This window comes from Polyodon spathula, chromosome 13 (genome assembly GCF_017654505.1).
Source record: "Polyodon spathula isolate WHYD16114869_AA chromosome 13, ASM1765450v1, whole genome shotgun sequence".
NCBI classification, from domain to species: Eukaryota; Metazoa; Chordata; class Actinopteri; order Acipenseriformes; family Polyodontidae; genus Polyodon; species Polyodon spathula.
The window spans coordinates 16640939-16764884 of NC_054546.1; the positions used below are offsets into that span (position 1 = coordinate 16640939).

A 123946-nucleotide genomic window follows, 5' to 3' on the forward strand; every position below is an offset into this window, starting at 1 on the left:
GGTCAGCATCTAGTAATTTCTTATCAGTTGCCCAGATCATGTAGTCTTGTCTTTCAGGAAATACAGTGCCTGTAGCTTTCTCAGACACGCTTGCCTAATTGAATCTACTGACAGGGTTAGGAATTGCCCTTCACTTGAATAAGATGGAATAAATGAAGACATGTTATAAAAATCACAAAACGAATAAAATCAGTTAATCTGTCTATTCCCTACACTGTAGATTTAAAAGAACATAAATAATAAAAAAAAAAACACAAAAAAATTATAACTCAAAGAACGAATGGGAATATTTATTTTGCACTTTTACTTTTATAGTGTAATAAAACTTTTAAGAAACAATCATCTTATGTCCCTTATGGTTATACTATGTAGTTACCACAGTTTACATTGGTTTCTCATGCTTTTTAATATTCTTTACCATGCTTCTCTGTGCTTTTCATTGCTTACTTATGCTTTACCGTGATGTAGAATAGCATGCAACACTATAGTATGCAACAATAAAAAAAATGATCAAGTTAGTCCTTGTTCACCGCCATGAATAAGAGATGCGTGCTGCTTCTGCACAGAATCATACTGGCACATTATGCTGTAATGCAGTTGGGAGCTCAACTCTATCACAATTTGAGAAGGGGGTATCTCACTAGATGCAACATTGAGATTGGGAAATCAGGGACTCACCCCATAGGGTAAAATGGCCCATTGGTTCCCCCTCTATTGCAGTGAAATTATCTGTCACTTTGGATCATGTTTCCTTTTGTTATGCTGGCAATATACTGCTGTGTACTATATCAATGGTTTTCAACAGGGACAACCAGGTGCCCCATTAACTGTGTTTAATCTGAAATAGCTATTGTAAAACAGCCCTATCCCATTCTCACTGAAAACGTGACAGCATCATTTAATTATTAAGAGTTCACCACAATTAACAACACATCAGTAACATTGAAAGTTCAACTACCTCTCATGATAAATTGTAATTACTCAGTGATTCAGTGGTACAAACAGTTTGATACATTACAATAGTAAGATTAAGGGAGTATTCTGGTTGAGGAATCATATCATCACACGTACCAATTGCAAACCTGTCACGTACCAGTACTGGTGCGCCTTATGCGTACCACCAGTTGAAAGCCACTTACTAATATGACGACACTTTGTCCAATCTTCCCTATATTACACATGTCTATGGCAGGCAACTTGAACTGAAGAGCAACTTCTGAATGCAGTCAAAGCACTTAACAAAGATTAGTAAAGGAAAAGGAGGGAGGTTGCGAGAAAGTGGCATTTGAAAGAGCTTACTCTTGGTGTACATCTATTGAATTTGTGATGCTCGAACCTGAGCTGCAGCCTGGTCTCTGAAGTCAGCTACTAAATGGATGTCACTTTGAATGAGATGATTCATCCCTTAGCAAAGTGGATAAGGGGACAAGTACGCTTAAAATGTCGAAGATGGACTTTCTCCTGCACAGATTTCAGCAGGTTTGAAAAGGACATGGTGACATTTATCTAAAAATTGAATCACGGTGGCATTGATTAATTGGAATTCCATAATGGTGTATGTACTGTGTTACTCATTGTAAATATTATAGTACCGGATGAACATTCTGGGTAAAACAACTAACATTTTAAAATAAAATGCAGCTGTATTTTATATGCATATTCAGCAGATCTTCTTAAAAATTATCACAAAAAATAATCTGAAAAATTGTTTCTTGTATAGGGACCAGCACGCCTTATATAACTACTTATTCCTGTATAATTAATATGATCTTTTACCTAATTGTATTGTACTGTATAAATAGAAAAATGGCTATATAGATGCAGTGACATTCACAGTGATTAGGAGGAAACAGAAATACCATCACCCAAAGAAGGTATGTCACTGGTGTATACGTGCCAGAGGTGGACAGACACCCGCAGAAAGGGATCCAGTTTATTGCCCTAAAAATATGACGAGATTTGTTAAAAACAGAACCTATCACCATCATCTCCAGTGATTACAGGAAGGAAATTCAGAACAGAAGAGAGCGGGCAAGTCCAGCACTGGAAAAGGCATTTTGAATCCCTTGGTGTGTATTTGGTGGAGGTGGGTAGACACAGGAAAGCCTTTTCAAATTGTAAAACGAAAAACAAAAAATGTAGCAATCGCTAAAAAAAGAGATCATATGTTTCAATAACCGTGAATTTATTTTATTGATTGTTTTTTATTTGTACCCTCACCGCCCACCTCACAACAAATTTTGGCTCCAAATCCTGCTTAGGTTTTACAGCTATGTCAAGCAGAGATTGCAGTCAGCACATTACAGCAAAGTAATTGAATCCCCCTCAAAGCAATACGGCACAGTCTTAAGTTTTAATAAAATTAGATGAACCTTCTGTCACTCTGTTATATAATATTCACCATCCCTAGCAGTAACTAATAATTCTTTGCCCAGGGTCTGTCTATTATAAAGGAATAGTGATATGACATCACAACGTGTGTTGGATGCAGTTTTCCTGTAGGGCTGACAGAGATTGACAGGATTTCTTAATGCAATGTAATTGAAAGCTTGGGTCACATTTAATGAATGCAGCATGAAGCATTCACTTCTCTAAAAGTATTTGCTCCCAATAAAGCCAGCTTAGTTGTAATCCAATGCTTTGAGGCCCGCTGGGCCTGCTGCCATGATAGCTCAGCTCAGCCATCAGCTCTCAAAGAGCAGCGTTATTCACAAAGTGAGAGGTATCTGGCTCAGGTAACTGAGGTCTAATTCACTTGAACTTTTTGACCAAACAATTAAGTACCCCTCTGCCAGTTTTCTGTGCTTCGCTGGGACTCTTGTGGGACATGTTGCTTATTAAAATTGTTCTGAAGAGGGGACAATTATCTAATCAGCAATACCAAGAAGTTTACCTGTGGTCTGAGCGAGTTCAGTTGGCAATAATATAGAATTCCCAGAATGTCTATAACATGTTGGGCAACTATTGATTCTGTGAGACTTACCTTTTAAGTGCAGGTTTCTATTTTGGATATCAAGATATTTAGCAAAGAAAAGTAGGGTAGCATCAAGCACCACAAAATATAGTACAGGAGTATCCCTTAATTGTTGGAGCAGTGTATTATTAAAATATGTTTAAATTAACCCTTTCAAGCAAATTATATTGTATTCCTTTAAAAAAAACAGCTTGTACAACTCAAAATAAATTACCCCTACTAGAAACTAAGTCACTGTTAGTTTTATAATAAGGGCTTCCCACCATGGCATTTTCTATTTCTATTGATGAGAGAGAGAGAGAGAGAGAGAGAGAGAGAGAGAGAGAGAGAGAGAGAGAGAGAGAGAGAGATTTTGTATAGAATGTACAAAGCCAAACTAGGCCTTTTTTTAAAGGAAAAAAAAAATAAAGAAGATCTCTAGCAATTGGGAATTTGCTGGTTACCAGTTAATTATTTCCAAGCCCCTTTACAACCTATACCAAAAAAATTAAAAATAATAAAAGGATAATAAACAAAACAATACATGACTCACCAAGTGGTTAAAAGGTATCACAAATATATAAACTTATATAAACTTTTTTTATTATAGTACCGATAACCCTGTTGTCCATTTTCTTTTACGTAAAGAAACTCTGTATCAAAATCGTCACCAACATTTATCAACCACTTTCCAGCATGGCATTTTCTATGAAGCCTAAGACACTTAGTCAAAGGACAAACCACTGCATTCCAGGAACTAGTGAAACAAAAAGGGCAGAGTGTCAGTAACACAAACATTACATAGTAAAGTATTTCTGCTTCTTTATCACTGCAGAGTTAAACGGACAGCCAGTGAGCTCCCGTTAAATGCTTTAGTGCACCTGGCTTCAGTATGTCTTTAAGCAATCTTTTTTTACATGCATTTAGTTTCATGCATGCTGTATATTAATCATACATTTAATTCCATGTATTCTTCTGTAGGAAACAAGTAGGTTGTAGGATTGTGTAAAACACAAACTCCTTATACTTAATGGGCACATAAGGACCTTTTTATTTTATTATATTACATGTTTCCATGTGCTGCTACAACTGTTTACTTAAAGTGTGTGTATTGTTTTAATAATTTCATTTTATTTATTTATTTATTTCGTTTTACATTTTGACCACTTTTTTAAACTTTTAAATTGCATTCCCTGCCTCAAGATGGCATCCCATGTACCAGCATGGTTGTCTCAGAACTACATTTCCCATCAACCTCCTGCTCACTGATAAATTCATCTCAGTTACCCTTCAAGGCTACATTTGGATCCCCGGTTTCAATTACAATGCAGTGAGAGCTGTTAAGGTTAGGTTATTAGATGCTTTGCTGCTCACCAGGTTATTTATAAATCTGCCTTCCTTTTATTGTGTATACATTTAAAATAGTGCTGGACTTACCAAGCAAACACAGCAATGTGCTTTGGGTGAGCTGTTTGGTATAACATGTGATATTTTTCTTGCCTGCTTTCACATCCAAACAAAAAAGAATATGCAAAAGGGTTGGTCTGTGACTCACATATTAGAAGAATGGGCAGGTAGGTCTACTTATTTTATAAGTTGTATAATTAAGGATTGAATGATGAACACATAGTTATTGACTATGGCTTGGTTTATTATTACCTTTTATTCAATTTCGATAATCAGACATGCCCCAGTTATATTTCTTTTTATGTTAAAACCTCTTATACAACCACCAAATATCTAAAAAGAAAGATAGGTAGCTATAAGTAACTATACATAATAATTGTAAGCATCTTCCATAGTAAAAGCAAACTGTAATACAGATTAGTGAAAGCATAGTAAAGTTAAGGTACTGTAAGCATTGTAAAGCCCAGTAAGGTGTGGTAAAGCATATTAAACAACATAGCAAACCATGGTAAGCTATGATAAATGAATAGCTTAACCATTGGAAAAGCTTGGGAAGACTGCATGTAAATAAATAATGGATTAGTGATTTGAAGAGTGAGCATATAGTTATGTTACTGTTATTTTTGTGTGGTTTATTTGTACCTTTTAATACAGAAGATGCAGCTAACAAACCTTAGGGTCAAAACTACATTTTAACAGTCGACATTATCAAGCAGTCAACAATATGTGATTGGTACAGATTTTGCTACCCAAAAGTTTGAAAAACAGTTTAACCACTGCAAGGATGTTTACTGGAACTGTACTTGACAATTAACATTACTTTTCATCCAGTATTGCTAGACATTCCTAGCTGGAAACTCTGCAAAATCCAATCACTACCTACAGTTATCACCCCATGCAGTTGGAGAGATAAGCAGTGTGCGATACTGTAGGGTGGTTAAACATTAAGATTTTCAAAACAGTTCTAGCTTTTTCAGGTATTAGCTATCCCTCAGAACAAAGGTTTTCAATATTGAGTAAGAACAGTCAAAGGCAGATTATAAATAAGAAAAAAAACTACTACAGTGGAGGTATTGGTAGATGGTTTATGTTCAGCCTATTGGTGTCAGAAGACCTGTTTTTCTGTACATTAAATATAAATGTTGTTTTACAATAGATAAGTTTCCAGAATTTCCAAGTCCCCAGTTTGAAAGCCACTGCCATATGTATTTTTCAGAAGGATAAAACTGTGCTGTACGTGACAATTATCCTGCAGATAATAGAATACCCTCGGCGCCATTCTCAAAGTATGTGGGTTGTTCTGTGAATTTCTGCAGTGTGATCATGCATACGTTTGCCTGTAGGCTTAATCTATTTGTAGCTGGGTTTTTGGAAACTGTGCAATTTGTATTTCGTATGAGAAACATCATGGAAATTGACCAAATGGCAAGGGATGAATCATTGTTTTATTCCAATTATTGGGTTTCTACAACAGGAATCAATGATATTTTGTATATGCTAGTAATTCTGACTTAAAGCTGTAATTATGGGAAAATGACTGGTAAGTTTCAATCTTTTAATGTAATGAGGTTTGCAAACTTGAATTACTTGTTTCATGTGCATCTGCCCCGACACACACAATAATAATGATAATATGGATTAGGTTAAGGTCAGGATTGAGACAAGGGTTAGGATGAAAAACCTAAAATATACACAATTACTGGTACTTGTGGGTAAGAATAGAAATAATTTGATTTTACAGTAAATGTTTAGGGCCCCTGTAAAAAAAAAAAAAGCATTTGAGGCACCAACGGATCTGTAGACATTTTGGGCCAATGTTTTGAGTGGGTGTACAGTAAACTTTACAAAAAAAATCTCTACTACAGACAAATCTTTCTTTAGAAACCATGTGATTTATAGAGCTAGTTATTTACAAATTACAATTAAAAATACTGCGACTGGAACGGAGGTATTCAGTATATGGCTACAGTATATGGTCCTTTAAAGTAGACACCACTAAACCATATCTCTCTTAATATGACAAACAGTAGGTTAAATGTATATCTTTTAATATGCATGTAGTATGTGCATGATCTCTGAATCACAGTAAAGTTGTGTTTGTAAAATGGAAATGGTATACAATGAAAAGAAGAAGGCAGGGCCCTGTTTAAGTCTTTAATAGAAAATACCCTTAATCAGACAAATCAGTTCAAAGTTGAATCTCTCTGAGTATTCTACTATTCATCATATCATGGCATTTTTATTGCAGGGGATGTTCTGTAAATCATATAGTCCTAGTCACAACAGACAAAGACAAGCAATATACTTCGTGGAGTTTCCTTCTCAGCACAGCCCACTGATTTATCAGTCACTGCGTATACTTTCTATCTTAATCATTAATCCAAGCAATTAAAATGTCCCTCTTCATTTTGAACAAAGTGCAGGGTATTTGTAATTTACAGTCGCTGTTTTTAACCAGTAAATAGTCACATTATTCATTATTCATAAATGTTTAACCAACTTTGAACTCTATACACTTGTTTTGTATTTTATGAGTTAACTAATTCCTAGGTTGTCCAAATGATGGCACTTCAGGGTGAGACATTTGTAGCTTGTGTCGCATCACAATGCTATTGTTATTAGAGAGAGGACTCCAACACCCAGTACCGCCTGCAAGATAGTGTGCTGACTACGCCAATTAGAAGTTAAACAGGTTTCCAGGACCCTGAACCCAACACCAGTTTGGGCTAACAGAATACTACAGCAAAACATTAAATTATTATTATAACTTGAAATGGTTCCCCTTCTCACAAGTTCGAAACATGTACCCAGGATTGGAACAGCTGTACAACCCACCCTCTCCCATATAACAATATGAAAACAGTATAAAAAGAAAAGGGCTCCACCAATTTTAGCTAGGAGTTGAAAGTCTCAAAAGAAAAACAAGTCCAAACAAAACTCCACCAATTCTAACTAGGAGCTGAAAGTATTAAAAAAAAAAAAAAACATAAATACAATGCAGTCCCAAAAAGATCCCTCTGGGCTCTTTGTAGTGGTGATATAGGTGCAGAAAAAACAGCATATAGTCCAATTGCCCCACATTTTCACCTTTTGTACAATACAGTGCAATCCAGAATCCAACTGATGTGTCTGGATCCTAAAAGCAAACTAAAACTAAAAACAAAAGATCCAGGTGTCTGTAGTAACAAAATTATTTCCTTGGCACGGCGATTTTGCATGAGGACTCTCTGCAGCAATTGACTTTTTCTTTGAACAGCACGTCTATTCTCTTATTCAGTAGCCAAAAAATCACAACAAACCATCATTCAAGTGCACCTCAAAAAAATTATAAAAGCAAAAAAAACACATCTCTACAAAACTACAAATGTGAAAAATAATAATTAAAATCAAAACACACACCAGTACAAGTGATAAATATAAAATAAACACATTAAATAATAAACCTGCCTGACGTTCATAAGGTTAGTCACCCTGTGTGACAATTGTTTTGCCCCACTAAATAGTATCCCTGAATAGGTAACCATCAACTCTTCAAATACTTAATATTGTAATCTGTAAATGATCTCATTAAGGCAGAGTCACTTCCAATCAGATCTGTTTACCAAAAATGTAGAATGACTGAGTGGGATATTTGTTCTCAAGTTTACCTTTAAATATTGGTTACTGCAATGGTGACTGATAAGGGTAGCACAGAATAGTCGATTCAGAAATAGGTAGTTGACTAATCGCATGTCATGTGATGTCATCGTTGTTATGTGTTGTGCAGGGCATGGCTGAATTTGAAAGGATGGTGAATCCCCATGCTGGAGAAGAAAGACACCGCACTTTTTTTTTGCTGTCATCAATATAGTAAATGTTATTATATTTGAATTGTAATCAGGTGTTTGAATTGAAAAGTATGTGTGAAGCATGCAGATTCAGAGGGACAGAAGTACTGTTGCATTTGCCATTCGTGAATATATAAATTATTACAAAAGTACATTCACTCATAGAGAAGCAGACGTTATCAGATATCTCATTTATATGGCAACAGGTCGACCTATTTCACAATTTGTTACCTTTTACTATTGTTCTACCCCTAGGCTGGGTAGAGTGCCACCACTTGTACAACATTGATGCAGTGCTCAGATCATAGATGAAAGATGTTTAAATAAAGTAGTTGCTTTTGATCTTATTCAAGGAAAAAATAAGTTGTTATTGAGCAGCATAGAAATGAAAAACAAAAGGTAGGTGGACGTCTTTGAAATGTCATTATGCTGTTAGCTCACGGACGGTTTATCATTTTGCTTACACAACTGACACTTTTATTTGTCCTTGTTTTAAAGATCAACAGATGGCAGACAGATATTACACTCTTACTTAAATGTCACTGGTAAAACTAAAGAAATGTACTATATCTAAACAAATGTTTAGCCAAGTTATACAAGTTTACCATAGTAAAAACATAGCAACAGCATGGTAAAGCATAGGTAAGCAATGTAAAGCTCAGAGAGATATGTAAAGCATATTCAAAAAACATGTCAAACCATGGATGTTCAGTGTTTGTAGTTTAGTTTAATCAGTTCAGTGTGTTTTATCTAAGTTTATGTTTTTAAATAACAGTATTATTGCGTTTAGCAGGCAGCTGTGCAGCCCTACTTAGACAGTGAATTCAAAAAACATGTCAAACCATGGAGAGGTATGGTAAGTGCACAGCATAGCAACAGGAAAACTGAAAAATTGCAGCACAACTTTATTGTAGTAAACTTTTTTAATCCAGTAAACCTGTTCTTATACCAGGTATTTCATTGCTTAAAGCGCCACTTCTTATTTATTGGCCTGGTATAGATCTAGACCAGCGTTTTTCAAACTGGGGTACGCGTACCCCTGGTGGTACTCGAGCGCTCCTCAGGGGATACGCGAGAAAAATCCTGTAATGGTGGACAACGGATTTTTATTTAATTTTTTATTTTTTTTTACCACATTGTAGTACTTTGCAACTTAGCAATCAAATTAACAATGTTGAATCTCCTTTCAAATAAAACTACAACTGTACTGATGTGACCTTTCTATTGGGCGACGTTAACTATAAACACCCAACCGGCTGCTGACAGTGAGTGAGCGTTGAGCGCACACACATGGCTAAATTACATATTTAAATAGCGTGGCAGTGGTCTGCAGTCTGTAGGCTAATAAGAAGAAAAAAAATAATCATTGTATGATGTTGCGTCTTTTAAAAAAAGTATAGTATTTACTAGGCAAGTTTGCTTTCTGGAGTTTAAATGTTCAGTGTTTGTAGTTTACTTTAATCAGTTCAGTGTGTTTTATCTAAGTTTATGTTTTTAAATAACAGTATTATTGCGTTTAGCAGGCAGCTGTGCAGCCCTACTTAGACAGTGAAATCACTGCGCTGGAGCTGGATCGTTCATGACTGTGTTATCTTTATGTGTTTTTTGACTAATTCGTTGAATAACTCCTTTGTTCAGTAATTGCATTAGCCTACACATGTAGGCCGCTAATTATTGGGCTAATAAAAGCAAAAGTACAGTATTATTATTATTATAAAAATGGAATCACAGATTTAAAAAAAACACATTATAAAAATAATCAATCCCTAACTCCTGGATTGGAAAGTGTCTGAAATTGGATTCCCTACTCCAGACGTATCATATAGCGAGTGCCCATCAACAAGCTGTCTGGCAGCTGATTAACATGAACAGACGACTGCACTAAACACTAACACGTAAGCATTTTGCTAAAAATCATTTTTGACTGCATGATATAAATGTCACCTACTTTAATCAAATTTCGTTTTTGGAAATGTTCACTTCAAAACAATATGCTAATTCTGGCTGGATTCAATACTGCACAAGACACACACAGCATTTTAAATGTCCAGCTCAAGTGCTAAACCATAACATTGAGTTAAATGAATAAAAAAAATAAAAACACATGCATTTAATGTGTTATTCAGTATTCACATTGTTTTGCATGGTAACAAATGTTTTTTAAAAGATGCATGTATTTGTAAATTTTAAATAGTTTTTATGCAAAATGCCCCGTCTGTTTTCTCTCTACACTTCTACATTTGTTGGAAGAAATGCACGACTTTTGTTGAGAATTGCTTTCTGAATTTGTTTTAAACTAGAATCCTAGTTTTGTTTTCATAAGCATAAACTGTTTTTGGACTCATTTGGCCACTTATTGGTCTGGATTTTGAAATAATTTTGCCTAGCATTTTTAGTTTTAATTGTATTTTATTTTAATTAAATTAGTTTAACAGCAGTTTTCCATGAACAGTAATTGGATGAACCCTAGCCCCCCCTCCTTCCCTGTGCCTTCTGAGCCAGCAAATCGAGTCCTGTTTATTTTTTATTTTTTTAATGACTCACTTAAAATTTTTTGTAACTTAAAGTCCTATTCACTCATTTTAAAGTACAGGATAACATACCCTTGTCTAGGGGCTGCATTGTTTACTAATCAGGGTGTAGTTTTAATGAAATCTGTGATAAAAAAGCAGGCACATCCATCCCATTGGTAGGTAAGCATTTTATATCTATATAGGGGTACGTGGTAGACTAGATTTTTTGGAAAGGGGTACGGGGCCGAAAAAGTTGGAAAACCACTGATCTAAACCAATGTATGAACCTTGGAACCTTGACACAGGCTTGCCCTGCCACAAATACTACAAAATTAGAATGGATTCAACTGTCTATTGACATATCAAAACAAAAATATGGGTGCTGCCCTTGTGCTACATTTGCTACTCGTACAGAACAAATGGATGGTAGCTGAAAAGCATTTGGAAACGTAATTACTCATATAGTGCATAGCAACATAGAGCATGCTCTCAGTCACTGAATCTTCAATTTAGAATGGAACAAAGAGTCCATTATCTATTCATGAAATGCAGTATTTTTTAACGTTTTTTTTTATCATATATATATATATATATATATATATATATATTATATATATATTCGTATATATATATGGTGCACGCCTTTATCAGTATAATTATCAGTTATTTATGTTTTGCTGATTGTGTGTGTGTGTGTGTGTGTGTGTGTGTGTGTGTGTGTGTGTGTGTGTGTGTGTGTGTGTGTATGTATATATATATATATATATATATATATATATATATATATATATATATATGTAATTAATAGATCTATTATACTGATAAAGACTTAAAACATGTTGCTGGTTTGAACATGCCAAGGGTGCACCATATATACAATATGAATATATAAATAGCCTGAAGTTTTCATACACATTTACTGGTGGTGGGGGGTTGCTGTCAAATCTCTATGTAACCATCAAACTGCAGTGTCGTAAATGGCGAATCATTTGACCACTTTAAATGGTACTGAAGGTGTTTCATGCTGTACAAAGATATTTTTGTAGCAATGGTAAAACAAGGGCAGCTGAAGACATGATCCATGGTTGAATGATAACAGAGTGGTGATTTGAACCAATGCATACTAATAATCTATTGTGCTCCTGTGCCAGAAACACTGCAATATTTGTTCCAAATCCATTGAGCTGATTCCAAGTCAAAGTTAAATGAAAATCTGGAATACATAAGGAGCAACAGCAAAAGAATAAGGAACCTTGATGTGCTGATGGTAAATAACAAGCCAAGCAGACACAGCAATGGATATCAAACAGGTAAGAAATGAAGTGTTAGGAGAATGTAGATTTTATTACGTAATTGTATGATTATTTTCGTTTAGTTTGTGGAACTTTTTTTTTTTTTTGCTAAAAGCAATTTTACAGCTTTTTCTTCACCAAAAGCATTTTAAACTGGAAAAAACATGGTTTAAAGACTTTAAAAACTTAAATGCATAGTTATTAGTTTTTAATACAGAAACAATATGTGTACTGTATGTGACAAAATGTCACATGCTAATTATTACAATTGAATGAATTGACATAATACTGCTATTTTTTAAAATAAGCCTCAAAGTAATGATACGTCTAAAACAGCCATTTACCATGTATCATTTACCATGTATCATTTACCATGTGTCATTTAACATGTATCGTTTTTGACCATTAAGCTGACACTCATACTGAGCCAGTAATAAGGGGTAGACAATAACACATCCATTGGCTTGCAATTGCACAAAATTTTATATTTTTGTTCAGTATATATATATATATATATATTGTCGTGGAACTTCTCAGGTCAGCAAATAAAAGAGCCAACTGCACCAGGTGTTCAGCGATATAAAGCTTTATTAGTTTGCGCAAACGAGAACAGCTCAACATATCAGTGTTAGGAAGCCCGAGCAGTGTTCTGCCATAGAGAGTTAGCATACAGTAATTATACCTTTACAGAGAGACATGGTAGTTTCCCTTTCAACCAATAAGCTGGAGCCAACTCTTGGGGGAACAACAACAGGGGGGGACAGGTATTTACGAGGTAACACAATAAAGATCAACCGATAAGCTGGAGCTAGCTCAGTTGAGGGAACAACAACAGGGGGAACAGGTATTTATGAGGTAACACAATAAAGATCAACCGATAAGCTGGAGCCAGCAGGTCGGACTAATTAACAGATAAGATGGAGCCAGCTCAGTTGTCACACCACCCACAGTTTTCAGTGACATGTACCTGCAGTTTAATATATTTCATAAACTCAAATTGTTTTAAAGCATATAACTCTGTGAATAATGGTAGTACAAAGTAGCAACAAACAGGTACAGGAATGGTTATATGCAATTATTCCCCCTATATATATATATATATATATATATATATATATATATATATATATATATATATATATATATATATATATATATATATATATATATAATAAAAAACTTATATAAAATTTTGTGCACAGCTTTGTTTACATCCCTGTTAGTGAGCATTTCTCCTTTGCCAAGATAATCCATCCACCTGGCAGGTGTGTGTGGCAGAGCACAGCTCTGCTCTTTAGAAATTGGCAGGGATGGGGTTAAATTCCCCTACCTGCCTGGGTTCATTGTGTTCAGGTGGCTGGGGTTGATTAGATGATTAGTTTAATTAACGATCAATCAGCGCCCAGCCACCTCACATAAAAGGAGGCCTCTGCTTCTCATTTAGGGGGAGGGAGCTGAGGAAGCAGGTTGGTGTTTGTGATTTTTGAATGTTTTGAATCCAGTGAAGGCATTGCCCAGCCTGGAAACCTTTATTTTTGTTAGTGTATTTTTGCTTTATTTGTGTTTAAATTGTTTTGTTTTGGCCCTTGTGCCCTTTCATTTTTGTGTTTATAATAAAAATAACTATTTTATGTTTCAGCATGACAATGCAAGGCCCCATGTCACAAGGATCTGTACACAATTCCTGGAAGCTGAAAATGTCCCAGTTCTTCCATGGCCTGCATACTCACCAGACTTGTCACCCATTGAGCATGTTTGGGATGCTCTGGATCGACGTGTACGACAGCATGTTCCAGTTCCCGCCAATATCCAGCAACTTCGCACAGCCATTGAAGAGGAGTGGGACAACATTCCACAGGCCACAATCAACAGCCTGATCAACTCTATGCAAAGGAGAAGTGTCACGCTGCCTGAGGCAAATGGTGGTCACACCAGATACTGACTGGTTTTCTGATCCATACCCCTACCTTTTTTTTTTTTAAGGTATCTGTGACCAACAGGTGCATACCTGTATTCCCAGTCATGTGAAATCCATAGATTAGGGCCTAATGAATTTATTTCAATTGACTGATTTCCTTATATAACTGTAACTCAGTAAAATCTTTGAAATTGTTGCGTGTTGCATTTATATTTTTGTTGTGTGTGTGTGTGTATATGAAAGGTAATATATGGGAGCCATTTCAAAAGCACTGGATCAGCCTGATATGTATGATTTATTGTCATATTTGTGGAAATACCGTCAGAGAAGGCACTCATAATTACTACATCATGTTGATGAATATGTACCTGCCTTGGTCATATTTTTAGCGATCTGGCAGTTTTCCAATCAGCCGCCTCTGTGTCTCTTCTGGTGTGTATGGTCATGTTGCTGAGAAAGTATCTTGTTGCCCAATGAAAAATCGCATCTGGTGTGGGGCAACCTTAACACCAGACTCTAATTACTGTGTATTTACATAATAATTACTTAATAAATACACGTGTACTTAACATAATTACAAAATAGTTACCAAAGTGTTAGCAAAATGTGTATAATTGATTTACCATGAATTCATCATGCTCGTGAGATTAACTCATTAATTGGAACTTCTACCTTTTAAAGGAATATGAGTGAGGGGAGAGAGAGTACATGGAAAAAGCATGGATTATTAGGTACTGTGGATATTAATCTGTCCATAGATCTCTTTTTTTTTAATGTCAATAGTATTCTGTATATCTATACTTTCTTGTGAAGAGTTGTGTAACCAAATGACACATTTCTGAAATAAACCAGGATTTTTTTTTTTTTTTTTTTATTTCAAATCGTCATTCATTACATATTTGGGAAAAAATATCCATTCATCTCAAACAGTAAAGAGTTCATCTCACAAATACATTATACCACATGAAAATAACATCACTCAAACTAAAAAAGATTTTGTTATTATATTAAAATCAGTAATACAAGCTGCATAAAAGTGCTGAGAAGTAAAAATACACAGACAATTAAATGTAACACCCAGAATGAAGGCCTATGTGGGTGATCAATTCAGCAAGAAAGTAAATGCAATTTATTTTAATAAATAATGTACAGTATTTAATTACATTGTGTAGTTCATACATGGTCATAAATTGAATGGGTATACAGAATGGGTATCACGTACACAGAATAGGTATAACATATATCAGAATGGATATAACATATATCAGAATGGGTATAACAAATCCATATTTTTTTGGATGGCATTAGACTTCCATCAGATTTGAAGTACAGCTATGATACTAATTAAGACTTATTGATGGTCCACTTCAAGGAATTTGTAATGAATTGGCATCTCAGGTCAATAAGATTTTATATATTTTATATACCGGCTTTTAAAAAGTGAATTAAACTACTGTGATAAAGACAATAATATAATAAAGATATGATATGTGCAGTGTTAGCATTGAATAATGGAATGTAACCATCATAGTCTGTTATTTGGTACTAATAAAGGCATGTTATGAGGAAAGATAGAGGCATAGATGTAATCTTAATCTTTCTGCTGTTTTTGCTGTCCCCAATGTACTTGAGTCATGTGTTGTTTTTTATAGCTGTTCATTGTTGCAACTAGGGTGAGAATCAAGTGCCATTGTCAATGTACCTTTAAGTACTGGTAGATGTCCATGTGAACAAGTATTGGTCATTTTTCAGAAGCAATTAGTGACTGACAGGGGCTTCAGAGGATTTCAATATCTAAGGCTTCAATCAATATGCACAATAAATTAAATAAAATAAACTGTTCCAAATGCTACTTGCGATGCTCCTGTGCTAACTGTAAAATATATTCTCTCCTTGGTAAATTCTTCTCTGTGCATTCTTTGTAAAGTACCCAGGAGTTGATGGCTGCTAAGTCCAATACGTTGTAAAACACCTGAAAAGGCCGGGAGCCAGCTTTCACAGGAATACTTCCATGCCATCTGATCCAAAACATCAACTCCATATTTTGTTGTGTAGTAAAATTCCACGTCTCTGATATTTATTTTCACTAGTCCCAATGCTAATTGACTGACCAAAGCTGCACAGCTGGCAAGCAGGCACCAGCCTTTCAAAAGGCTGATTGAAAAACAATAGACTGTCAATCATTCACTCAGGCAGAGAGTAGAGGCTAATCTAATTACAGCTAAACACGTTGCGTACTGGTAAATAAAAATAATAAAGTAGAATACTATTCTGTGTAATCATAATACAATTGTTTTCTGTGTGGCCGTCAATGTGACTGCTCCTGGGGCTTTTAGATATAATGTAATAGATCTCCTTTATTTGTGCACTCCCGCGTTTCATGCTTTTTGAGAGTATTTAATACATACGGACAAAAAGGTACATGAACGCTCAGCCCCATATTTGTACACAACTGGAGAAAATTACATTTTAAAACCAAAAACTGCCAAAATGACTGCTGTGGGGCTTCTAGTCTTAAGTACAGAAGCCAGGACCAGAGGACACATTTGTAAATTAAGTTCAGAGACACATAGGGCAGGTGGATCTTCATTCAAAGAGAATGGAGTGGGTATGATATGGGTTACCTAGCATGTTGTTGATGCTAAATCACTGGAATTCTTTAAGACCAAACTTGCCAATGGTTTGACATTAACCAAGAATTGATGAGCTGAATGGCCTCTTCTCTGTTTAATGTTCTTATAACCTGCGCTGTTAGAAGTAGCAAGAACATGCCTGTTTGAATAAGAGATTGAATGACACAACTTGTTTTCCCACAGCTAATGTAACAGTTTTACTTCTGTGATTCCTTAATCAAATGTTTGAAACAAATTCTACATTGCTTTGGCATGAGGAATTCACTGACATCTCTAACTCCCTGTAGACAGTATTATGCATCTATATATTAATGGCGCACAGTGTAGGGAAGCTTGAGGTAGCATCTCTGAATAGATTTCACTCATTCATGTATACTCAGGAAACCAGTCGAAATAAATAATTGTTTTTGTACTTTTATAAATGTATGTACAACCTTGCTTTCTGAAGGACTCTTGCATCTGTTAAATATTAATGATTTTTTTTGTTTGTTTTTTTAAAGAAAAACAATAACTCTTTTTTAAGCTTTGCATAAGTCAGGACAACAGTTCTCATTCCATTTTAAAAGACAAAAAGCTTCAAATGTCATTTAAATGATCTCATATTTACAATATCTTAAAATGTTCCTGTCATTGTGACTGGTCCAGAGTTATTTTTCTCTGTAACTGGCTTTCACTGTTGCATAGAAAGTCATATGAAATGTGTTTGAACCATTCTGGACAAGATGTCAATAATAAAACCCTTCACATGGATGCTACAGCCTTACTCTCAAAAAGGAACATATATAAATAACATTGAAAGTTGTAAAAAGCTGTGGCATGTCCCGCTGTTATAATGAACCCCCCCCCCTGTTTAAATAATAACACAGGCATTCCATTATGATAGCATAACACTCCAAAGCAATGCCATTACTCATTTAATAGCACAAGATTTAATCAGATTTAATGTTGTTGTTATGTGTTGCACTAAAGCCAGATTAAACATGTTTTGTAGTCTTTTTTTTTTTTCTTTGCTATTTCAACTGGGCCTTGAGATCAAAGGTGTCCCTGTCTGGCCTGGATTCCTGACTCCAGCATTACATCTTGCCTATGTAAACATTCTTTCCCTTGATAAGAGTGTTAGATTGTATATCAAGTTGTCTCCAATTCCTCTGCCCACAGGTTTGACATTCTCTGTAAGATGTATACGCTTATAATGCAGTGTGAACATGTACTGTGTCCTCTCATCCAGATGATCAACACATGGTTCATTCAAGGACAAGTTTAACACTGGCTGAACAGGGGCACTCCACCAGACAGAAAACTACAAAAATAAAGGACAAACACCACCCCCTGCATGCCACAAACCCTCCAGTTGATGGCAGACCTGCTTATTTACTAATTCATCCCACCCCTCCTTATTGAGCCCCCCAAAAACCTATATTGGTCCTGAGTCAGTCAACCAGTGTTCCCTCTAATTTCCCATTGACTAGAATGGGATGTACTGCACCGCCATCTGGCGTTTTCATTACAATATTATGACATTTTTATATAATAATGCAATGCAGTTATTTTGTTTCAAAGTGTTTAAATCACCTTTGTGAAGTGGCAAGAAAAAATATATTTATTACATGTATATTAGGGCATTTTATTTTGTCGTCCAGTTCAAATTTCAATATCTGTCTACAATCCAATCTACAACTATATATTACACAAAGATCAACAATTGCCATGGGTAACATGTTTGTACAATTCCAATTTTAAATTCCTTCATTATTTTTGTTTCAGCTGCTATTCATTGCTGTATTCCCCCAGCTCTCTCAACAATGTCAAAGCTAAAAACAATCCTTTGATTTATCAGCTGTCAAGCCAGTGCCTGGTTTCTCATTGCTTGTGTTTTTCTTTTACATTGCCTAGAACACAGCCCTTCTTTTCAAAAAATTAATTCTGTGACTCCCAAGGTTTTAAAAAAAAAGAAAGATTTATACATCAAATAAAAGATGGGAAAGAATCATGCCAGCTCTCCTGCTGACACCCTGTCCCTCTCTAGAAGACTGCATTTCCCCTAGTTTTAGGTTTGGTTATTACAAATACAATTTAAGTAGGAAAAGTTTTTAAATTCTTCCCTTAATGAGTTAAATTTGACACACAAAATATAGCTTTGTCTGACTTTGATTACTCCCCCATTTTCTGTATTATTTATCCCAATTATTAATTTTAGCCCAAACTGCCCGTTAAAAAATCTGTATCCTCCATTCACTTACATTCTAAGATACCAAGTATTTATAGCATACTTTATTCTGCAGTGGTATATCTCAGCAACCTCTGCACAAAATGTGATACATTTATCCAGCAGCATGAATGCATTGTGTGAAATAAGGCACTTATTTGCATAATTTGCAGAAAGCAATGGCTATAACAGGGTAACTGTATGGGGCAACAATTAATCAATGATATTCATTGGTCATCTGTCCTTAAATTTCCCCAGCTTCAATTACATATTGGTGAATCAATGCATCAAATTAGAACCCAATTTGAAGTCCTGTTGCCGATATGCACTAAAACCTTGAGTGTGTGAGAGCGTGCCTCTTTTAGTGCTTGTATGGTAGAGTAGCGTGTTGCTAGGATACACACTTTAGGCCTAACCATTCGCGTTGGACAAGCCAAATCAGTTAGGCATGTTGTAGTCACGATTTCTTGATTTAAAAATTAACGCAAAATGTTGTTGTTGTTTTTTAATCTATGAACTCTACCCATTTAGCTTTTGTTTCGAAGCATATTGTATTTGGATTATATGGCAATATTATATAAAAAGAAGCTGAATTTAGTACGATTGTTAAATTAGTCAGGATTTGTGAGATTAATTCAAATGTTCTGCTTTGCTTTTGGACATAAAATATTAACAGTAATGAACAACGATATTTCAGATAGAAATTACATCTGTTAAAATACAGTATTTTCACTAGAACCACGCGGTTATACTCATAAAACCACCACAGGCATTCGTTTTGATGATTACATTTTAAACACCCGTATTAAAATGAAAGACAATCGGATACAACTCAAAAGTTTTGTTCAGACATGTCATGTCAAACATCTGTGTTTTTAGTTTTTGGATCTTCTGTTAAAAAACAAATGTTTGTTTTTTATTTCGAAAAATAAAATGTCAATGCATCGATTAGCGTTGATAAATTCCTATATGATAATCGAGTACGAAATTAGTGTGCCGATTACACCTCTAGGTAACAGTAATGGGAAGTTTTCAGTTGGTGTTACAGCAATGTTGTCTTTGCACCATTAGTAAAACTTTATTATACACCTTTTGATCACATTTCGAGTAAAATCAATCTTAACAAATATAGGAGATTAAAATCCTTGAAGGAAGTGTAAAATTTAAAAAACACCCTAAAAAATACTCCAGGAGGAAATGAATACTTTGAAAAACAACCCACTTTGTTGCTTTTCTGGAAGGAAAATCCACCCATAACCAATACAGCATCAGCAAGCGCATAAAAGCTCTGTGTACTATTCATTCTTGTTGCTTCTTTTTGTTTCGGCTGCTCAGTCAAGCGCTGGGAGGCCAAAACAGGAGTTGACCGATTAGAGCCTGGAGGAAGGGTTGTCCTCAGCCATGGATTTTCTGAGGTTTCCCCTTAAAAAAATAAAAAAAATGTGAGTAGGGGTTCATATTTAGTAGTTCTGCGGGGTGGTGGTCGGGTTTGAGAGGCTGGGTTCTATTCCTCGATGAAGTCATGCTCTGGGTGACGTGCCGTGTCTCAGCTGCTGATTTTCATTAAATTCAATATTTGGGGGTTAGGTGGCAGAGTGCCACTGTGGAGAACGTTAAATATTTTTCATTATTCATTCATGGTTTGGCGGCCTCGTCATTTCGGGGAGAGGTGGCGACAGTCACTTCTTATCTGCGGCACTGGTATGCATGTATCTGTTCGTGTATTTCCAGCCGGCCTCGCGCAGGTAGCCGTCGGGCACCCACGGACGAGGCCTCTGGCCAATTTTATATCGCAATTGTGGGGTGTGTTAATTATTTATTATTCTCCATTCATGGTTTGGCAGTCTCGTCTTTTGGGGGGAGGTGGTTCATAGCCATATCCTATCTGCAGCACTGGTATGCATCTATCTGTTCGTGTATTTCCAGCCGCCCTCGCGCACATGGCTGTCGGGAACCTACGGATGAGGCCTCTGGCCAAATATATATATTTCACTCTGGCCCTGCGTGCCCTTCACAGTCATAAATTATCTGCAATTGCAATCGCTGTCATCATCATTCATTCACTTCCATTCATTTAAGCGGATTCTCTGTGCTGAAAATGTAATGCTGATTAAATTTAATAGCATAGTGATAAAGGGAAAATGTATTTTTAAACCGTAGGGACAACATTGTTAGGTCCTATTATCCATGGCTTTCAATCAGTCTGTGAACAGTGCAAAACTTAACTACAATGGCTCAAAATCAAGTTGTTATGATGAATTTCATTACTTATGGTTGCTATTTCCTGTTTACAATACATATTGTTGCAATGTCATTTTTTTAAATCATCTGAGACCCTGAATCATTAATCAACAGATTTCAACGTAATCCGTTTTCTAAGAACAGCTAGTCTGCTGTCTCTGGATCATAACGCAGCCCCCATCCACTTATAATAGTTCCACAGAGAACAGAGACAGCAGTTATGTGGGAGTGGGTATTATCAGGTTTTCTCAAAATGTGTTTCTTCACTGCAGGGATAGTTCAAGTTTACAACTGCTTAAAACATAGATATTTTACCATTTTCTTTTTGAAAGAAGCTGTGTTTGAATAAAGGACCCCTTTTTGCCCAATAGACACTTTTTTAACACAGAGATTGGAGAGTGAATGTAAGTCAAGTTGTTAAGATGCGACTTGACAAGTTCCGGGATCAATGCTCTACTAGAAACCGAAGGAACATTAATGGGCCCAAAGGCCTCTCATTTGTATATAAATAAATATATATATATATATATATATATATATATATATATATAATGTAATGTTTTTAGATTCTTTAGAGCTGAATGTGGCACAATTAGTGTGATAAATTCATCTGACATCCCCATTAGTAAAAGCAATAGACTAATAGAAGATACCATGTGGTTATAATTTACTTTGTTTGAGGTTGGAATATCTCAGCAACCGTTGCACAGTGTGATGAAATTTCCCCAGCAACATATATACAGTGGGAAACATCCACCAGATGGTGCCACAGTGGACATGTGAGGCAGTGATTTACATAATTTGCAGAAAGTAATGAGTATAAATCTGGACAGAGTGCTCCTTTCAGAGGAAATATGTACCTATGTATCATTCACCTATCCCAGTTTCAGTAAAGCAGCATAGTTGGGCCCCCAGTGGCTCACCTAGTAAAAAAATGTCCTTTTACAGTTGCACTCTGTAGTATTGATAAATATTTGAGGAACTGTACAACTCCACTCTGGCTTCTATTACCCCTGTATGACAGGAGTCTAGTGCAGAGCTGCTCAAACTGATTATTTTATTATTTTGATTGAGCTCTCCACAGCAGATGACAGCCAGATGAGGGTCATGGTGTTGTTGATTGGACCCATTTTCCATTCCATTTGAAACTGCTTGGATTTTGATTTCAGCTCTCCACAAAACTGTCAGCTTTTCTTTGCCTCTGTGGGGAGCATTACATTGAACAAACAGCTCAATCAACATCACTGGCCATCACCTGGGTGCTACCACTTGCTTGCTGTGGAGAGTTCGATCTAAATAATAAAATCAATTCATGCAGCTCTAATCTAGAGCAGTGGTTCCCAACCTTCGAACTAGGGACTCCCTGTGTCTGCAGGTTTTTATTCCAACTGAGCTCTCAATTACTTAACCAGACCAAACAAAATATCTCTGTAGCATCAAACTCCACTCTTTATTTTACAGAAACGCGCCTGTCTGTCGGTGTTCTGAGTAGCCCCGACACGTGAGTTTATGATTTCTCTACTTCTGTCTCCATAATTTTGATAAATATGAATACATGTTACCTATTATAATTCACTTTCTATTACAGTACTGTCCATTTTTTGTTTTTTATCTTTCTCAGTATTAGCTGTGATCCTGCTTATCAAACCGCTGTTGCTCCATGTCTGAACAGCCAATCAGCTTCCAGATCTAGCCGGTTTCTATTTTACATAGATGCCCACTGGAACATTAAAGTGCTTAACTGTGAATTGTAACTGTGAGACAAGCAAAATCATGTCTGTGTCGGGACACCATAATGAAGGCTCAATTCACAGCTACTGAACAGCAAATCAACAGGAAAGACACGATTGGTCCACAATTCTGTCATCAGCTGGATCCAAACAACACCCTGCCTGAAAACCAGCCAGTCAAACTGCCAACCCTGTTTCAGTTGTTTCAAGTAAGATACATCCCTTCAGTTGGTAGAATTATAGTAGATTAATATTCTGGATTCCCTTTGAAAAATACTGTCAGAATACTATTATAATACTACTGTATTAACATTACTCTGGAAAACCTTGGTCTAAGCATTACAGGACTAAGTTCTAAACTAGCATACAGAGGAAAATGGCCAATATTCCCAAGTGATTTTTTAGTACAATTTATTTCTGAAAGAAAAAAGAAAATACCCATTACAATTCTAAAACTAATAATAAATACAAATAAGACAATTTACAACCCCTAAAGGAACTGGCAGAGTTTATTACAAATCATCTATCTCGTTACATGAAACAGTGTACTGATGTATTAGAAAGGAATGTTAGAACCTTTCTAAAGTTTACATTGGCATATTTGTATTGTCATTTTGCAGTTTTCCTGAGCTTTTAGGCATTGTCCATAATATGCATGCTTTAACATATATATCTGAGCTTTAAAATGCTTACCTATGGTTTACCATTCTTTCAAAATTCTTTATTACACTTTGCTATTTTTTTATTTTTATTTTTTAAACAATTGTTGCAAATCCCTACTGTATCCAGTTGTTTTATCAGTGAGTTTGTGATTCTGATATTTATAATGACCTGAACTGTGTTTTACTGTGTCAAGTGGGGTGGATGGGGGGAGGCACTAGGACTGTAATGCAATGATTATGGGATAATTGTAGCACAGTAGCAGCTACAGTTATATAAGTGAGTGAATCAATATGCTTCTTTGTAATGCATTGCAATGATTTAGTCTTCCGACCCAGCCACTGATACTTAAGATGAGAGCCTCACTTATCGGGGTGTGCAAGTAATACAGCAGTCCATCTTCTCTGCAATCCTTCTTCTGGAATGGAGGGAGAGAGAAGGCAAGCCCTGGAGACAGACAAAACATACAACAGTCCATGCGATGGACTTTAAAAAAGTGGGGTGGATTAAGCCCCCCCCCCAAGCTTTATGGCAGAACCAGCCCTGCACCAAAGGGACATTGCATCCCTAGAAAGAGTCTGATCCAATCAAGACTAATCTCAAAGCTTAAAGGACTGCGCTACAAAGATGGGCTGAAAGAACTGAGTCTATTTAACCTGAAACAAAGAAGGGGGACATAATTGAAGTCTATAAAATCATAATGAATTGACATATTTATCCCTAACCAATTCTGTAAGGGCAACACAGAAACCAGGATCACAGGACACAGCTGGAAATTAAGCGGCGATGGAGAGAGAGAGACACTTCTTCACAGAGAGTCATGAGGGTACGGAATGGGCAACCTAGTCATGTTGTTGAGGCAGAATCACTTAGATTCAACTTTCAACAGAACACCGCATGGAAGATAATAATTACAACAAATAATGCCTGGGGTGTGAAGGTTAAATGATCGAGCGACCCCTGCTGGTAATTTCTGTTAATGGTTCTGAGGCATTTGTAAACAGGAAGTAGGAAATAAAATTCATTCATGGCACATTTCTGAGCAAGAAAGTTGTACTCCACTGTATCTGCTGCCATCCGTGTTGTTATAGCCCTTCGAAAGCATCTCCTGGGAGTATGGCTGTCCATTAACAGTCTATCTTACCATATCAAAGGTTATTTTGTGTGGACAATGTTTGCAATTCATTTTTTTGTACATGCTGTATAGATAGCATAGCCATAGCTGGATAGCAGCTAGCATCTCATGTTAGGCTACTTTTTTCTATCTTAGGTTGGCATTGTTAAGCTAAATGCTCTATGTATGTAGGATATTGTTTATGGTACAATCTAAATTTGCATTGGTATTGCTGTCGGCTAGGCATTTATTTTGCACTTTGTGTGACTATGTAGCCACATACTTTGTAGTCTATATTGTGTATTCATGTGTTTAGTCCGAGCTGTATTGTAATTCTATTCTTTTCTGTATTCTTTGCAGTTTCACTCCACATTCTATACTTCATGCTCTTTTGAGTCTTCATTAAACCTGGAGATAGAACGCTATTTCCTGACTCTCATGTTGTTAGTTAATGGAGTTTGGCTGGCTGTCTAATTTTGGTTCCAACACCTCAAACGGGAGAGTACATTAAGACCCAACTTAGCTACAAGGAATCAGATTCGTAGAGTTTCTTATGTACTAATTGGTACCTCAGGAACAATGTGCCATGCATCTCACAGATACCTTAAAAGCAGGGTGTGTGTCAAGTTGACTTATTTCTTAAAAGTTTCTTATGTATTTTATCTTTCAAACTTTACCTCAAAACCACATGTTTTTTTTTTTTCTGGATCCTGGTTCAGTTGATAACAAGATGCCATCTTGAACATTTTGCAATCCGAAATGGTATTTTTTTTAAATTTTATTTCACAGCACATTAAAAATAAAATTGTATAAAAAGAAATAAGGGTGATAACAGGGTAACTGGGACACAGGCAACACATGTGGTTATCGAAAGTACACAGGTATTTATTAACAGAAAAGTCATTTGCTATGCTGAATGCCACATCACAGCTATACTGTCAAAGTTTCCATGCCAAAACTCCAGCTAAGTTGCAAGGTAAAAATAGTAGCAGAGACATTCTTTTTAAGTAACCCCAGAGAAGTTTTATTTTATCATTGAAGAAAAACACAAATTAAACATCTGTTTCCAATGTGCTATACTATAACTGCACTAAAAACTCAAATACATCAGCTTTAGACCACAGAACTTATACATTGTGAGTAAAATTAATTCACCCTGTCTCAGGGGTATGTACAGCGCTGCTGTCAACAAACCAACGTTTTTCTCAAGCAGCCTGTGACAAATCCCCAAAGACACGTTGCTTTGAGCCAACATTAACAGCAATAGGTCTGTAAATAATCATAATCATAATAATCAAAAAAACAACTTAAGACAAAGTAGAGTTAGCTAGAGTGAAGTCACAACAGCAGAATTTGTGATATGGCCCACCTCAAAAGCTAGTATTTATTAATTATGCCCTAGTAGTAGCCCAGCAGAAAAAGTATCTGATGGCTACCCTATTTGACGTTATTGCTAATAAAAAATAAAAAAAAAAAACACTAAAAAAAAGTCCGCCTTGGGCCACTGCCTGGCTGGCGCCACCAGGGGCCGCTACTAGTCCTGCAAGACCGCAGGAAGCACCAGGGCCGGCGTCTCAGAAAAGGGGGCTGCCGGCTACAAAGAAGGGGGGGAGGTCAGGAGACCAGCTCCCCCAGCCATACTTTCGCGGCAGGAGGAACAGTGAAGCCCCGGAAGAGGGAGCTGCCAGCCACGAACAAGTGGGGGGAGAAGGACCTCCCACCATGGCCACCCCTATGGATTACTCCAGACCCCTCTTCCGGGACATTGAGAGGGAGGAGGGAGGTGGCCGTTGGGGTCGTGTGTGTCGCACAAGGGGGAGGATATGTAACAGGGCGAGCAGCCCTGTACAGTATTTATTTTTAGAACAGGGTCTCCCACTCTGCATCTGTGTTATTTTGTATTTGTTTATTTATTTTTTGTATTGTGTATTATATTTGCTTATATATAGATGACAGCGAACCTCCGTGTGTTTTGTTTATTTATTTCTTATTGTATGACAGCGTAGCTGTGCTTAGTTTTGTTATTGTTTTGCAACGTGGATGGGAAGCCCCATCTACATTATAAAATTTGTGCAGAAGGTGGCCATCTCCCGAATTAAGTGATTAATTTGTTGCTAACTGGGAGATGGTCACCTGCATAAATACCTGCAGCTCTCTGCACTCCAGGTGGGTGTTCGGAGGTGGAGAACGGGAGAGAGATTAATTTAAAAACAAGAAAACTATAGGAACAATGAAGGCGATAGCCCAGCCTGACCTATATGGTATTTTGTGATTTGTTTTATTTAAAACCTTTTATTTTCACTCTGTGAGCAGTGTTATTTTTGTTTAACTATTTTATTTATTTGTGTTGTTATTTAAATAAAATGCGTGTCTCTTTGAACTGCAGATACCTTTTGTTGTGCTTCCTTCTTCTGGTCTGATGTCACCGCAACGTCATTTCCTGCCACATAGCCCTAGAGAAGTTTTACTTTATTATTGAAGAAAAACACAAATTAAACATCTGTGTCCAATGTGCTATACTATAACTGCACTAAAGACTCAAATACATTAGCTTTAGACCACAGAACATACATTGTGAGTTTAAAATTAATTCACCCTGTCTCAGGGGTATGTACAGAACATTTTTCTCAAGCTGCCTGTGACAAATCCCCAAAAACCTGCTGGAATAATGATGTTTAGTTAACAACTTAAGACAATACCAGACTACAGTAATGCAGTTCTAGTTTTAAATTTCTTTTAAGAACTGCTCTCTTAAAAGTTTACCACAGTAAATGTGCATGGCAATGTTTCTCCCATGCTTATACTATGCATCTATCATGGTTAGACGTCTCTTTAAATTTGCGTTATTATACCTCTCTGTGCTTTTGCAATGCTTTATTACATTTTGATATGCTTTTTTATTATGTTAAAATTATATAAGGGTGTATTCAGTTGCATATAGTACATGGCATATAACATGTCCTGTTTTGTATAGCTTATTAACATACAAAACTTTTTTTTTTTTGTGCAAAGTCACTGTTAATAATAATTTTGGGAAGGGAAGAACGAAGGTCACATGCATGCTGATGTGACATATATGACTGGGTGGTTAAGAAATGACAAAATGAGATAAAAGGGAAAAAAAAAACAATACAAGTATTAAGAAGTATCAATATTATATCTATATTCTGGGTTATTTTTTGGCATTGTATCAATCCTGGATGTGGCGGTATCTCCACAATTGGTTTCTGTATAATCAGAAACCTAGTCAGTTTCACTGAATATTTATTGATATTTAAATTTAAGCAATAAGACCTAACACAGAGAGGATTAAATAAATTCCAAACAATATACATAGATGGCTTAGATGTGGTTTCATTTTTTTGTATTTATATGTGACGTTATCTAAATAAATGTACAGTCTATATGACAAAATGTCTTGCTGGTGGGAGCCGTCTACCTGTACGTTAGTTTCTATAACAGCAAATTATGCTTCCATTCATTTTTCTTGATCTCATTAACATATATTTTGATAAATGAGTTCCGCTTATTTAGTCATTGAGGAAGTGATGTATGTGACCTGTGACAATTAAGCTTATTAACGAGAAATGCGTTCATTAACGACCTCATCGACTCAATTTCAAAGCATTAATGGATTGATTTAATTAACACATTTCGTTTGAAAGTCACTTGCTACCAAAGCTGTCATTACTATACAATGGGTTTGATACAATAACATTGTTTTTTGAAAATCCTGCCCACTGTGTATTCATTTACAGTTTATATATAGTATACCAACTTTCTGTTCTGCACATTCAGGTTTACTTATAACAAATGTTTATCTACAGGTAAATTTCTGTTAAGATGATACAAGCTATTTAAAATGAATAAATTGTTGTGACTGATATTCTTCGAGTGTTAATCTTTACAGAAATAGTCCGTCCGTCCGTCCGTCCGTCCCGTCCGTCCGTCCGTCCCCGTCCCCCCCCCCCCCCCCCCACCACTGTGACATTTTTACAACGGTTTTGTACCAAATGTTACTTGACAGTATTTTTATTAAAGCCTTGCTGTTATTCTAGTCCAAATGACAGTCTTCAAAACAGGCTTCAAAACTGACCTTCATCCTTCTGTCGTGAAATTTCTTATCTACTCCCTTTTGCAGTAACATCTCCCTTTTCTGGGGTCCATCTTCCAGCTTCGGTTGACCACTGACAGCTGTCTAATATTTATTCCAAAGCTTAAACATGCCTTCGTCTCAGTTAATTAATTTATCACAGCTTATATTGGCAAAAGATCACCTCACTCTAACCGTCTAGTACAATACTGACAAGGTGGCATGTTAATGAATCCTCTTAATTAATATACAAAACAATATCAATGTCCATCAAATTATTTTACATGTAGCAGTCAATCTCTCTGTGAGTGAGCCAGTGCATTAGTGTAACAGTATAGTGGAGAAGATTTGTAGAGTGGCATGTTCTAGGATATCTGGAACAACAAATTATTGTCTACCATAATATCTAAGCTATGGGATCTCAAGACATTATACATTTTCATACCACAAACCCACAACTCCACTCGTTATATATTTGAAATCCACACTATGGCCTTAAACTTGGCATATTTCCTTTTTTCTTTGTGCACTTTGTTATACACTGAAAGTACAACTAAAATTATCACAATTTTTTCTGTATCCAAACTATTATTTGTTAAAAAATTATTTGTGAATGTTGTATATGGAATGAATCAGAAATGTGTCATGACTGATTTAATCTGTAAGTGCTTAATCGCACCTAGCTTGCCTCAAAGAAATAGGTCAGAATGTTCTAGATTCCAATTTATCGGGATGAAAGGCAGCTGATGAATAAAATAAATAGAAAAAAACCTTCAAAAATATAAAAGACTGAACCAGACAGTTAACAGATGAATAGGTGACAATCTACAATGTGTTCCAAAAATAAATAAGACATTTTGACAAAGCCCTCTATGAATACTGGCTGCACCTACAGAAAGAAAACATTTACTAGACACAAAAGCTAAAGATTTTTATATTACGTAAACTGCACTACACAAACAAAATTGAATATATATTTATTTTATAACCCAAAATATATACGTTTAAAAAATAAAGCTATATTTGTTTTCCAACCTTTATTTAGACCATTGTCATTTTAATTAAAAAGGGACAAAAGGTTGAGTAAGAGAATGCTGTTGTTAAATGGCTGAGGTAGGTGGTCGATTGTGATGTCACCACTTTTAACTGACTTTGCAGTTGAATTGAATTCCAAGAGGTGTGAAAGATAGGATTTTCTTAAAGCAGGTGATGTCAATCGTGCCAATACGGTGAATACAGCACGCTAAAAACTAAAAATGGCACAGCTGATGTCATGAATTGGATTTCTCCATTCTGTGTGTCGAGGAATACAGCAGGTGAAACGTACGCTCTGAGTGATGCCTGCATTCTATATAAATGTTTAATAGTAGTTACTGAGTAAAATATTTGTTCCTGTGATTCATTAAAAGGTAATAGGTTTTGTGTGGGAAGACTTATTTCAGAAAAAAATATATATCTATATTAAAAGACAACCTTCACACAATCTATTAACTTAAGAACGGAGTAAGAGTCCAACACTTTAAAGATCTCCTGAATGTGTTATATTGGTGCTGTATTGACAGAATAAATCAAGCTACACATAAGTATTTTTTTTAAGTGCTGTTGAACACTTTTATTGAAAAAATGGTTGAATGCCCTTTAAAAACAAGGAACACCTTTCCTTTCAGTGGCATAAACTAGACTTATAGTACTCCTGACTCACTTCCAGCACAAACTCTTATTCTGTGGAGCAAAAATGGAGCACAGACATAACAAAACCCCACTGCACTGAAATGGTATTCTGAAGACATATCCTGCGCTGTTATATAGTGCCTACCCCATCGCCATGGGTCAGCATACATTTCGGAGCATGGTATCATTAGCATATTCACAGAAACAATTCTGATGACAGTGCAATGGGGTCCCAAATAGACAATTGAGCATTTCATTAAAACTTGCTGAAACCAGGTTTATTTAGTGGTACATGACTATGATGTTTTAATCAGCCTATCAGTGCGTCTGTACTGGCTTTTCTGTGACATATAATGTGCAGTAGGAGGTGGGAAAAAGTCAGTGTTACATTGTTATTTTGATTTAGGTTGCTAAAATCTAGTTTTCACCATTGGTGGTAAAATACCAGAAATGGATGACAAAGCAAAAAAAGCAAAGTATATTTCAGCTGAGGATCGTGTCAAGAAATTTCCCAAAGCAACTAAACATGCAGATTGAGGTGAATTGTTTGGCACATCTTGTAATGTGACTTTGGAGAAAATAGGATCAATCTCTATTTAGATTCAGAATCACACATTAAACGAAAAGCTACTTCAGAGGCTGTTAAACAGAATGTAAAACAAGTAACAGCTTTCAGAAAACAAACTGGAAAGTCGGCATAGACTAAACATATTCTTGTCGGTTGTATCCAAGTTAAATCAGTACTACAGGTACAATATATATATTAAGAATGCCAGGTGCCCTTGAGGGTAAACAAGTTTTGGGACAGTTCCTAGTCAATTTCCTCATCTGTATAACTTGGCAAAGCATTGCCTTACAGTTCCAACTAGTTTAGTGGATGCAGAACGTGTAGTCTCAACATAGACAGAATGTCGGCAGAAACTGCTAGGGCATGTTGCATGATTGCCCTTAACAAATGGCAGCAGGCCACTTTAGTAAGGAAGCATAAATTTTTGGCTTACACAGTGCTCTGAAATAGCAACTGAAAAATATTTAAATTCTCCATGATTTAAGTAGACCCCTATGCTATACTTGCTGTTATTATAATGTCATCCATAGAGAGGAAGGCTATATTAGGTATGTAATATTATTTTCATGACTCCATTACAAAAGAAACAACGTAGTTAGTCTAAATCGGTTTGTTGAAACAAAAAGTCTGGTACATAAAGCGTGTGGACATAGTCAGCACATACAAGGCCAGGCCATTGGGAGAGAATAGAGGCACAATCGACAGGCACTAAGTCACCTCATTGTGCTTTTCACAAAAAAAGCTGATGTGATTATAACACCTTGTCAACTTACATTAAACCATTACTGTCCTGGCTGCCTATGGATGTCTTTCACATAACGTTTTAACCTTTGCACAATAATTCATGATAAACCTACAAGCTTATCTCAACCTTAATGGCCTAATGTAAGTGATTTCTAAATTTTCTGAATTTTTTTGGAAATAAGGTCTTTATATTTTGTTATAGTTCCTCAGGTATGAGGTTTTTAAAAAGTAATGAGACTGAAGTACTTCAGAAGCACTTTAACATAAGTTATGTTATGTTATTCATTATTAAGTCAGTGTTCAATACAAATAAGTGAAGAATATATCACCAACATGAAATTAAGATCTGAAAATGTGGTCTTGTAACATTTCAGGAGAGCACTAGACCTACTGTATAATGTTGGGTCAACCTAAATGCAACTATTCAGCAATAATAGAAAAGCAGAAAAATCTATGTCACAATGGGCATGCTAGTGGGTGCCTGTGTAACTTGGCTGTCTCCCAGAAGTTATTGGAATAGCATCATTTGCAGACAACCACCATCGGAAAGAACAGCTCCAGTCACAAGTAGGTCTTGATGGATTGGGACTGCAGACATACTTTAAGAAACATAAGAACATTTACAAACAAAAGGAGGTCATTCGGCCGTCTATGCTTGTCCGCTTCTTCGAGGCTGATTGATCTCAAAGCTTTTTATGGTGTAAAGGATCCCAGTGGTTCAGAATCAGCAACTTAACAAGGTAACCCATTCAACTGAAACATTTGCTATAGAGGCTCAAATCACATACACCTTCAACATTCAACTGGCGTTACATATTCCTACTGTACATAAATGCCATTCTCTACTCTGTGACCAATCACTGTAGAAAATTTTTTTTGTTTGGATCGAAACTGGCTGACAATTTAGTTTTAGCTATAACTTCGAAAACACCATGGCACATCTTTGTTTAGTAACTGGTGTATCCTGGTTTGGTATATCATATTCTTCATTGACAATGTAGTACCAGAAAATGAAGCCACACTTGTTAAATATAGTCATAAGGCCTCATTAAAAGCAGACTACGTACTTCAATTAAAGTTCCTTTTGAAAACCACTCATACTTTGCACAGAATGAAACCAGTAAATTTAAATTTGAAATAATGTACTCCTTGTTACACTCATAGATTTGAATGAAGCTAAGACAGACAGATATATATATATATATATGTGTGTGTGTGTGTGTGTGTGTGTGTGTGTGTATATTAAATGCCTCGGGGGTAGGGGTGAATACATCAACATAAATTAAAATATTATTATCATATCATAAATCATTCATATAGCATATCACTAGGTACTGATAAAGAGAAAACATTATATTAAACAAAAATTAGATGTAATTATGCAGGTCAAGAAGCAGGGAGCTTTATGGAAAAATAAAGAGAAAATTCGGCAGATGAAATGTGAATTTGTTAAACAAGAGCGGTCTGGAATGAAGTAACCTTTATACAAATTTACCATGCTAAATTTGCATGGCAATTGTGCAGTTTTCCCATGGTTATACTTTGCATTTACCATACCTCTCTGGGCTTTACATCTCTCACCTATGCTTTCACTATACTTATTGGCATCCACATACCGTGTAAACCACAGAGACTGGAAGGGGCACATTGAGACAACAGGGCACAGAAAACTCCACGCAATGGCTTTTTTCCCAGCAAGAGAAGCACTGTAATGCCAATTAAGAACTGACATTTACAAGAAGGTCATGGGAATGCGTGCAGTCTCATGTAGTGTGTAGTAATGGTGTGCAAAATGAAGTGTTGAAAATAAAAAATGAGGAGTTTCATATGAAAACAATTGGAAAACACACTAAAACACTCTGGCCTGATTATAACTAACAGCAGGGTCTATGAAACTATCCGTTGCTGTTTGACTGTCAATAGGGTTGTGAACCACCATGATCAGCCAGAATGGCACTGATCCAATGTGACAAGTCTGCATGGTGCTTAAATTGTTCTGGAGGGATACATGATCATTCCTCAGTGATTGCCAACTCTAATCCCTTCAAATTGTCACATTGGACATTTGCAGTGAAGCCTGCTTCCCAGAGTTGCCCTTAGAGTCCTCTCTTTTTGGACTGGTCCTTAGTAACCTCTTCATGGACATAGAAGAGGCTGTCCACATGAACGTCAGCTATCAGCCCTCCATGAAATCTGTTGACGTCCTTATTTAGCTGCAAATGACTTGCAACAATGAGCTACAACTGTTATAAATTACAAAATAAGTGTCAGAAAATTAATTTGCAAAGCAGTAAGTCTGTGTGCTGTGAAGTGTTTCTAGTTTTTTTGGAAAATGACTAACCCATAAATGGCCATTGAAGATAGTGAGGTTATTAATAAAGCATTCTGCATTTTTGTTATCCCATAACTAATGTGTTACAGCTTTAATAAATGTACGACACACAATTCCCTTCAAATTGCATCTCTCATATTAGGTTTCTAAGATTATTGAGGGCTATTGCTCAAAATCCACTTACTAGGTTTTGAAAAAGGCCCCAAGTATACCGTATATGCCACAAATCAGATTTTTTTTTATTATCACGAGCAAAAATAGGCAACTAATTTATGAGGACCGCTCAGGACTAGACATTTAAGGGACTAAAGAGAATATGCAAGCAGTGCTCAGATGCCTGTATTTTAACAGCTTTTCCCTACTGTGCTTTCAAAATAAAGTTCTCGCCACTGTTGTATTAAAAACGTTATGCCCTTTTTTCATATACCCTTGGTGAAATTTCAAGGGTCAAATTATATTTTTATGAAAATGTTTTCAAAATGTAATGCATCACACTTCGAGAATAAGACAATCAAAGTTTGCTTTCTTTCACACACGAAGCGGTTTATTTACAAAAACAATATTTACATTTATTCAGGAGAAAAGAAAACAGACCTTTATTTCCACAAAAAAATAAAATGAAATAGAAATCCACCCAGTCCCCCTGCCTGCCCCCTGTGTTTTGTTTATAAGGAATTGCAGTAGTCTTTACTAACTACCTGCTTTCATCTGTACCAGTCTCCCTCTTTGGAGGACACCTTCTTTGCATGTCTATTTCTTTCTCTGTTTTAGCATTCCGGTCTCGCTGCGTGACTCAGTCTTCAAGTCTGGCTCAGTCTTCGAAGTCTGGCTCCTCTGACCTCCCTAAGTGTAGACAACCCTTGTAAGCTGGGGAAACTTCTATTCTTTGATCTATGCACTATCCTTCTCTTCATTTCCCCTTGAGGGGGATGTGAAGCTTGCTTCTCAGCCTTAGAGGCCAACTAGTTCGATCTCACCTCCACAAAGGGGGCTCTCTGCAAGCCGAGGGGAAATCTTGTCCTTTTTCCAAAGTCACAAGCACATAATTCCTATTTCAAATAACCGGTTGTTATTCCACGTAGCCCATGCTCCTGTTCTGTTGTACAAAAAAGGTGTACTCAAAGCACACTGCAAAATTTCTCAAGGAATCCACCCTGAACTTTAGCTAGGAATTGTACATTTAAAATAGATCAATAGTTCATCTGGATTTCCGTGTCAAGCTCTCAAAGGCATCAATTTGAAAAATATAGACACAGTGCTTCACCCAGGTCTTCACTGAGAGGACAGTTTCTTCCATTTTTTTTTTTTTTTTTGTATTATCAACTTCTCCACTATTCATTCTACCAGCAAATGCATTCAATATTTTAGTTAACTCAACAATTTCCATACAATCTATTATTATTAATAAGTCTGTTGTCAAAATTAAATTGGAAGAACTGTCTTCCCCAGCTGGGCCACAGTTGATAAATGCATTCAATTTGGAATGGGTAAAAAGAAATATGTCATCGCCAATAACCTTTTGATCATGTTAATAAGACTGTCTGCATAAGTATGTTTTTCCTCTTGCTCATACAAAAGTGGCATCTTAATAGTTTAACTAGCGCTCAAAACGATTTTATTTCGAAATCATAAGCCTTATTTATTTAACTTTTTGTAATATATTGGCACTGATAGCCGTAATTGTAAGAAACCTTCTCGAAAGTCTGTATATATAAAATATATATACAGTAATATATATACTTAATATATAAAATGCAGCCGCTAGCGTCCCCAAGTGGCTCACCTATCATGCTACAGCAGAACCTTCTGGCCAGGTGCCTGATGAACTCAGCCTGACATCTGCAGGGCTGGACTTTGTCCTCCAGAGGCCAGTAGCTTTCTGGCATCCGCTCTCGTGTTCTTGGTTGTAAAAAGGCAATTGGCTCAGCATTGGGATTGAAGTACAGCCGCTGACCATCAGTTCTCCTGAGCTGTGTGGATATTGGTGCAGTGAGGGAATGTAATTGGACATTCACAATTGCGGTGAAAATAAGAGGTCAACTATTCTCTTTAACAAAACTTCAATGGAAACTGAGAAACTACCCACGTATCATTGCTAATCATGTGGAAAAACAGCACATGGTGGAGGAGAATACAGCAATAATGATATGCAATTACGAGTAATGACCATCAGGGGTCTAGGCCATCACTGAGAAACTACCCACATATCATTGCTAATCATGTGGAAAAACAGCACATGGTGGAGGACAATACAGCAATAATGATATGCAATTACGAGTAATGACCATCAGGGGTCTAGGCCATCATCCATCTGCTCTTGCAGTAAAATTAAAAGTAAAAAAAGTAAATGAATGGAGAGATAGGTTAATGGAGAGATAATAATTTGATGTAAAAAGAAAGTCTTTGTTGTGCTCATATCATGAGAACCCGAGGGCATTTTAAATGAAAGCAAATGAAGTTCTAAACAGAAGACAGCCTGCCAGAGTTCTTAAGTGTGATGTGTCATAGGTGCTCTCTTTTAATCAGTACCATTCACCTGGTATTTACTTCTTTGTAAACCGTAGCAAGGAACCAGACTCCCTCACAAGAACAATTTAGACCTAAACTTGTGAATTAATGGAAGCTCCTGCAGGAGCTGAATAAAGGTGACATTTATCAACTTCTACAATACAGTAATCAAAAGCGGATTTGAAATATTATCTAAATTTAAGTAAAAACCATATCAATGCAATACGTATATAACACAAACTGGTATTCTGTTAAACTTTTTTTCAGTTTGTTTTATATTGTAGGAATTCTTTCATAATAATTTTTATTGTATTTTCTTTTCAATAAGTATGAACAATAATAATGATTCTAAATAGGGGTGTATAACAGCAGTTCTACATTGAAATATTGAAGTATTAATATAAATTGTAATATAATTGTTTCAATAAACAGTATAAGCTTCAGCTTATTTTTTTAACATCAACAAAATCAGAGGTTTCCTTGTTTCAATAAAGCATCCAGCCTTTCTGGATGTGCCCTAGTAGTTGTTCAATATTCATTAAGCATCTTCTAAATTCTTGAATATGCAGTGTTGTATTAGATTTCCAGCACTTTAAAATACATTTTTTGGCTACCAGAGAGGCTTACAATAATAGTGATGTGGGGCTGAGCATGTGGGGGCAACCAGATGTAGTTAAACCAACCAGGAAGAAATCATGTTTGATTGTTCAGGGTACCTGAAAGAATATATTGAACAAACTCACAGCCTTGGCAGTCACTAACACAACACCAAGAGCAATAATAATGCATTTTCTACACAGGGAAATCACAACATCTTTTAGATGTGACTAGGAGCTTGGAGAGAAATATAAATAATGTTAAATTGCACTGGCCAGAGACTAACTGTCAATGGAAGGGAGAACACTTTTCATTTTGCTTTTTAAGATGTCCCTGAACAGTTTCCAAAGAAGACTACATTTTAAACATGGAACCAGAGGCATCAATTAAACCATGGGCATTGTATTATATTACAGGAAGCAGTGGTCTACTGTGACAACTCTGTTGATGAGAGATAGCTTCTCGCAACCTCTTGGTTTGATGAGCTCTTTCAATGATGCTTTTAGAAATTTATTAGGTTGTCTTTTGACAAAACCTTCTTCATCCATCTTTGTTCTGCACAGACACACTTGGCATATATGTGGGCTGAAGATAAAGAAGAACATGGATGTGGGTTATCCACTGCAGTGTAATTGAAGTAGGGAATTCATACGCCACTTGTGACATCTACATCAAGAAAATGCCAAATATGGCACTGTTGCCATTTTACCAGGCAGTGCATGAATATTTAACATCAACTCCTTGGGTGGTGCGCAAACTTTTTATATGCCGCCCCCCCCTTTTTTTAGCAAACCCCCTCACTGACACACATATTAAAATGTTACCTTTATATTTTAACAGAACTTGAACTAATTAGCTGTCATTTATGTATTTATTTAAAATGTTCTATCCTTAAAAAAAAAAAAAAAACACCACTGGTCTAACATACCAACATGATTGAACAATTTGTACACTTTGTGTGGTCGTTTTTGACCAGAGAAAACTAAATTAACACAACTACAACCAGACAACACTCACCCATTGTTTTCTATGGAGGTCAGATGTGTTGTTATTACCCAGTACCCAGTACACGCCAGCTTTTCAAAACTAGTCTTGTTAATACCGGTACATATAGACAAAAAAACATGGTCTCTGTCTGAGGAAGACATTTGTGGAAGATTATAAACATGTAACTCCTACCGTTTATGTAACCAAAAACCTTCAAAGGCATTAGGCCTTAATATGTACGGTTGAGTGTACATTATTCCTTCTATTATGAAGACATGTGTTCCATTATTACCTTGTAACATGCCACAGCAATGCTATTAACTCTTAAATAATGTCTTGTTTTGTTGTTATTAGCTTCAAAGTATATTGAAAATAGGCAGCTACCCTTTTATTAACTCTGTCAGAGGATTATATGGGATACAGTGAGCATTCACATATCCAGCCCTATAAAATTTTGACTTCAGTGACGGTTAAACGCGTGTGACGCATATCTGATTATTTCATTTTGGACTATTCCAACCCATGTCCATCTTTCAGGGAACACAAAAAAGATACAATAGCAAAAATACATATCTGAAAGGACTATGTTTTAAAATAAATAGGCTTCTATTTAGATGTACTGTATTGGTTTTGTTGGTACAGTACTATATTTTCAACAGAAGTAGTATTTTAATTCAGAAGGATGTGATTCTGAAAATATCACTTGCCAAAACTAAAGAGACAACACATTATCTATAATACAGTACATACTTTGGAAGTTGGTTATTTATTCCTGGTTCCTTATTAGTGGTTATCTTTTAAATGGTAGCAATACATTAATTGAGCAATATGTGTAAGTGAGTTAAAACACACAGAAAACAGCGCTGATTTGTCAATTATACCGCGAATAAGGAACCAGGAATAAGTACCCAACTTCTAGGTGGCTCGATACCGCCCTGATATCACAGTTCACTTGCAAATGAAAATGCATCAAAAGCAACAAAAGATTATAGATAAAATTTTTAAAAAATACATCACAGTATTTAAAACTGTTTAAGGATTAACTGTTACATTACCTTAGCTTGTCTCGTTCGCTTTGTTTTGGCTGCATTTTCGTCAGGTGAAACTGGAGGAAGTGATGTTTGTCTACACAATATAAGACAGACTGATTTGGCATTATAGAAAATTTTAAAAAAAGAAACGCGGGCTGTGATGGATATTTAAATCAATTGTAACATAGAAGAGATGGGCTTTGTATCAGAAAACTGGTGATGGAGTCGGAAATTGTGTGTGCCGGGTAATAAGTGCATTTATTTGTTTCATATATATAATGGGGATTGGTTTTATTCTTAATACATGACTAATGGGTATCTGGGTAACGGATATCTGAGTGCTGAAAATATCTACATCCCATAAAAATACTTACCTCAGTAATTTGGTAGAAAGAATTTTAATTTGTTGGAGTTGCTCTAATAGTCATGACTGTAGGTGGCGCTGCAGCGCAGTGTGCTGGTCAATGAGCTGAGTGAAAGCAACAGACGCACACCTGGCAGGACAGCCATGCAGAAAGTACGCATGTACTGCACTGAGAAGTGTTGTCTGTTAATTATTTTCAGACTAAATAAAACAAATACGTTTGCTTCAATCTCAGGAGTTTCATTATTTCTGAGTGTACAACAATTACATTTTAATTATAGAACCGCTATCCTTATTACAGAGTGATTATCATGAGATGACCAAACTCATTTCATGAATTAAATCATAAGACATTCTAATCAACTGGACTAGAAAGAATCTATACAAACACTGGGGAAAAGCATCTTATTTTTATTGCCAAACCACTTAACCAATGGCCCCCTAAAGCAATAAAGTGGCTTGGTAGCACAGCAATGCTCTCTTAAAAGGTATGTTTAACACAATTCTTGCCCTTAATGGCTCTAGCTAATACTGTTGATTTAACAAACCTGCTTGTATCCTAACCATTGAGGGGGGGGGGGGGGGGGGGGGGGCATTCTTACCTCCCTTTACATGACAACCAAAACAACTTTAAACAAGACATTGTTTTCTTTCATCTTGGTGCAGCTTCACTCTGTCCTCCAGCAACCTGCATCCATGCAAAAAAAGGTCTTTTTATGCACAATGGCTCAGGCTCAGGAAACATTTATTGGCCTGGCAATTAATGTCAGGTATAAAGTAAACCCTTATCTGACAACCAGACTCCCTGCCCTTAACAAAAATGGCTTGAAGCAACCACTTCAGAGCCTTTTTAAATTCCACAGCCAACACTGTAAAACCCTCTTCATAATCTGTGTACGTAAGACCTATATATGACTAATATGGGCTACTTGCTGTTAGGGAATAAAGGTCTTTGCATATTCCATCTATGACTTTGACACACTGTAAAATGACATAGTATGTCTTAGTATTATTTTAAATAAAGGACGTGAAAGTTATATACAATCTCATTGGAATGCACCTGGAAACTGATATTTTTTTCAGTTTGTTTAAAATGTAATGCCCAGTAGCCGCTTAACAAACAGAAGTCATGCTTAAGTTCTCACATTTAAATGTAGCTTGGTAACCCTTTTATGCATTTTTATTCAGCCTCGTTTATTGTTAATCGAAAAGTAAACTATTTTTGTGTATATTTCAAGGAAAAATATTACATTTTTTGAAAACGTGGGCGGGGGATCTTATTTGTATTTTACTTTGGAAAGGATTATGTTTCCATATCTTTCTAAAAGTCAATATTTGGTTTTCAACTGAAACTTGGCTTGATAAATAAATGCAAAATGCAAACAAGATTAAGAAATGTTGACTGACTATGAAGCGTAACCTTTATATTAATAAAACTATGAGCACAGCATACAGTTATATTGTAGGTCATAATAAAGAGATATATTTATGCTAAACATTCTTAGTTTACTGTATAAATGAGGTTGCCCTTATGAAAATATGTAGATATATTTGAGCTATAAATGAACAGTCAATATAGGGTTTCCACCTGACCGCATAATTCAAGGTCAGCCTCTGAACCACACATGCAATAACATTTTTAATGAGTGTGAATTGCGTGAACGGATTCATTAAATAGATAAGCACTGTAACAACATGGATTAAAATCATATTCCCTGAAAAGGTATGTGATAAAACTATCAAAACAGTGCAATTCCGTCATTATTGAGAACTGACACTCACTCATTTTCTCGTAATGGCATAGTCCAATTGCAATTTTTTACTGTTTCACACAGTCCCGTCCAATGAACCACATACATCAAATCAGAAAGCTGTAGGTCTGATTGATGGAGACCATCATCGTAGTGAGTGATCCTTCCCCCGGACAGCAGTGTGCGTTTGGTTACAAGTAAAGTAAAGGCCGTTCACCTAATTCGTAGGATTATTAAAAGCAGACTACAGTCGCCAAGCGATGTAGGCTGTTGAAAGAAAGAAAGATATATATATATATATATATATATATATATATATATATATATATATATATATATATATATATATATTATATATAATAATATTAAACGGAGCATAGTTGCGCAGCGTTTTATAGCTCAGTCCTCAGAAGCCAAGTTTCCAGTTCCAGGGAAGTGGCAAACCAACTTTCAGCAATAAATTGCAGGGAAAACTCATAGAGAGAGCTTTTTCACACACTTAATCACGCAACTGGAGAGGTTAGTATATACCCACCTTACCTACCTGATTGTGAGAAGCAAAAGAGAATGTGATCTTCGCAGAGTGACTATTTTCTCGGTAGGCAGGACCGAGGACATCACTCCCTGGAGGGGTCTATTGGCAGCTCTGACATAAAATGCCCAGTAAATACCTGAACTGAGGCACTCATATCCCAAAACTATGGCGGTTGTTCGTCTTCAAATTGAAGGGAACTGTTTATTTTTGTGATGGTAAACAAGTTATTTAAACAGTTTACTGCAGGCTGCATACATGCTTCACGTAGACAATCTCTAAATATCAATTGCAGGCTTTAATGGTATTTTAGAAAGAGAGATTTGAATTCAGAAGTTGCATTCATTACTTAAGAACACTGTCAAAGTAACGAAAAAAGGCATAATTGTATAATAGTTTTACATTTTATTTCCTTTACTTTTAAAAAACAAATCTATGTGTATCTTCGCATGGCTTCGCTGGTTACAGCGTGGTGTGCTGAATGAGTCAAGCTGTCAGGGGAGCGCAGGTTCGAGTTCTGCCTGTGCCAAGGTGACAATCTTAGCTGGGGGTTTCCATTTGGTAGTGATGCATTGGCCTGGTACTCTCACAGCACTAGAGCAGCTATACTGACCTGGTGCATATAACACCTGTCGGGCTAGCCTTTGCCCTCCAGGGGATGGAGCTAGCTAACATATGCCCTCAAGCTTGTGGGTTTAAAGAGTTATTGGCTTGGCAGTGGGCATGGTTGTATTGATAGAACTTAATTAGACATTGTATACAATATGCAGGTGTAAATTTACTTTATTTAATTATGTTAAAAGAACCCTTTAACAAATTTAAAAAATAACTTTTTGTGTGTAGCTGTCTTGTTAGTAAAGCTATGTTATCATATTGTTCTAATTAGAGCTATGCTTTAACCCTTAACAGTCCATTTATTCAGCGCTTGTCAGGCGCGTCAGGTCCAATTTATTTTCACATGCACTATTTATTTTACACGCACTGTTTAAATTTTTCTTTTCAGAGTAAAACAGGTTTAAAAAGCATTGAATCACAAAAGGACACTCAGTACTGTGTCTCCAGCCAAGCCCCACCCCTTGTTTGCTGTATTGTTCACATACCTCTTTATAGACATGCATACTGATAAATTCTCTCCTGATCACTCGTTTTATCACTAAACTCATCAATAATACGATCCAAGTCATTATTTTATTACTATAACATCTCAAAAAGCTCTGCAAACGTGATATTGAATGGACTGAAGATCCTCAACACTACCCGATCATAGAGACCGAAATATGTTGCTGTAATCCTCCGAACGCCATGTTGGTGAACTGGGATGGGAGCCAAAAGAAGCTGCCAAAACCGCCGACGGCCAGAGTCAGGTTTTGTGTTGCTACATAAAGTTCGGGGATGGTAGATCCCCATAAAGTATAGCAAGGTGAGCAAGCAGGACCTCCATGCATTAGGAAGTAGAGAACACCGTTTTTACGGCACCTTTTATCTTATAGTTTTTTGTATTGTGTTTTATTTTGTTTTTTCGTACGCTGGCCGTATGTACTCAGTAAGCTACCATGGTTGGTAGTGTCACGTGAACTGTTCTCACTGTGTGTTTGTGTAAATAAATTCTGTGCGCCTGCGGGGCGTGTCAACTTCAACCTCTGTCTTGATCTCCTGCCTGTCACTCAGCAACGAATGCACACACCCACAAGCAAGATCCTTGTTACAGCCCTTTCCTTTTTTCAGCTTATTTTTGCTCCCATCGGTGTCACTCGGCCATTGAAAGGTTTTCTTGGCTTTTTCCAGAGAAAAAACGACTAGAGGCCTGTGCTTTACATCTTTTGACGATGTCGGACAGGGACTGGAAAGGGAAAATTGTAATGTCGGACCTGGTCCGACGTAGGACCGCAAAGGGTTAAGGTTTCACATTTACAATGCATCATTCGGAAACGACTGAGTGTGAACAGCCAATCAGTTTCCAGATCTAGCAGGCTTCTATTTTGCATAAATGCCCACTGGAACGTATAAGTGCTTAACTGTGAAATAAATTTTAAATCAATCCGCACATAAATACCGGCTTTTTGCCTTAACATTCTAATCTACAACTAATCTGATAACATAAAAAGCTCATTAAACATACTTTCAGACAAGTGTAATCATATCTATGACTTGAACTCAATTTGGTGCTACTAGACAGCAAATTAACAGAAAAGACACAATTGGTCCATAATTGTGTCATCAGCTGGATCCAAATAACACTCTCCCTCAAAACCACCCAGGGTTAATCAGCCACATAAACAGAGAAGATTTAAAAATAGTATGTTATGTTAGAATGTGTTCAATCTGACTTTAATACAATCCCCTTAATAACTTTGAAAACATGGGAATGATGGGCTACTAAAGCACTTGTTTAACTTGCAATATAAAATACCACTGAGAGGATTATCATAGTATTCTACTTTGCCTCCTGAGTAGAAGTTATATGACTAGAGCCCACAGCTGGCATTTGAGTTTTTAATGCAGTTTTAGTGATGGTGCAGTCACGCACAGAAGAGTTCTTTAGATGTTATCACAGCATTACATTCTCCCATTGTGATATCCCAGGGAGCTCCTGGACATAAAAGACCCACTTGATATGACATGTGATTGCCACTGATAAATTTCATATTATTAAAGTGACTTGACTTCCTTTGAAATAACACATCAGGTAATAACAAATATGAGGACATTTAAACCAGGAGAGAGGCTGGGTGTACAAACCGAGTTGAAGTGCAAACTGCTCTGAATCATTTTCAGAGACACACTTTTTTTGTTGTTGTTTATTTATTTGTTTTTTTTATTTTATAATTTAGTCGTCTCCAATTTTTTACCCAAGTTTTCTCCCCAATTTAGTGTGCCCAATTATTATCTGTAACCTCAGCTCACCGTTCGCAACCCCTTCGCCGACTCCGGGAATGGCGGCTGGAGCACATGCCCTCCGAAACGTGCTCCTGCCAATCCGTCATTTTTTCACAAAAATTGAATTCTCACCCACCCTTCACACCCACTCTGCCCGTTATATGGTCACCTGATAAATGACTATGACCCTTCCCTTTGCATTTCCATTGGCTACATAGGTCAAATATAAAACATGAAATCTGGTACTACACTAGTTACAAGACAGTTCTCAGTTTTCTTGCCATGCCTTCCAGGAAGTCTATTACTGCTTTAGTTCTGGTTCTTATTGACTGAAAGAATATCAGTCAATTGGGGAAGCAGCTGATTGATTAGTGAAAGAAAAGAAGACACTGAAGGCGGGGCTTATAACAATAAAAAAAATGAATACAGAAAAAACTGTACTGGCTGGAATTGAACAAAGAAAATTGAAATAAAACAAACCAAAACAGTATCACTAAACAGCTTGCTCTCTCATTGACCATACTGACTCGTCTTGTCACATTTATTATGACTGATGCCACTGATTTGCAATGTATTATGTAAATTATTGTAATTGATTGAAAAGGAGGATATTAATGTAATGGACAGAGTCAACAAATTCATAAATCCCAAAAGAACATTGGAAGGACCTTGCAGAAAAGAATGTATTAATTTCTTAAATATCTAAATTGATTAGAGGACCCAATACTCATTATCTGAAATGCTATACTCATACAGGTACTTGTACTTCATGTTGTCACCAGAAGTGGGCTGTACTAATTGTTTTCTGGCATTGATATTTATTCATGACCATACAGTGCTATTATGTTTATTTCACAAGGATTTTGATTGTGTATATTTTTACTTATATGTAGTGCAATCTATCTCTCAATAGCACTATTCTCTCATTTTGCCAGGCTCTCTATCCGTAGGCTTGAGACTGACAATGCCAAGGAGCAGCAATCAGAAGACAATTTATCAGATCTTTTACAAAATCTTTTACCACAAGTAATAATACTTGGGAAGCATTGCCATAATTATAACGGATACTTGTATGATGCAATGTACTCGGCACACAGCGGTGCTGAATGTAAAACAACAGCAGTCATTAAGTTTTTGGTAAAATAATAAATAAATAAATACAATGTGTGTTTGTAAAGTAAGATGAATGTTGGACCAATGCTGTTTGAAAAACTTGTTGGACTAGGTAGGTAAAATGTAGTTAAATCGTGATTATCTTCCACAATTAAATTAATTTGCATAAAGAGTATTGTGTCGCACATATTGATATCTCTATTTATACATTGCCATTACAACTTGAAGCTAATAAGTGAGCTCATTTTTATCTTAAACAAATACTAGCTTTATAACACTGTTCATGAATAATGTTCAGCTTAATCAGAATGCCGTCCATCTATTTTACATGCAGCAACAATTTACAGCAATGTCACCATAATGGAACCATTTAGAACCTTCCACCATGTCCACTGAAGTGATTTGTGGTTTCAGATTGATTGGGGCTACAACAACAGGAGCTTTGACAAGAGTGCATCTACTGTATTAGGAACCTTAGTTAATATCTTTTATCTTTTATTACACATATTCTTATAGGAGTGGTGCATACATTTCTATATGAATTGAAGAAAAGGTGGATTAAATCACAACAGCCCTATAACCCAATTAATCTGTTTTTTATTTATCATAAATATTTTAAAGCCATACTCCATTATATAGAAGGCTGCATATTTCATCACTTAATGTGCCATTTTACTAGAGTTACCAACTTATGAGATTTTCATTTGTGTTAAAATAAAAGGGGAGAAATGCAGAGAAGGCTTTGTCCACACAGCTACCCAAATCAGCCTCTGTGTGTAGCGACACCACCAGCTATTCTAGCAGCTTTAATACTTAGCGCTGTCCTAATACTCATACTGGAGATGCCATATGGGTACTTGTACTTGGGTGTCATCTCCAGAATTGGGCAGTACAGAAAACAAAACAAGAACATGATCTCTGGCACTGATATTCATTCAGACAGTTGTTTAATGTTTAACCTTATGTGTATTTTATTTAGTGCTAGTACTATCCCTTCCTCCTTCTTGCATGGGTTGGTTCTCTATCCGTAGACTTGAGATTGACAGCCATCGCTGCCCATGTGCTGTGACCAGAAACTACTTTTTTTACAATAGAAAAAACTTTGCACTGGCCTGTGGTCCAGTTCACTTACTCTGCAGCAGGCATTAGGGTCTGACCTGACCCCAGCAGAGAAAATGGTGTTAGACGCAGGTGGGGTGTGGATACACCAGCACAGAAAGTGTACACTGTAAAAAAGAAAAAGTCTCTACCATTGCGGAAAAATGCAAAAGTGTAACTGTAACTGTTTTTATTTTTACTGGTAACTGGTAATATATGTGGCCAGTTTACAACATGTTTTTCTGTACATTTACAGACAAACAAGCAGCTGGCATTACAGTTGCACTGCTGCATTTGTCATGTAACTTTACCACATTATGTGTATCTTAGCATATTGATACCCATAGCATATCTGTAAAACCAGTCAAGCTTCCTAAAACAAAGCTTATCTGTCATGTACAACACTGCAAAATGTACTGTGAAGGAAAAGCAGTCAAATTAGATGCACTGTTAACAGAGAACACAAAAAAGGTATGAATATTATTATTATTATTATTATTATTATTATTTATTATTATTATTATTATTATTATTATTATTATTATTATGTTTTGTGCAACTGTTTAAAAAAAGCCTTGAAGTGTGATTCCAATTATTTTTCAAATGGTGGTATCAATGTTGGGTTTCACCATGAAAGTATGTGCTAATATTCAGGGTAATAGCAGCCTGTCGTCAATCTGAAAAAGCGAAGTTAATTTATTATAAAGAGGATTGTATCAGTAAATGCCATGAGGATTCAACAGCACACTCATTGTTTTAAACATAAAGGAGTTTGTGAATAAGGCAGTGCTGCAAAATCCATTAATGAGATAAGAAATACCACTGGCAGTTAACGTTTTGCAATGGCATGTAGGTTTCTGTCAGTATTAATGGACTTCACATAAATCATCAAAGTGATACGGGAGAAAGTTGCCACTAAAAAAAACTTGGTTGCACCCTTTCCATGCTATACACATTTATTCACTATATAGGCTTCAAATGTGTGTGTGTGTGTGTGTGTGTTTGTGTGTGTGTGTGTGTATATATATGGTATTACAGTATGAAAAAAAAAACTCTGTTTGCAGGCCTTGCTTTCAGATAGTATTGCACTTTCCTGTAAATTTCCCCTGCATAGTGAAATTATCCCCTCCCCTTGAGGGCTTTTTCCTGTCAGTAAGCAATCAGCTTCTTGCCCTAATGATAGACATGCATTCAGTACGATGCTTTGACCCTGAAGACACGGCTGAGGCAAAACGACATAGGAAATAAAGCAATGAAAGAGTCCATGGAAGGCAAGCAATCAGAACTGTATTTTAACCTAATGTATTACACGTCTTCTGAAAATGCATGTTTGCTAAAACATTAGTTTCTTTTAAAGCTGAGGCCTATATGGTGAATTTAGGACATAAGAACATAAGAACATAAGAAAGTTTACAAACGAGAGGAGGCCATTCGGCCCATCTTGCTCGTTTGGTTGTTAGTAGCTTATTGATCCCAAAATCTCATCAAGCAGCTTCTTGAAGGATCCCAGGGTGTCAGCTTCAACAACATTTCTGGGGAGTTGATTCCAGACCCTCACAATTCTCTGTGTAAAAAAGTGTCTCCTATTTTCTGTTCTGAATGCCCCTTTTTCTAAACTCCATTTGTGACCCCTGGTCCTTGTTTCTTTTTTCAGGCTGAAAAAGTCCCTTGGGTCAACACTGTCAATACCTTTTAGAATTTTGAATGCTTGAATTAGGTCGCCACGTAGTCTTCTTTGTTCAAGACTGAACAGATTCAATTCTTTTAGCCTGTCTGCATATGACATGCCTTTTAAGCCCGGAATAATTCTGGTCGCTCTTCTTTGCACTCTTTCTAGAGCAGCAATATCTTTTTTATAGCGAGGTGACCAGAACTGAACACAATATTCAAGATGAGGTCTTACTAGTGCATTGTACAGTTTTAACATTACTTCCCTTGATTTAAATTCAACACTTTTCACAATGTATCCGAGCATCTTGTTAGCCTTTTTTATAGCTTTCCCACATTGTCTAGATGAAGACATTTCTGAGTCAATAAAAACTCCTAGGTCTTTTTCATAGATTCCTTCTCCAATTTCAATATCTCCCATATGATATTTATAATGTACATTTTTATTTCCTGCGTGCAGTACCTTACACTTTTCTCTATTAAATGTAATTTGCCATGTGTCTGCCCAGTTCTGAATCTTGTCTAGATCATTTTGAATGACCTTTGCTGCTGCAACAGTGTTTGCCACTCCTCCTACTTTTGTGTCGTCTGCAAATTTAACAAGTTTGCTTACTATACCAGAATCTAAATCATTAATGTAGATTAGGAATAGCAGAGGACCTAATACTGATCCCTGTGGTACACCGTTGGTTACCACACTCCATTCTGAGGTTTTTCCTCTAATCAGTACTTTCTGTTTTCTACATGTTAACCACTCCCTAATCCATGTACATGTGTTTCCTTGAATCCCAACTGCGTTCAGTTTGAGAATTAATCTTTTGTGCGGGACTTTGTCAAAAGCTTTCTGGAAATCTAAATAAACCATGTCATATGCTTTGCAATTATCCATTATCGATGTTGCATCCTCAAAAAAATCAAGCAAGTTAGTTAGGCACGAGCTCCCTTTCCTAAAACCATGTTGACTGTCTCCCAGTACCCTGTTACCATATAGGTAATTTTCCATTTTGGATCTTATTATAGTTTCCATAAGTTTGCATATAATAGAAGTCAGGCTTACTGGTCTGTAGTTACCTGGTTCAGTTTTGTTTCCCTTTTTGTGGATTGGTATTACGTTTGCAATTTTCCAGTCTGTCGGTACCACCCCTGTGTCAAGAGACTGCTGCAGGACTGTCAACCACTCGTAATGGACTGCAGTTTATAGCACAATGAAAGACATGCAACTTCCCCAGCCCCTACACAACAATCCACCGATCTACACAGATTATAGAACAAACTTCCAAGCATATCCCGGTGTGGTTTACTAGTTACATATCACGTGTGGCAAGCAAATCAGTTTCCAGCTGTATGCATTAAGCACTGGTGTGCTGGTATGGTTAAATCGTGCTCTAGTACTCATGGTGAAAACACAGTTCTTTAGTGCAAACAAAGTGAAGTGTTGTCCAGGTTTGTGCTGGCCTTCAGCGACAGCTTCCGGATTATGTTTCAGCCATCTAAATAATAACAAACATTTTTTGTAGACACAACAATAAACAAACGAAACACTCAGAACAAATTCACATCCTCCTTTTAGGTTCACCATTTAACCATACCAAGGAACAGATCACTTAACTATTTCCCCTTATATACTGTTAACCATGACCCCTTGGTTAACGATTGCAACCGCTCCTCCAATCCGCAGCTGCCACATCGTTTCCCTTCCGGGTTGATGATTCAGTGTACTGTAGCTCCGCCACCCTTTCTAGATGGCCTACTTCCGCCTAACCCTGGGAATGAATTGACAGGCCATCCAGTCCAGGGCACTCTGTTACCTTTACACAGCGCCCTCACAGGTCGGGAGGGAGATCTAACACCAAGAATGATTTGATCTCTGTAAAACTAATCTATTGCTGTTGCCTCCCAGCGACTCTGGGTCTTTACAACAGTCCTGGCTGGACAGAGCCTTCACAGGCACCGTCTTGCAGTTGAAGGGTTCCGTAGTAATTATCCTGCAGAGCGGACACTCTCCTCCTTGATGAAAACAAAGCACCCCTCCATGTAGTATGGTGGAACAGCCGCCTCAAGCTGTGGTGCAGACACCTTTGGAGCGCAGCTTCCCCGGGCATGCAACCCAGCTAATCTAGACCACCCGGTCAGCTTAGCGCCAGACGAGCCTAACAGCTGAATTGGTTGCCTAGCAACACATCTCCTGTTCAGCGTCCCAGCCACTCACATTTGCATAAGAACCAGCCACAGGATTCTTCCTGTCACAGTAGGCACAGTGGAGGAGTAATATGATGCAAATGGCTGATACCCTACACATTGAAAGCATGTTTTTGTTTCATTTATTGTCGTTCACACCTTAGATTTGATATCAATATTTAACCAAGCTTCTTCATACTTCCCTTCTCATTTTCCTGTTGATTCGGGCAGACCATCGGCTGTCTCTTGAGCTGTAGATGGCTCATTGAGCTCCACAATATTTCTCTTGATTTAGAAGCTTCTTAGCTATCTGGACAAATCTAAAATCTTTTTTTTTTTTTTTTTTATCAGTTTCTTTGCTACTTTGTAGTCATCTTTTTCATTTTAGTAAACTAAAATTGTTAATGATTACAGTCTGAAATGTTTTCATTTTGTTTAATTTGTGAATTGCCCTATCTTTAAAAGCCCTTTTGTTGTCAGTGCGGCTGTTTTAGCCAAAAAGGCTGGATAGGTTTCACTGGCTGAGTAATAACAAAATAATGACATGTGATTGCTTGTAGAATCCTCTCTGGAGTCAGATGGGTTGTAATACAGGTTGTAGAGTCCTGTTTGGAGTCAGGTGGGTTGTTTCTAGTTACTTGTTGAACTAATGAAATAATGATTTATTCAATTAACTGACTTAATTACATGAGCTTTTCACATGTTCTGACCATCACCAACCACAGAAAGCCATCTTCCAGTCAACAACCTCCACATCTGTCATTAATACTTAATGACATACCAGCAATTTTTTGAAACATAGCCATTTTCTTCTCATAATATGATGTTTCTATCCAGGCTATTCTCATTTTTGCTTCAGAATTTTAAAATCAGAGAAACAACATTTTCAGGTTAACACATCAGGCATGAACATTTATCTGTGTATCTGTTATGTTATGGTTGATGGTAAGTCATTTCAGGAGACAGATTGCTTTATTGTTGCACTAAAACCATTGTCATCCCTCACAGTCATACCTCAAACACTGATCCACAGCAAGAACATCTGAAACTGCTCTAGGGCTGCTATTCTATCCTATACTATTTAGTCCCAGCAGACCATGCTTTACACCAGCTGAATTGAGCGATTTAATAAAGTTCACATTTTTATTTATAGAATACTGGATTAGGCTTTAAGTTACAGAAAACATATGTCGCAGTCCAAACAAGGTATTGCATTTTTATCATGTAGCTTAACAGGTTTATTAATTAAAAAATCCTTTTACCAATTCATAAGCTTACATGAACGTCGATGTTTCTGTAGAAGGCTTGCGTTGTAGCGCACAAAAAAACATTTTAATGTCCAAACTGATAAAGTTTTTTTTAAGGAAAATGTAATTACACAAACAACAGACTGAGCTTCCCAGGTTTTGTGGTGAGCTTTCCTGCTCATGGAGTGAAATTCAGTTGCAAATGTGATGAAGGGGAGGTCTGGAGTGAAATGAAAAATAAACAGGGGCTTGACTAGGGGTTTCCTGCCCCCTAACCCTCTGTCTCTCTCAACATGCTTCGTCTCTCTCCCGGTATCGTTTTGCAGAGGCATATTTGCCTTGGAGACAAACTGTATTTAAAAAAGAGGATGTGACAACAAATGTTACCAAGCCACAGTCCTGGAGGTAAAGGTCCAGCCTGGGGAATCTACAGTTTTTCTTCTCTTAGCGCCTATACTGTATAACTTAGCTGTGTTTTCTGATTAGATTTGCTATAATGTGCCATTATTAAAAGCTGCAGTGAATGAATGGGATGTGTGTCTTAATTTAGCTAATGCCACTGCTTGGTTTGTCAGAAGCTTATTTCTCAATTATGCCTGCGAGATTTCATTTGTTTGTCATTTTATTCTGTAAAGCTTCTTGTCTGATTAATTAGAATTTAACTTGTTTTTGCTTTAATAAAACAAAAAAAAAGATCAAACATCTGCATGGTTGTGTTATTTAAAATGAGTCATAAGATAAATTAGTTGAAACAGTATTCACTACTAACAACATGACACCCCATTAATGACATTTGAAAAACAGTTTGGACAAGAGCAGTAAAACACATTATTAACCAGCCAAGCACAAGGTATTTTGCTTTATTACAGCAGAAAATCCTGGTGTTCAACCTGCAGTTAGAAGAAGTGAACATAAGGGAAGTTCCAGGGCCCACGGCATGTGCAAAACGCAACATTGATGAGAGCTCATCGAGTGCTTTTCACCTATTGATTGACATGCACATGCTTCACCACATAGAACATTGCACTGAAACACAAGCCCAATGACAACTATAAGATGATCCCTGGTCAATGCCCTTGGAGGAATTAGAAGCTTTCATTGCACCAGTATATGCCTGTGGAGCATTTGGTGCAGAAGCCTGGGTTACTGTTGATAGCTGTGCCAAGTGCATAAAGACAGTCTGCGGTAAGTGCACTGCATATTTTGAAAAGCACAGGATCTGGGTGATTATTTACATCATTTCAGTTGTACAGTTTTGTATGTACATGATATACCTGTATATGCACACATTTATTTTAAATTACTTGTTTATTTCATGTTTTCCATTTTTTGAGGTTGTGCTTTGTGCAATATGTTTGTGTATAAACACATTTCTGTTCAAATGTCTGTTTATTTATAATGTTTCCATTATGTAAATGCTTTATAAGGCATTTGTGAATAAAACTGTGACTTATTTTCAATTGTTTGTCCTTTCATTATAATATTTATGTTGTTTTTAATATGCCAGTTGAATTGACTGGTCATGGTTGTTCTAGATATGCCTGCAAACATAATCCTGTTAAACAACCTAGGCCTTAGATTTTGGGCCATATTTGTGTCATTGTGCTTGTAAAATGGCACCCCCACCCTACCCCTCTTCTCCCAAAGTGAATTGGTTGTCAAGTGAATCAGGCAGAATGGTTCCAAGCTGGTATGATGACATATCTGCACATTTTGAAACACTTGTTAGCCAATAAGACAGTTCCCTTTATTCTCACCATTTTATAATAAAGCTTAAAACATTAATGAACTTCAAAATACATCAATGTTTGATATACATGGGTTAACGTTTGATACTTATGGTTGATGTTCACTATATATGGATTGATGATTTTTGGTATATATACATCAATGTTTGATATATATGTATTGACTTGGAGCAGGCACACTGTTAGTAAGCTCAGCGGGGTCCTGATACTTTTGTGATACATGTAGCCTAACATTCATTTTAACCAAAAACATTATTAAAATTGTATATTTTTTAAATGAACAAATGATAAATAATTAATATGTACCGGTATATTATTTTGAATTAGGCTTTCCGTTGGACTACTAAGGGGCTTTCAACTTTACCTCCTAATCTGTAATGAATAATAGGAGTGTTGCATACAGTATTTGTGAACCGCTGCATAGATAGACTTCAAAAATAGTCCTTATATTGTCGACAGCATAGAGAGGAAATTAGGGTTTTCTGTATCAGGGTTAATGGTTATTGTAATTAAAACTGAGTCTACTTTTCCCAACTACCAAAACTCTGTTTAAGATGATACTTTAATTGATTATTGCTCCTAAAATGTCAAATGCAGAGTATTTACTATATATTGTAAGACGGCAGGGTGGGGGTTAAAATCCTTCCCTGCAGAGAAAATGTGAGAATGCACATTTGGGTGTTAATGGTTTAATCGTTTTGTTGTTTAGTAATCCCTTGCACCTGGTGTTAATTGCAAATTAGAGCCAGGTGCAGGGTATTTAAAGAATGCAGCCAGTCTGTTCAGGGCTGCTGAGGAGTAGGAAGCAGAAAGTGAGCTCTGGTTCTGAGCAGTCAGAAAAGGTACTGTGATAAACTGTGGGGATTTTTGTGTTTTTGGTGTACCGGTATACAGTTTAGCTGTCCGGGGTGTTAGTTAGGGTGATCCTTACTGTACAGTTAGTGCTCCGGTGGGAGCTAGGTGTTTATTTTGTGTTTTGTTTGTTTCCTTTTGTGTTTATTAAAAATAGCGCGCAAGCGCTTTAAATTCCATTCCTGGTGTCCTGGGTCTGTCTTAAAGGGGCAACGAACCGTGAGAGTGGCATGGATCTTTCACAATATATATGTCAAAGTTGATATATTGCCTGTTTGGCACCCCATACATAAAGGCCTTAGTTTTATTGTTATTACTATCTTTCTGATTTTGTTTTTTCATATTATCATTGTAGTTGAGAGGAAGATATTTTTTTTTCTTCCTTCTCTAAAGAAAGGGCTCCTTGATCAGTTTTATTTAGAAAGCTGTTTGACAAAGAAGCCTTTTTTGTAAACATACCACAAAAAAGAACAGCATGCAAGAATGAAACAGGCAATGAATAAACCAAACACGCCATACTTGGAACTTTAGAACACCTCTAGTGTGGTGTGGTTGCCAGCAGCCTTTGGCAGCTGGTTGTAAACGCAGTTATCCTGTTGTGTCCACGTGGTTGCAGCCATCGCAGCGATATGGCCGAATGGCCATATACTGTATAGAAACCATCGCTTATTTCATAGCAAGATTGCTTCTTCTCATAATAATTGATGCAGGACATTTTTTTTATCATCAAATGCAATTAATGACAAAATATACATTACATAGCCTCTGTTACCTTATGTGAATGGAATGTCCCAGCTAGAAAAATGCAGGGCACAAATGATAGCAAATAAGCTTTATTAACAGATATACCACATATACAATACATAACAGATATATAACTACAGTCAGTTCTCATTAAATTAACTTTGAATTGTCTACACGGTCACATATCAATGCCATTTCCATGAAACACTGAAGTGATTGACCAGTGCAAAAACCTGCATTATCCTTGCAGTCAAAAGTGGAAGTGTTGAAAGCAGTGGATAATGCACCACTGTACAAGAGAAATGTTACTGCAGATTTCAACATTCCCATGAACTCTTTGTTAACCATTCTGAAAAAAGGGGATATAATAATACAGGCCTATGAACAGTAAACTGTGTATGCAAGTCATCAGTATTTCCAATTTGCTGAATACCCTGATGATGCTGAGAACACTTTGCTTTTGTGGTTTAAAAATGCCTGTGATCAGCATGTGACTGTATCTGGGACCACTGTAAAATACGAAGCTGAGAAATTAGCACAGCAGCTGGGACCTGCAGATTTCAAATCTTTTGAAGCCAAGAATCAGGCAAGTATCTTATTGATGTTTGATTTACTTTTGCATAAACTTTGCACAACTAACTCAAATCCATATGCTATACCTAAATGAAAACCTAAAAACACTCAAAATTTTTCTAATATTATTTATATGAGACTAAACATTAGGGGGCAAATATTCAATGGTCTTGCAAATGTTCTCGTCTTTCTCGCAACCCTGCTTGTGTTACAAATGTTTTGTGTAAAATCGCAAGTGAATGAAATCTAAAAAAGTTGCAGAGAAACTGCAATTATTGCAGCATAGAAATTAATAAATTAACATGAATTAACACAGGAAATTGACTGCAACTCTTTCTCAAGGTATATAACGATTGTAACTTTTTGCAAAATGAAGATGTATTCTTGGGCTTGACGAGGCATAGCAACATATGTGTAATTATGGTTGTGTCTTTGTAAATGCATATTTATTTGATGTTTTATTTTTTCCTCAAATTGAGGATAGGAAATTTGGGCTGTGTCTTAAATTCAAAGGAACACTGTAATTAATTGTAGTAGTAAACACATTCTTTCTATGAATGCTTCATTCACAGGAAATGAAATCTCAGCTAATTACACTTTTCTGATTAACTAAATGAATTTATAAGCTGTAGTAATTTATTAGCATTTAGTAATTTAAGTGGGACAATATTGAAAGAGCAAAACTATCCTTAGTCAAGTACTGCGTTTATTTTAGAATAAAATTCCCTGTCAATATGTAAATAGAAAATAAAATGATGATTTTCCTCAGCTGCCTTAATGTATTATCGAAAAAGCTTGCTTTAAAGTTCTGAACCAATTAAAAACACTTTATTTATTAACAATTAGGCTGAGCATGAAGCCTCTAATTAAGTGAATGTAGAAAATAACACTGGTAACAAATAGAAAAAATGTGTTGTGTACCAATTATAAAAATGTCCTGACTTGAGTACATTGTGCTTCATTAAACTTCATTTCTGAAAGAAAAACATCATTAAAAAGTTTGTCTTGAACTGACTCATTTACCCGCCAAGGTTATACATGGTAACAAAAAATGTAAAAAGAAAGACCTTTTTTGTATGACAGCTCACGCATGCAGCAGGGCAAAAGCTAAATAACTTTGTCTGTCTTTTTAGGTCTGCTTTATTTCAGCTTTCTGAACCAGGGCCAGGCTTTGCCAAATTGGAGCTTGCTTGATAACATCGCACTCCCTGTTTGAGTACAATTGTGTAGTAAAATTATAATAAACAGATTTGCTAGGCAAATGCAGTACAATGTTTCTGAAATGGACCACCCTAGTGTTTAGCGATTCCCCTGCAGACCAGAGCCAAAAAGCTCATATAAACATAATTACTGTATTCTTGCTACACACTACTGGTGTTCTTTATAAATTAATAAAATATCCATAGGAATGGATTTCCAGACAGACAAAGTAACCAGTTGATGGGTATTCAGCTCCTTCATGCATGAAATATTGGAAATAGCTGACATAAATGGACACAATAGTTTTTTTCTCATACATTTATGTATTCCACATGTCCCCATATAAAGACCAGTAGAAAGTTATACGTTCTCTTACATGAGGTCGCCATACATGAGTATGAGACGCCATACAAAGCTCACCTACCTCTTGCTTCACTGTCGCTTATTTTACACACTCCTCCCCCTCCCTCTCCTTCTCCTTTGCAGCAAGCTCAGTTGATGTCACCAGCTGGCATCCTGCCTTTATTATGAAAGCTGTATGGCAGCACCATGTGCCCAGCTTTGCCATGTTTGTTACTGTAATATCAGATGACATTCTAACCAATCGTAATTTTTATCCATAAAAAATTCTAAGCAGTAATTGATTAACACTAGCATAAATACTATGTAATATTCTTTTGATATTATAACACGTCCACTCTCACTCACTCACTCACGTTTGTTTGCCCCAAAACTTTTAAGTGATTACACGCACTTTTAATAATACAAAATAAACAAAACCAAAACAAAACCTAGCTCCTTCAGAGCACTTACTAAACATACAGGAACTTCCTAGCTATCAACCGTTCAGCTAGGCTGTTTACCGACATAAAACAAAACACACAGATTATATTTTTGACAGAACAAAAAAGGTTTCATAGTCTGCCTTTTTCAATATGGCTGCGCACACACACACACACACACACACACACACACACACACACACACACACACACACACACACACACACACACACACAGACACTCTGGCTTCTTCACTCTGCAGCCCCAGGCAGACTGGCTGCTGCCCCTAAATATTGGCAGTTGGATCTTATTTACAATGATGAGCCAACTGCCAAAACAATAAAACAATTAAGAAATTAAATAAGCGTGGATTTTGGCAGGGAGGATTTTAACCTCCTTCCCTGCTCCGCTACAATATATAAACAACAAATGTGGTAAAGAGACACAGCACTTAAATGAGTATGAAGATTGAAATGTCCTTTGGATATTTCTCTATTTCCCTTCCTATTAATTGTATGGGTTTTGCAATGGTTCTGAGCGGTAATGAGTTCTGTTGTTCAATACTGAGTTATTACCATTGCTCTCTGACTCTGTTTACTGGGCTTTGATCATGTGATAAAAAATCAAAAGTGCCAGGACTGAACAGCCTTCCTCATTCCATTCAAAGCAAATGGCAACCTTTTCATTTATTCATTTTCTACTAATGGTTAATGTGTGTTATGTAGTATACATTCACGTAGGCATTTGGGAATGGGTGCTAAGGTCAAAGAGATTTGTTTAGGGATCACCACAAGACCACAGGGTTGTTATTAGTTTTTAGTTTTATTGTGCTTTTTAAGGTTTTGTGATAAGTTTTCATTTATCTTTGTATAATAATTGTGAATTTTACTTAAGTTACTTGTGTTACCCAGCTTAATTCTTGCAAATATCATACAATTAAATGAGAATGCATTTGTTAGCCTTTATTAAGATGCCCTAAGATTTTTACAACTTAATAATTGTTATGAGTAATAAACAACATCTAATCAGCCTTGACAGCTGTCACATAATGATATGATAAAGAACAGGAAATTAACCAATAGCTCAAAATAATTACATGCAAATAAAAAACAGTGAACAGATGCATACCATATTGGCATGACTTTCCAGTACTGTGAACCCCTTTTGTATTTTGTGCCTTGATCTGAAAATCTGAAAAGTCATGCAGAAACTTAAGTTCATTTTGCAGGGTAGTAAGTAAGGCTATTTTAAAAATGTCTGTAAATGTGTCTCTGTATCCCACAGTAGGACAGTCACGTTTACTTCTAGAAACTAGATGGAGAGATAGATAGATACCTCCAGCTGTTAGCTACTCACATAGCACTGATGAGAATGTAATCTTCCCATTGGCAGGCCAGTGGCCCTTACCCCAGTACAGAATGGGGGAGACCAATCATGGTTGTTACAATCCTCATTAGAATGGCCTAGTACTGGTCTTTTTGATTTCACTTTGACTCAGGTGAAATCTGTGTATCCTGACTTAACAGTAAGGTTGCATAATTGGTAGGGTCCTATTATATGTAACACAGGAAGTAAATATGTAGTATAAAAATAGGCTTTCAGGAAATTCTGCCAGATTGTTTATTTTTGCAGTCCACAAGAAATCTTGCCAACAACAAATGTGTTGCATCTATACAAGCCACAAGTTCTAATAACTTCAGCATCAGAGAGTTTTTATGGGTTTGGGTGTGTCTCACTTTCATTTACATACACACACAAAAAAAAAGCTACAAAAAGTAAACTAAATGCTCTCCCTAACTAACAGAAAACAGAAGTAGCACAAGCAAGACTCCAAGAATACACTCTAGCTGTAGTAACACAGCTATCCTCCCCTCATCCCCTTTCCCTTTCTTCTTTAAAAAGGGGGGGTTGCCTAGTGACTTATTGCTGCCAACTACAATTAAAATAAAATAAAAACACACATTTTTATAATGTCTGGCATACATAATACACTTAATATATTTTAATGATGTACAGTACATTCAATAATAGTTACATTCTTCATAATGTCTATATAAACATAACATAAATATATAAATAAGTGAGTCCCACTGGCAGCAAACTAGTTAGTAGCCAACAGCTTAAAAAACACTCCTCAGAACACAGGTGTACCTCTGAGTATCTCTGCAACTGTTGTATTACCTTGAACTTGAAAGATAGGCCAGCCACCAATGGGGACCTTGACTGACTTCCATCTAATAGGGTTGCCTGGAAACCATCGTTGAGGTTTTTTAAATACCACAGTTGCGCCAAAACAGCTGAATAAGTTTCTTTCAAAAGTAATTGAGTGATGATCTGTCAAATTCTGATTGTAGAAATGATCAAATGTCTTCAGCTTACTATTTGGTGAGGTTATAACATCACCACCTACTAAATATAAGAAAACTAAGCTTTGCTTTTAAACAGAAATTCAAAAACAAGACCAGAAGCAATGCCGTTAATCTAACTGAAATTGCAATATAATAACACAAGTAAATGCAGTTACAACAAATACATTCACGCCATGGCTTGAACAAGAATTAAAAACCTACTTGATACAGTATAAGGTAAACACACTTGAAGATCATACACAGTAGTTACATTTTGTACATGCTGCATTCCTGCATTGTAAATGTTATTTTTCAATTGAAGCAATGCTCAATTAATACATGGTGTAAATTATTCTTCACAAAAGGAGCATACAGTCTAACCCAAAATCTATAGCAGTTTATATATACCCCTTAATACTGAATGGTATCTGCTAAATTCCTAAGTGGTTCTTGATCCTGTTGCTTAAATTGAGTAATTATCAATTGTCTTTAAATCGCTTTTAAAATGGCTTTGAGCTTAACATTTCATTCAGCTCATAGGACACTGTGGTCTTTTCAACTCTGCCAGTTAATGAAAGATTTAGAGAGCAATAGAACACACATCCACAACATACAATTGTATGATAAATGTAAAAAGGCTGATCCTAAAATAAGCTGATTAGTATCTAAAGTGCACAATGCTTCCATTCTGACAAATCCATTGTACAATGCAGCTTGCATACAAATAATTAATTTACACACTTGAAATTAAAGAACAAAGAAGGATTTTGAGGACAAACCCTCAATTCATATAATTTAAAATGCTCTAAAATATACAATCATTTACTACTTACAGTACATTCATCAACCTTACAGAAAGTAACGTATATTCTTTATTAATATATACATTCAGAGTTTGGTACTTATACACGTTTGCAGTAGGAGCCCTGTCCCCTTGCTATACTGAGTTATTCCTACAGCTCAAGCGGAGGGAAGTCTTTGATATCTCTGTGTGCATGGTGGAAAGAGGAAAGTGTTCATAATCCTCTTCCAGGGTGCTGCACTTACAGTGCACAAAAATGGACTTCACTTCTTTTTTGAAGTTGTTATTCAAGAAGCCATAAATGATAGGGTTGACGCAGGTTGATGCCATGGCCACTAGGTGGCACAATGAGAAAATTAGGTCGTGATGGCAGTACATCACTGCCTCGTAATTCCAGTCCGCAATGGTGTTGAAGGTGTTGAGAGGTAGCCAGCAGACAGAAAACGCAGTGACCAAGGACGCCAGCATGACGTTGATCTTCTTACTGTGAGTCATCCGCCGGTTCTCCTCGCACATCCGGTCAAGCATGTCCTTCCTCTTACGCAGGCGGAAGTAGATCCTCAGGTAGCACACCAGGATGAAAAGGAGGGGAACACAGTACTGGAAGATCAGCAGCCAGGTGGTGTAGATAAGCTTGTGTTGGTGGGAGGGCCAGTTTTCAGTGCAGACAGCCTTGTCTGCTAGGGAGGCCATGACGAAAGAAAGCTTCTTGTAGGGTTCATCCGTCAAAATGTGAAACGCCAAAAAGGGAAGTGAGGTAAAGCAGGCTACCATCCAAATCACCACCACTGCCAAGTATGCCTGTGGAACAGTGGGTTTCCAACCAGCAGGGTTGAGAATAAGCTGGTGTCTCTCCAAGGCAATGAGGACAAGAGAAAGAATAGACACCGTCACCGACATGCACTGGATAAATGGCATCACCTTGCATAAGACTTCCCCAAAAATCCAGTAATCCATTAGTGTGTAGACCACAGTAAAGGGCAAACAGAACGCGCACACCATAATGTCTGAGAAGGAAAGGTTGGCGATTAATATGTTAGTGACGTTGGCCTTCTCTTTCTGCTTGGCTATTACACAGATTAAACAAATGTTGCCCACCAGCCCAACAACCATGACAGCGCAATAGCAGGCCACCAGGAAGAAAGTGAGGCCAGTGGAGTTCTTGCAAGGGTCTTCCAAGAATGGAGGGAACAAATGGTGAGTGCTGTTGACAGAGACAGACTGATTCCTGAAGAAAATGATTGGTGTCTCATTCACTTCAGGCAGTCTGGTAAAATTCATGGTGTCTGTCTTAGTAGTGAAAGAGGAGACAGGAATAATTCAGAAAACACAAAATTGCCTTGTCATTCCCAGTTATAAGCATTGTGGGGACACGAAAGCCATTGGAAGGAAATGATCTGTAGAGAAAAAAGAAAACAAAGTCAGAAAGAAAATAGAACATGGCCTGTCTTGGGAAGGAAGGGAGGGGATGTGTGTGTGTGTGTGTGTGTGTGTGTGTGTGTGTGTGTGGGTGGGGGGGGGGGGGGGTGCGTGGAATCAGGGGGGTTTAGATCAAAGTGAATACTACTATTCATGAGTCTCTGAAGGCAAGCAACAAAAGTAAAATGCAAACCACTATGGGCCTTGAGATCAAAGTAATCGACATTCACCTGAACCCTTTTTCTGTAACTTGTCCTTTTTACATATTTTTAGTCACTCTTGTAAATAATTAGCTGGAGCAACTACTGTGGCAATGACGGGTGAGTGGAATCCGAACCTGATCCACTTTTAACAGCTGAACTTCATTATCCGGCTCCAGTGAAACCAAACTCTGTTCCTTTTTTTTTTTTTTTTTTTTTTTTTTTTAAATCATGCTAATATAATGTGCTATTGATCTTATGGTAGAGATTCTTTTGAAGTCAGTTTTCGAAAATATTATGTAGCATTCAATTTTAAACATCTGATATTTAATTTTAAATATCAGATGTTTAAAATTTCCAGAGGAAAGTCATTGTAAATTCAAAATCTTTTATCAGGGGAATTACATTTATCCCCACTGGAATGACAACTGAAAGTGGTGCAGTCCCAACACCCCCCCCCCCCCCCCCCCCCCCCCCCCCTCATCAAATCGCACCCTGGGTAAAACCCTTCCAAGTTCAGTTTATTTACACCCACTTTCCCGAATAACCACTTACAAACTAGATTGTTTTGGCTGCAGACTCTGCAAAGGTTTTGGTCTGAAGAGCAAATAAATCAAGTTTGTTACTGTACATCATCAACCTGGGCATTCAACCACAAAATTGCTGAAGTACCATTGTGGATTTCCTTGAATTTTACTTGACACATTTCCTTTTTCTTCTGCTTGACTCAGGTCATTCTACAATTCTACAAGTCAGTACCACCATTCTTTAAATAAAACAAATCTTATTTATCTGATGGCTTTTTTAAACTTCTTATATGTTTAAGTCTTATATATATATAAAATCTACAGTATAGGGGTGTGCTGATACCCATATTCTCCTTTTAATTAATTCCTAACAACCTAAAATGTCTTAAAGGTAATAACACTGAAAATATAATTGCCAGCAAATAATATCTCCATGGGCTTTAATCACAAAGCTTTGACTCATGAGTTGTTTAAAGAATGTTTTTTTTTTCCAACTGTTTTGATGAATGAACTAAAATGTAATTTTTTTTACTGGCGTTAATGAATCATCAATAGTCCAGAATAGTTTCTTGCATACCAAACCTATTTTTATTTCTAAAAACTACACTGAGAAAACTTTCTTTAAATAACTCCTAAAACTTTGTGAATAGAGTACTATATTACAGTAAATACTGGTCCCTTTTTACAAAACACAGAAGTTTAAGGATTGTCATTTCAAGATTCACTTAATGTTAAATAGTACTTTATAAAATAGAATAAACTAATAGTCTCTCTAAACAAATGAAAAGTAAACAAAGTAATTAAATTGGGGGAAAAGTCCATAACAAAACATTCCTTAAAACAGCTCTTAAAAATCTATTAAGGGGGTCTCCCGAGTGGCACATCCAGCAAAGGCGCTCCACATGGATTCCCAGGGGGTGGCACACAATTGGTCGAGCGCTGCCCTGGTAGGGAGGGCTCAGGTCGGCAGTCATGGAGGTTGCCCTCAAGGGTACCATTAAGGTGGCAGGAGTTCACTATTCCTGGTGTGCTTACCCACCACGGTTTATTGCACTCGTTGTGAGACTAAACGTCAGCTAGCTCAGGGATAGGGATAAACCCTGAGCTAGTCTTGCACATCAGGGACCTATTTCCCACTGTGCTGAAATAATAACGCATGCCTTATTCATTTAGTAACACTTTAGTATATCCGTTATAAGTGATTATAAACCATCAATAAACATGTTATTAATTATGCTATTAACAATTTGAAAATATGATTAGAAATAATAAGACTATTATTATAAACTTGTTCTATTTTTTTTTTTTTTTCCATTTTTATTTTTGCTATTCTTTATAATGGATATAGTCTGTCTGTATGTGTTTATCTCACTAATTGCATGGGGATGATGTGCTTTTGCAATACAGTTATCATGCACTTTTGGCCAATAGGGCGCCTGTGGCTCTGCAGTGGAGCCTCCAGGTCTGTGTTGCCCTCCAGCACTATAGGTCTAGTGGCCTCGCTGCGGAACCGCAGTGAGAAAAATAACGGATTGACAGGAGCACGCTACGAAGGACGCACGCTCCAGCCTCCGTTCCCCGAGTCGGCGGGGGGATGCCGAGGACACAGATAATAATTGGGCACACTAAATTGGGGAGAAAACAGAGGTAAAAAAAATGGAGATAACTAAATTAAAAAAAAAAAAAAAATCTATTAAAAGGTCCCATTACTAAAAAAAAGTTCAGTACACCAAATGACCTGACAATTGAACATTTTTCAAAGTATGAATACTTTACATGTAAAACCTGGTATCAGCATTGAAGCGTATCTGTCATGTTTTGCTTTGTATATAAATGCACATTAATGTAATATTTTTAATTAAAGGTTGCACACAGGGCAAAATAAGCACTGGTCAGTTGTTTTAATAAACAAAATAACCAGCTCAAGGGCCAAAACAAAAGGTTTAAACAAAATACAAAAACACGTAGGCTGGGCATTCGCCTTCAGTACCTTAAGAAAACAAATAACAAAGTCAACAAATCGACTTTCCATGTGGTCTCCCCTCTACCAGATAATTTCCTAACATGGAGCTGTGTAGCTCCCTTATATACCATGTGGCCAGGGTTGATTGAAAATGAATCATTCAGTCAACACCTGGCCACATTTTCACATGTATCTGGCAGGGATAGGAACTAGCCTTATCCCTGCCAACCACCACCACAAACACACCCAAAACAACCAGCACTGGAATCTTAACTTCTAGCCCTGCCATATCTAACACACACTTTTTCCTATAATATTTACACATATACATTTATTTACCTGTGCAGAGCTTCTGCTCTGCCACATGCACATTAAAAAGTTCAAAGATAAAAAGCCTAGTTAGCCCAAAATCAATACCAAAATCACTTTAAAATTAAAACAAGTGATTATAGCAACACTTTTGTTTAGTTCTCCCTAAATGAATGGTAACACTTTAGTTTAGGTATTGGTTCTAAGTGATTAGAATCTGTAGCAAAAAAAAAACAATGGAAACATGCATGATAACTGTATTGCAAAAGCAAATAATCCCCATGCAATTGGTGAGACAAACACATACAGACAGACTATATCCATTATAAAGAATAGCAAAAATAAAAATGGAAAAAAAATAAAAAATAAAATAGAACAAGTTTATAATAATAGTCTTATTATTTCTAATCATATTTTCTAATTGTAAATAGCATAATTAATAACATGTTTAGTGATGGTTTATAATCACTTATAACAGATATACTAAAGTGTTACTAAATGAATAAGGCATGCGTTATTATTTCAGCAAAGTGGGAAACAGGTCCCTGATGTGCAAGACTAGCTCAGGGTTTATCCCTATCCCTGAGCTAGCTGACATTTAGTCTCACAATGAGTGCAATAAACCGTGGTGGGTAAGCACACCAGGAATAGTGAACTCTTGCCACCTTAATAGCATAGCTTAATAACTATCCTGTCTGCCCATTAGGTGAAGTTTGAATCACAGCATAACAAATGACTTTGGTACTTAGTGCTGTCTATCCAGCATCTTTCAGAAGTATTGTTTTTTTATGTTCTAGGTACATGAATTATGCACGAGTTAGTGCATTTGTTCACACATGCCTGAGCATTCTACAGCCTACATCTTCAATAAATATTTTTTAGTTCATGATGTTTTTGCTTAACAAAATATTTTTAAACCCTGCTGTTCACAACAAGCCTATAGTATGCTGTTCTTCTGCCCTTTTAATTAAAATGTAATTTGATCTTTTTTCCCCCAGTTTGAAACCCACATACTGACTCGGACCGGAAATCAAAGGGTAAACCTCCTTTTCTGCTGTCTAGCCCCCCTTCTCCAGAGAAAACAAAGCAGCAGATCCCTTATAAAGGTTTACAATAGTGAAAGCGTATCAAACTGTAATAAAGCATAGTGAAAGCATGGTAAAGCCCAGAGAGGTATGGTAAAGCATATTAACAAAAACAAAAAAACAACGGTAAACCACGTTCAAAAATAGTAACGGTAAATGCATTGTCTAACCATGCACAATTTCTAAATAACATGCCCATTTTACTATGGTAAACTTTCATAAGGAATGTTGCCAAGCTATCCCTGGTGGCCAGTTTGATCTGGCATCTGACCAGTAGGGGTCACTGTGGGACAATGAATAGAGCCAAACTCTGGCAGTTTTCCTCCTTAGCCCCAGAGAGCGGGAACACCAAATGACAAGATTTACAAATCAGAATTACAGATTTCAACCAGCAAGTTGTATGACTTGCATTGCACTCCACAATCATTTCACATGGAGTTAGGACCAAATGTAGGTGAAATTTTGGGGATGCTAGTTAATTAGACTGCTTCAGACACAACTGGGGTAACTGTTATTATATGTTCGATATCAGATATCATTATTATATGTTCGATATCAGAGCCTGTCCACACTTACTTATTTCCAATTCATGAGTTAAAGACTGGTCTGGTTACTGTGACTGTGCATCATAATCGTCTTCACAGTTACATCAATTTCTAAACAGGCCCTTCAAATTACCTACTGTAAAGATGGCAAGGTTTGTGTCTAGCAGAGGGATCTCCTAATCCTCTTTTCATATTCCCAATGTTCTTAACACTGCTATCACCAAAGCATTTTCTCATCTTGTGAATGCCTCCTCCTTGTACTGCAGGTGCAACTCATTGCTGTTGCATCCGTTCACCTACCTGGTACCATACGTAAAAGGGATTAACACAATATTCAACAAAGATGTGTCTTTCCATCTGGATACCAGTTAATTATTCAAGGATCCAGCCTACAGGATAGAAGATCCATCCTACAGGATAGCAGATCCATCCTACAGGATACAAGGGCCTGTTTCATAATGGTGATTTGAGAGGAATCACTGTCGCAGATCCTTCGCAGGTTGCAATTGTGTTTCATAAAACTTTTGCAGGTCTGCGACATCGTAGATTTTCACTAGAAACCTGCGACTTAGCAATTTCCATCGCAGATCCTGTTTTATGACATACCATGGCGCTCCCTGTGAAACTGTACGCTTTGATGGCAGGGCAATTGCCCTGCACAATGGGAAATTAGTGTTGGTATAATTAGTATGTGGAAATGGGTTTATTGTGCATCTTTTTGGAGTTGATTTGTGTGATTAAATGATAGGGTACAGATGGGTGTTTGATTGAGACTTGCTGCCTGCTAGGTAGGCGTGGGCGTATCGATACCAAAGTAATCGATATTTTTGTTAACTGTTTTTTTTTTTAAATGGTATTGATATTTCGGTTAAAGTGTTGATTATTCTGATTAATAACCACATTTTGGAGTTCTGACAAACAGGTGAATTATGTATATACAGCAATGTATTATCTGTTCTTAACGGGAAGTGATTGGTTAAATCATGATCACATGGGTTGTTGGTGTTGGGTGTTCTTTACTCTCAACATAGCTGCAAAGAAAGCAAAGTCTGATATGGGCTTACACTGAGCCATGCCCAGAATTGCACAAAGCTCTTTGCAATATCTGTAAAGACAAAATTCACTGCAGTGGGAATACAAGCAATTTATTTAAACACCTTAAGCTGAAGCATCACAATGAATTTGGCGAACTCGAAGCAAAAAAAAAAACAACTCAAGAGGAAGCAGCAATGCTTTTGAAAACAACGTCTTTAAAACAGATACAGGACTTCGGGACATTTTCTGTGTAATAATATTGGCTTACTTATATTAAAACATAGTTTGGAATCAACAATTAGTTTGCTTTGTGGTGAAACATCATCATTTCTTAAATGTGACCTTTTGGGTTTTAAAATTAATAAAATAATCCTTAGTTTACCTTACGTGTATTTCCACAATGTTATATGTAATAATATAATATATACAATAATATTACAAAGTATACTACACAATAGTGTTACTTTTTGTTAGATTTTCTGTGTGTGTTTTTCGGACTTTTTTAGGCTTATTGTTGAGAATGACTGTTACTCGTACAGCGCATAAATAATACTTTTTGTCAATAAGGCTTCTATTTAGCATTAAATATAACCCACATACAATTAACAAATTTTAAAACAGTGGCATAAATGGTGATATTGCAGCCATGTAGGAAAAGTTACCATCAGTAGTCTGACAACTGAACAACAGTTATTTTACAGGACAACTGAAAATCAACACGTGTGTGTCATAAAATTATGGTTTTTAATTTGCTTTAAATATATATTTTTTAACATATAGTAAAAAATGAGCATTATACAAGGTATTCCAGCATTAATACATTAATAACAAACACTTTTTTCTGCACTGATTAAACTTGCATAATACTTATTTAGCAGACTTGTGTACTTATGTAATTAATGCACTACTTTGTAGCACAGCTTAATAATGCATTTTTCTTATTTTTAGCTGATTCTCCCAGAGCAAAAGTCATTTCAAACAGTTTAATTGTGATAGATCTTCAGCCAGTTTCTATTGGTGAAGTTGTTGGATTTCAGAAGTTTGTGAAGATGCTTGAACTCCGATATAAGAGTCCAAACAGGAGATCTCTGATGTGTACTGAACTCCTTCAACTATATGATGAAGTAAAGTTGGATGTGAAGAGATCACTGGAAGCTGCAGGTAACATTGTTCTGACTTCAGATATCTGGACATCAAGGGCAACAGAGGCATATCTCACTGTCTCGTGTCATTTTATAGATGAGAACTGGCAACAACAGTCCTACATTCTGGAAACATTAAATATACCTGGACAGCACACTGCAGATAACATTGCTGAGCATCTGGTAAGAATCCCACTAGAATGGGGCATTAATCACAAAATCCAAGCTGTGATTACAGATAATGGGGCTGACATGTTTTGCACATACATTGAATTTAGTAGTTAAAGACTCACTAAAGTAGGATTCTAGTTTGGAGTCAGTTCTGCAGAATTGTAGTGTCATTATTGGATTTTTCCAACAAAAGCAGCAGAGACGCTTAAAGAAATTCAAAAGCAGCAGACTATTCCTTAACATAAATTAATACAGTCAGTGGAAATTAGATGGAATTCCATCTTCTACATGTTGGATTGAATTGCAGAACAGCAGCAAGCTATTACAACTGTGTCTACTTGGAAGGGACACACTGTGCTTAACTGAGGAAGAACTGGCACAGATAAAGTCCACAAATGATGCTCTAAAAGCTTTTGAAGAAGTAACATGGCAGGTGTCAGCTCAAAACTATGTTTCAATATCAAACGTCTTACCCCTTGTTATACTACTACAAAGAACAATGTTAAATGCAGAGCGACAAGATAATTCACTGGCAACACAGCTGTCTAGGCAATGCAAATGTCTGTTCCAGAATATAGAACAGAATTATACGCATGTCAGATTCAAGAGTCTTGTGTTCTGTGGCAATAGAAATGTTGAGAACATTAATGTTCGACTGATCAGTGAAACGCAGGCACTAGAACAAACAGCTACTACAGATGCCATTCGATCTGATTCAGCATCAGCTTCTTCTGCTGAGGACCTTGGAAATCCTGATGGTGGAACATGGGCAGAATTCGATTCTCAAGTGCTGGCACCCCAGCAGCATCGTACAGTAACCACTGAAGCACATATCAAAATATGCCGATACACTGAGGAAAAGGTGATTGCAAGGAATGAAGATCCACTACAGTGGTGGAAGTCCAGTGAATCTACATTCAAGAATCTGTGCAAAATTACTCACAAATACCTGGGAATAGTTGCCTCATCAATCCCCTCTGAGAGAGTCTTTTCAAAAGCAGAAGAAGTAATTAGTGACAGGCACAATCGGATGAAGCCAAAGCATGTCAACATTATACTGTTTTTAAATAGTTACATGAAAAAATAGTTAAACCTCTATTTTTTATTTTGTATTTAAATGGATTTCCAGAGGTTTATAAGCACACCTGAATGCTGTAACAAATTATTATTCTATAGTTTACAGAGGCAGGTAAAAAAAAACTTTGTTGATTTTGTAGCAGGCAGTGTTCTGTATTAGTGAGGGGAAAAATATCTAAAACCATGATTGCAAACATGCAAAAACATATATAGTATTGTAAATAAAAGAAAGTTTATGTTTGATTCTGCTACTTGAAGTTATTATTTCTTTAATAGGCTTGCAATAAATTATATCCTAGTGGTTGTTTACTATAACAGTACATTTGCTGTTTGAGGGGTTATATAAAGAATAACCTGATCTGGATTAAATAGAAACACGTGCCTTTATATCTGGCTTAGTTGAGGGGAAGGGCAGCAAGTGATTGGCTGTGCTGGTCCTCAAAATCAGCAGGTGAGCAGGTCTTGCCTGAGTGTCCATCAGTTTAAAAACATCCGGTCGAGATGGCTCGATGCAATTGTAACGCCATGCTTTAGAGGGGAGCTGCGTATACTCAGGAGGATAGGGTCTGCTCTGCAGGAACGACAGCTACACAACCCTGAAACTGCAGGCGGTGCTTGTGAAGGCTAAGCCAAGGCCGGGTGTAAAGCAGCAAGAGTCGTCTTATTAATACTGGCTCATAAGTAGGTTAGTTTTGGGCATAGTAATCCCAAGTAATGTATAGCAAGGGTTACGTAGTGTAGCCGGTTCCTGGAGCAGGACGCCTCGTTTATAAGGCTGGCGCTCTCCCTGTGTATTTAGCACCTTTTATTTGTAGTTTTTGTACTGTGTTTCATTTTGCATTTTGTACAGCTTGCTGTATGTGTCCTCTGTGAGGCTACTGTTTCTAGATGTGTATTTAAAGTCTCTAAAGCTTTGTGTAATCACATTGGCGAATACATGCTCATCCCTGAATAAACTAACAGAAAGAACAAAGTGGCTGACTTCTTCCGTTCATGTGGTCTGCCAAGAGTACTTTGAGCTGTAGATGGATCACAAATAACAATCCTGCCTTTAAGAAATGAATAATTTGAACAGAAGTAGGTGACGTCACAGATGACGTGCGAGTATGTCCATGGACTTAAAAATCGTAGCTTACTACAAAGATAAGAAATAAAATAAAATATGTCTGAAAAGCTTTACCATAACTGAAAGAGACACTGCATGTAATAATATTTGATAATGTAAATTATGAATTGTAAATTATTCAGTGTTGTGTGCAAGTGTTCGATATGAGTGTTCGATATTTTCTAAATCCAGTGAAGTCATTGCCCAGCCTGGAAACCTTTATTTTTGCAAAATAAAATTTTTGTTTTGCTTTTTGCTTTATTTGTGTTTAAATATCTTTTATTTTGCCCTTGTGCACTTTTATTTTGTGTTAATTTATAATAAAAACATTATTTTATTGAACTGCAGTCTGTCTCTGGGCCTCTATCCACTCGCCAGCCTGTCACAATGCTTAATCTACATTTATGACAGTGTTTAAAAATGTCTTCTTTCATATGCTTAAAGATGCAGAGATTGATTTCTGTTTCAAAGTCCAGCATCTACTAGCTGATGATTTCTCTCTTACATCCAACATTTCTGTTCTGTTGGTCAGAAGCGAGAATGGGAGAAATCTAGCAACATGGTATGGTCTGTCACTTACACTGAAATGTAATGGGTGAAGAATTATGCAGCTAAATGACAAATTGGATGCTCTGCTCTAGTCTGACCAGGAACGCAAGGTATGCCTGGCATTTCCTTCCTTAACACAGTGTGCTGTACTGTCAAGAGCCACCATTAAGAAAAACTAAAATGAATACCAGTCTGAAAATTCTTTCCTACTGTTACACCTTGCTCCAATCATGTTCACATTAAACCTAAAATATAAGTAATTAATGATTTTTTTCTACATTTAACATTTAAAAGAGCCATCTCCTTTGTACAGCGGTATCGGCGCTATGCTTTAGTGCGAGAGGTCCCGGGTTCGAACCCATCTTCCGTCTGTGTGTGGTTTGCCTCACCCTGTGTGATGTGCCTGCCCGGGTTAACCGAGATCACTACATTGGTGTTAGTCGTGGGATGCAGGTACCCTAGCACACACTAGTTGGATTGTAGCCTGGTGAGCAAGTCCAGGGCAGACTTGAGTCTGGCAGGGAAGAGTGTAGCATGCAGCAAGGCAGCAGCAGGGCTGGTAGGTGACATAATCACATACAAAGACATAAGCCTGCTATACGCTCCTTGCAAAGAAGCCGGCTCTTTTGTACAGCGGTATCGGCACTATGCTTTAGTGTGAGAGATCCCAGGTTCTCGCCCGCCCTTCGCCTGTGTGTCCATTGCCTCGCCCTGTGTGAGGCGCCTGCCTGCGTTAACTGAGATCGCTTATATATATATATATATATATATATATATATATATATATACACATACAAACATTGACTGCGTTTACATGGATAAGCCATGACAGTTCTCCTCACAATGTTTATGCTGTACTGTGGCAAAGTGCCTGCCCCTGTGTGTATTTTGTGTTATCTGTTGTGTGTTAATGTTGGTGTATAGTCATTGGTACACGGGATATAAACGGGTCTGTGTAACACAAGTGTTTAAAATGTATATTTGTATTTAGGCACGAGGATTGCACAGCACTTCACGTGCAAGTAAAAAGTAATAATATGTGAGCACTTTATTAATTCACGTGCAGTTGTACCGAGACTCCAATTGAATGATTGATTAGCGATCGAGTCTTGGTACAGCTGCAGAAAAGCTGCATGTTTTCACCCACTCGGGGTTGTGTGTTTAGGGGAGGGAATATTTAAATGTCAGTGTCTGCCTAGTAATTAGGAAAATAATGACTGAATATTGTGAGGAGAGGTTCATGCTTTGCCATGAATATTTTTAACAAGAGAAAAGAATTAACTTGCTTGTTTTCATGCACATTCCGTTATTATCATGCATTACTTGTTTGTGTCTCGTTACCTTTCCAACACACACACACGCACCCCCCCCCACACACATCCACACACACAAAAGTATATAAAATAAAACTTCTACTAAGTACAAGTTTTACTACTTACAAAATAAATATGCAAAACATCTAAAAGTTTTATTTAATTAAAGTAGTCTATGTATGTATGACGAAAATGTGGTTACGAGGTGGAGCTCTGTTGTTCCTGGGACATCTTAAAAGAATTATAGAAAGAAAAAATACTACTACTACTACTAATAATAATAATAATAATAATAATAATAATAATAATAATAATAATAATATGAGGCTAAAAATTCAGTTAGTAGTGCTTATACAAACATGAATAATAGGCTATACAAGAGGTTTACATTTGAGGCGTCTTTTATGTTCATTCTTGTGTGTGTGTGTGTGTGTGTGTGTGTGTGTGTGTTCCCGTTTACACGGGTTTTTACAGCTGTTTTTATCGTGAGAAAGCAATTGACCCAGCGCTTAAAGCCACTCTGACCAAAGTACGTTCTTTTGCTGTTAAAATTTATTCACGTGACAACGTCACACAGTCATGACTGTAGAGTCGATTTTCAAGTGCATGTAAACCCAGCCATTGTACAATACCTCATTTCAAACACACACACACACACACATATATGTATATATAGGGAGAGAGAGAGAGAGAGAGAGAGAGAGAGAGAGAGAGAGAGAGAGAGAGAGAGAGAGAGAGAGAGAGAATCACTGTGTATGTTATTTTCTTATTTAATTATCACATCTTGGTGACTTTTAAAACTCAGTTAAAGGCACCCCTTTAGCCTCAATAGAGCTGTCACAAAATATTTATGGAAAAGCTCTCTACAGTTATATACTGTACTAAATGATATACTATAGATTTACTTTCAACACTACAGTACATAACTTTGCATCTTATGTTTAAAGTACATAAAGCTAACAAAATATATTCAGTACATTATTACCATTTCATAGCTCTCACATTTCCCTATACTGTATAACATTATGATAAATATGTATTTGATTTTGTAATGGTAGTAATTAACTACATTTAATTCTCTCCTTCCAGTAATGTTGGTTTCCGTAAGAAAGACACAGAGCATGTCAGTTTCTGGGAGTGTGTGTTTCTTGTTCTTCAAGAAGAATTGTTTCCAAGGTGCTGCATCATTCCTTCACATGCTCTCCTGCAGCACTGAAAGCTCTCACAGGATCAAGCTGATAAGCAGCAACATCCATAACTATTAAACATCCAATAATGCTGCATTTTTCAATTGCTTCAAATTAGTCGAATCGAAAAAAATAAAACATCAAATACACATTTACCATAATATATGCATTTTTTAAAATCTGAAACCTAAAATAGGACTGTGATTCATACAAGGGAAGATTTACTGGAATTACTTGTTAGATCAATATACTACAATGCTTTGTATCATATTGTAGCGTTCTCGGTTAACGCAGGCAGGTGCATCACACAGGGTGAGGCAATCCACACACAGAAGGAGGGCAGGTACGAACCCGGCACCTCTCGCTCTAAAGCATAGCGCCAATACTGCTGTTCAAAATAGCCGGCTCCTTTGCAAGGAACTTATATCGGGTTCATGTCTTTGTGTGTGATTACATCACCTACCAGCCCTACTGCTGCCTTCCCCCATGCACACTACAATATTATAGACATAAAAGGAAGTTTATCCAGCTTATTGTAAAATTACAACTGCATCCATCACTCTGCTTCCTCACCTAAACTAAACTGCTGACACTGCTAGGCTTAAATACTGAAGATACAATGTAAAAGGTTTCATGAAAAATTGGATTGCCTTTCAGAAACATTTTACAATTCTGCCTAAGCTATATCAATGCAGTTGAAACTAATGTGTGTTTTCTGATTCAACCTGCCTGGAGGAGAACTCATTTGTTCATTTGATAACACCGTGTAACAATTATTTTTATTTATTTTTTTGTTCCTGGGTAGTAATTGTTATTTCCTAATTGCTTATGCCTCAAAAGTATAGAAAATGGCTATTATTCCCTACAAACTTTGCTTTTGTGACCAGGACAGTGATATTTTGAAATATCACTATTTCCAATGGGAAAACGGGCGCTTTTGTCTCTTTTCGTTCACATAAAGTCAGAAAAAAACAACATATAAATCCAAATTAACATGTATTTATACTAAAGTAATACAAAAATGACTACAAAAGATTTAGAAGTGAGTAGTTTTTCGAGATTAAATCTCGTGTCTGTTAGCTGCCAACCAGCTAACAGACACGCACCTACTTCCCAGTAGGTGAAGGGTGTACACGACACATTTAAAGACATTAACAAAACGTATTACTTGAATATGATTTTTACAAGAAATTCCTATAAAGCTAATACTGTACTCTCGATTTTGACATATTTAAACTGTACTACGCTTGTAGTATTGGATTTCAGTTTGTTGCACTGAAAATGTATCACATTTCCACACAAATACAAAGCTGTTACTTTAATTCGTTCATACAACAGAGACCCAACAGAAAGTGTGTATGTGTATACAACATCTTTTGAGAAATTACATGTTTTGATTTAAACAGGCAAGAGAGATTTTTGTTTTTGCAATTCCTCTGTTAAAGGCATTCTTGTGTCACTCAAGTACATCAGCAAATATTTCATTCCCACAGGAGGCTAAGGCATTGGATCTATGTCCCCCAGCATATTGGAGCATGTTGAAGCATATCTTTATTTGGACTCAAATGAAAAACAAGTGTAGATATATTCTGTTACAATACACTATTACATTTTTAGGAAAGACACTTTGCATCTAAGTGAATACAGCTACTTGTAAACACACCTTGTATTCTTATATTTGTAACCTCAGCTTAACTGCATTTTTTGCATACCGATATCTAAGCATATACTGTGCTAGACCCTATTATACAATATATAGACATGTAGCAGAACTTAAAGAAAGTCTATTCTTTATTTTAGTGTTACTATTTAAGTATTACCACTAATGTCACCATTGAGTGTTTTATGGAATAAATAAATACATATTACATTTATATGCATACTAAAAAATACAGTAAATACAAATTCTGAACATGAATACACACACACATACACACACACACTCATACACACACAGAGGAATGTGAATGCATACTGCATCATGGCATTTAAAGGTATATGTGCACATACTTAAACAACACATTCTGTCTATGCCTTATAAGTTAATTAGCAACAAACGTACCTTGTCTTGCAGGTAATGTAATCTCACCAGAAACATGAGGAAATGGTTCTTTAATTTGTTGAAGTTGTGTTTAAGTCATTTTATATCTGTACTTCTGATGTAGCGCAGTTCCAAGAAGATAAAGCAGGAGAGAACTGTTTTCTGGACTGGCTGTTGAAGCCAGGGACCCTGAAGTGTAATCATATTTCTGTGAAGAGATGTTTTGTTTTGTTTTGTTTTTTTAAGCAGAAACACACCACTAGTGCCCTCTACTGGCTGCACAATGCAAAGCATAATATAAAATACAGTGATTTGGGCCACTGTAGTTCTTCTGTTGCTTGTCAGAAGATGGTGCACACATGGGTGGACTCATAACTCATGTGCAATTAGATCTGTGCTTTGTGGCAGAGGTTTTCTTCCATTCCAGGAACACCCAGGTTTCACGTGCACCACCACCATACCCTTTGTGAAGTCAGTAATCCTTCTGCTTTCCCATCATTTCTGCACACAACATAAAACCTCATGAGACCACATACCATGTTTTGAGGGTGTCAGTTTTAATTCAGCTCACACTGATCAACTTTGCTGAGTTTTTGAAGGATATATCTTGGGTTCCTTTTATCCAAACATTGCTGCATTACTATCAAAACAGTATTAAAAATGTCCTTTAAACATGTACCAAGCGATGTGTTTTTGCCACAAATGAGGTTACTGCTGCATAACTAGTCATTCTGTCATGAAGCAGCACAAGCAGGATATACAGTATTTCTATTAAAGGTAGAATGTAAAGGTGTTAAAAATGGATTATTGTCTTACCCACATGTCATTCACAAAAATAGGTTGAAGGAACTGAATTTGTTTAGGAGAAATAAGTGGGCTTCAAGTCTTTAAAATCTGTGATTGTAGCTAAGTAAATATGTCCATAAACCATACCTGTTGTGCGCTTCCATTCATTATACAGGTCTAAAGAGTGTTTTTTTTTTTTTGAGAAATACACATGCTACAGTAAAAATGTATTTGTATTTGAAAACACTGTATATGGTACAGCAAACATTTCTGTTTGTAAGTTATGCTTTCAGTTAGTGTTGCACTTGCTTGGTCAATTTGCCCCCTTATCGCCAAAAAATCAACAAGCTGCTCTTCCTATTGACTGCCACGTGTTCAACGAGTAACATGTTTTTACCCAGAAGACACTGCTAAGGTGAAATGAAGTACAGATGTCTAGAAGAAAGGCACAGAAACCTAAAGTATTATCAGATTTTAAACCTTAAGTACAGACATTTGCTATAGCATGTATTTCTTTAAAAAAGATAATGAAGTGCAAAACAGGTTTCGTTTGTTATCTACAATTACTTTAAAAGGAGCTGAATAGGTTACCTAGCCCTGCTGATGCTGAATCATTAGGAGCAAATCTATCAACCAGACAAGCACTGATAGTCCAAATTGCCAGGACGAGTGCAATGCTCTCTCTGGAATCCTCTGACTTATTCTGCACACCACACAACTGTTTTACCAGATGAGCCACTTGGGAAATGTAACAGTGCAGGTACATTGATGGTGTCAGGGTTGTCAAAGTCTTGGATTCAGTCTTTTATCATCATTTTATTACCATTTAAACATATTGCTCATTCTGGGATCCTTGTGGTCGTTCAGCACCTTTCTGGGAAGATGTCTTTGGAAGGTTTGAAGAACCAAGTAGCAATTGAAGTTTGGAGCTTTTTTTTCTCTTCCTGATGTTGTTTTCTGTTGTTAACAGCCACCAGATGTCGCCAGATCTCTCAAACCCTATTGATCAATGTATCAACACAGAAGAAACCAGACTGCCAAGAGTGGAAATAACAAATGGATGTGCTTCACTAGAGCAAGAAATAAGAAATGAAACAAGAAGAAGTATGTCACTTTCTACTTCATTACAAGTGTTAACAGCTAGTGGCAGTTTTCAAGAAGTGTTGGATCATTGCTATGGCATTAAAGCTACCATGTCACGCTTATGGAAAGTGTCCAGTGATTTGTGTAACCACATTGGTGAATATATAACCTTTCCGGCACAACCTGCAGGAGGAGGTTGATGAATGAATTCCGTTAGGTTACTTACCGTAACCCTGGTTCCCTGAAAGAGAAGACAACCACCAAAATATTATTTATGGGATATGCCCCTTCCTGGGGTGATGTCCTTGAGGGAGAAGGAAAGGCAGCATATGAGGGTGGATGGAAAAACTCCAATTCCACATACTGGTTCATGTAGAAAGCTGTGATCACCTTAGGGAGGAAAGCAGGGTTTATACGTACTGATACCCTGCTGCCATCGTCCCAAATATGCATACAGGAGCTGTACACCGACATCATCTGTAGCTCACTGACCCACTTTGTGGAGGTGACAACCAAGAGAAAGGCTGTCTTCATAGATAGATTCTTCAACTCTATGGAGTGTATGGGTTCAAACAGGGCCTTCGTGAGAGACTGCAGCACAATATCAGGCGGACATAACCGCGAGTATCCTTCAAAAAACGGGTCGCTAGTATATGATCGCCCGGGACACTGAGTCAATGGGGACATGCCATGCAGGTATGGCTACTAGGTACACTTTCACTGTAGAGGGGGATCAACTAGCCTCTAACAGATCTTGCAGAAAATGCATAATAGTTGCTATAGGGCAATTATTTTGAAAATCCTTCCACTTCTAGGCAAGCAACGCTCCTGTGGAGGAGGCCCTAGCATTCTGCAGTGTACTGACAACTGCGTCTGAGAGCCCTAAGGTGGACAGATGGTCCCGTTCAGGGGCCAGACCCACAGTTGGAGTCTGCCCGGTTCTGGGTGCCAGAAGGTGCCGTGCACCTGGCTGAGGAGATCCATGCACAGTGTTATATCCCAGGTCTGGCTTTGCAGCAGCTGGCAGACGTTTGAAAAACAGAATCTCCTGGGCCATCTGGGGGCCATAAATGCACTTTGAAACCGTGCAGGGGGCTAAGGAGAGGCCGAAATCCAGCACGGAAAACTCGAAGATGCTCCCCTGAAAGGCGAAGTGGAGATACTTCCTGTCCACTGGACGAATAGGGACATGGGATACGTATCCTTTTGGTCCACTGTTATAAACCATTCGCCAGGCCGGACAGACTGGCAAGTACGGTAGAAATCAGCGTCTCGTTCTCTCCTGTACCAGAGTACAGGAGTGGAGCATTGAGGCTACCTGCTGAGATGCCTTGCGTTCTCGGTGAGAGCACTGCAGCAATTCCTCTACCGCTGGTCCGGAATGGTCAAGAGAGGTAGGGTTGCTTCTGAAAGAAGGATCCACCTTCCCATGAGGCTGCCATCGAAATCGCATCATGGACCTCCTCAGCAATGCTGACATCCGGTTCTGTAACATCCGAGACCTGTATATTGAAGCACTCAGGCACCAAGGGTGCAGAAATAGAATACAGTACTGGTGCACCAAACAATCGGGGGACAGAGTGCAGGTGTTATGGACATACTGGGGTCCTAGCACCGAGGGCGTCGAAGCACTGAGAATCGCATAGCCTTAACCCATCTAGTCAACACAACCCAGGGTAGCGCATTGCATACACCGGGGTGGATACACAGGCTCGAGTGGCTGCGGTAGGCAATCGGGAGAGGAGTACAGGGAAGCACACGGTGCTGCACCAGGGTGCAGCATGGCGATAACCTGGTTCTGGACTGCGTGCAATCACACAACGGGGCAGCACTAAACGTATACCAGAGTGGAGCACAGACTCAAGGTGTGCTTTTATTTCTTTTTTTACTGCAAAGGCAGTAATAGGAAAAAAAATGTAGGCTTACACACAGCAATTCAGTTTTGGGAGAAACACAGTCAGGCTGGTAAGCTGTAAATTTGTATTATTATTGTTATTACCAAGTGTGCTGAGTAGGTTGGCTGAAATAAACGGATTCAACTCAGCAGTGGTACGCAGCAGAGCTGGGTCCCTGTGGAGGAATCACGCTTGAATTTTTTTTTTTAACTGCAAGGCAGTAATAGAAAAAACACATACACAACAGCAAAGCTGTGAGGGTAAAATAGCAGTCACCACGGCAACACGGGTAACTGGTTTTCTTTTTTTTTTTTTTTTTTTTTTCTTAACCAGCGCACTGAGTAGGCGAGCTGAAACAAGCCAGTGTTACGGACTACACTGTGCTACTCAGACCCATTTATATCCCGTGCAGCAATATCTATACACCAACATTAACACACCACATGCTACATGTAACGCAAAATACACACAGGGGCGGAGCATACTGCCGTAATGATCCACACAGATTTTCTGAAAAGGTATCAAATGTAGTTTAATGATACAGAGTAAAATGAACCCAGAAAGAGTTGGTAGATAGGTAAGTTCATTTTTAATATGCAGCTACAGTATGAGAAAAATGGAACAACAATGACCTACTGACTTACCATCGCCATGCTATTTTTGCCAAACTGGAACTAAATTAATCAATTTTAAAGTAGCCAGGCTCTACAGCATTATGTATTATAAACAGTTTGTTTCACAGAGCCCTATACACTCTAATCTGGGTTTGTGTGTTTCTCACAGATCTGAATGAGGGTTTTTCTAACTATAGAATAGCTCCTGTTGGCTCACACTCCTTGGATGGATCTTTCTTGTTAATCAATTCGTAGGTGCAAGCCTCCTTGTTCACCACCACCTCACAGTGCTCAGGAAGCCCCACATACTGTGGAATCCTATAAGGAGGGAAAACAACACAATGTGACATTATAAGAGTTTTAGGGTTACAAAATCCTGAAATGATGTGGTTTACACATTGATAGCTTTGGCCCCAATAGCAGGACATTGACTGCCACTAAAGGCACAAAAGGTTAAAACTTCATTAAAGTAATTGTAGCTAACAAAATAATTCCAGAAATCTTATCTTATATTAAGGACATAGGTCTCAAATTTGCAGTTTCATGTTTTAAAACGGGTGACACGTTTGTTGTAGCAAACATGTATGCCATTTAAAAAAAAAAAAAAATGGTACTGTAGGTTAAAGGAAGTTTAAACTTTTTCTGCATTTTTAAAGGAAATATGTTATACTTGCACTTCCTGGGTCATTTCACCTCATTAGTGTCTTCTGGGTCATTGCAAATTACATGCTGAAGGCATGTCAGTCAATAGGATAAGCAGCTGATTGGTTATTGACCGCCATTGGGTGTGGAGAATTTCAACCACCAGATGGAATGACCAAGCAAATGAAACACTGAAAACACTGATCTCAAACAGAGGTGTGCTTAATCAAGTGTAGCAGCAGATATCATGTTTAAAAAAATAATAATGTTACAATAACATGTCTTTCTTTCAAAGCTGGACATTTGAGACATATATAATGATCGGAAGTGCACAACTGGTAAGATATTTTATTAGCTTCAATCACTTTAATATCTCAGAGCAAAAGGACTAAAAGAAGTTATAATTGTGAATGTCATATAATAGGAGTTTGGGTTACAGGCCACAACATCGAAGCTGAATCATTAGGATCCTTCAAGAACAAACAGGGCAAAGTTCTGGGATCAGTTGGCTGCTCGGAACCAGACATGTATTGATGGGCTGAATAGCATACTATCGTTCTTCAATTCTCTTTTGTTTGTATATAAAAGCAGCATCTCCATGGTACAAGTTATTGCCATTGTGGAAAGTTGCTAACAGCTGCTAGATAAATGGATCACCGATTATTTTTATTTGAATGTATTAATTATATCTATTTGGTTTTTTAGAAAATGCTTAATTTATTGATCCTATATTATACGTACATTTCCATGTTACAATTAAGAAAAGAAAATCATTAGTGAATCTAGAATCTGTAGGCCTGTGTTTTTTATGTTATTAATAAACAGTGTTACGTACATGGCACAGCATTCAATGGTAGAATCACTGCAACTGCACTGCAAACAATCCTTGTCCTTCCATTGAGAACCAAATGGATGAACCACACCGTTCTTATCTGTACAGCCTACAAATGCAAAAAGTTATACAATTACAAAAGACAGTACTGTATCACAATAGTGCTTTAATTATACAATTATGAAAAGCAGTCAACCTTGAAATGAAATACAATGCCTGTTATCATCTTTCCTAGACAAATCATATCACATACAATTTATATTTTGCATAGTTATTTTGCACAGATCAATATATTTATGTTTTATAGGTAGAATGCAGTTTATTAATCTACATATGATTCTGAAACGTAATCTAGCACTACAAAATGAAGATGTACAAATCAAAATGAAAGAACATGTTATATGCAAAACAATTTGAAGACAGCAGACTGGCCTAATTAACTTTTAGATGAAAAGAAAAGCTTACCCATTAGTAGTTGTAGCTAACAAATCAATTCCATAAATCTGATCCAATTCCATATGCTACATATGTCTCAAGTGAGCAGTTTTAAAAGAAACATGCCTTATAGCACAGTGTTTTAATTTTAACACACGATATCTGGGCCTGCTTTATTAGGTTAAAGGAAACTCTCAGTTTCAATGCCTTATTATTGGGTTATCTCCCTGCACTTGTACTGCCTCAGTCATTTCACCTCAGCTGTGTCTTTTGGGTCAAAACATATTACTGGCTGAAATCATGTCAATCAATAAGAGAAGCATATGATCGGTTATTGACAGGAAGGAAGTCAGTGAAGGAGTGGGGACACTTTCACTCTACAAGTATGCCTTCCAAACAGAGTTTTCTTTAACCTAGTGTCGTACAAGTGTCTCGTTTTGAAATGAAAATGCATTTTTGCAAAAACATGTGTTTCTTTCAAAACTGCACATCTGAACCTATAAAATGAATAGATGTGAACAATTGTGTTAGCTACAATTACTTTAACCACCATCATTAAAGCACACTTTATGATGCTGTAAACTTTCTTTATGCCATTGACAGCAAAGTAACCTACCATTGTTAAGGTAAAGCTTGGAATCATCACTAAATCCCAGCTGATCAATCCAAACTTTCATTTATTTATATTTTAAAAATAAGCATAAGCACATACCAGGATTTTTCGGGTCAATTTTCATGTTCTCAGTGTGGCACTGTGCATTGCACAGCGACATGCAGGCAAGAAGTACAACTGCTATAAAGAGGAAGTGTTTCTATAACAGAAACATGCAGAAAATTAGGTTTCTTTCTTTACCTTGCTGTAAATATAGCCTAAAGTGTTTTTCATTGTACCGGCACTGTGCATTGTGCTATGACTGTACATACATACGTGTAAATAATGTCAGAAAAAAATAAATAAACTTAATTGTACACATAATCTATACTGTTCAAATACATTTCACAGAACTCCACTCTGACCCCTTACTCACTTAATATCTTGATATTCCCAGGTGTGTGTGTGTGTGTGTGTGTGTGTGTGTGTGTATATATATATATATATATTGCTACATCTTCAATACATGAAAAAGACAACAACCCATTGCTACCAATGGAGAACAACTAAATGTGATATGTGTACTTCATTTTACAACAAAAACTGAATATCACATACAATACAATACTGCCAAGATTGGTGCCTCGCTGAAAGTTGCCATTACAGAAATGTAATCTAAAACTTAATTTTTTTTTTTTTTAAAAACTCAACAAAAAATATGTAAGAAACTCTAGAAGACAAGCATTTCAGCTGGTGCCTTCTTCAGTGGGTGTTTGTCTACATATCTTACTTTCTCATACGTTTACCATTACAGATATCTAGTCTTCTTCTATCTATCCCAATACATGTTTGAGGCATATTTAAATTTTACAAAATTGCCAACAATCCTGACTAAAATACAGAATACTGTACAGTAGTTAGTTGTTTTGTTTTTTTGCTCACCATCTTGAAGATTTAGTTTTCCTCCTGTTGACTCGATGTGGAATGGTTTTTCTTATCAGAAATACTAGGGTTATATAGCAAGAAATATATGAGGTAGTTCCTGGTCTTCCCGGATCAGAAAACATGTTTTTATTTGCATTTAACAGAGTAGTAACTAAAACACATAAGTCATGCTAAGCAGTAGTAATCTAAATAGACCTTGGCATTGTTTTATTGTTAATATTTATATAGGGAGTGAGCTGACTAAGCAACAAAGCTTGAGAGATCAACTTCCATTCATGTCCTGCAGCATGGACAGCTTTGGCAGGAGAGCAACTAAATTTAATTGATATGATATATTATAATATGTACATATTACTGTATTTGGATACATAGACATTTATCAATAGAAGCTGCTATGGAAATTACATTTTTGTAGAATGTTTTGGTTTGATTCTCTTACAGAGCTTAGTACTGAATCAATATTGCAATGTTCAACTCCCAGTAAATTCTGAATGTTTGAACAGCATTAGGAGTGGTTAAATAAATATATGTATCTGATTTTGTCAAAGCTTATCTATCCTGTAGAGAGCTGCAAACTATTTGTTTTGAATCCGGTTCCAGTGAGAAATATTATGTTTTTAATAAAACTGATTATTAAAAAGATAAAGCCTTTAAAATTATCAACACTTTCCATTTCTGTCAAAAATACATTTGATAACTACAACTGACACATTCTTACTAAAGAAAACGGAAAAAGATGCATTTAGCTAGACTATATATTTGTGTTTTGTTGTTCTTGTTTTTAACTACTGCCTGATCGCAGCTGTGATAAGTTTAGTTTGACTTATTTTTTGCTCCGTAATTGTTGTGGTCTTTCTAACAATTTTTATGCTGATGTAAAACTGTAGGACTAGTCCTTGTTTATATGTATATAAGATGCCATATGGATATGTTTTTATAAATAGTTTGGAAACCGGTTTGGTGTTATTTTGCGGTATGTGTTAAAAAGTGGTACGCCATGTACTGGCACTTGCCCAGGAATGCGCAAATGGCTTTAGCTCAGAACACAAGGAATCGCCCATCTGAACGGGGTATGACTGAGTTTGGCCCTTAAAGTTATTTTTATCATTGTTTTCACAATTCAGCAAATGTATGTGACTTTAACTGATGAGCAACAAATTGGGTTAGCTAAAATTGTAAACAGGTATGATGTTATGGGTGAACTACAGTTTGTCTTGCTTTGTGTGATTCGTGTCAGTCACAGAACTTCTGATGTGTACTTAATTAGAGCCTTGTATGGCTGGAGATCTCATTTTAAAAGGTGTCAATGTAACTTTTTAAATTATTATCATTAGAGATGTGTATTTCAGGTGCAATACGCTTTATACTGTGATCACAGATAACTCTTAGCAGGATTTTTGTTTGTTGGTTTTTGTCGATCGCTCACAGCCCAGTGTTAGCTAGGTAATAAATGCCTTGCATGACATTTTTCTTGACTGTTCTACCCATCGGCCCTGTATGTCTTTGATGGTATTGTAGCATGCACGGGGGTAGGGGTCAGGGTTGGTAGGTGACGCAATCTGAAAAGACATAAACCCAATACATGCTCCTGCAAGGGAGTCAATTCTTTTGTACAGGGGTATCGGCGCTATGCTTCAGAGTGGGAGGTCCCGGATTCGCATCCCACCTCCATCAGTGAGAAACTCCTGCCTGCAGGAACCCAAGAACGTTACATTGGTACCAGAAGTGGGGTGTCGTCGGTGCTCAAGAAGAAACCGGAAGAGAAGTCGATCTTCACTCTGCTGGCGGCATGGAGACCGGCAGCCGAATGGGAGTTTGATTGCGGGTTGTGGGAACTAAAAAGTCAGCTAGAGGATGAACCGGCTGCAGTGGCTGGGCTGACACCACACAGCGGCAAGCGGAGTCGAGTCAAGCCTTTCAGGTGCAAGGGTCTTTATTGAAATAAATTACAATGTACAGAGCCTTAAGGCAAACATCCATAAATAATAAATGCTGGAGTGATACAGCAGCTTGTATCACTCGTAATTTGTAACCCGGGGTTTGACCCGCAACCAAAAGTCCAGGTTTTACACACACCCACACTAAACACAAAGACACAAACATAAGACAGTGAGTGAGTGAATTTAGGTGCTAGTGGTGTAATTACAGTCCTCCGTGAAATGCAGGGGTGAAAGTGATGTCTGGGTTGATGCTGGCTTGTGACACAGCTCTGGATCGTGTTTCTGGTAGTCTATTGAGACAAAAACAGTTACAGCTGACATTAACAAACACAAAACAAACATGGTTTTCAGCAATACGTTTTACTCCTTCAAGGTCAAATCCAACTATTTACAAAGGAACAGATTACTTTGCTACGCCCCTATTTTATACCCTCGCTCATGACCCCTTGGTTAACGAGCGCATCCGCTTTTCCAGTCTGCAGATGCCACACCGTTTAATGTTCAGGTGATTGACTTCAGGTACCGTAGCTCAGTCCCTTTTCTAGCTAGCCAACTTCCACCTACCCACAGGAATTAAGTGTCATGCCTTTTAGCCCAGGGTATTCTGCTCCCTTTATCTAGTACCCTCTCAGGTCCGGAGGGAGATCTAACACCAAGCATCATTCGATCTCTGTCACAATAACTCGCCGGGAATGATGCGGAGGTGCATCATTTCCTCCACTACTTCTGCAGCCTTTCGTTCTCTGTTCAGACTGACCACGCTGCTCTGCAGTGGCTACTGAGCGACAAGTTGCTTGATGGATTGATCAGCTGCAGCTCTTCAACTTCCTGGTGCAACACTGGGCCGGGGGATTTCTATCCAGCTACCATTCGGGGCTGAGAGCCAACGAGAAAGAAAGCTAAAGAGAATAGAGAACAGCTTTATTAAGTGATTACTGAAGCTAAAACAAAATAAAAAGTTTAGCCTTGAACTCCTTGCCTTGTGTCCTTCTTGACATTGCCACAGTGTCAACAAATGTGTTAATTTGTATTGTTTATTTATTTTACTTGCAATGAGAAATAACTGCATTTTACAAATGCAATGTGTTCTGTGTGTATTGAACCGAACATGGTTTCAACCAAGTCAAATCCAGGGGGAGGGAGGGGGGACGACAATCTAAAGATCAGCTGAAAATAATATTTTCATATTATATTTTTATACATTATATATTTTTTTTATATAATGGTAATTAATTGCATCTATTCATGGTATGCTGTTTTTATTCTCCCTAAGCCTATTTCTTGCAAACGGGCATGGTAGCGTAGTTTCCAGCAATTCTCCAACTGGAGTCCACATGTTGTTTTTTTTTTTTTTTTGGTTTATTAGTTGTTGTTTTGTTTTTTTATCATAGGGGTGCAATACAGCATACTGTAGTTGTGCAAACATTTTAATATTCTGTATATTTTTCCTTATCTGTTACGCATTTCATGCATCAATATTAGCACTATACTCTTGAACAATTATAATAATTCTCACAACTGATAATGTCTTTGGCAGGATTCTCTCCCCTAGGGCGTTACTGAAATAAATTGGCATGTCAGCCTATTGAATTGAATTGAAAGGGAAGGGCTGGATGTCAACTGCAAACCATACAATTCAAAGACAAATGTCTTACCAGTCAACTCTGCAGGGGAGAGGTAAGCATGTGTCTCATTACTAATGTGACTATTATTAACTCATGAGCTGCTAGTAGAAGATCCATTACAGTAAAAAGTCAACCATTTTAGACTGTTGATGTTTATTAAGACAAATACATATCCAACATGTTATGTATGTTAACTCAACTCTGCCAACAACCAATTTTAACCAGACACTGTTACAACCGAGAAGTTCTGTAGAGATCAATAGGATTCTTATTGGCCTCTGTTGTAACACTTCTTTGTGTGATCATTCTTGAGAACAAGTTTTCTCATCATCAACTATTTCACTGTGCCCAGTAAATCCATAAATAGTTGAAACCTATGAAGGAATTATTGAACTGATTTTGAAATGTGTACTGATATAGTATATACTGCACAATGTGCCAAACCCATATGATAATTATAGCTAGGATCAATTACAAATTAAAATGACATGTGAACAGGATGGCTGTAGTGGTGAAAGCTGCTTGTAATATTCAATCAGGAACTGTCTACGCTGAAGAAAGATGATATTTGAGCATTCTTGGAAAGACGGTAGAGCATGTTCAGCAATATGTCTTGTTTGTAAATTCCAGTTTGTTGTTCAATAAGATAAAAAAGGCAATACCATTAGGGTTAGCCAAGACAGTCATAAGATATACATTGTTTTTTGTGCATATTTAAACTAAATTGAAATATAAAATAATGAAGCTGTATGAAAAGGTGCTCTTACCGTGTTGAAAGCTATTTTTCTGCTGGTAGAAGTGAGAATGATTTTTTTTTTTTTTACAGAAAAAAAAGGGTTTATATAGTGTTCATAGTTAGTGGCCCACTCTGGAAAATAAATACATTAATTTGCATGACAAAGGTTAAATACAACAGCAAAATAAAAAAAAGAAAAACGCATTTAACTTATCTGCAATTTTTTCCATGCTTCCTATCTGGACTTGGCAGCAGCAGCAGTGTTGCATTTGGTTGGTTGTTGCACACTCTTGCTCACTCGGGCTGAAAAAAAAAGTTGCTCTCTCTTTCAATGTCATCTTTCGTGAAGATCATTGTTTCAGTGCTCTGCGATTCTTCCTTTTGAGGTAGCACGAGCACATGCAATTACCTGGATTTCTTAAATCGGAATTGAGTTAACGAGACACTTTTAGCCTGTATTCGCCATGAGGAACGGAGATAGCCTGACTTCAATTATCAGGTTAATCGAATCTGGCTAACCTCTGATTAGCCTGAATTAGTTAAACCAGCTATGAGGAACAGGGCCCAGGGCTTAAAGGAATAAGAATAAGTACAGGCTGGAATAACCATTTATTAAGCCTAGAACAAAGAATAATTTATGGGGACTTGATTTAAGTTTTTAAATCTAAAAGAAGTGACAAAGTTAACCCTGATCAATACTTTAAGCACAGCACAGAAACCAGAAGCAGAGGACACAGCTGAAAATGAAGTGGAGATAGACTTAGGACAGAGGGTAGGAGACACTTCTTCACATCTAGAGTTGTAAGGCTATGAAATGGATTACCTAGCCATGGCTTACCTGGTCATGTTGTTGAGGCAGAATCAATTAAGACCCAACACGACAAAGTTTTGATATTAATCAAATATAAGGAACTTTACAATCATGGATGGGCAGAAGCCCTCCTCTCATTCATGCATTTTCTTATGTTCTTATGCTTTAAGATCACAGAGGATCACAGTGATTTAAGAGTATGGCTTGGTAACCCATTTCATGCTCTTAAAGACACCAGGATGAGATGACTGAAATAGAAAATGAAAAGCAAAGATGCTGTGTGGTCCAGTGGTTAAAGCAATGGTCTTGTATTAGCAGGTACCCGCTTCAAATCCCAGCTCAATTATTGGCTCATTGTGTGACCCTGAGCAAGTCACTTAACCTCCTTGTGCTTCATCTTTGGGGTGAGATGTTGTTGTAAGTGACTCAGCAGCTGATGCATAGTTCACACACCTTAGTCTACTATCTTGTAAAGTGCTTTGTGATGGTGGTCCACTAGGAAAAGTGCTACATAAAACTGTGATATTTCAGACAGGATTGTCCTGTTTCCTGTAATGTTGTTACTATATAATTAATCCTCTATTTTACCTGTTATGACAGAGTCTATGTTTTGGAGTTGAGGCTAATTTCCCGGTTTCTCCTTATCTGCCTTTTTAAATATCGCTAGCACTTTTGCATTCGTCACTTCTGCTGTAATTATTTATGTGTCATGACTCTCTACCAGTGGCTTGAAGATAGCCTGCCTTGTTTCTTTAAGCACTGTTAGATACATGCTGTCCAGATCAGGGGACTTGTTGGTCTTCAGGCCCCTCAGTCCACTTCAATTTTATTCATGCTAAATCTAGTACAGCTTGTGTTCTGTTTGTTTGTTGTCTTTAATTCTGTTTATTTAAAATATTTGCCTCGTTGTCATGTAAGTAAATAGGAACCCTGAGACATGCACTATTTGATGACAGTGCACACCTTGGAATGTACTCTGGTTTATGTTCGAGACACAACTACCCACATTACAAAAAAAGGAGTTATTAACTGAGTTACTTAGTCATGCATGTGGTATAAACAATGTATAACCACCATTGGCAGATAAACTGTTGGGATTATGGGTATGTGAGCTTGGACACTGTTTGGTGTCAATCTGGATTTAATAGCTTCAACCCTGGTTGGCTTTATTAATACTTCAAGCTGCAGGCAACAGGCAACTAACTTCCAAGAGCTTTATACAGCTATGGGGCTAGAACAAATTATTTTGCAAGGCTCCGATTACACATACTTCTTCCTGCCTTCTAATCCTGATCCTTTAAATAATATACTTCATTCTGGGTAGTTTGAAACTCAGGACTCATGTGAGATTTTAATGCTGATGGCGCATAGTGTTTTCACTTTTATGTCTTTTGTGAAACATAAATACTTGTAGACGTGAAAGAACACACCACAAGAGAAGTTAAATGTGTAGTGTTACAGGTTGCGCAAGATAAAAACATAAACAGTATATCAGGTATATTCAAACGGAGCACAACATGACTAGATTGTGTGTGATTTCCTATAGTATCCCACTAGAGGGTGCTGATAGCTACGTTTTATTTTGTAACATTGGTTTGCATTGGTGTTCATATTGGGAATGGCTGTAGTCATTTGTTTCACGTGGTCGCAGTGCAAGTAGTGTGTCAGGTGACTCAGCCTAGTCGGCTCAGCTGACTGGGCCGAGGCTGAACATGGCGGTGCTGTCAGACATCCACTGAGTAAACAAACATCTTCATAACATAACACAAAAATTAGAAAAATAACCGAGGAAAGGAAAGGAAAGTCACAGTAAGTGAAAACAGGCTTCCTTTATAGCCCTCCTTAAAAATGAAATGGTTTTTGTGTTTTCGGTAGGGCTTTTTTTTTTTTTTCCTCAAAAAAAGGCCCTGAGCGAGTACAAGCAATTTTCACTGGTGTAGCTTAGTGCTGTGTTTATCATGTCCTACTTCCTTTTAAATAAAACGAGGAAATGGCAGTTAGGTTTGGACAACATAATTTAGTGTATTGTGAAAATGTGTTGATTAGCCAAAAAAAAAAAAAAAAAAAAAAAAAAAAAACGGATTATGCTCAGTGTTTTAAACTCGCAAACTTTACTATCAGTCGTGCGGTAACTTGTTTGAGTTTGCAGTTGTACGCTGTAAATTATCTTAATACAAACATACGGCTGTTGAATATTTAAGTTCTAAATAAACTAGTGGGTGTTTTAGTGGTGAGATTCAGTTAAATTTATATTTTAAAAAAAGCAGAAAAGCAGGGACTTAATAGCTTATACGGTCAGTAAATGAGTTTCACACATGGATTAGCAGTTCGCCTGAATGTAAAGAATTGTACGTGTAATGTGATTCAGTCGGAATATTATATTTTATAGCTGTTCTGGAAACAGTCTATGAGAGATTTGAGTTGCTTCTCTACTAGTCGTATTTGAAATTCTGCCAGTTAAGATTCCAGTTACAGTTTGTACCCATCGAGGCTCCAGTGGAATATCTCCTAGAAGAATTTCAAATCGTACTCTACCTTGACATATAAGTGTTTTGCTCGTAGTGGAACTACTGTTTTAGTTTACATCACCGTTTGTGGGATTCCACATCCCATGTTGTCTTTAATGTATGCTTAGGTAGCCTTAGTTATATTCACCCTGTATAACTCTATTGTAAGGGTTATGATTAAAGGATTGAGTTAGTCAGATTTTTATTAGAAAAGCAATAGCCATGATATTAATGTTGTGTTGTTTGTTACAGATGAATGGACCCAGTGTGTCACTTTTCAATGGAACTACTGAGCAAAATGGCTCTGAGGGTGACCATATCTGGGAGAGGCCTTGGTCTTTGGAAGAGATGCGTAAGACCAGTGAAAACTGGTCTTTGGCTGCAGACTCTGGGGTGAGCTAATTAGTGCAGCAGTTAGTTCTAACATAATGAGCTGTGTTCTGTGGTTCTCACGATAATGTTCCATTACAGGTCTATACTGTAAAAGTTAACCGTTCACAGATGTTTTATTTTATCTCCTCCCTTCTCCTCACTCCTGTTTATATAAAAATATCATACAATTGGAGTACACGCCTTTACGTGTATGTAAAATTGCAACTGTTCTGCACATTTACATTAGCTTCAGTTTGCAATAAAATGTTACCAGTGCATTTAGCATTACTACTATACTACAGAGTTTACTAGCTGTCCGTGTTTTACTATTTGAACAGCTTCTTCTCTTCCTGCAAGACTTTTCTCAACGAATGATGTCAAAAACCCATGAAATTGAGAAGCAGCTTGATGGACTGATCCGTGACACAAAGGCAACTGACTGTTGCCTGCATACTGTCTTTAATGATTTCCTCATGCTCTCCAATACTCAGTTCATAGAAAATGTAAGTATTCGAACAAACAGTGTTTGAAATGTATTTGGTTGCATAAATGAAGATGTTTGATAACTTCATGAAACAGATTTTAAACATAAATCTATGAATTAATGAATCCGATATGCAAAAGAAACCTATCTGAAATCAAAAGCAGACATTCGCCTGTGCAGAATAGTGTTTATTTTGCTCACAAAATATTTTTTTGTTTTCTTACTTGGAGAATAGGACTGATAGTTTAACAAAAAAAAGTTTTCCATCATTGCATGCAAGTTTACCCTTACTGTGATGCATTGCACTGCATTTTGGATGCAGTTTGAACATTAAAATAATAATGTATCAAACTGCTCTTGCAAAGTAAACACAGTAGTCTCAGAATATTTGAGGACTGTATGGGGCCAGCATAAATGGCATCTGACTTATTTCTCCCACAATAAAGTGAAAAAAACAAAAACTAGCTGTAAGATAATTTCCTTGCTACCTCAAGCAATTGATGCTAACGGATTCCAAACAAATAGAAATTGGCACATAAAAAGAATCATGGATTTTATTCTCATTCAGTATTGTCATTTTTTTTTTTTTTTAAATGCACAGTTTTCAGTTAATGTTATGTTTAAAATCAATCCGAGTCAAGGACTTAGGTGAGACACCTTACTAAAGCTTTCATTAAGTCAAAAATGAGTACAAAAGATTTAGAAGTGAGTAGTTTTTCGAGATTTACGATTATAATCTAAATCTTTTGTAGTCATTTTTGTATTACTTTAGTATAAATACATGTTAATTTGGATTCATGTGTTTTTTTTTTCTGACTTTATGTGAGCGAAAAGACACACATTTGCCCATTTTCCCATTGGAGATAGTGATATTTTGAAATATCACTGTCCTGGTCATAAAAGCAAAGTTTTGTGTGCAATAATAGACATTTTCTATGCTTTTGAGGCATAAGCAATTAGGAAATAACACTTACTACCCAGGAACAAAAATTGTGTTACATAGTGTAATGTTAGAATTACATAATAGATATGGAAAAATGACTATCAAAGTGCTATTTAAAATAAAACTTTAAACAAATTATTCTACAGTAGTAATATACCAGTGCTTGCTTCTTCAAGGGACAGAGAAATTACATAGAGGAAAAAATTGCAGTTTACTGCAGTGTTTGTTATGTGTAGTAAAGAAAACTGAGGTGCTTGAATGCAAGGGGGTATATAATGGTTTAAATTTAAGACACCCTTGAATTTAAGACGCAGTCCAAATTTCTCACCCTGAATTTGATGAAAAAATAAAACATCAAGTAAATATGCATTTACAAAGACACAACCTCAATTACGCACATGGAGGCAGTTTGTGATCATCTGCCATCACACACAGCATTACAGTTATGTGCTGCTTCATGATTTCTCACACCTGTTTTTCTCCCAGTTTGTGAACTGTGGTATCTCTTGGCATGTCGAAGAATACAGGGGTCTGATCAGCATTTCCGATCTGTCCAAGTTGGTGCTGTTTGTTAGAAACGCTGAAATTGTAAAAGCTTCTGTTTTAAATTCCTCAGGAAGCTAATTACACTTCTTTGAAAATGGCTGTCTGTATGTCATGAATGACTCGAGATCAGACAGTAATGTTTTGGTTTGTCTTTTTGCGGCAGTAAGTCACGTTGCTGCTTATGTATTCGGGCAGCGACGTCTTTTCTCGGCAGTCAGTCGTGTTGCAGTTTGTGTACTCGGTAGTCCCGTGTTTTGTTGCCGATTTTTAATACACACGTCACCCTATACTGTACTTGAATTTAAGAAGCAAGCTATTTTTGAGAAGCAAAAAATTATTTAAAAAGTTTTAAATTCTGAAGACTACGGTACTTAAATATGGTAATAATTATACCCTTCTTTTCTAGCTAATTCAAAGTGTAAGAATATTTGAATGTTTGTTTACATTTTGAAAGACTTCAAACATGAAAGCCCATGTTCGCCTCAGTACTAACTAATATTGAGTATGTTCAAGTCCACGGCCCTGAACACTTGTATTTATTACCAGAGAGTATATGATGAGGAAGTAGAAGAGGCTATCTCAAAGCCTGACGCAGGAGAAAAGTCATCAGAACAGGTAAGTGTTTGAAAATATTAAAGATGTTTAAAGTTTTGACTGTTTTATATTGAAATTACTACCTCTAATTGAAATGGCTTTTTTTTGGTTTGTTTTTTTTAATTAGAAGTGAACAAGTGATATTTAATAATTTGTAATTTACAATGATTGATTTTGCTCCTTCCCCTAAATTTGCCCCTCTGTTTGTGAACAGCCACACAATAATGGGTTTAGGACCAAAGAGAGCCTACCTAGAGGTTGGCTGCCCTTATGGCTGTCTTGGTAAAGACGGCAGGCATGACAGGTTGACAATGACCTACAAGTGTAAACCCTTTTTACCAATTAAGCTCCCTGAAACAAACCTAACCTGAATATGAAAGGCAGGCCTCTACCATGCAATGGTTGGAAAGAGACACATAGGACAACATGAGAGGCTGTGCTTATTTTGTGGAAAACTAAGGTGTGTTGTTGTGTTTCACCTTGGGGAAAGGAGATTATCTCACCCCATTAGATTGATTTCTAAGGTTTTTGAAGACCCAGTTTAGCTAGCACCCCTTAGCGACAAGGTTTTTTTTTTTTTTTTTTTTGTAAAAATTGTTTTTGTTTGTGTCTTAAAGGGCTGTTGGCCTAATTTTAATAAATATGTACCACCTAACCACGACAAAGTCTCCACCATCTTAATCATTCCTACAAAAAGCATGAGTCTGTGTTGAGCGCCGAGTACTATCTACCGCTATAGGTGCGCTACCATATCTGTTTGAATGAAAAACCTGTTAAATTTCTATTTATAGTTTCTAGATGTTCCCTTAATCCACACTGATGAAGCTGTCAGCTCTTTCTTTCTGAACAAGTCACAACTTCAGTGCATCGGCTCAAATGTGTTTAACTGAAGAGATGATTTACAGATGTATATTTAAAAATGTAAACATTCAAACAAAACAAAAGCTTATGAGAGTTGAAATAAAATGAAACCTTTTTTTTTAATAATCTATATTTAAATATCATATTGCATGACTGGTTTTAGGTAAATGGGTAGACATATATACAAGCTTACATTTTTTATATTGTTGAAAAAAAAACATTTAATACACAGGCACAATGTAAAAGTTGGAATTATGGTCTTGCATTGTGTTGCAACTTTTTAGGCTTGACGTGATTTTAGGTAACATAATAATTCCATTAATTTTACCTTTTTTGCACATCCATTGGCTAAATTGGTCTTAACTGTTTTGATAGATAATGTTTTTGTTTTTTAGCTAGAAATGTGAGACCAAATGGAAGTGCACAACAGATAAGATTGATGGAATTGTTAGCTACAATCACTTTTCTAGGTTCTGTCAGATGTAATGCTAGTATTTTATTGAAAAGGAGAAAACACGGGAGCAGAAGGAAGCCGAATTGATTCCAAAAGTCCAAGAAGCAGTTAACTATGGGCTAAGAGTATTAGATTCAGCGTTTGAACAACTGGACATGAAAGCAGGGAACTCAGATTCTGAAGACGAAGAAGCCAATGACCGAGTGGAGCCCATACTGGAACCCAAGGTAAAGAGTGGATTGAGAGTAGCAGATTACAAAGAAAACCCTAGTGGGTTTTTTTTTTTTTTGTGTGAGTTGGGGTTTATTAACTGTGTATTTAGTCAAAACATGCTTCTGAGCTGCAAGTAAATCCATGTTGCCCTGTCCTCTAGCGTTATTGAGTCTAAACACCCTCTAAATAATATGCTGATGCAGCAAAATTCACATTAACATTTTTATAAGCTCCTTATTGAAAAAATAAGGAGGCTGTGTGTTCAAGTGGTTAAAGAAAACAGGTTTATAACCAAGAGGTCCCCCGACGTAAGTGACTCTGCACCTGATGCATAGTTCACACACACCTTAGTCTCATATCTTGTAAAGCGGTTTGTGATGGTGGTCCACTATGAAAGCAACATGTCATTTAGAAGAATTGTATTTTTTATCCTACTAGGGAAGCCTGAAATATTATGTGTCCATATGTCAAAATAGCTTTGTTTTGGATTGGTAAATGCTTTAACAGTTGTGATGAAACTTGGTTAGTACGTTTTTTTTTTTTTAATCTGGGAATGTAAGGCAGTATATAGTATGCCATATAAATTGACTGATTTCTATTTTGATCCACTTTTTATTATTTTTTTACAGGATCTGTATGTTGACAGACCGTTACCCTACTTAATTGGTTCACAGCTGTTCATGGAACAGGATGACGTGGGGCTTGGAGACCTCTCTAGTGATGGTATTTTTACACAACAGATACAAATGTGTATGCTGATACAAAAGGCTATGGCAATACAAAATATGTTTACTTTCAACAAAATATGATGTTGCATGTTATTTGGGGAGTGTTATTGCAGTAATGTTGTTATTTATATAGCTTAGGAAATAAATACATTGACATTGTTGAGCTTACAAGTAACTAAGTTGCTTAAAGTACTGTTTGTACGTTATTACAAGTGCAGTATGCAAGTTCACTTTTTTTAACAGAAGTATCGATAGACAGTGATCGAGATAGTGTCGTTGACAGTGAAGAGGATCATAACGGAGAGGTAAGCTTTTTAAACAAAATTGAGGCTTTAGAATGAGTGCAAGGGTAACGTCAACTTTTCTGAAAGGAATAAAAATATTTTATTGGTATATACCTAGCAAGAAGACACTTTGCAGTAAATTGCTGTTCTGGTCAATGGCTGCTGTTTTTATACAAGTTAGTTCCTTAGCCTTAGTTTCTCCAGCCATGTAAGAATTACTAATTTTATGCAAAAGGATTTGATGATTCTTATCAGTACCACTATTTTGATTCAAGCCATTCTCTGGATACCCGTAAGCATCAAAATGCCAGGCGAGTACTTTTAAATTCCAGGAAAAAAAATCAAAATGTATTTTTCAGATATACATTAACTTTGCAATCAAAGTAAGATGCTTTTATAACTGCTGGTTGTTTTCTTACATAACAGCATTCAGAGGACGACTTTGATGATCACGAAGTAGAGGCCCAAAGCATTGCAAAGAAAGTAAGTCATTTTTTATTGTTCTGTGTGCAAACTTGATATTTGTTTGTTTGTGTGTCTTGTTGTACTTTCATGAATAGTTGGTGTCAGCAACCAAACCCAAACTTTCTCTGAACTAAACATAATTATTACAGTTTTACCTATCTCAATACCTTTTTCACACGCGATACCCGTTTACTCCTGAAAATGTAATTTGATATTCACTTCTTGACTTGTTAATGCGCAATCACTACTCTGCCTTTACAACAGGGAACTTGTCCTGAACACTTAGCACATTATATACTCATCTCCGTGCATTAAGTGCAAATGCCAGAAACCATCAAACCAGAGGTCAATTAAAAATAACTGAAATGAGTGCAGGGGATTTCCCCACCTCTGCTTTCAAATAAAAATAAATCACAAGCTTCACATTATACAAAACACAAGCTGTTACTGTATGCTAGCAATACCGCACTTTAGAATATTAGATACTCTCAGATCTAGGCTGTGCAAATACATTGTCCCTTTGAAATGCAACTGGATGTGATCATAAGCTCAGGAACACGTTGCATTAAATGGTTTGGTTGTTATTTTATATTATTTTTTTGTTCCTTGTGTGTCCAGACTTTAACATTACTAATGCAACTTTGTGACTTCTGTTTTAGCAGAAATCCTCAATGATCAGTGATGAAGAGGAGGAGAATGATGATGATGATGATGATGATGAGGGCTCTGACATCTTTGGGGATTCAGAACAAGATGAGGATGGTGATGAAAATACAAAGGTACTAAACTTGTCACATGTTAAAGAACAACATATTACTGCTGTGGCAAACTATGTTTTTGAATATTGTTTTGATATTGATATTGATATTTTTGCTCTGCAGCTACAGAAAATTAATATATAACCAAAATATAGGATTCCATCCATCAAGTACTATATCTGTGTGAATTTGCTAAATACTGTGATTTCTAACCTACTCTTTATGGTAGAAGCCATTCTCATTTTGTACAGTTAATGCAATAACACTTATGGGTTTTAGCTTGAGCACCCTCTAAGATGCAGTCTTATTTTTAAAATCTTGTTCCTCATCCTTTAGTGACTATATGTCTTTATAGCCAACCTGTATTAAAAATATCAAAGGAGCTGAAGAATTTCAGGAGCATTTTCTTTTATGGTTCTGTGACATTTCGTAAAACCCCTCTCTTGCAGTTTATGATGTGACAGAATGTCTCCATAGAATTATTTTCTTGTAATTCACTGCAACCCATCTATTGTTCGCTAAGCATTTTTGGTGAATAACCTACTAAGCTCACATACATGGTCATGTTTGCCTTTGAATAAAATTCAAACAGCGTTTCTCCCAGCACTGCTTACAGTACTTTCTTGTTTATTCTAGAGCACTACTGCCGCCTCATCATTTGCAGATGAACTTGCTGCTCGTATTAAAGGAGATGTTCCCAGCAAGCAGGGTGAGGAGAGGGCATGTAAGTGGAATATGGCGTTGTTATAAAATTAGCTATTACTGGCAACGTACTGTTATTAATGTTTACTGTAAAAACACAATTCACAAACACAACCAGCTTAAAACAAACTATTACTTTCTGAGCCCTTAACAAAGAAAGCTGTAATGCTAGTTTTACAACTAGTTAAGAGTTAGTCCATTTTTTCTTTCACATTCTGCGTTCCAAACTTAACTGAGTTTAATCTCTTTAGTATATTTTTCTCTTTAAGCATGAAATGGCAGGTTTGGTCTTATACAGTGTTCCTTGGTTATAAGGCCACCCTTTATGCCAGGGAGCAGGTTATAAGGAGGTGTGGTCATGGCTCCCATTTGCCCTATACTGCCAGTACACCAGCACTGGTGTTTTCGTTATAATGCGGAACACAAATTATCTCTTGCCTATTTTTCCTAACTACAGCGTTATAAAGGTGGAGCACTATACTAATATTTAAACAGTTTATGTATATGTGTTCTGTGTGTCTTCCAATAAAGTTCCATTACAGATGTACAGTAAAATTCACGGCTAATTTGCACATTTAATCTGTAGTTATACCAATGATGTAGGTGATTTATAAAGAGCGAATCATTTCAACATGTGCTTATAAACTGTAAACCTTTTTAAGTAAACTTTTTTTTCTTTTTCTTAATGCTCATTTTAAAAACACTGCTTTGCTAGACTGCTGAACCATGTGTTGTTTACTTTAAGTTTCACAGCATTACCAAGTGTATTTGTCAATTCTACAGCCATCCCAAAAAGTACTTTGTGTCATTAAAAGTTTAACATCCATTGTTTTAATTTTTTAAGCATTGTCATCGCTTCCATCCTCAACAAAGAAGAAGGGTAAAGCGAAGAAGGAAACAAAAAAAGTTACAACTGAGGGTAGGATATAATCTATAGTCTACTGGCATCCAAATCCTGTCCTAGGTTTATCCAGGATGGAAGACTGTGAGACATCACTCTGTACAACACGTGTAAATGATATGGGATAGCTGTCCTATTTAAAGAAGGTTGGAGTTAATGTTGCTCCAACATTGTGCCCGTTCCCAACGACAGGGATACAGTGGAGGTGCTCTTGCATAGTTTTATCTTACCGCTGACCGAATTGTGATGACACTTACAATGTACTTCACTACAGATTGTTGAGGTTCAAGCTTATTCAACAAGGGGACCAGGGATTATGTTGCTTAGCAGTAAAATGTCAGTTTAAAACTTTGGTTGTGATATGCTGTTTAAACAGTGGGATTCATTTTGTATTGATATTTGTTGCTTTAAAGCTGCCTTTTCACCAGATTTATGGAGCTATGTGGTTGGGTTTTAGTTCAGTAAAAGGTCTTAGTCATCAAACATGCCATAAGAAAGATATTGCTGCTTTTAAAGATCAGTGTCAACAGACAAGTTTGCCAACAATTGAATGATACATTTCCAGTCCAGAGAAGTTCTCATTTTGAAAAGAAATATATTTGGACATTTCAATCATAACATCTGTCATAATGAACATATTTGGTGAACATTTTGTTTTCAGTTATATATATGTGTGTGTGCGTGTGTGTGTGTGTGTGTGTGTGTGTATATATATATATATATATATATATATATATATATATATATATATATATATATATATATACATATATATATTTGTATATAAATTGATAAAATAAGCATAGGAAAATGATAACTCTTAAGGAGTAAGAAATCACCTACCTGAAATACTGTGAAATCTGTGAGGGATTCAAACTTTGTAGCTTATTCTGTCATTTTACTTGAATGGAAACAAAATAAATATTAATTTACCTGGTCCTGCCTGGGTTTTGCTACATTTATAATGTAACGATTGTTTTGTTCCTTTCAGCAAATTTGCCTTTGCACTTGCTTCAAAAATGCAGCTGTAGTTTTAAATAAGTAATGTATTCTCAACCTTTAGGTCTAATGCGTGACTTGGTTTCTTTAGACAAGGAAGACAATGATGAACTGTTTAAACCTCCGAAAATGGAAGATGAGGATTTCTCTCTGTTTGGTGATAAAGGAGGTCTGTTCAGTGGAGGGAAGGGGCTGTTTGATGATGATGAGGTGAGTGGTATGATCTAACAGTTATCCACTTTTCAATTTCTGATTCAAAGCTTTAACTTGTTTATGCCGATTTAAAGTATTTCTGATTTAACTGAAATTCATTCACAATGTGGAAGATTTAAGTATATGTTATTACGCTGGGATTATCTGTGGTTTTGAAGTGGAACAATAAAACACTTTAACAGTTTACATTATTTTTGGATCATTTTGCTAAAATACAAAACTAGCTTCATTTTTTTTTTTTTTTTTTTTTTTTTTTTTTTTTTTTTTAAATATGCAGGGGGATCTTTTTGCTGAAGCACCAAAACAGGAACAGGATGAGAAAACAACCAAACCGCCTGTTAGTGAAGGTTAGTTAGTTCTGATGGCTTTTTCTGAGTTGTGTGTTGCTTGTGAAAACATTGTATGTTACTCTTCTGTAGACTTATGCACAAACCTTGTTATTAACCTCTGACAGAGTAGTGGTTTAAACGTCCTTACACAGGTTAGTAGGTTAGAGTTAGTAGGATTACAGTTTCGACTAGGGATGCAAGTCGATTATGAACAGTTTGTTTTTTATCATCTCTTTATGCTGTTTTTGACATCCAATCAGTTTTTCTTAAAACCGAAAAGAGAGTTTAAAACAGAACTGCATTTGAGCAGCCAAAGGAACAGGAAATACCATTAATGTACAAGTGGTTGTGTTTTAACTGTGATAAATAAGCTTAATGCAGCCTTATTGCATTGCTTATACCAATGTATTGTACAATTAGTTGCAGTGTAAAAAGCAGAAAATACTGACATAGACATTAAACTTTTCTACATATTATTTTCCTGGTAACCCCATTGTCACCATTAAGCTATGTTAATATTAGTGCTGAAACAAACACAGATTTTTCATGTTCGGATATATAATTTAAATATTCGTTCTGATATTCGTTCATTTTCAAAAAGTAATAAGCCATTATATACTCTGAATGCAGGCAGAGACAGCATAGCAGCAGAGGCAGGGGGGCATAGCCCCTGTGTGTGTGCCTTTATTTTACAGCAAGACGTTACACTATGTATCATTTTAAAGTAAAGTAAGTAAAGAATATGTTGTGTAGGCCTTACTTTACCCCAGTAAATTAACTACAAAACAAAGGATGCCAAATAACAGTTCGAGTTAAACATTTTGTTTATTCCCAAAATAAATAGTACATGAAGTTGACTCATTTTATTTATTTTGTACTTTTTTGTTCATTCCTTGCCATTGCCATTTCTTTGGAGTAAACAGTGGCCGTAGACGTGTTTTCATAAAATAATAACATGAGGTTTACTTCTGCTTTTTTGTAGTAACGAGCATGCGAAAACTGAAATTTAACTTTAAACAAATAAAACAAACGTGGAAATGGCATTTTAAAATGAAAGTTGCAACAAAAAAATATATAATATATAAAATCTACATAAAAATCACTACACAACACTTCCAGCAAGTTGGGCACTGTTTAATCGAGGCATTTCAGAATGACATGCTTGCCTTTTTTCTGGCCTATGAGAGTCTAACTCGCTGTAAAGCAGTACAATGCGTGTTTGACCCAAATGGCCTTCCACAGAGATCAGTATGTGTGTGCGTACATAATCTGGTTTATTTACTTTTTACTGTCTACAACTTCTAAATAGATGCTCAAGAGTGTTGATCCTGTGTAGATCCTGTTTTTTTTTTAAATATATTAATCTGACATATCACACGGAGCTCTTCTTTATTTGTCTCTGCACTAATTAATATGAATCATCTGCCTGCATAAAATTGTACAGTGAGCTCCCGAAAATGCTGCCGATTAAGTGCTAGACTGCCGATGCTGTGCGAAAAAACCTGTTTTGGTTAGGTTTGGAATATTATGCAAATGGCGGTTTCGGTGTGGGAAAATCATAACCATTGCATCCCTAATTCAGACTGCTAGTCTGTTAATTTAGTTAACAAGAATCAATTGGACTGTACCACCATTATAATTAATAAATGGTGTGTGATGACTCTTCTCACAAGTTTTCTAATTGGTTACTAAGTTGTTTTGTTTCAGAAAATAATTTGTTTTAATCCACTTCAGTTTCTGTTGAAGCCAAACAATATCGTAAGCAGACGGAGCCGAAATCTCAAAATGCTCAAAAACAAACAACCTTAGGGGGTCTTTTTGATGATGAAGAGGATGACTTCTTTAGCGGAACCAACGTGAAAACAGGTACAGTCACTAGCCGTGCTACAAAAAACATTCTCAAAAATATAACAACTCAGCAAAGCAGACCAGACCAGTGGCAGCCTTGGGTAGGCCTTTATACAAGATACTGAAACTATATTATTCATTTTAGCTGGGTTGTATTTTTGCAAGGTTACTTACTGCTGAAAGAGTATTACAATTTAAAAACAAAGCAATGTTGGACATCAACAAGTGTAATAATTAAAAAAAGAGTAAGTGAATAGGAAGGCTGTGTAACCATTAACATGTTTTGAAAAAAAGATTTAAAAATGTGGTATGCACCACTGTTGAGAATCTCCACTAGCATTCTGCTGTGAGTGTTGCATTGGCTCTGGTGCTCCTTTGGGTTAGGGAGGCAAAACCGATAGGGACTGCTTCTCATCGTGCTACAGTATACTCTATCAGCTAGGTGCCAGGTGAGCTCAGGTGGACACCTGCAGGGCTGGCCTTTGTCCTCCAGAGACCCGTTGACATCCGCTTTCGAGCTAGTGGGTGTAAAAGAGGAAATTATTTTGGTCGTGGGATCAGAGGATGTCCTCTGAACCTTCACTTCTACTGGCCTGTGTGGGCAATTGCTGCGATGAAGGAACATAATTGGAAATTTTAAACTGGGGAGAAAATCGGGGATAAAATAATTGGATACACTAAATTTAAACAAAAAACATGACAGATACATAATAATAATATTAAAAACATTTACATGTTCTTTTTGTTTGTATTTTGGACACAAAATACACACAAAGCAGCTGTGAAACAAAACTCTTATTCTTAGAAGAGCAGTAATTACTAATTTTGTATAACTTTTTTTGTAGGATCGGAAACGGTTAAACATAAAGCAGCAGTGGATCTGTTTGGTGCTGATGAGGATGATGATGGAGATATTTTTAATGCAAATCTGAATACTTCAACATCTACAGTTCAGCGCAAAGATAAAAACACAGAAGAGGAGGCACAAATACCTCAGAAGGTAGTTTTACACATAGCATTTTAATCATCTAGGTATTAAATATCACATCTAATTTTTAATAAACTACTCATTGCCGGTTCATATTCTGTACCATTCTGTACAAACTGATAGCACTGATTTTGAATTTAGAGCCTTTTCCTTATATGTATTGGGGAATGCTGATACGGGTAATTGCCTTTCAGAAATATTTATTGCCAGGTATTAAATAAACCCATTCGTTATTGTGTTGATTTCAAAAGTTGTCGCCCTTCCCCCCACATTTACAATTGCGTACCACTCAATGGCAATTAACGTCGGCATTGAGTGTTTTGAAAGCCAGCTGGATTTCCTGTCATCTGGGGCACTGCATTTTTACTGCCATACCAAGGCATTAAACTGAGGCAGAAAATATTATTTTCATTGTCAAACTGTCTTATTTTTCATTGTCCATTAATGTCCTCAGTACGACATTTTTCATTGTCAGTTTACGGCTTTCAGTACGATATTTATTTAGTATTTGCTTTATGTTAACTTAAAATTTAAAAAAAAAATAATAATTGTTACAAATGTACCATTGGTTGAGTTGAAGATTCCTGCTGGAGGCTCCCTTGGCCCTTTTATTCCTGCTGGTAGATTGTACTCTGGGCTGAGACATAAATCACTCGGATCTAAATTTGGAAAAAATACCATTTCTAATAAAATTAAGCTACAGTTGAGCAATCAATATCACTGGATTAACCAGGCACACACTGTTGGTTGCCATACTTAAATAACAATATATTTTAAAAACATATGAGTATTGTACGGAAATACAAATTTGTTCAGAATGGCTAAAAGATGTTCAGTAATAGCACATCCATGACCACCACTGTACAACAGGAAGAGCAGTAAAGGCACTGCTTGATCTCATTCTCCGATATTACCTTATAGATGCCTGCTGGAGCCGTTTCCATGTTTGGACCTGGGACCAAAAACCTTGTGGAAAATCTTCGAAAGCGGCAGTCATCTACAAGTGAAGAATCAGAGAAATCAGTAGAGGTAATCAAAATATAATTTTAAATTTTCACCCCCAGGAGACATGTTTAGGGGTTTTTAGAAAAAATTGACTGAGCTCTTTTTAAAATTTTAAAATCAAGACCTGTGCGTTAAAAAAAAAAAAGAATGTTATGAAAACAAACCATGTGTTAGGTAAAGTGTTAAGCTTTTTAAATATTTTACAGAATGCACCTTCACAAGAAATATTCAAGCCATTAACTAAACCAGTTGAAAAATCACAAGCCAGCCTTTTCTCTGATGAGGAAGATTCACAGGTATGCATGTTGATACATAGCAGTTTGTATGTTTAAATGCTTAGTGCTACATTTGGGGGGAAGAAATACCTGAAGTGAAAAGGTTACTGTACCAAGATGAAAAAAAGTTTTCTTTGCGAACTCCAGTAAACCAATCTGTTGGCAGTCAAATAGTAGGGTGCCTGATGTTTTGAGACAACACAAACAAATTGTTTCATCTGTTGCATCAACTCTTTCCCAGGTACATTCAATTAGTGTTGATTGTCAGGACTTTGACTGATTTAATTGCACTGCATCTTCTCTAGATGAGCTGACATTTCTTCAGCCAAAAAAGCAGGCATAGCAATTCAAGAAGTTACCATAATGAAAAACAGTAAATCTATCGTGAGTTTTGTACTAAAGCAGGGACAGCTGTTGCAGTGGAAAACCGACCCAAACTGACCATTTGAAGAGAGGTGAAAGCAGAAAGCATAGAAGTACTGTAATTGTGAAGTGTACACCTACCCAGACACTGATAGCCAGAGCAATGTGCTACTGAAATAACTGCTGAGAAAATATTTAGGGAATTAAAAATGAAATTTAACGCGGTGTAACTTGATTGCAGAGGTAACACTTTAGTGTCTTAACAAGTTGTTGTATTTTAACCAGTTGAATATGGCAACTTGCTCCTAAACCAATTTTTTGGCCTAGAAGCCATTGGCTCCTAAGTGGAAGTGTTTGTCTGGAGGCCTGCATAGCATTCTAACATTGTAGTAGTAGCAGTACTAAAACTGTTGGGCTTCTAGAATGGCAATGTAGCAACCTTGTGTCACTGCAACAGCCTACAGGAAAAGGCTTCTGTGAAGAAGAGTGCCTGGGAGACAATACTGTTCCTTGTATAGAAAAGAAAACGGTCCCTATTATAACAAGCTTTTGCTTATATCATTTTTTTTTTTTAATTCATAATCACTGAACCAATGATTTTAATTTTAATTTATTGACAGGAGATATTCCCTTCCAATCAAAACACCAATAAAAACAAATCTAACTCTGCACCTTTATCACAAAGCAAAACAAAAAAATCTCTGCTGTCATTTTTTGATGATGAAGAGGAAGAGGTAAGCAAAATGTGTCATTAATACTATAAGTATAGATATGTAATACTATGATGGATATTAAAACCTAGAAAGTCAAAGACTGAATTCACTCAGGTCAGTGGTACCAGGGTCATAAATTGAAGCTGGTTAAAGTTGTGGTAGAGTCTACTAGCGCAATTTCAAAATTGGGGAGAGAGCAATGACAAGAACAGGGGCTTTAACAGTAGTATAATCTGAATAGCATTGCTATGTGAAACTAAACATTTAAACTTAGAGTAATTAGCAGGTTTCTGAAAAATACAGCGTTACACATTACACGTGTTGCTTCAGCTGTTTAAATAATATAACTGTAATTTTTCTAACATCTTGACACTTCTGACTTTAAAGCCTGTTTCAAAGCTCTTTTCAAAATGCTCTAGTGCACTGATAGTGTAAGGATTATTGCCCACATTGTGAAACAGGTAACATAGCAATAACAATTCATGATGTATTATGGAACAGAAAAGCCAGAGCACTCAAACACCAGTGCACTAGAGCGGGTCTTTTGAAAATAGCTTTAAAACGCTTTAAAGTTATAAGTGTAAAAAGTTGTCAATGTTAACCATGAAAGAAAAATTACTGTTACATTATTTAAACACGTCGGGACATATAAAGCTATATATTTTTGGAAACCCCGCTAGTTACTCTTTAACCCATATTAGGCATATAAACTAGTTGCATGCCGACTAGTAAAAGAAATACAATGTGCACTGGTTCACACTTTATCCAGGTTTGACCATATGTTCAGGACAATTCTTGCATATTTCCCAGACTATTCTGCTGATACCCATTCAGTTCTGAAAATTTGAAGTTCGTTTCCGTGTTATTTCACCCCATTCTTTTGGATTTTTTTTAGGATCTCTTTGCGTCTGCATCTTCAAAGAAAGCAGCAGAAATCACTGCAAAAAAATCCCAGGAAACAAAGACACCATCACAGCAAACCAGAAAACCAGTTACTAGCTCACTCTTCAGCGATGATGAGGTAAACAGCAGAACAAGACAAGTAAGCTGATGTTAGTTGTGCCAAATTGTGTGCAGTTATGCGATATAAGCTAATGTCCATTTGGAGCAAGATTGAGACCCCAGACTCATTCAGTTTGTGGCCTTCATGGTTTCTAGCCCCTAAATGGCTAAAATGCACGTTAGTGGCTGACATCAACAGTATTTTTTGGATAAAAGTGTTTACGGGACTAGGTGGTGCCGCAAAGTTGTTAACTATGGTGCCGTTTACATGGATTTCGTTGGTCTTGACCCAAAAAAGTGGGCATCATCACAAAAACACAACACATTGTGACAACAGTTGCTTTAGAATGGATCAGGAATGACTGTCAAGATCTGTGAAGGAAGCTGTCGTTGTACCTACTGTCACAGTGTCTGACTTAAGCCTGTCACTGTGCATCTAAATATTTCATTTCGATCTTGTTTGATCTTCTGTTCTTAGGATCAGTGGGAGAACTCCAAGCAATCTAGTATAGCACAGGGTGACATAAAGAAAGAAAATGCAAAAACTAAAGACACAACAACTCCCAAAGTCCTGCAAAACACCAGCATCTTTGCTGATGATGATGATGAAGACTTGTTTGGGTCTACAAAGGAAGACAGGTAACTTGGTTAGAGAGTGTTTATTATACCACGATTGAGAAGCTGCAGCATTAAAAGAATTATGGCATAATTCTCTATATTGCATGAAAAATCATGGCATAACAAAAAAGCAGAACTGCTTTCATCTGTTTCATCTTAATATTGCAATTTCCAAAGAACTGCTAGGCTGTTAGATTTTGAAACTCTTAAAAGTACCTATCTACTTCAAGATTCAGTTGCTGTGTAATGTAGTCAAAATATTCAAACCTGATGGTATGTGTGTCTTATATGCAGTCTTATCAGTGATGACGGTGACATTGTGCCTCTTATCTCCACTAGTAAGACTATGGATAAGTGTCTATCTAATTCCTAAATCACAGGTTCCCTCCACTCTCTGCATGTAACTTTTCACCATTCCTTTCTGCTTGTCTGTGGAGATCACCTGTTGATACAGCGCACAATCAGAAGGCTGTCAGTCCTTCGGCTCTGTCGTGGGATAATAACCTTTATTTTAAACATGCATTATTGATTACAGTTATATTAAAGCTAAAGTGTTCTTTTCTGTAGACAAAAGAAGCCTCAAAGAGCATCTCTGCTGTTTGAAGAAGATGATGATGAAGACAAGGAATTGTTGTTTAATCATATACCTACAGCCAGTACAACTCCTCCGGAGATGAAACCGGTAAGCACTACAGAGCAATGACATCTATCTGCAGCCTGGCTCATGCTTAGTAATCTACTAAGATTACCTGCTGGAAGAAATGGCGTGAAAACTGTTTGACTGCATAGTAAAAATGTATTTAAAAAACAAAACAATGCAAAGTTAAGCAAAACCAAGAAACTTGCATCAAATGCATATAACCCTGGCTTACTGGTAGTGTTATACAGATGAACCTTCATTTCACAATATAATGCACACGCAGGAAAAGAGACAACATAGTGATTTGTGTTTTGTAGAAACCTCCGGCACCGTCTCTGTTTGACAACAACAAAAAAGATGACTTGTTTGACGAACCAGTAAAATCAAAACCGGCTGTTGAAAAGCCAGAAATCAAGAAGAAGCCTGCTGGAGCAGTCAGCCTGTTTGGAGGAATAGATGTGCTGGTGCAGCCGTCAGAAGACACTGCAAAAGTAAATATGCATATACTTGAAACCATTAGTATTGTCTCATTTCTTTTTTCAGATTTTGTTATTTTCAGTTTTAAGTTTATATAAGTCTATATGAGTATTTTATCCAATAAAAATCGTGATACACTTTTAAAAATATTTTAATTATTAATAATAATTAATCAAATGTAAGATTTCAATATTGATTATTGTTCCCCAGTATGTTTTTCAGCAGCTTATTATCCATGTACCTTTGGTCAATGATTGATGTAATAAAAAAATAAATAGGAATTTATTTATAAAATAAAAAAAAATTAATGTATAAAATTTGGATTTAAATCCAATAAAGCTGAAAATATATATACTCTATTAAAATACATTTTTCCTAACAACCATTCCTAGCTTATCATCTCGATGGTAAAAGCAGTATCATCAGCAGCATGGTTGTTAGCCATCTTGTTCTTTGCAGACTTACACAGTAGCAAAATATTTAATAAACTTAATCTGTTAGTGAGACGGTTAAGCCTTTAGGTCATTATTTTTGATGTGATATTACTGGAAACAAGAAGTTTAAATGTATTTATATGAACTTTAGTGATGTGTAAAGGGGATTGTGCATTTCATAGACTCCTCAAGATGACCTTGAAAATGATGAGTATCTGTATAAAGATTCCCCTCCCCCTCTGGAAGAAGAACCACAGAACAAGAAGAATATACTGAGCTTGTTTGACAGTGAGGAGGAGGAAGAGGAGGAGGAGGAAGTTCAAGGTCCGATGAGATCTAGCAAGAAGCCACTGAAAGACACCCAGAAGGTTAGTGTATTTTATTTTACTCAGACTACTATAAAAGAATATTGATTTAGTTCAGTTTTCAACAGTCTCTAATAAGACACACACTGCCTAAGCATTTTTTGTTTTGAACATGTGGCATAGCAGAGTGCATCATGATCCTCAAACCATTGTGTGCAAATGGTTTGAGGATAATGATAGAGAATTCTGGCATATTCCATGGCCTCCACAATTCTGGGATCTCATCCGAATTTAGCATGTGAAGGATGAACTTGAACAATTTTATTATGTTAAAAAAAATTATAGAGTGTAACAGACCACAAGTGGTTTCAGAGCGCTGCATAGGACATGCATATACATTAAAAAAAAAAAAAAAAACAGCATAAAGCATCAGTATCAGAACATTTTACAATACATTCTCCCGACTGAATTAACGTAACTTGTGAAATAAGAATGTTTTTAGTTTCTTCCTAAAAGGGAGCATTGCAGCGGTAAGACTGAGTTCTATAGGCAGAGCATTCCAAATCTGTGGACCAAGGACCGAAAAAAGCACACGCTCCAAAACGTTTTTGTTTAAAACGTGGCTGATACAGGGATATGGTGTGCGAGGACCTCAAACTCCTAATAGGATTATAAACCTGCAATTTCTCTGTCAGATAGTGAGGCAATTGCTGATAAAGTGCTTTGTGAATTAAGCACAGTAATTTGAATTGTGCACAAAGCTCAATTGGGAGCCAATGTAAATCCAGTAAAAATTTGGGGAAGTTGGATCCCGACGGATCCCTTCGGATCCCTGAATGCCCTGGAGCAGTCTGGTTCGACACTGAGGCAGACCCACATACAGGGTGTTGCCGTAGATGTTACGAGGGCATTCAGAACAGTAGCACAGTCTCTGTCAGAGAAATGGTTTAATCTTTTTGATTGTCTGTAGATGGAACATGCAAGTTTTTACTACTTGTTTTATCTGAGGCAGAAATGACAAAGAATTGTCCAACACTAGACCCAGACTCTTAGTCCTATTCACAGTTCCACTGACAGTTAATGACAATTCCATATGCCTCAGATCGCCAAGTTTAGCTGTCGACCCAACCAGCAAGTATTCTGTTTTGTCAGGGTTAAGTTTCAACCAATTGCCAGACAAGGCCATGTGTTCTGATCAGTTCCCCCAGCGGCTTAACATAGATGTTAAACAGTAGGGAAGATAATACGGACCCCAGTAGGACTCACACGTGACTGGCCTGGCTGAAGAGGAAAAGGGACCCATTGTTATTTTTTGGGAGCGATCAGTCAGAAACGATCTTTAACAGGATTAAAGTGGCCGAACCCCCTCTATCTAGCACGCTAAGTAACTCATCAACAACACACAAGGTAGCTGTCTCAGTACTATGGAAGGGTTGGAATTCATACTGATAATTGTCAAGTAGTCCATTATAACAATCCTCTGTCTAAATCTGTTCACTAATTGAAAGACTTTGACTGCGTGAATTAACATCCCTCAAGACGTGTTCTATTTCTGTCAAGACTGTGATAGGGGCAAATGGTGGCCCTGCACGATATTAGGTACTGGACCTAATAAAGTGACAGTGTATTCATCACTGTGTCACACATTGCCACCAGCGATGCTACTGTAATAACTTCTCAAAAAATAATCTGAAATTTAACACTACCTCTGTGACCATCTGTAACACAACCCTAATGTTCAGTGACTGAAATGTCAAGGACACTGTTCTTACATCTTCATTTCAAAATGACACTTGTGTTCCTAGTTGACACTGAGGATTTCATTTTCTGTTCAGTTGGCTGAGCAGAGGCCTCGCACAAAAAGCACTGGAGTGTTTCAAGATGAGGAGCTGCTCTTTAGCCAGAAACAAGAAAAAGACAACGACCCTGATGTTGATCTCTTTGCCACGGAAGGGAAGACTGGGGTTAGTTTGTCCTTCTTTTACTAGCTGTAAATCGGAATTTTTAATATACTGTGTTTGCAGCAAGGTCATTAGCGTTAATGAGGAACGACACACCAAATACAGAAAAAGAAACCAAAGCTAAAACCGAACATGACTGTAATATTGTATAACCTTGAATTCTAAAAGCACTAAGACCTTTCACGTCAGACTGCAAAGCTAAATAAAATGCTTTTATTGCAAAATGTTTTAGTGCACAAACTGCGTTGTGAACCAGAACAGCTGCTAATTTGAACTCATTGGTAGTTGCGCTCACTTTAAATTGGTCCTTCTTTTCTAGACATATGAAAATCCTGCTGCAAAACCTCAAGAAACAACTCGAGCTTCTAGTGTGAAAGCACCCTTGCTAGATGCTGATGATGATGAGGATGACCTTTTTAGCAAAGCTGTGAAGGTAAATGCATTAAGCCTTAACTTCATGTTGCTCTGGGTAGCTTTGATTAGACTCCAAGCTAAAATGAACGGCTAGATGGTGCTGCCGGTTAACTCAATAGCCTTTTAGTTCTAAAGGTCTCAAAATCAAATGTGGCTAACGTCCCAGTAAAATGCACTTGTTTTGTTACATTTGGGCCCAGTGGTTAATAGTCAACAAAATCTCCATCTAATTTCACACTACTTTTTTTTTTTTCTCAGGGTATTGTTATCCATGTTTTGATGAACAAAATTCATCAGAATTCTGAAGCATTTAAACACAAAAAAGAGTTAAACATTTATTAATAACTAAACAAAGAATATTTCTAGAATAAAAAGGAATTTTCCTTCAATTTTTAGTACTGCCAAATAGTAAACAGCAACTACATTTTAAACGTACAGCACCACCTGTTAGGTGCAATTCTGATCACTTTTACACAGTTCTACAAGTGAACATGCTCCCTTCCGTTCCTGTGAGTGCAAGAACATTATTTTATTACTTGACTGTGTTAAATTAGTATGCATTATTTTAGGGGATTAGTGGTATAGCATCCATTTAGTGATACATATTTACACATTACCAGGAAGTAGTTTTGAAATAAAAAGCAGAATGTTATGCATACTTCACTGAACTGATACGCTACATAAAAAAGCTGCCATCTTACTATTTTATTTTACAATAAGTGATCGTGGAAATACCTTTATTTCCAGACTTTAAAGCCTGCCAAATCATCTACAGCAGCACCTGGATTGTTTGGAGATGATGAAGACGACGACTTATTCAGTGTTGTAAAGCCAAAGCAATCATTGGTAATATTTCACCAATTACAGCAAACGCTCACAAACAATGCGGATTTAAGCAACAAATGTAGCACTTTATTACCTTTTCTGTGGTGCTATGTGTTTAAACTGTAAGACACACAGTCAGAAGACACACCTAGAATCTCAGTAGCAAAAAGAAAAATGTTATTCGCACATTTTGATTCTATTTCCATATGCTATACTTTCTGGAATGTCATTTATGTCAATGTTACACCATTATTTTGAAATTTAGCAACCACCAGAAAAGAAGCTATCGGCATCTGTTAAAGATAATGAAGCTGAATCATCCGAGAAGGTTGTTACTAAACCTCCAGAGCCAAGAAGTGAAACCACAACCCTACCCAAGGCAGAAGAAAATGAGGTAAGGAACGTTCTTCGAGCTATATTTACACTTTGAATACATTTTAGTGTCTACCAGATTTTGTGTGTAGTTCTGTTAACAATTGCTTTTTTTCTTATCGTTTCTTTTTTTGAAAACAAAAAAAAAATATATATATATATATATATATATATATATATATATATTATATATATATATATATATATAAAACTTTTTATTCTTTGTTGCCCTAATAAACATAACATTTTCTTGCAGCAAAAATGTCCATAGTTGTACATTTGCAAAATTGAGTGACTTACTACAACATTTACAAACAAGTGTAATTACTTGATAATTTGTTTTCATTGTTATATGTGTGTTTTGAAGTTTATATATTACATGTAATGTACTCTTATTTAATTGTGCAGAAACCCACAGGGTCAGCTCCTATAAAAAGTAAAGAGCCTTCGTCACGGATTGGAAAACTTCAAGTAATTTTTATTGTCATTTATTTTTCTGTTAAAATCCTATTACCTTACCTATATGGTCTTTCATTTTCCTAGCTTATCCATCTTTACAAGATCTCTGTAAAAACTGCTCCTAAAAGCAAACACATCTCTTGCATTCTCCCTAATCTTTTTTTTTCCCCCTCTGTAAGTGAATTTCCAGCAATCTAAAATCTACTGAAGAGTTTTCATAGACATATATAAGAGAACTTGGGTATTGATTATCTCAGCTGTAGTAAGTATCATTAGCATCCCAACCAAAGTGGGGCACAAGTTTATGTACGTTACTGTCAGAAATTATGTTTTTCTATGACAACGGGGCAGAAGAGATTTGCACAAAATACGACACGCCACTAGGGGTCTCTTTTTAGTGTTTTACTACGCCTTTAATATTTGTTGTTTAATTGTTGAGGTGGTCATTAATCGCTGTAACTTGATAGCTATTGGAAAGTAAGGCTGCAAATGAGATTTAAATCAAATCGAAATGTTTTCAATGGTTACACTAATACAGTAGGACCCACTGAGTATAATACAAAAACACTACAATGCCTAAACTTGCCTTTTAATATAATTCTTTATCACTGTGCTGTTTCTCCTTTTAAATCCTGACTGTTTGTTCATACACTCATTTTAAGAAAAACTGCAAAAAATAAAATAGAAAGGCTTTTTACTTGCTATTAATTTCTGTGTGTCCCTTCTACAGGCTAATTTGGCAATTAACCCAGCCAGTCTCCTCCCTGGCTCTGCCCGCCGGATCCCAGGAGCTGTGAGTGTAACGCCAGGTTTGGGGTCTCTTCCCATTCACTCCGAGGGGACGCAGGTTGCTGCTGCCTCGTCTCGAGAGGTGGGGGTCAGCTTTGATTCTCCAGCTCAGGCCCAAACACTACAGACTGCAATTAAGGTAGGTTACATTGTAACTGTTTTCTCTGTCCTTTTAGGATCCTTGCAATTAGACACTTAGGACAGCATAACTTCTCTTTGAATCAAAATATGTATATTAAAAATAACAATTTTCCAAAATCATGCAGTCTTTAGAAACCAATAATGTAATATTTATGTTATGTAATCATATTGATATGATCACGATTCAAACTTGCTACTAAAAGTATTAATATGTTGTCCATTGTGCTACAGTGTGCTCAAATGTTTAGATATTCAATAGATTTTGTGTATAACTGAAGTCTGTTCCATAAAGCAAGTGCTTTTAAATCTGAGGAAGGGAGAGGCTGGATGTTACTGAGAGCTGTGATTAGCAAATAAATAATTTCTATTTTTACTGCTGTATTCTCATTGTCCTGACAGGAACATTTAGTACTACTTTCATAGGCATGTGACAGGGAGGCTTAGTGGTGACATCAGGTCAGAAGCAGGAACAAGACAAAGGCAGTACTGCAGGTGCAAAGGCACTTGTGTCGATTTATTTTAACACAAAAGGAAAAGTTTTAACAAAAGAAAATCATGAACACTAAACACTCAGGTAGGGATGAGCAATCGCTTTCACTGATCCTGTAGTTTCTGTTTAAACTCACTGTTCACTCTCATACTTGTTCTCTCATACTTCTCCTCTGTACTCCCACCCAGAGTGCAGAGAGCTGCAGGCTTATATGCTGGTGGCCATCTCCCGATTAGCAACAATTAACTCAGGAGATGGTCACCTTCTGCACAAGGTTTTTAATTACTACTGGCAGAGGACGAGCTGCCGACCTCACCTTTTAAATAAAAATAACACATTTAAATAAAAATATCAACAAAACAAAAACACATGGCTATGCTGTCATACATATACTACTATAATACTAATTATAACAACAATAATAACAATAATAATTCAAAACAAATATACTTTATAGGAGCAGGGCTTTGCCCTGCCTCCTTCTCATGTACAGGGCCCCTGGCCCTGTTCAAGGTAAAACGAAGGAGCTTAAGAAATGACTTTGTAATGCACTATTAGATCACACTTAGAGTACTGTATCGAAATCTCATCACCACAGTAACAAAGGGACATTGTTGCTCTGGAAAGAGTCCAATGAAGAGCAACCAGACTAATCTCAGGGTTTCACGTCAAAATGTCTTCTGAATTCACAACATCGGTGGCTTCAATCCAACCTGTTCAATCAGAAACATTTAATTGGTTCCCGACTCCTCTCACAAAGTTCAGTATTTTAATTGGTTAATCAGACCTACCTGCTCACTCTGGCACAGGTTTAGATTCATAAACCTGTTCCCGCCCCTTTGAAGCTTTGCCGGAGCGAGCAGGTAGGACTGATGAACCAATCAAAACATTGAACTTTTGGAGAGGAGTCGGGAACAAATGAAATGATTCCGATTGGACTAAAGCCAACGATGTTGTGAATTCAGATGACATTTTAAAGGGAAGACCTGATGCATAACCGATGTGAAATGAAAATAACTTCGACAAAGAGAGTGACAAGGGTATTGAATAGGTTACCTAGTCATGTTATAGAGGCAGAAGCAGTTGGATCCTTTAAGACCCTTTAACAAAGTTTTGAGATCAACCAGCTACTAGGAACCAGACGAGCATAGATGGGCCGAATGGCCTCCCCTCGCTTGTAAATGTTCTTATATTACTGTTTCTGTCAACTTCCAAATCAATAGATGTCTTGAACAACAAGTCAAGTAGTTAAAAAATTAACAAATTATTCCATGCCAAAGGCAAAGCACTAGGCTGATAAAAACAGAATGTTTTCCTGGAGTTATGATATTGCCTTGCTTTCAGTTAGTTACTTCATTGACAATCACTTTTCTGCTTACAGGGTCGTGCTAAAGTAACTGGAAAACGAAGACCCCAAACAAGAGAAGCTAGGCACTTGGCTGCTCAGCTGTCCGATGAAATGAACGAGTATGGAGGTGCCCAGAGTGTTTCAGGGGCAGAAGCCAGCAGCTCTGCAGTTAACACAAGACCAGCTCACACCCCAGAAACTATTCCTGCTGAAAAGCAACGTTTCCTAAATCCTGCAGTATCCAAACTGCCCACAGAAGATAATAAGCCTGTCCACATTGAGGATACCAAGCCAAAGCTGCCTGAGGTTACTAGTGACCTCTTTGGTTCTGATGATCTGTTTGCCTCAAGCTTGGCACCGAAGCAGGCAGCTGTCCCTAAAACAGAACCAGAAAACCTTGAGAATACAACAAAGCCTCAGCCCCAACCTGTGAAGAAAGAAATGGTCCATTCCATATTTGATGATCAAGGAGGTGATCTCTTTTTGTCATCTAAGCAGAAGAGCTCAAAGAAAGCCAAGTCCATTCCATTCCTGGAGGATGAAGACGACGATCTGTTCGGAGCTGGGAAAAGCACAACAGTTAAAGACTCCAAGCCTGTTGCACAGAAGGAGTCCAAACTGCCAAAACAAGATATTTTTGAGGTATTTCTTTATATTTAATAAAATATATTTTAATGTACAATCAACCAAATGTTGTTATACTGCCGCACACACAGTAACCGGAACAACTATTATTAAATGCAGGGTTCATCATATATAGTAATCCGGAAGTCACAGGCTGCATCACCAAATAAATCAACACCTACTTTAATCTGATATTTTCTCATAACTAAAAACTTTGTTAACATTCAAAGTTAAAGCTTTGGTAAAAGGGTATAGACTCGCCTATTCTGTCTGTACCATACCAACATTTCCTGATTTTAATCAATGTGAATGTCTCCAATTACATTGAATAGAATATGTTGAGAATGCATATTTATAAAAAGATCAACGTGATTATTATTGATAGACCAAGTTACTATAACCTGACACAGCGGTGCATGGAGTCTTGTAATTGGATTGCAGCAACATGTAAGTGTTGCAGAGGACATTAATGCAAACTTTTTTCTTTTTTTTTTTTTAATGAGCTTATATGGCTTTTCGAAATCTTACTGTGAAGTTTTAATTTGAACTAGTCCACAACTTAGAGCCGTACAATACAATTACACAATGACTTCTGTACAAATAACAAACAATAAGTGGCATGGGTCAATTTTGGGGAAATTGGACTCCTATTTTATGTGGGCACTTCTAAATTGCTTTAATTTACCAATGCTTTAATTAATTGCTGTAAGTTAATAAATGGTTATTTATTTATTTATTTATTTCTAGGATGACATCTTTGAAACAGAAGTTGCTAAGCCACCTAAAAATCCTAAAGAGAAAGTCCTTGATTCCTTGTTTGATGGTAACATTGACATATTTGCTGACCTGACAACAACAAAACCAATACCAAAAGAAAAGAAGTCAAAGAAGAAAATGGAAACTAAATCTATATTTAAAGATGATATGGGTGAGTGGTTTATTTTCACAGGAAACAAAAATAGTAAATAATATTTGCACCTCAAAAAAGTTAGAACTATTAATACATATTTTTTAACTTTTGCAAACCTGCATGCTTTTACTAAAGCAACATGTGGTGCCACACTTTCAACACCATAACATGCTAAACTTCTTATTTGCATTGCTATATAAACATCATACATGACTTTCATTATCATTTGGTCACTACACAACTCTGGCCAAAAGTTTTGCATCACCTAGAATTTTAGGATGGAGACATAATTAAAAAAAAAAAAAAAAAATAAACAGTTAGATATTTTATTTAACATCATGTAATCAAAGAAACTACAAAATGATATTGCAGGTCTACTGAAAGGTCTACTCACATTTTGAAATGTCAGTTTTTTTTCATTAAGTATATGGAAAAACACAAAGCTGTATTTAATTCAATATGTTAACGTAATATTATTCAGTAGGTTAGCAATTCTAATACTAATTCTATAAGGTGATAAAGTTTTGGCCATTGCTGTACATGTAGGCATTTGTATGTAGCCTATGTTGCTTTAAATCATCAATACTTATCCACTCTAAATTGTTTAGGAATCATTTTCTGAAAATATATTCTTTATTGCCAAGTTATTTTGTAAAAACTAAAAAATAAGAATGAGTGGATTGATGCATTTGCCAGATTAACATTTGTTTATTTTTTTCAGATGACATCTTTTCATCTGGTATCACAAAAAAGACCGCAAAGCCCCAGTCCAAATCAAAAACCAGCCAACCAGCAAAGGAAACTGACACTACTGACGGAATGGGCCAAAGCATTTTTGACGACCCCCTTAATGCTTTGGGTGGCAAATAAAACATTTCTAGAAGCCAGATTTTTAATGTGGTCTGAGGATCTGTATGATCCCAAATGGGTAGTATGTATTAACACTGTTAATAGCTCAATATAAAATGCATATGGATAGCCTGGAAAGAATTGTTCTTATGTGAGATTGGGTAAACTCCCTGTGACATGCTTAAAAATTGAGTTCATAGTGCTGGGAAATAAATAGAGATGATAGGGAAATATTAAAGATTTAAATTTAAAAGACATAGTTTCCATTAATTTTTTTAAAGTCTGTTCTAGCACTTATATCCGAACCATTTGTTTTATATAGATATACAAATGTATTTAATAAATAATAAGCCTCTTTATACACTAAAGCAGAAGCACATCTGCTGTATCAGAATATTTTAAGATCCCCCTGAAATGTTTGGTAACAAGATTACAATGTTAAATGTCATTTTTATACAAGCTGGACATGTATCATGAAATGTAAGCTTTAAATGGAAAAATTGTGCATGTTATAATTTGATTTCTAAAAACTAAAGAATGGCATTTTTTTCTTTTTTTTTGAGCTGTACTTGACAACCAAGTGCTTGCAATTTTTTTTTATTTCTTCAAAACCTACCATACACTGAACACTACCAGGTAGTCAATACTCACATAATAATAACATTAATAATAACTTTATTATTATTGTTTATTGTTTTTTTAATTGTGTAAAACTAAGCAATAAGAACAATAACAATAGTGCATTTTGATTATTATATATTGTGATCTGGAGACTCGCCACACAGGCTCGCTCTGGTTCTTTTCCCTTCTTTAAACACGACCCAACACGCAGGAGTGGAAGGAACAGCTCTGACACGCACTTTTAATTACAGAAAATAAATAAAAACAAAACAAACACCTAGGTCTGTTTTGAGCACTAACCATAACTGGAACCTAAACTATACAACAGGACAGCTAAGCTGTTTACCTGTGAACACACAAAACCAGAACACACAAAGGCTTTTACACAGTACCTTTTTTTTCTTACGGTTGAAAGAACCATCAACCGGGCCCTACACACAGCAGCAGCAGCCCTGAGCACACTGGTTGCTTTCTTTAAATATCTTGCACCTGGCTCTAATTTACAGTGATAGCCAGGTGCAGGGGATAATTAGCAATAAAACAATTAACAGAAATCTAATTAAATTAAACCAATGTGCATTTACACATGTTTTAGGCAGGGAGGAATCTAACCCTCTCCCTGCTATCTTACCTTATCAATATATATATATATATATATATATATATATATATATATATATATATATATATATATATATATATATATATATATATATATATACAGCTCTGGAAAAAATTAAGAGACCACTGCAAAATTATCAGTTTCTCTGGTTTTACTATTTATAGGTATGTGTTTGGGTAAAATGAACATTTTTGTTTTATTCTATAAACTACTGACAACATTTCTCCCAAATTCCAAATAAAAATATTGTCATTTAGAGCATTTATTTGCAGAAAATGACAACTGGTCAAAATAACAAAAAAGATGCAGTGTTGTCAGACCTCAAATAATGCAAAGAAAATAAGTTCATATTCATTTTTAAACAACACAATACTAATGTTTTAACTTAGGAAGAGTTCAGAAATCAATATTTGGTGGAATAACCCTGATTTTCAAGCACAGCTTTCATGCGTCTTGGCATGCTCTCCACCAGTCTTTCACATTGATGTTGGGTGACTTTATGCCACTCCTGGCGCAAAAATTCAAGCAGCTCGGCTTTGTTTGATGGCTTGTGACCATCCATCTTCCTCTTGATCACATTCCAGAGGTATTCAATGGGGTTCAGGTCTGGAGATTGGGCTGGCCATGACAGGGTCTTGATCTGGTGGTCCTCCATCCACACCTTGATTGACCTGGCTGTGTGGCATGGAGCATTGTCCTGCTGGAAAAAACAATCCTCAGAGTTAGGGAACATTGTCAGAGCAGAAGGAAGCAAGTTTTCTTCCAGGACAACCTTGTACTTGGCTTGATTCATGCCAAAGCTGCCTGATTCCAGCCTTGCTGAAGCACCCCCAGATCATCACCGATCCTCCACATTTCACAGTGGTTGCGAGACACTGTGGCTTGTAGGCCTCTCCAGGTCTCCGTCTAACCATTAGACGACCGGGTGTTGGGCAAAGCTGAAAATTGGACTCATCTGGGGGTGCTTCAGCAAGGCTGGAATCAGGCAGATTTGTCTTTGTGAAGGACGCATGAATCAAGCCAAGTACAAGGTTGTCCTGGAAGAAAACTTGCATCCTTCTGCTCTGACAATGTTCCCCAACTTGAAGGATTGGTTTTTCCAGCAGGACAATGCTCCATGCCACACAGCCAGGTCAATCAAGGTGTGGATGGAGGACCACCAGATCAAGACCCTGTCATGGCCAGCCCAATCTCCAGACCTGAACTCCATTGAATACCTCTGGAATGTGATCAAGAGGAAGATGGATGGTCACAAGCCATCAAACAAAGCCGAGCTGCTTGAATTCTTGTGCCAAGAGTGGCATAAAGTCACCCAACATCAGTGTGAAAGACTGGTGGAGAGCATGCCAAGACGCATGAAAGCTGTGCTTGAAAATCAGGGTTATTCCATCAAATATTGATTTCTGAACTCTTTCTAAGTTAAAACATTAGTATTGTGTTGTTTAAAAATGAATATGAACTTTTGACCAGTTGTCATTTTCTGCAAATAAATGCTCTAAAGGACAATATTTTTATTTGGAATTTGGGAGAAATGTTGTCAGTAGTTTATAGAATAAAACAAAAATGTTCATTTTACCCAAACACATACCTATAAATAGTAAAACCAGAGAAACTAATAATTTTGCAGTGGTCTCTTAATTTTTTCCAGAGCGCTATATATATATATATATAATTTTCATTCAGAAGTGATTAGTATTATACAGTGTACAGTAAAGGTTATCTCTAAGACAGGACCTAACCTTATAAAGCATGACACATGTAGTATTCTTTTGTATTTGTTTTTATTTAGTTGTTGGACAGAGTGTAACAATAGCTCAAATACATAACTTCCCACAAATTGAAGAACAGGACCTTGAAGCATAACAAATTAAATGAAACCATATTGTGCCGCTTTTTAATTTAACAAAACAGCATGTGTCTTTTAATTATGTATTTGTTTAATTTACATTTCTATTTAACTTGACCTCACATACTACATAAAATATATAATTATAACCAGAACCATTTGAAAGTTTATCAGAGGTATATATACTAAGTTAACCCTAAGCAAGACCAGAGGGCAAAGCTTGAAATAAAGTGGTAGGGAGGACTGAGGGAAGGAGACACTTGTTTACACAGAGTGGGGAGGAAATGGAAGAGTTACCTAGTTGTGATGATGAAGAATCATTCAGATCTTTTAACTGCTGCTCCACATGGCCGCTTCTTGTTTGTAAACCTTTTTCACGTTCTTATCACAAACCCTTTACCTTCATGCAAAAGTAAATATGTACCTTTTTTGTAAAAAGAACAAGTTGCACAATATTTATCCATTTAACTGATTGATTAGCAAAGCAATTGTTTTTTCGCGTTACAAAAAGGTGCAGACTTGGCATGCTAGAATTATGACCCAGCATGCCAAGAATGTTGGGAGTAAGCTATATTTAATTTTATTAGGCTGTCGTAATGGAAAAGAAATCATACATACCTATCTGTGTCCATATCACCATAGGGATTTTGTAGTTATTTAGACATAATTCATGGGTTTGGGTAAATGTTCTTTTCTCGGTTTTGTCCTAAGGTGAGAATCCACCACATAGGCATAACAACTTAATATTTTCAGTACCGGTATCGGGCCAGAAAGTGGTACGGGTACCAGTTTAAAACCAGAAAATGGTACTGCCAATGCTGTGGTCTACTGCACAAATTACTACGAACAAGACAAACCGTAGTACCAACAAAATCGTGTATGTTTACAATTTTAGATAGCCCAATATTTTGCTCATCAGTTAATGTTATATACATTTGCTGAATTGTTGAGAAAAAAAAAACATTGAAAAGAACTTTAAAGGCCAAGGTACATCGTGCCCCTTTCAGCCGTTTCCTTCATCTGACCTCAAATAATTTGCGCATGCCCGGGCAAGCGCTGTACACTGTGTACCGTGTTTTAACGCGTACGACAAAATAACACTAAACTGTTTTTTTTTTTTGTTTTTTTTTTAATGCAAAATAAGCCTT

General features: G+C 36.7%; 3 protein-coding genes and 1 long non-coding RNA gene across 9 annotated transcripts; 1 reads left to right on the forward strand and 3 right to left on the reverse strand.

Moving 5' to 3' along the window:
- Positions 1-58737: 58737 nt before the first annotated feature.
- LOC121325520 (neuropeptide Y receptor type 4-2-like) lies at positions 58738-76748 on the reverse strand. The gene is made up of 2 exons (XM_041268075.1): positions 76592-76748; positions 58738-62299 (listed from the first exon to the last, which is right to left on the reverse strand). The coding sequence occupies exon 2, from the start codon at positions 62181-62183 to the stop codon at positions 61038-61040; it is 1146 nt and encodes a 381-aa protein (XP_041124009.1). The 5' UTR covers positions 62184-62299; positions 76592-76748; the 3' UTR covers positions 58738-61037.
- Positions 76749-80849: 4101 nt separating this feature from the next.
- Positions 80850-84515, reverse strand: LOC121326048 (beta-microseminoprotein-like). The gene is made up of 4 exons (XM_041269198.1): positions 84392-84515; positions 83570-83669; positions 82426-82531; positions 80850-81266 (listed from the first exon to the last, which is right to left on the reverse strand). The coding sequence occupies exons 1-4, from the start codon at positions 84392-84394 to the stop codon at positions 81140-81142; spliced, it is 336 nt and encodes a 111-aa protein (XP_041125132.1). The 5' UTR covers positions 84395-84515; the 3' UTR covers positions 80850-81139.
- Positions 84516-91192: 6677 nt separating this feature from the next.
- Positions 91193-120757, forward strand: washc2c (WASH complex subunit 2C). 6 transcript variants are annotated; one of them, XM_041268027.1, is made up of 32 exons: positions 91193-91315; positions 92266-92406; positions 92724-92888; positions 94905-94973; positions 96321-96494; positions 97110-97203; positions 97452-97513; positions 97919-97975; positions 98617-98736; positions 99352-99439; positions 100262-100336; positions 101409-101527; positions 101808-101877; positions 103594-103725; positions 104553-104707; positions 105617-105724; positions 105907-105996; positions 106959-107072; positions 107947-108072; positions 108532-108692; positions 109239-109353; positions 109629-109802; positions 110405-110590; positions 112363-112491; positions 112808-112921; positions 113650-113748; positions 113993-114121; positions 114508-114570; positions 115289-115486; positions 117360-117968; positions 118698-118878; positions 119582-120757. In XM_041268027.1, the coding sequence occupies exons 2-32, from the start codon at positions 92266-92268 to the stop codon at positions 119728-119730; spliced, it is 4266 nt and encodes a 1421-aa protein (XP_041123961.1). In that variant the 5' UTR covers positions 91193-91315; the 3' UTR covers positions 119731-120757. The 6 variants fall into 6 exon arrangements, with proteins under 6 accessions (XP_041123961.1, XP_041123963.1, XP_041123962.1 ...); XM_041268029.1 differs by having other exon boundaries at positions 99352-99424; XM_041268028.1 differs by having other exon boundaries at positions 98620-98736.
- On the reverse strand, positions 103732-105703 carry LOC121325504. The gene is made up of 3 exons (XR_005951348.1): positions 105610-105703; positions 105259-105354; positions 103732-104225 (listed from the first exon to the last, which is right to left on the reverse strand). It is a non-coding gene; the product is annotated as an uncharacterized LOC121325504 (long non-coding RNA).
- Positions 120758-123946: the final 3189 nt, after the last annotated feature.

Excerpts from the sequence above, each read along its gene's own strand:
- LOC121325520 (XM_041268075.1), bottom strand. The coding sequence starts at position 62,183 with ATGAATTTTACCAGACTGCCTGAAGTGAATGAGACACCAATCATTTTC.
- LOC121326048 (XM_041269198.1), bottom strand. Across the intron at positions 82,532-83,569 it reads AATTGACCCGAAAAATCCTG|GCTGTACAGATAAGAACGGT; the intron begins GTATGTGCTTAT and ends TTGCATTTGTAG. Across the intron at positions 81,267-82,425 it reads ACCATTGAATGCTGTGCCAT|GATTCCACAGTATGTGGGGC; the intron begins GTACGTAACACT and ends CCCTCCTTATAG.
- washc2c (XM_041268027.1), top strand. The coding sequence starts at position 92,266 with ATGAATGGACCCAGTGTGTCACTTTTCAATGGAACTACTGAGCAAAAT. Across the intron at positions 97,514-97,918 it reads AAGAGGATCATAACGGAGAG|CATTCAGAGGACGACTTTGA; the intron begins GTAAGCTTTTTA and ends CTTACATAACAG. Across the intron at positions 107,073-107,946 it reads TTGATGATGAAGAGGAAGAG|GATCTCTTTGCGTCTGCATC; the intron begins GTAAGCAAAATG and ends GATTTTTTTTAG.